This window comes from Drosophila tropicalis, unplaced genomic scaffold, assembly GCF_018151085.1.
Source record: "Drosophila tropicalis isolate 14030-0801.00 unplaced genomic scaffold, ASM1815108v1 contig_130, whole genome shotgun sequence".
Taxonomy (NCBI): Eukaryota; Metazoa; Arthropoda; class Insecta; order Diptera; family Drosophilidae; genus Drosophila; species Drosophila tropicalis.
In genome coordinates, this window is record NW_027172573.1 from 449,514 (window position 1) to 585,298 (window position 135,785).

Below are 135,785 nucleotides of genomic sequence, written 5' to 3' on the forward strand. Positions count from 1 at the left end.
AAACTGACACAAGCAGGGCCATCATTTTTGAAATATGAAATGGCATTGTGTACCACATCATTTTCAAATATTGGAACCATTCTTCAAAGTCTCAAATGTGGGTTATGTTGTAACCAACCCCCAGAGCATTTCTCATGAAAGCTCGAAAACTTATATTTTCTAGACCAATTGTTCGGTCTATATCATTACACATTATCTTAGCGTAATGACTTGTACAGAATTGTACAACTACTCCTGGAAATGAATGGCTTTTTTCATACAATTACTAAGCACATTTCATTGTATTCTATAATACTACAGCAACCGAATTCTTTTAAAATAGCTACAATAATTGCAAAGCTTACATCAGTAATGAAGCGATTGCATAAAGGTAACTTAAGTTTATTTTTTTTTACATGACATATTCAGTTCGCCTAAAAAGCGACCAATGTCATGGGCTGTGTGATTCGAGAGAATCGCATTTGCCACAGGATATGTCACTTGCATATCTGGTAAATGTGCAGCAATAGTATAAATAAGTATTCTTTTCTTAGCTATGGGAATCGGCTTTACAACGCCTCCAGTTGCATCGATATGCAATGTATTTATTTTTAAATTGTCTTGGAATAGACGGATGTGGTCAATGTTCCACAGAAACAATTCTAATTTTGTTGACAATAATTGTATGTAATGGCCAAAGCCATTTCGTACACATCCTTAAATGCATCTTTGTCAAAGTCGTTTCGAGCTCTTTCCTCTGCTCGCATGTTCCTATAAAAGGATAAGTGCTTATTAAGCAATTGGTCATTCCCAACTAATTTTCTTTCTATATTAGCATTTAGAGCCAAATGATTTTTGAACTCAAAAGCTGTCCTTGTGGTTAATTCTTTTTTTTTCAAGAAAACGATTAATTCCTCTGCGCTGGAAAGTTTTTTTAAAGTTTATTGAATGGCATATGTCGATGCTACTAGAGTAGACTTCAACATTGCCATCAAAATTTCCAACAAACTTTCGTTTGTTGCGTGATGGATCCTTGCAATAAGCATATGCAACGAAGCTATCCAAATTAATTCGAACCGAATTAAAATTAACACTACAAGCATTGTTTGTTAAACAATAATACTCTCGAACAATGTGTCCAATACTTTTTTTTTAGAAAATAGTGAGCAGCAGACTTCAAAAAGTTCTTTAAACTGCTGTACTTTTATATCACAAATGTGATAAGAATATCCAGTTTTAGGTAAAGCTTTCGATTTTTCGACCATTTTGACATCGGCATTTAAGCTGGTATTTCCTAGCCTGCAATCTTTGCGCAAACACTTCAATCGGCTTGCGACGAAACTTTCGTCTAGAGGTTCGGACGACAACTCTAATTGTGATACATTTTTCTCAACATCATCAGCAGATGCATCTTCTTCTTCAACTTTTAAAGAATAGCCGATAATTCTGCTGCATTAAAGAGTTCGGAATCTTTTACATTTTTTGTCAATAAAATTCTTCTAAAGGTTTTATTAACAAGTTTTTTTTTTTTATTATATGTGTATTTTAGCAAGGAATCGATTCACAGATGATCTTAACAAAGCTTTTAACTTAACATAATGTAATACGCCAAACAGTTACTACTAACATTGAAAATTTTAATCTTATTTATATACATAAATCTATATTTTTGTGGTATGTTTATTTAGTTATACAAATCAGCAACTTAGCGTAACATTGTAAGATATTGCCTTCTCTTCAGCCTGTGGATGGTCCTTTGGCTCGCAAGGGGTCTCGCCAGCCGGTTTGCATGTGTCTGCAGCCTATCATATCGATTTATTTGGTCTTCTACCGTTTCCACGTCAAGATCATGGTGTAGTGATGCGGCTCGGATAAACCATGGGCACCCTGTCATCTGCCGCAGAGCTTTGTTTTGAAAAGTTTGTATCTTTTTTCTATTGGAATCTGCCGCCATCCCCCAGATTTCGACTCCATATCTCCAAGTAGGGGCTATTATGGCATTATATAGTGCCCGTTTGCATCTTAGTGGCAATTTGCTTTTGCCATTTGTCAGCCAGTTTAGTTTCGACCATTTGATTCTGCACGTTTTTAGAGAGGCTTCGATGTGATCTTTAAAAGTAAGGCGTTTGTCTAGGACTACTCCCAGGTATTTTGCCTTTTCTTCTGTTTTTAGCACCTTGCCGTTAAGTCATACACGGGGAGGATCTTTCTTCTCAATGTGAAGCATATATTTAAGCATTTGGCCTCGTTTAGCAATTAACAAGTAAACGCCATTTTCGCGTTGAACCATTAACTTTCACGAAGTTATGTTGGGACCTATTATTGAATATAAGTGCAATTTGCAAATAATTCTCATCAGTTAATCCTAAAGAGGGATTAAGAATTTAATTTGAAATTAATTCGTCTATAATATTTCTAATGCTTATAGAGTTATTCCTAAAAGAGAAATATAAAAAACAATTAATTAGAAAAAGAACAATTAAAATGAAAATGGGAAAAGAATGTGTGAACAGTTTTCGAGAAAAAATCTTTTAGAAAACAAAAATTATATAAAACTATGTACTTGGTTAAACATAACTTCATCTTGCCAAAAATTCATTTCCGAATTTTGATTTTCGTTGCCCTGCTGGCTGCTGCTGCTGCTTGGGAGCAATCTGCTCCGCAAATTACCAACCAAGCTGCTCGTTACGTTCCCCATATCTAAGATAAAACAAAATCGTTTGGAAAACGAAAATTATATAAAACTATGTATGTACTTACTTCTTCTTTGAATAACAAAAGTTAACGGGAAAACTTTTGGTGATGGGAAACTTTGTAGTTGGAAAATCGATCATTTTCGAAAGCGCCCACATCACTAAAAACTGAAATTAACACAAGGGTGAAGAAAAAGGGAACAAAACAAAAATTTCTTTTCTTGTTCTTATTAGGAATTAGGACGAACTCCATAATTAGATCCTTTGAAAACTGATTGGGATACTGATGAACCGAAACAGTCTTCTATCAAAAGACTAGAGTCGTTTGTATGGCTATTTGGAATTGGAACAGGGAATGTAATGGTTAACATACATACATACATATAAACATACAAATATTTGAGAAATTTCCATTACTATTATTTTGAAAATGCGTTACTGAATCGCCATTAATCTTAATATGGGACAACTCTTAAATTTGCTTATAAAATAAAATAATCAAGGGATTTTAGAATTTAAAATTACACTTATGTAAATGTTCCCTGCTGCTGGGGAGCAATCTGTACCGCAAATTCCCAAACAAGCTGCTTGTTACGTTCCCCACGCGTTCCACTTGTGTGTATCTAATATAAAACTAAATCTTTTAGAAAACAAAAATTATATAAAACTATGCACTTGGTTAAACATAACTTCATCTTGCCAAAAATTCATTTCCGAATTTTGATTTTCGTTGCCCTGCTGGCTGCTGCTGCTGCTTGGGAGCAATCTGCTCCGCAAATTGCCAACCAAGCTGCTCGTTACGTTCCCCATATCTAAGATAAAACAAAATCGTTTGGAAAACGAAAATTATATAAAACTATGTATGTACTTACTTCTTCTTTGAATAACAAAAGTTAACGGGAAAACTTTTGGTGATGGGAAACTTTGTAGTTGGAAAATCGATAATTTTCGAAAGCGCCCACATCGCTAAAAACTGAAATTAACACAATGGGGAGGAAAAAGGGAACAAAACAAAAATTTCTTTTCTTGTTCTTATTAGGAATTAGATCCTTTGAAAACTGATTGGGATACTGATGAACCGAAACAGTCTTCTATCAAAAGACTAGAGTCGTTTGTGTGGCAATGTGGTATTCGAACATGTGGAATTGCAACCGGAACTGCAATGGTGTACATACAGCTGCGGTGAAAATAATAGCACCATAGTTTGTTGCGAAATTCAAAGTTGTAAAATTTAGCAAATAACTGATTTATTTGAACCTAAAATGATTTTATTTAACTAATAATATAATTTTAAAACGAAAGGACTCCATATTTCTTGAGTATTTCAAAATATATTCACTTATCATATTGGTTAGGTCAAAATAAGGCGGTAACAAAAATAGCACTATCCAGTCACAATGGTGAAAACAACAAATTAACTTAAAAATGTAAAACAAAAATACTTGTAATTCAAAACGATGACATTTAACTAGTGTGTTAATATTTCGTTGAGTATCTTTTATTGGCTATTACGGCTGCACAGCGCCTTGGTATGATATCCACTAAATCCTGGCATCTAGAAACAGGAATTCTTCCCCAACTTTCTTTAATAACCCTCCAAAGTGCTTCGTTTGATGTTGGGTTGCAGGTGTGAGCTGCCTTTTGACATCAGTCCACAAATTTTCAATTGGATTGAGATCCGGGGACTGTGGAGGCCATTCCATGAAGTCGATGGTATTGTCTGCAAACCACTTATTCGCTTTCTTGCTCGTGTATTTGGGGTCATTGTCCTTCTGGATGACCCAAACTAATGGCATTTCATCCTCTGCATATGGTAGCATTACATTTTGTTGGATATCAACGTAGACGTGCTGATCCATGATCGTCTTAATCCAATGAATCGGACCCACTCCATAATACAAAAAGCACGCCCAAATCATTATATTGGAACCCCGTTTTTTTTTGTGTACATTGGTCTGTACTCCCTATTTGGTGGTCTCCAAACGATAGTACGAGATCCTGTCCCTCCATATAACACGATTTAGCTCTCGTCTGTCCACAATATATTCCTCCACTTCTCCACTGGCCATATGGAGTGTTGCTTGGCACACTTCATGCGTTTAGCTGCGTGTTTACTGGTCAACAGTGGCACTTTTCTCGGACTACGAGCATTGAAATTATTTTCCCGTAGCCTAGTGCGTGTGGTTTCAACAGATGCGGAAATTTGTAAGTCTTTTTTAAGTTCTGTTGCTGGCTTAAACGACTCTTTCTTTCTCCGTCTTACCAGACGCTTGATGAGTAATGGCGATATTACGCATTTTCGCCCACGAGACTCCACTTTTGGGACAAATTTCTTGGCGTTACTGATCGTTTTGTTGCAACACCCCAGTATACGAACTATTTCGTAATGTTTTGCCTTCTTTTATCATTTTTTGGATAACTTTCCTTTTTTCATCACTACAATGCTTTCCGCGACCCATATTAAAAAATATAGCTAATAATTTTGTTTTTAAACTATGTTTTCCTTTAAAAAATAACCTTTTCTAGACAACATGGGCTTAGTGCTATTTTTTTTCACCGCGCTATTTTGCATTATCCTTTCGATTTTGCTTCTTCCGAGAAAAACCGTTATAATGTTTGTTCTTTTTCTTGCTCTCCCAAATCAGATAGACTGTCAGTAAGGCAAGAGAATAGAAACTGCAAACCAAAATTCTTTTAGTCAAGTTTTACTGTAAAACAAATTGAGCTGCTTGTTTTGGTGCTATTATTTTCACCGGCATTGTACATACATATGTACATATGTATATTTATTTATAAATTTTTTTATTAGGCGCATTGTTTTCATATGCATATGTAGATAAAAGAAGTAGAGGTTCGAATACCACCGAAGACGATTTTTGTTTGTAATAAATATTTCTTTCTTTGCTTCTAATTTTATTCAAATAATAGAGAAAACTATTGTTTTGTAATAGTGCGATTGAATTTGTTTTGTTAATTATTTAAATAAACTACGAGAAAACATTATTAGTATGATACAATGGTACAAGTCTTATTTGTTTGCAGCAAATTTGTTTCCAGTTGCACAAACATACATACATATATACATATGTATGTATATGTACATATAAATACATTACTACAATTCTCCCTTAAATGAAAAAGACAAATTTAACAATTACATTTATCATTAAGATTATTCATATTTTTAATGAAAGCCTTCATAAAAATATCTAATATTATTCTTAAGAAAAAATAACATGTTTTTATTGCAGTCGTGTACCACAATGCAAAACCCATTATTTCATTGGCACCATATGTGCCATAGTCTCAATGAAGAAGAAAATTGAGGCGCATTGTCTATGCTCAAAAAATGTTTATTTCATCGAGGTACCCATATAATTTTACATATTTCTCAAAAAACTGTTCACACATTCTTAATAAAACTCTTTGCAAATATTTCTGAAAGTCCATTGGTCATTCTGGCATTTAATGTCCATTAAGCAGTGTTCTTGGAAATTTTGTGCAACTCGCCAAAGATGGTGCATATTTTAGATATACTTTGTATGGCGAAATAAAAGGGGGAAGAAGCAGAGAGCTGAGCAGCGAATCTCGAATTGCGTCGCGCGGATCAATTGCTGGAGCGAAATTTATATCTTCGAGATACCCTTATCTTTATGCATTTTCCTCGAAAACTGTTCACACATTCTCAATGAAACTCTATGCACATATTCGTAAAAGTCCATTGATCATTCTGGCATTTAATGTCCATTGAGCTGTGTTCTTGGAAATTTTGTGCATTCTTCCAAAGTTGGTGCATATTTTAGACATATTTTGTATAGCGAAATAAAAGGGGGAAGAAGCAGAGAGCTGAGCAGCGAATCTCGAATTGCGTCGCGCGGATCAATTGCTGGAGCGAAATTTATATCTTCGAGATACCCTTATCTTTATGCATTTTCCTCGAAAACTGTTCACACATTCTCAATGAAACTCTATGCACATATTCGTAAAAGTCCATTGATCATTCTGGCATTTAATGTCCATTGAGCTGTGTTCTTGGAAATTTTGTGCATTCTTCCAAAGTTGGTGCATATTTTAGACATATTTTGTATAGCGAAATAAAAGGGGTGAAGCAGAGAGCTGAGCAGCGAATCTCGAATTGCGTCGCGCGGATCAAAATCGAGCGGCGAATTGCAATTGCTGGAGCGAAATTTATATCTTCGAGATACCCTTATATTTATGCATTTTTCTCGAAAACCGTTCACACATTCTCAATGAAACTCTTTGCAAATATTTCTGAAAATATTTCTTTGCAAATATTTCCATTGGTCATTCTGGCATTTAATGTCCATTGAGCTGTGTTCTTGGAAATTTTGTGCAACTCGCCAAAGTTGGCGCATATTTCTGGCATATGTTGTATGGGGAAAAACATGGATGGTCAAGAAAAATGCAATTTTCTCGAAAACTGTTCACACGTTTTTATTGAAATTTCTTGGGGATATAAATGAATATTTGGGGAAAATTCTGGCATTTAATTGTCATTGAGCTGTGCCTTTGGAGCTGTGTTAAACGAATACGTAAAATGCCCATATACATGGACAAATCGTAAATAAATTAAATGCTCAAAATCACCCAAAAGTGAATAAAAACAATAGATTGATATATTTTTTATCATAATAAACTTTGTTTTATTTGAAATAGTTAATATTAACCAAGAAAATTGAAAATTCAAAAAACTTAACAGTGGGTTAACAGAGGGTTGTGCATAACTCGGCGTTAACAGTGTGGCTTTACGCACATATACTCCTAAGGGGGCGAGTAATAGTCCTAAGGGTCGGGAGATAGTCGTAAGGGTGCGAGTAATAGTCCTAAGGGTGCGAATTATAGTCCTAATGGTGCGAGTGATAGTCCTAAGGGTGCGAGTGATAGTCCTAAGGTAGCGAGTAATAGTTATAAATAAATTTTATAAAATTTTTGTTGCCGTCGCGGTCGCGTGTTGACTAATTTAATTCGTCGAGTTGAAACAAAGTAGGACGTACTCTTCGTACTATATTTTTTCTCGTGTCTTCTTGTTGATTGCTCTGCCAGCCAGGTGACTTCAATACAGTGATGAGTGGTACGCGTGAAGAGATTTTGGATCAAATTAAAGTGCAGGGCGATTTAGTGCGTCAATTGAAGGCAGCCAAGGAGCCAAAGGAGAAGGTCAGTTTCTTGTTCCGATTTATTTCTGTTGCGAGTGACATTTTGCATGGACACATTAAGTGTAATTTGTGTAAAAGAGCTTTTTGCATTCCCCTCCTCTAACGCTCTTCGCCCACGAGGTGTGTGTGTGTGTGTGTGTACCTTGTAGCCCTGTTGCATAGTGGCAATTTAGTTTCAATATTTCATCATACTTGCCACATGGTCATAATCATTAGTTGAGTTATTGGCAACTTTTTGTTGTTTGCCGTAATTAGATTGCAAGTATACATACATACAAAGTGCGCACATATACTTTCACATTTGTTTGTTGTTGTTGCTTTTCTTGGTTGTTGCTGGTGCGTTCCACTCTCAAATTGTTTCAATTGTCAGTAAATCACACAGTAAGAGAGCGATAGCGCGGGTGCAAGAGAGTAAGAGGGTAGCTATTGTTGTTGCTGTTGCTGTTACTGTTGCCGATTGTATTTGCCCCCTTTTTTATTTTTTGGTCATTATTGTTGTATTGTGTGCATGACCGACTGACGGCTCGAACCTGGCCCTGGCAGCACATGGTGGTTAACAGAAACCGGCTAGACCACAATTGCATTGTGCCAACAAACAGTTGATTATAATCATCCTACATACATATGTATGTACATACACATAAGAAAAGAAGTCGACAAAAGGCAACTAAAAAAAAAAAAAAAAAACGTGTTCACAAGTGGTTGCTGTTGCTCTGGTTCAATTTCAATTTTAACTGCTTTTCCCTCAAATGCCAAGATCAGCTGTTGCCACCCCGCCACTAAGCTGCCAACTTGTTTTAATCTGATGTCAATAAAAAGGAATGCATGAGGGAATCAGCGGCATTTCAGGGATTCCCTAGTCCCGTAGAGAAACGCCGACCTTCAAATACCCTACACCCGATAAGGAGAAAGTTGTAAAGCTCCAAGATCTGTAGATCGCAGAGATGCCACGTATTTAGAAATTTCATATTCTTAATTGGATCTGATTACAAATTTGACTATAAACTATACACTACACTTAGGCAGCACATAAAATATTATAATAAATATCCTATAATTATAATTTTAATATTGATGAATAATTAAAATCTAAAATCAATTACATATTTGCATGGAACTAGGGATCACATTTGAAAATTGCTAAACAAACAATTTTGCAGCGAATTTTTAAGTTGAACGCGTCACAAATTAATTTCTTTTATTTGCTTTTGCGCTGATGATTCAGTTTTCGATATTGCAAGTGAATAAAAAAGTGCTAAAAAGTGTTCAATAAATCCAAAAAAAAAAAAGGAAAACGAGTTTGAAATGCAAATAAAAAAAGAATATAAAAAAACTTGGCAAGTCAACGGACGTTTTAGCCTGCTGGCGGTCAATGGGAACGCAAAATAATAAAATAATTACATACATATTGGGTTTATAATTTCAAACACACACACACACACACATATGTACATGTTTCGTTTCGCCATTAAATTAACTAACAAAAAAAAAAGAAGAAAAAAATTGCAACTATAATTAGTTTCATTATTGTTGTTGTTGTTTATTAGGTTGAAAAAAGTTAAAAACAATTTCAAAAACAAACACAAAAAGCCAAAAGAAAGTTGTTGCAAGCAAAAGAAAAAAAAAAAGAAACAAAAACGAGAAAAATATCTCAATTTTTTCAAAATTTACAATGTTGCGTTCAGTAATTGGCCGCCAGTGGCGCTGTAGTGCTACGTTTCAGTGGTGTGCAATGTTCCAGCCCTTTGGCGGCGAAGTTGGTAAAACCGGGATGTCAACAGCAACAACAACAAGAACAAGCCAAGCACATGAACAACAACAACAACAAGAAATCCATAAGGTTAGCATCTAAGTGACATTTACCAACTGTGAACAAAAATGTTTTAATTATGCCATATTTCTCCACTTTCTTCCTTTCTCTATCTCTCTCTCTCTCGTCATTTTACAGATAGATGAGGAAGTCTCTCGTCTATTGGCTCTAAAAGCCAAATTGGGTGGCGATGCACCGGTTAATCAAAAATTCACGTTGAAGACACCAAAGGGCACTCGTGACTATGCGCCACAGCAGATGACCCTGCGGCAAGGTGTCCTCGACAAGATTGTACAGGTGTTTAAGCGTCACGGTGGCGAAGCTATCGATACGCCCGTCTTTGAACTCAAGGTAAGTGATCCCAAAGGTTCGAGAGGAAAGTTCAGTGTTGGAAAGTAGATATTAAACTGCGCTGAACTCAACTGGGAGGAATGTTTAGTGTTGGAGAGTTGAGATTAGTAGCGAATCGTGCAGACACTATATTAAGTGATTATGCGATCTGAATGGAATTAAGAAGATTAGTGTTTATTAGTGTTTGTCAAATTCTAGATGAGAGTTTGGATTGGGGAAAAAGAAAAAGACAATTCAATGCTGGAGAACACAGACTAAAGGATCTAATACATAGACTGATCTTATCATTGCTTTAAGTTTTGTGATATTTTATACCCAATTTATGTAGAACACCGATATCAGACACTCGATGCATATGAAGACTATTTCATTTAATAGAAACAAAAAGAAAGGAAAAATGTAGTGCTGGAAAATAAAATTTAAAGCGGCTGATCTTTTCCCTGAAGATGCAGTTGCCTTAGATCGTGTCGACAATAAAAGTAAATGCTTTAAATTTGGTCCCATTCAACTATTATCCATAGCTAGATAACAGACCGATAAGTATGAGCTAAGGCTCAAAAAAGTTTACATCTGTTTATGGAACTTAGAAACCATCATAATCACTTATTTACACAAACAATTACCTTAAAAAGTGGTTTAATAACAAATACCTTTTTCCTTTGGTTTCACCTTCTCGTAGGAAGTGCTGACTGGCAAATATGGTGAAGATTCGAAGCTTATATACGATCTTAAAGATCAGGGCGGCGAAATATTATCAATGCGCTACGATCTAACTGTACCATTGGCCCGCTATTTAGCCATGAATAAGATATCAAGCATAAAACGCTATCACATAGCCAAAGTGTACAGACGCGATAATCCTGCCATGACACGTGGACGGTATCGGGAGTTCTACCAATGTGATTTCGACATTGCCGGCACTTATGACCCGATGATTGCCGATGCAGAATGTGTGAAAATTGTAGCCGAAATTCTAGATACACTCGATTTAGGCGAGTATGTGATCAAACTAAATCATCGTCAGCTGTTGGACGGCATGTTTGAGGCTTGTGGTGTGCCAGCGGACAACTTCCGTGCTATATGCTCGGCTGTCGATAAGTTGGATAAGGTAAAAACTCAATAGAGAAAACATAAAACATTGAGGAGCAAGTGTAATAAATGGGTTTTAAATTTTACATTTTCAGTCACCATGGGAAGACGTGCGTAAGGAGATGGTTGAAGAAAAGGGTCTAGATGGTTCTACAGCAGATAAAATTGGCGAATATGTGCGGCTGAGTGGGGGTACAGAGCTGGTTGAGAAACTTTTGGCCGATCCCAAACTGAAGGCTGTGCCCAATGCGGTCAAAGGTCTCGAGGGCATGCAATTACTTCTCAAATATTGTTCTCTCTTGGGCCTGGAGAAGGCAATCAGTTTCGATTTGAGTTTGGCCAGAGGTTTGGACTATTACACTGGAGTGATCTATGAATGTGTGCTAAAGACAGAGCCGCCCTTGAGCTTACCAACAACTCCAATCAAAACTTCCGCTCAAAATGGCGGCGAGCAGCAGGAGCAACAGGGAGGCGGAGGAATTGTTGGCTCCGTGGCCGGTGGCGGTCGCTATGACAATTTAGTCGGAATGTTTGATCCACGTGGCAAAGCTGTCCCCTGTGTGGGCGTGTCGATTGGCGTAGAGCGTATATTTTCAGTGCTAGAGGCCAAATTTGCAGCAAGCAAAGTGAAATTGCGCACCAACGATGTCGAGGTCTACGTGGCATCGGCCCACAAGGGCTTGCACGAGCAGCGCTTGCGCGTTCTCAATCAGCTGTGGCAGGCAGGCGTCAAAGTAAGTTTGATACAAAGTGATATACATATACAGAACTGATCTTATTTGTCTCTCTCTCTCCCTTACAGGCCGAACACTCGTATAAACTCAATCCAAAACTCTTGGCACAGCTGCAGCATTGTGAGGAGAACCAAATTCCCTTGGCCATCATACTGGGAGATGCCGAATTGTCGCAAGGTGTGGTTAAACTGCGTGAGGTAGTGACACGGCAAGAGGCAAGCATTAAATTGGATGAACTGGCCGAGGAGATAATCAAACGTAGAGCAAAGGACTAATTTGTCGAATTGTGTGTGGTCAAACCAGCTGCTGCTCCTCCTCGCTACATTTGGATATTACAACATATACACAAATAATGTGTTCCTTTTTTTTTTTTGTTTTTTGCCTTGATATATGTGTCCGTGCTATTATTATTAAACACAAACAGAACTGTAGAAGAATAAGTTTATAGACAACTTGTACCAAAACTGGAGACTAAAAAGAGAATTAATAAATATTGCATTAAACGCATTCGCATTTAAAATAGAAAACCAAACAAACCAATCTTTATTCTATCTTGTTTCATGTACATATACACTTTGTCGTTGTACCTATGTTATACTTGAAATTCGTTGTCGATTCGATTTAAGCATACTAATTGTGGTAATATTCTCTTTCTGCAGCTTCTGAACAGCAGCCGCCCACATCGGTTCGACATTAAGAAATTGGCTGCTGCGAGTCAACAGTAAAAACACAAGCATTCCGAAAAAATGCCGGAAACCCTACCCGCCACGGCTACAATGAGTGCCTCCAGCATTGATTGTACTGTGGCGGTACTGAAGGTACCCACACCCACTATGCAAATGCCTCAGGTGTGTAATCTGCAGAGCTTGGGCCTCATTATGGAGCCCAACAACATAAATATCGAACTGAATCCAGCGGCTGCCCCGGCAAGCTCAACGATATCCACATCAACTGGTTTCAAGGTGAGTCGACCATTAAGAAATATCAAACAAAAACAATTTAAAAAAACATTTCAAAAAAAAAGTTTGATTTTTGGTGACTTTAGTTTGAGAGGTAGATCAGGGGATCATGGGTTGGAAAGTAGTCACCCAAAAGCATACTATAGAAAGTTAAAGAATTTGTTTTTCACATTTTTATACTAATTGATCAACGTTATATTAATAATGTTTTTGTAATTGTTATTATAAGTATAGGATATAGTTGTAAACTATCAACCTTACCATATTTTACAAGCACTGGCAAAACTAAGGCCTTCGGCTGAAACGAAAACTATATCCACACACTAGCCCGGAATTCGAACCCGTATCCTCGTTGTTCAGCTGACTAAATGACTGGGCCACTTAGACAACTCATCTAACGAGGACTGCTGATTAACCTTGTATTAATATCGTTAACATTATACGATGAAATAATGCAGTTTGAATAATTTCAACACATCCATTTGAAAACCTGACGCGACCAATTGCTATGGAACACTAAAACTGGGCTTCCATAAGGAAGACTCTATCATATAATTCTTACAATGCAGCATTTTTGGATTGTCAGAATGTTGTGCAAGTTACTGAGATTAATCCAGCGACTTGCCTTACAGCCTAGAATTTGTTTACGAACCGGAAATCGTGGCAGTAAAACAAAAAGATTCATCCAGGAAAGCTGATTTATAATATTTAGTATTAGCCAAAGGTTGGAACGAACTATCTGCACCAGCAACAAGTTGACAATTGGATTGGATTACGATTGTTTTGATTCAATGGTGACATCAACCTAATATTTGTCTCGCAGTCCTTCTATTGATGTTTTCTTCAGATACCCAAAGGTCGCTTTTAGCCGGCTTGATGTCAAAAAAATCTTACTAATTTATAAGATTTGTAATCGTAGGTGAGCAGGTTGTCTGTATAGCTATTTGAAGAACAACCAAGTGTCCTGTCATCAGCAGACTTCGCTTCTTCAACGCTAAAAGTAGTTGGGAATTCAATTGCAGATTTCACCTTTGTTCTTCAGATTTGTTCGAGATTTCCCATAATACCAAGTAACTTAATTCATTCGATATTTATAATTGTTTTCAATGTCCGACTTTTTCTTACTAATGAATCTGGTATTGCCAAGACATTGGTCATCTTTTGACTATTTGGCTTAGTTCCTTTATTGCGATTCTTGTTTTCAGAAATTGCCTTTCCAATTCCCGTTTAATTGATGTTGGGTGTGACAACTTCATTTTCAATTGTATGTTTTCAGTTGTAACTGTGAGAAAAGTCGTAACTTCCAATGAAGTTTTTTCCTAACTCAGAGTTAATGTTGGAGTACTTTTTAAAGATATTTCCAGTACTCAGATTTCGTGGCTCCAAGGAACTTCTATGACTATGTAATATTACGGACATAGCTATGTCATATTAATACACCTGTACCTCAGTTATCTTTATCTAAATTGACATCTTCTAAAGATTTCCTAGTAAAAATTGCTTATTATTAAACGTAATTGTTGAGACTATAAAAATCGTCAAACTGTTTGTAACAGGCAGAAGGCAGCTTTTGCGACCTCATAAAGTATATATATTCTTGATCAGCATCAATAGGCGAGCCAATCTAGCCATATCCGTCAGTCTGTCCGTATGAACACCTACATCTCAGAGACTATTATAGCTAGAGTCACTCAAATTGGTATGTAGACTCGTGCAATACCTCCGGTGATCAAGTTTGTTTTAAATTTTCTCTCACAGTTCCTTCACCATCAAAATCAAACACTTAATAAGAAGAAAGTGAATATTATGTTTAATTTGTATACCCTTGCAGAGAGTATTATAAATTTGGTCAAATGTTTGTAACGCACAGAAGGAGACGTTTCTGATTCCATAAAGTATATACATATAATCTTGATCAGCATGAGAAGCTGAGTCTATATAGCCATGTCCGTCCGTCTGTGCAAATCAACTTCACGACTTCATCTTAAGAGCTGTTGGAATGAAACTTGATATTTCAGCTACTTATAACCCGGGTAAGATAAAGTACGAAATTCGTCAGGATCGGATCATTATACACTATAAGTGCTACACGAAAAATCGGCGAAGTAGCTTTACCAAATTTATATCCCAAAATTTTAATAAGATCATACACACACACACGCAACGCTACAAAAATTGTATACATATGTAAGCGTGCTAACCGCGAGATATGGTAATTATATTTGGAGGGTTTTTGTCAAGGAGCCGAAGTTAGCTTGAATTTCAAATTAGTCGAATCCGCGCTAAGCGAGTTACAGATTGCGTAAACCTTTTCTGCAAGGGTATAAATATCAACTCTGATTTTATCCCGTGATCTTTGGTTGGATCGAACTCACAGACATACATTCTTCATAATGCAGTAGTGCGTTTGTTTTTCTCTATTAGGTTTTTAAGGTAATTTGAATTAATTTTTGTTATTCTACTCGTTTCTTATTTACTTTCTCGCCCCCGCTTTTGCTTGAACATTTTGTGTCTGTCTCATTTTCCACTAACGCATTATGTAATTAAATTATGCATAACGGAGAAAAATGTCAAACGGTCCAGGACTACGTTTTTACACTCGAATTGAGTTACCCTCACCTCCTGGCCCTGCTGCTCCTGTTGCTCCTGTTCTCACTGTGTTTCAATTTCTGTTTCCAGCTTCTGTGGTCGACGCATTTTTCATGCTTCAGTGCGTGCAATTTGTTTGACGGTTGTTCCTAGGGGTTGTGCGGGGTAAACGGGGTGTGGGGTTGTTTTTTTGCTTTGTTTTGTTTCATTTTTTTTCACCCCTGCCCCTCGTAGGATGCCTCATTCAAATGACCTTACCCAGGATGCGGCATTTCTCTGATTCTGACAGCATGAAAATGGTATGATGATACCCACACACAGAGAGAGAGAGAGAGAGAGAGAGAGAGTGAAAAAGAGATGGAGCAATGGAGTCAGAGAGTCGAGAGATGTCAGGCTAATGCAGTTTCAATATATGTATAAATTTTCATTTAATTTTGACGATTGTCCAACATTTTGCTGTTGTCTTTTGTCGCTGACATGTCACTGCCACTGGATGACGATGATGATGATTATTATAATGGGTAAAAAGCGTCGCACAGTGGGTCATTTTCGTATTTTTCCTAAAATATTAATTTATTATTTCTCTTTCTGTCCCTATTTGATATCCGAATCTAATGACTCAGTCCTTCTGCTCCTTACGATTCGTCCGCCATCGTTTGGATGTTCACAAAAATGACTTACTGATCGAAATCGTGGTGGAATTTCATTAAAGAGCCATTCTATTATGAAATTACCCTCAACATAGTAAAAAGTCGAGTACCTTCACGATAGTCGAGCAAAATTATGGAAATTGTAAATTATTTCAGTCCTTTAGAGGTCTGAATATACCCAAAAAGCGTATCAACATTGGAACCATGAATAGGTACAAGAGAAGGAGATGTCTGAAATATTTGTTTCAATAGTGTATTTGCTTTGAATTCCCTTTACCCCGTTTCCAAGAAGAAGGACGAATAAGTGAGTGTATAAGTGTGAATATATAATTCATATAAGTTTTAAGTTATTCGAATAGAACCAAACATATCGGCATTAACTGAGTTCTATTCGTGGTATACTTACTTCTACTCATTTGGGATTTTTTCATTAAGTTTTTCAAATTGTATTTTTCAAGTATATTCGAATGTATTCACTTTGTCATCTCAAAGAATATATTCATGTAGAACAATCAACTGCGGCCATGGTTGGTCCTTTTGTAAGTCCCTATAATGGCCTAAAAGTGACCTGCCCAATGCTGGTTATAAGTTACCCATCCATGATTCGATCTCAATTTCAATGTATAACATTACTTCAATTAGTTTAACACATTTTTAGATCGTACATTATAACCCACTGTATGGATTCGATTCGATGGTGGTGGTTCGGTTTGGTTTACTTTAGCGTGGTGTGGAGTGGGGTGAGCTCGGCAGCGATTTTTGGGTTTCACTTTGACAGGGTGCAGAGCACTTCAGCTTGTTTGTCAGCACCAGCACCACCAGTGAATGGAGGGAGGGCTCTCGCACTCTCACCACTGGCTTTGATATCATTCAATGCTTCTAATTTACGGATTAATGAAGGCGCAATTTTACATATTGAAATGTGCTCGCTCGCTCGTTCGTTCGTTTGTTCGGTTTACTACCCATCCCGTCGATCGTGGGAAGCGATTAGTGGCCATGACCGTGGCCGTGGCCAGGGCATGAGTTTTGGGGCACCAGCGCGCAGGCACGGCATGACATTAGTTCCCTTTTTAATTTGTTTCTCCTCTTCCTTCGTTCGTTTTATCCAACATTATTTCAAATGGCATTGATGGATTGCCACATAAATTTGTGATTTGCTAAGCTTGATTTTCCTAACCAAAGTTAATTTGTATGAATATTCATTTATAGCAGCAAATATGCATGTGTTTGTAACACCGTAACACTCTGTGTATGTGTGTGTGTGTGTGTGCCACAAAGGGTTGCATGCAACATTTGAGGTTGAAGTCGAATACATTTTGTTGTCCTAGGCTTACACCAATTTGAAGCATTAGTTGCGGCTTTAATAAGCCGTTTCTAGTAAAACCAAAAAAAAAAACTTATGTATATTTTATTTTTAGCTAGAATTATTTATATTTATATAGGAATAAACTACTTTTTCACCGAGAGATTTTAAAACACCAATTTGCCCTATTTCTCGGGATTGTTTCATTCCTTGGTAGGACTGGGCACCCAATTCACATTTTAGAGAAATGAAACAACCGTTTGCCCCTTTATGTACAGGGAGAAAGAGCCACGAAATATGTATAATGAATAAAAAGTCAATGCGAAGTGTTCATCAAAATCCCTTGAGAGCGCATGCTGAACCTTCCATTAATAAGCATCGATTCTTATCCAAGAGCTAAGCTTCAATTTTCCAATTCACAGTTCGGCGCCTTCTCATCCAATGTCACATCCTGGCTCTCACTCTCACCTCTCTCTCTCTCTCTCGATGGATTTCAAACTTAATAATATTAATAATAATAATAACGATGACGATCAAATGTTTTTTTTTTTTTTTCATTCTTTTTTTGACAATCCGATTGAAAGTCATAAATACTTTATAGGTGAGATGGTATCTCTCTAGCTCCATAAGAGAGAGAACATTCCACATGGCAAGGACACGCGCCAGTAGTTGCTTATCTCGGGTGACCAAGCCAAGTGAGACACGTGCCTTGTCCTGGTCCGTTGTCCTTGCTCAGAATTGCCGTAGTTTTTGTGGCACGTATGTATCAGCGGCAAATTTGCGTGCGTTTTAATGACTTTTTCTCCACAACCATTTCGCTCTTAGGTCTCAGTTTCGGGCAATGCACTTAATTCGATTATGAGGATAAGAGACTGGCAGACAGAAAAGCGAGAGAGAGAGAGAGAGAGCGAGAGAGATGGTGAAAGAGTGAGAAGGAGAGAAGATACTTTGCTTTCAGGGGGTTGGATTTTGCAAAATGTAATTGAAATGAAACTAACTGCACATTTCCCAGGCATTCCATGGACATACATATGTATGTTTGTGACTCCTGCGTGTGTGTGTGTGCGTCCAAGTCTAACTAATGTGGGTGTTAACGGTGTGTTAAGTGATTTTACCATTTGTTCATCGAACAATTGGCTGACGATAAAAATAACGCACGTTTCTCACATATTTCAAAATGGCAATCTAAAATTTTTGCTGATTTCCGTTTTAAACTGCAAAAAAAATAAAGTAAGGGGCCAAATTAAAATGAAACGTTTCGTTTTACACAAATTCCTGGGAATGCTAGAGAAACTCGAGAAATCGATTAGATGTTCCTCCTCAGGTTCTCCGAGAGCTTTTCGTTTTCGCTGGCCCTTCTTAACATACACATTTATTTTAATTTGCATATAAAATTGCTAACCAATTAAACCTTCCTCTTGCATCCACTTCACTTGACTCCTGGACATTTTTGGCATATTTTCGCACGCTGTTGTTATTGTCAATTATTATCATTGCCTCTCTTCTTGTCAACACATACTGCCACAAATTCATTTACATTTCTACGTAAGAGGGCGGGTCCATCAGTAAGTCCCAACCAGGGTCATTCACCCTCAAATAATCTTGGGTTTCAACTAGAAACGACAAAACGCAATCATTTGGGTTTAAGAAGAGGCTGATCTGACTTTTTAGATTCGAATTAATACCTTTTCAAAGAACCTCATCCAAACAAATATAACTTACCATAAATGTCGTCGAATTCATTCAACCTTTTCCTTACTTTTGACAGTTTCGTGACTTAAGAGGTTCCATTCCGAACAATTTATTTCAAGAAATTTTTGTGGATCCTCTGAGAAACAGAATTGATTGAATCATTCAGAGGGCCGGGGCCAACTTCGACCTTCTAATTTCTAAAAAGTCGAATGTTTGCGAAAGAACGGCCTTCAATCTTAGCATATCAAATAACAGAGTTATTGATCAAAGTCACTGTTTTCGACTGATCGTTCCTATAGGAGCTTTTAGATATAGTCACCCGACCTTAATCACATTGTCATTAGTAACTATGTTAAACTGACAAATCTTTAATTTTAAAACAATCGCGTCAAAAGTAACGTCTTAATTCGTAGAAGTCTAGAAGTGGGAGCTATATGATATGGTCACCCGATCTAGATCAAATTTGGCACAGTCGTTTATGAGTACTAATAAACTCTATTTAATTTCATGACAATAGCTAAGAAAACAACAAAGTTATTGAGAAAAGTCACTGTTCGTGACTTTGCCGTTTGTATGGGAGCTATATGATATAGTTGTCCGATCCGGCTGAGTCCGAGATATATGCGAAATTTCAACTCAAGATCAAGAATATATCCATGCGTTGCACAATTCTGACCAAAATTAATATACTCTTTTCCCAAGGATATAAAAACACATAATTCATTAAAAATTAACTAAGAGTAAATCTGTTTTATTTTTGACATTATCATTTACTTTTTGAGACATTTGGAGTTGTTTTATAATAAAGAGCTGCACAAATACATTCGAAACTTCCCTTACTCGAACTCCTGTTTACTTATAATTCAAATAAGAATTCTCAGTTATCAGACTTGTACTTAATCGATTACACAGGACAACAAACTAACACTCTTTACTTACTAATTACTAATTTGATTGTGCTAATCCCGACTCTGCACTAGTTCTTGAGATAAGAATACCATCTTGAATATTGATGAATAAGCCCAAAAGGACAGCTAAATAAAGTTGAAATCTCTTTATTTTCTCTTAAATTTTTCATCTTTGAAACCATTTTGCAACTCCAATTGGGAATCAGTAATTGCTAATTTGTTGTAAATTGTTAGACGATTCAAATAAGTGCTTGAAGCACACTCAGAGTATTTCAAGTTCATAAAATTTCCCACCCAATATTTGGGGAATTGTTTCCACAAAATTGACCTTGATAAGTCTATTTCGAGTCCTTACAAATTATTACTTTTATACTCGATCGAGACTTTTTAAATTAAGGAGTCCCAAATAAGAATTACTAATTTATATCAGTCAACAAGAGGATTCGAAGTGGTGGTTGCTTATTCGGTTTATTCATATCTCATATTCATGTCAGTGTCGATTACTTTGGAAACTTACCTCGTATGTATTGAGGTAATTTAATAATATGCAAAACGAGTTAACCAATCGAGTTGAGGAGCGGGAGACTTTTGTTTTGCAATTGCAGTATCCTTTTTGAGGCATGTACTGGATGCATGTGCAACCCGGTGTGCAAGAATATCAAATTTCAATGCTTAATTTATGGCCTGTGACTTGCTGTTGCACTTTAAAGTGAAAACTTTTCCTCCCTCTCCATTCTCTCCCTCTCGCTTTTCTTTTTTCTTGATAAATGATACTGCGACGCCTACGCGTGCGTTCAAGGGTTGAGACGTTGTTGTTGTGGCTGCCGCATTTTGCGGTATGCCGCAACGCCGATCAAACGCGATAAACGTTCTTTCACTGTATGTGTGTGTGATAGAGAGGGGTGCTGCTGGTCCTGACTGTGATACGGCTACGTGGCTGTGGTTGACACTGCAAACGGTTGCAAGTCAAAATTAATTAGAATTTTCAACAAGAAAGGCATTAGAGGCGAGTGAGCGACTCAACGACCGTGGATATACTCTTTCTCACAGTTTAGTTTCGAACCTTTTGGTGGGCCACATTGACAATCTTAACAATCAATTACGCACAAATATCCTTCATTGCCAAAGCCTGTGTCCACATGTCATATTTCTGACTCCATGGCCAATGAATAGGGTATATAAAAAGGTAGCTCTAAATTGAAATCAGTACAAAACAAAACACAGTAAAAAACGATCATTAATCATCGGCCCAAAAGGGTTGACACGCTTGACAGTGCCCAAAACACAAAAACAGAAAGCAAAAAAAAAAAAAAAAAAAAAAAAAAAAAAAAAACGTAACGCGCAATGGCAACAAAAAGCGTGAAAGAAGGAAACAAAAGGTGCACCACCAGGCTACAGGGCACTGGGTGGTGGCTTAACTTGACCGGGCTGAGCACACAATAACCCAAGGTTACCCCTTCATCCGAGAAACCAGATTCAGCCAAATGCCACATTTAATGTCTATTTATTAATGTTGGTATATGGACAGCAGAGTACTTAAAATTGAACCTAGTTACTGGGCGGTGACGAAGATGATGCTGGCGACGACGACAAGGAGTGCTCCTGGGACTCCTCCTGCGACGACCCTTGTTCAGCTTCGTCAGCCGATGATGATGACGAGTCAAGCAGACTTTCCATGAATTCCACACTACGACTGTTGATCAATTCCCGTAGCGCCTCGCCATTGTTATTGTTCAACTGATCCTGAACCAATTTGGCTATAGCATAGTTGGTGACCTCTGGATTGCCCATTAGGTTGTGACGCAAGACCTTATAGCGTCGACGCTGACGACGCTGCTTATTGGTATCTTTGTTGCCTTCGACTAATAGCTGAATGGCTTGTTCCACATTGTTTTTGGTTTTGGCCAAGGAGAAACGAGCTTGCTGTTCGGTGTAGCCCATTGCGGTGACAACGTTTACCAAGGTTTCGGTATCCTCCATTGCATCTAAATCGTCGTTTCCTTGTGTTTGTGTCTAACAAAAAAGGCGCGTTAAACAAAAGCAACTTAACAGCTGAGTCTGAGCCCATATGTTCTAACCTTTAGAGGTGGCGCCCCACACCTATCGATATTAGACACATATCGATAAATAAAAGCTTGTCATTCCCTTCTAAAAACAGTTAGAGCTAGATCTCAAGCTAACTTTGGGCCATTTGGCGTGCAGTCACAGTGAAACCTATATCTATTGATTGAATATGGGAACTTATTATTAGTATTAGTTTATTCAAGGGGCTTAATGAAAAATTCGATATGTTGGGTTTTTCGTTATAAGGAAGTTCGTTATATCGAGGTTTCACTGTATATAGTTTGTCTATATAACAGGTACAGTGAGTGTCACTGAGCATTGCCAAAACTGTTTTAAAAATTGTTCTTTGTGATCTGGCGATGCTTTATATAAATTAAAAAAAAATTTTTCAAACATGAAAAACGGGATCACAATTATGGAAAAAGTTATGCAGATGACGATATAGTAAACATACCTCGAAGCCTTCTACATATTATTTCATCAAAGGTAAGGAAAGGGTGAATAAAGGCATACCTCCTTTAACGAACAAGCTGATGAAAGGCTGATTATAAGCCAAACAAGTCGTAACAACGAATTTTAGGGCAGAGTTTCTTGCAACAGGTTATACACAGTGGACCCTCGATTGACAAACGCTCTGGATAAATAACATTTTGCTTAAGAAACAAAGTTTCGCTTAAACTCTAACAAAATTATAATTTCGCCTGACCAGATCCGGCTAAACATGGATAGCAGTGACATCGCTGAGTTTCTGAAATGACCACCACTGCTTGGAGAAACAGACTTTATCGGACGAGAAGAAAACAGAAACTATTTGGTGCAATCGGAGAAATGCTCAAAGGATGGCCGTTTGTGGCATCACATGTTACAAAGCATCTCTCCAATTAATTTATCCTTGCAACATTGCAATTATTCAACGACAATGCTCTATGTCGCATACAAACGACCATAGACAATTTCTAGTTAAGAAACAGCTAGGTATCTTTACAGTGAAACATGGATATAACGAATCTGAAGGAAACCAGAAAATAGTTCGTTATATCTATTGATTCTCTATTTATACTTAATATTAGTATTAGTTTTTTCAGCTTTCACTGTATACAGTTTTCTAAAGAGTACACATCTGGAAGTTCTGGAATGATAAACACGTTTTAAAAGACTTTTTTTCTGTTGGATGAATCAAAGTATAATATTCTTGCATCTGAAGGTAAGCATACTGTGTAGATGAAGGCGAATAAAGGGATGGCCATAGCCAATTTACGTCCTGTTAACATGGCGGTGGGTGAGTGATGGTCCGAGGGCGCAGGGCCGATCCTGATCAAATTTGGCAACATCATTAGTAATTATATTAGACACTGTTCGTGAGGTGTTTGCTCTGATCCAGACAGACGGACATGGCGATATCAACTCGTATATTATCTGTACTTTATATGGTCGGAGATGTTCGTTCTGTGCTTTGCCCACTTCTGACCAAATTAAATGTACCTTTTTTGGAAGGATATAAAATGGGATACGAATGCTATTTAAAAATGATGTCTTTTCGATGGCTATTTACAGGGATCAACAAAGATATTGATCAAAGTCACTGTTTTCCACCGATCGTTCCTATGGGAGCTATATGATATAGTCACCCGATCTTGATCAAATTTGGCACAGTCGTTTATAATCGTAATAAACTTTCTAATATTAAGTTTCACGATAATAACATAGAAAATTACGAAGTTATTGAGAAAAGTCACTGTTCGTGACTTTGGGGTTTGTATGGGAGCTATATGATATAGTGGTCCGATCCGGCTGAATCCGAGATATACAACACCTGCAGTATATACAAGCCTATTTGCTAAAATTTCAGCTCTGTAGCTCTTACGGTCTAGGAGGAGTTTGCGTTGATCCAGACGGACGGACGGACGGACGGACATGGCTAGTTGAACTCGTCTCGTCGTGCTGATCAAGAATATATATACTTTGTATGGTCGGAGATGCTTCGTTCTATGCGTTGCACACTTCTGACCAAAATTAATATACCCTTTTTGCAAGGGTATAACAATTAATTTCATTACCAGCCACACCAAATCGAGCCCTGGTCAATAGTACCAACCTTAAATACAAAAGCATTAATATGTAAGATCGGCCCGTTCTCACATGGCGGCGTTTTTATACTTGCCGTTTCGTATCGATCATATAAGACCATTGGAATCATGTACATTCAATGCATGAAAAACTGTACTAAAATTAGTTTATTGATGTGTTAATTAAAATTTCTTATAGGCAGTTTGGTAAATTTTAGTTTGATTTCTCTCTTTGTGTTTTGAGTATGTTCTTTAATGGCGAATTTTGAAAATTATACCGAAACATGTACATACATATGTACCTTATTATAATATGGGATCAATGCCCACCATTAGGGACGATTCATTAGTTCTCAGTGAGTGCTGAAGCTTTGGGGCATGCAACGAATAGTTTTTAGGCTTTTTGTTGTTTGTTTCGGTTACTTGTAATGATTTCACCGACACAACAATAAGTTAACACACAATATGGGTCTTTCTCTGCTATATTTATGCGTTCTACAATTTTAAATAATCACCCCATTGGGAAATTTCGAAAGCAAAGCCAACGAACCCCTTTCGTTTCGCTTTCTCTATCCCTCTCCCTCGTGAACGTCGGTCATCTCTATCGCACACATATAGAATCGGGCATTTTTATGTGTTATTTACACTGATTTATTGCCATTTTCTTCTTTGCCTTTTTGGTCAGAAACTGTGCTCTCCTTTTTGTTTATAAGCAGCAAGGGACAAGGACAAACAAGTGGCCCGTAAAAAACTTTTCGTACGGGTGGACGTCGGACTCGACCCGTGCCCATACCCTCATCTATCACAATTTCTTTTTGGGCTTTTTCTTACAGTTTTCACTTGTGATACTCTCACAGAGAACATTGTAATTACTCTAAAAAGTTGGTCATGATGAACTGGACGATTCATTTAGACCCCATTAGAAGAATATGTTATATCCGCTTGAAAAACCATGAATTTTGTTGGGATACGCTTATGTGAGAGTATTTGAAATTCGGGGCGTCAAAAACAAAAATCTAGAGTGTTATTTCATTTTGTGTGTTTTTTCTTTTTATTTTTTGGATTTGGGTCTTAAAAACGCATTATTGTTGCTTTTCTTCTTCTTTTCTGGTTGCTGCTTTGTTGTGGGTAATTGAAGTTTTTAGTTTTCATTAGCCGGACAGGAATCCGTTCGTAGGCGGCGACAAGGGACAAAGCCTGACAAGAGGACAAAGTAAAATAAATTACATATTACGAAATTAACCCATTAACAATGCGATTTGAAAGGAAGTGGAAAATTCTTAAAAAAAAAAAAAAATAGAAATGCCGCTTCTTAGGTTTATTCTTAGTTTCAAGCGAGGTTTTAGAGCGATTTCAAATATTTTCTATAACTAAATTCTAAATTACTTAGCAAAATTCGGTATGAAATGTTTGTCAAATGAATCGTAAGGATATTTAGTTTAAAAACAAACAAAACAAATCGAACGAATGTATTGTAAATGCAATTAGGCCCAAAAGCCTTCTGATTCATTTGGATTTGGTACTAAAATAGGTAAAGTATATCACACAGAACAATTGATTTAAAGGTTTTTAAATCTTGAATCGATTTACAATCAATCGAACTCTCAAATCGGACAAACAATTTGTGAACAAAAAAAAAGATAAAAATAAGGCTAAATAAAAAAGTAATTTAAGAAAACAGTTTTTCTGGCCCTTGCTTGCAATTTAAGTTCGATTCTTGCGTTCTTTCATAAAGATTTCGAACGCCAAAAAGTATGCTATGTATTTAGCAATTTACATGTTTACTACCATTAAGTGCATACATACATACATACATATGTATGTACATATGTTATGCTATGGCCACCTCAGTCATATCTTAAATCGGGTTGTGGCAACATCAAATCCATCAAAAAAGCTGAGCTTTGGAAAATAGTTCAGGAAGCATGGTCGCAAATCCCCTTGAGTCGTTGTCAGGATCTCATCGAGTCGATGATGATATGTACATATGTATGTTCATACATTATAGATGATTAATTAATTTTATTAATTACTAACGATTATTTCTAGATCTTTAGTGTCTAGTATTTTAGACCTCAATGAAATATTGGATATCAATCAATTGAATTAAAGCCTGGACAAAGACGAAGATGTAATAGTTAATTTAGAGACCGTGTTAGTAAAGACTTTATCAAAGGGAACGAGAATCCTTGCTGACGTGGAACAAATAGTCCTTCGTACACAGTGACTCGGCAGTTGTTAACCACAACAGGGTCGCATAGGTCGGGGAAAATTCAAGTATTCCAAATGCGCATTGAACGTTTTATGGGTTTTTTCCCATCAACGATATTATTTACCGAAAAGCTTAACGGTGTCCTGCAGCAGTAGTAGCAGCTGCGGCTTTTGCTTGATCTTCTGGCCCAATTAATAGAATGGCAAAATGGATTTTTGTTTTGGGTACAGAGGAGAGAAGCATTTGCATACACACACACACACAGGCACACATAGACGAGACGAGTCGAAACAAAACGAAACGAGACCAGAACAGAACAGAAGCAGAGAGAATTAGGCAATTATTTGCGTAAAGGATCAAGCCCAAAACAAAAAGCAAGCCTTAGTCGTCCATGTGCGAGGTATTCTTAATTAGTTATCGAGGGATATGTGTAAATTGCTTTCCCTTTTCCCTCATATGGTTCTGGAATCTCTAATGGCTTGGCTGCGAAGTCATCTGTTAACCCTCGTATGTGCACATTCCATTCCGTTTCGTTTCCTTTTTAATTGAACATGAGCATTTAGCGTGCAATTTCTTTTTGTTTCGATGGCTGAAAATGTTAACGGTAATCTATAAGAACGGTACACTCTCACACTGGTGCCCACACCCACGCATCTCCACATAAATATTACGTCGTACATATAACGGTATCTCTCTCTCTCTCTCTAGCTAAGGCAAGCCACACGCCACGTGTTTTTTTTTTTTTTGCGCACTTGAGTAGAATTAATTTTAAATGCCCGCGTCTCCTGCACGCGTCTAAGTGATTAAAGTGGGAGAGAGAGAGAAAGTGAGCGAGTGAGGCAGTGAAGGGAGATAGATATATGAAGAAAACGAGGGCGGCGAATCCTCCGACTCATCCACCCACTCGCATGTTTAATTATAATTAAAAAAGCATCCACAATTCCTTCAACCTGGTTCCATAAACATTAAAATGGTTAATTGAGTGCTTAGTGTTCTGTTGTTGTGTCCATGCCAAGGCAGCATCAATTCGTATCCGTATCCGCATCCGCATTCTCATTTTCATCCACTCCATAATATTAATTATTTTAATTGAAATGTTCATTATTTTACATCTAATTTAGCGCCAGAAGTAGAAGAAGCGTGTGCCGAAAACAGTTGCTTCATATCCCCCCCCTGCTCCCCGCCCCCAACCACGCAATAGAAATCATAGCTCCATTGGCCCTTGTCCTCTGATCACATGAGTTATCCAGTAAGCATGTGCACATTGGTTCGCAAGTGCTTAGAAAGTGCAATGTGCATATGCACATACAGTAAAGAATGATACAAAGATCTTAGGCATAGTTAACCATCGGCTATAAGGATAAGTTATATCATTCAACAAAATGTTGATATGACAGATTATCTTTGATTACAATTTCTTTTTGTCGTCAGCTACATTTGACCTTAATTAGTTACAATGTACTGCGATTTAATTTAGAAAATATTTAAACGTAACTAACTGACAGATTGCGGGTTTGATTTGTTTTGATTTAGTTTCCACTGTGCTGCTGCTCTAGTGCTTATGGCATTGCTTACGATATTTATTTACATATTTTCATTTTCCTTTCTGTTGGGGGTTGATGTGTTGCATTGTGGCGGGGTTAGCGGGGTTTATTATAAATTTTTAATTGGCTTTTTATGTATGGCTGCTGCTCTCTGGCTTTGAGCGGCCCAAAAGAAAGCAGAACAAAAAAAAAAAAAAAAAAAAAAAAAAACATTGTATTGTATACGTATCTATGTGTGTAAGTCTGTACTATATGAAAAAGGGGGGATGCATCACTAAGTAGTTTTTAGACGATTATTTATGCAGACAATTCATTATGTTTGTGGTGGACAGACAAAGGGGTGGAAAAAAGGCAAAGCGCAAAAATAAAAAGAACAAAAGATAGAACGAATGAAATAGACATAGAAATATCAAGGTAAACTATGTTTGCCAAATGAAGGCTCCACCTACCTGTGTTTACGGATTACGGACAGGTGGAAAAAAGAAACTACTGTAAATAACAGAGTTCTGTTAAGTGGAATGGAGCCAGTGACAATTGCGCGATGAAAGGAGAGGGATTCCGTTGGTTCTGTTAAGGGTAACCCTTAAACTCTTAGTCGGCACCCTGTGATAGGTTGGCCCCAATGGCAGCCAATGACAAAGCAACGAAGGCTCCAAAACTAACAAAAAACGAAAGAACAACCCTCGCCGGTTCAGTCAGCTGATAATACACAAACACACGCAAAGAGAGACAGAGAGCCAGATTTAGTGATAGAAAAGGGGAGAGCCTCAGTTGGCTGGTAAGCAAGCGAGAGAGACAGAAAGAGAGAGAGAGAGAGCGTAAAGCTTGAAAGAGAGCAAACAGCCAGCCGCTACCACCACCTCCACCTTGTAAGTGTGTTTGTGTTTTCATTCATCGTTTTCGAATCCATGTGCATGCGGCATTCGTGAAGTGAACTTCGTCGCTGGCGGTCGTGTGCGAGTGTAAGCGGAATTTCCAACGAACGGGGACGCAATACCGAAAATCACATACAAATTTTTCGCGTGCAATTTGTTGTTTATTATTATTATTCCGTCTTATATGTACAACAAAAACGTATCTGTAGGCAAACATATATCTGTATAAAAATAAATAAATTCATTAATTTTTTTTCTTGTGTGTGTGTGCAACAAAAAACATATGCCACAACGCTGTACCGTACCGATCCGATCCGATCCGACATAGTGTTTCAGCGCTCTCCACTTCACCACCACCAGCACTAGCAGCAGCAGCAGCCACAGCCACAGCCAACAGCCGCACCACCTCTACAGTAATTTGAAATATGCAAATTTACGAGCTAACTAATTGAGTCCGAGTTCAGTTCGTGCTGAGCGTGTTGCGTGCCTCTGAGTGTGTGTGTGTGTGTGTGTGTGAGTGTGTGGATTGGTGTTAGTGTGTGTGTCCAAGTATAAAAGTGTGTGTAATTGTGTTGCAGGTGTTCGTTCGTTTCCTCTCAGAAAACGTTGCCCCACCCACACCCAAGTCATTCAACAACAACAACGACACCACAATACAACAACAATTTAACTCAACTGATCTTTCAGTAGTAATTCAATTAACGGAACCATCACACCTCCTACAAAGAGTAAAGATCGCTCTCTCCCTCTTGCTCTTTGCTTTCCATCTCTCGATCCCATACACACCTGAGACTCTATTCTATTCTATCTGTGCTGTGCATTATCCGTGTGTATGTATGTGTGTAAACAAATAAATAAATCAAAATAAATAGCAAAATAAAATTTTCAACAAATAATCATCCAAGAAGAAGATCTCAAAAACATTTGCAGAACATAACGACAACGCGTAACTCTCAACTCTTTGCATATGTAAGTTTCTATCCAAAATTTGTTTTTATACCTAAGAAACCTTGAAACCCATTCTGGAACTCATTCAAACGAGTCAGAAACTAAAACAAACATACACATCCTTGTTATGGATCGATCAAGTGATATGATGATCTGTTGGTTTTTGGATTTGTTTATACCAAAAATTAAATTGAATCATCCGACGACAACTATAATGCTTACGGATTCAATTTCTTCAATTTCCATAGAATTGATTTGTTTATGTGAGGGTGTTGAGTAAAAGCGAAAAGAAACCAAAACAGACATTAACTTGGAATTTAATATTGTTAATAAGAATAAGAATTTATCGAGGATCAAGCTTTCCATTATGTGTAATTTTATCTAAAACTAATGACAATTTCCAGAGAGTCTTGAAATTCCAAAGAAAAGAAAACAAACAGAAAATTTCTAATCTCTTATCGAAACCCTAGGGGGCCATTTGTGTGGCCAAACCCCTATAAAGAATCCATAATCATACCCTAATATTCGCATAAGCATACCCAATCGAATAACCAAAACCATTAATGCCAAAATGCTGCGTGTCTGTCAAGTTATCCATTCGGAGCGTGTAAAGTGTAAAAAGTGACGTTAAAGTCAGTCGGAGTCGAAGTCGATGTCGGGGTTGAGTCTAGTGAAGTGCATTCACGTTGCATTAATTAACATTTAAACAATAATTAAATTATTCATACAAATGTGGCAAACGACGATGAGCAGACGATGATGATGATGGTGATGATTATGATGACGTCGAAGCAGGAGGAGTAGGAGGAGCAACAGCCTATTAGTATGGCTTATTGCCTCTGGCTACCAACCAAGACAGCCATCCAAGCAACAATACTACACACTGCCTTCTTCTTCTTCGGCTTAGATCTTATCGTTAACAACAGCGGCAGGCAGGGCCCGCACGCGCATTACAGTAGCAACACAAATACACAAAAGCAGCGAAACAGGGAGAAAACAAAAAAAAAGCAAAAAAATAAAACAACAGCAACAACAAAAACGAACCACGAAACAAAAATTGCAGACGGGCGAAGAGGCTCCAAACTCAAGAGACACCACCACCAAGATGATGATTTTAATGATGATGATGATGACGACGCACCTCTATGCAACGCCCTCAACAGATTACACTAAACAGCAAAAAGCTAGTAACTTCTAAAAGAATTCCTGTACTTTGCCACATGTTGCCTGTAATTGCACATTCAAAACAAAACAAAAAAACACCTGTTAGGGTAATGAGAAAATATTTTTCTTTCTAATGTTATGCAAGGTTTTTGAAATTTTCATCACGAAAAAAGTTTCTAGCTTCATTTTTAGAGCATACTTATTGGGGTGATTGCTCAACGGCTCATTAGAAATTCCAAGGAAGTTACGACTTTTTAGTCAATCCACCTTTGGGTATGGCGAAGATTTTAAACTTTGGGTTCTTTATTTTGTAGTCGAGTGTTGTTTGCCTGCAATTGCCGATCATGGGAGAACCTTTTGATGCTAACAACTTGCTTAGACCTCTACCTCTGCCTCTCGCTTCTTGTGCGGCAATCTTTTGCCTCCCTTATGTCTGCGCTTCTTCTTTTCACCTGGTGTCTTATTGAGGTAATCCTTCAATTTATGAGATCTTTGAAGGAACTTAAGAAATTGAGACAACAATTTGCTGAAATTTTATTAACAAAAATTGCCAAGTTGGAAATAAAATTAACAAAAAAACGACAACAACAACAACAAAAAAAACCACATAAAACATAAAAAATGAAAGTGAGCTAAGGTTACCCCACACACAAAAAGGCAAACCATAAGAGTCAGCTCCAGGCCAGGTTTTTAAAATCGAAAAAGAACGAAAACTCGTTAATTAAAAAGTTAACATGTTGACCAACCGACAGTGAGTGTGTGTGTGTGAGAAAGAGAGACAGATAGATAGAGAGACAGGGAGAAACCCGTTGCCGGTTACCATTTGCCACTGATCCCACTTTCAGCCTCAGTTCTGGGCGTTCAAGCGGCAACTTTTTTGCTTGCAATTGGTTTTATTAATAATTAAGAGCCCATCGTCGTTGTGGCCGTCGATTCGCCACAGTGCATTTTTACATATGTATGTATATATATTTTATGACCAAGGAACGGGACACACAGCTCACGCAACTGAGGACAGAAACCAGTCCTCGGTCTACAGTCTGCAGTCTACAGTCCGCAGTCCTGGCCAAGCCTGGCCTGCCTTCCCCTGGACTTGGACCTGGGCCTGGGCCTGGGCCGAGTTGTTGTTTGTCAGAAGAAAAAAGGAAATGCGTCGCGCCAAAATGAAAAATGAAGTGCGCCACATAATGTGTGCTTTCATTATAATTTCATTAACAAGTAGCTGCGCTGCAGCAAGGGGCAGGGTCAGTGGCAAGTTGGCGATTGGGGTGGTCGAAAAAGTCAAGAAAATCTGTTTCGAAATTGGATGAAACTTAATAAAATACATTTATGGGTGGAAACCCACAAATAAATAAGTAAAATGGGAAAATGGGCGTGCCATATATTTGTCTTTGATATCTTCGGAGATCCAGATCTGTCTATATAGACGGACATAGTAAGATAGACTCAGTTCCTCATGCTGATCAATAATACATGTACATACATATATCCTTCAAGATGGGTCGGAAAAGTTTCCTTCCGCCTGAAACATTCATTTTGGCGACTGTAATATACCATTTCAGTTCAATATGCAATACAAATATCTAAGATTTTTCGTTCACTGCAATAAATGATGATTTCCAACTGGAATACAATTAATACTCGATATAAATAAATAAAGTTTGCTTTGGGTTTGCTTTATTAGTCTCTGCCCATTCTCCCTCTGCTTCATTTATACAAAAAGATTTTTATCATTATTACGCACCTCGACAAAATAAAAATATGCATTAAGTAAACAAAAAAATACTCACATCAGATGTGTGTATATAACCAAAGAAGGCAGAAGAAGTAAGGAGAGTCTTGGAACTCCTTTTCCTCTTATTTTTGTGTTCGTTTTCTTTTATAATTGGTCTGAAATTAATTTGCCAATTACACGATCTCACATTTAATTGGCTTACTCCGGCCATTCGGCTAGTCTCTCTTGATCGGCTGGTCGGTCGGTCGGTCGGACGGTTGGTCGCTTGGTTTGCCTGGTTCCTGTGGCTCTGGCCTGCCTTTCTTCTACCAGTTCTGATTCTTTTTTTGTTTTTGTTTTCTTGGTTGCCCTTTTTTAGCTTTACGCTTCATGAAGATGTTGATAATGATGACGATGATGAAGATTCCTGGGCAACAACATCATTAGCAGATCTTATGCCCCGACTACCGATCTTCGACCACCGACCCCCAACCTCTGCCTCCTCCTGACTTCTCTACTCCTATTGTCGCTTTCAATTTGAGTAAATGAGGCAAACAGTGCGTGCGACATTCGCTTTATGTGCCGACAATAAAGCAAGGAATCTCCCCTCACCCTACCACCCTTCTCCTTCTGCCCCTTCTTACCATTCACATGGCCGTCTTATCAATTTTGCCATATGCATTTTTTGCATAATGCCATTAGGGGTTAAATCAAAGGATTAATTGGATTTCAGAAACCAGTTTTTTGTTTTTGTTTTACACTATTCGCTTTTGTTGCGGCTTGCGCGGCATCGTTTCCTCCTGATTCTGGGCAAAAAACAATTTTAACTAAAGCCTAAACACTTTTAGTTAAAATGCCAATTAAAATATTCGTCTTTTTTTCGCCTGTTGCTTTGCCCTGCTCTGCTCTGCTCTGTGTGATCGATGAGCCTTCGTGAAATAAATGCAGATGTCAATTAGAGCCTCATTAAAACCGAACGACAAACCAACCAACCAACCAGGCAAACCGTCCAAACCGACCACAAGCCCATCCCCAGGCAACCATCCGCCCGATCTAGTGACTGAGTTTCCTCTTCTCTCTCTCTCTCTCTCTCTCTCTCCCACTCTCTGTGTCTCTTTATTTGAGTTTTTTCTCCCGTTTTCTCCCGTTCTTCGTTCGCTTTTTGATTTCGTCTTGAACCTGTGCTTTGGACCTGATTTTGTACATGAGCATCACTTGCACTTTTGTTCCAGGCGTCGCGTCGTCGTCGTCGTCGTTTTTGTCGCGGGGAATGTTCATAGTGTAGAAAAGTTTCTGTTACCGGCCGCCGCCGCATTCCGTCCCGATCCTTATTCGAAGTCAATAACTTTACCGTGGTTAAAGGTTGTCAAGGAAATTTCTCCTCCCTAATATCAAGAACTCTAAAAAATGTTGAAATTTTTCATTTGTTTTGGTTTATAAAAGATTTTCCTACAAAAATGATTTGCATGGATAGTTAACCACTTATTAATCTCTTTTAGGACACTGTGGAACACACACACACACACACATGCACACTTACCAAGAATGATCCTTGCAAGCTCTGCCGTGTGTGTGTGTGTGTATGGAGTGAAGGTGATTTAAAAATTTTGTCACATTTTCAGTACAAAGATTTTTGGTATTTTTTTAATGAGCTTCTCGGGGATTCTCTTGTCTTCGTCTTCGTCCCTTCTTAGGCTCGTTCTTGTCTGCTGAGCGGTTTCTTTTTTGGGCTTAAGCGAAAAGTGCAAATTTCGCTTGCATTTTTTATTCGTTCTCTTTTTTGTTTTTGGTTTCTTGTTTCATTTCTGTTGTATTATTTTATTTATTCTTTTGCTTGTTGTATTTAAATTGTTAATGTTGCGATGTCTTTGGGGAATTAGCGTTGCGTTATTGTTGTTGTTGTTGCTGTTGCTGGTGTTGCTAGCCCAAGGCAAAACTTGTTAAAATTCCAATGCAAGGATATACCTACATACATATACGTATTCTTTGGCCGATGTAGATGATGTCCATAAAGGCGAGAGAAGAATGCCTTTATTTATATGAGAAAAGGAATCGCAATTAATTTAAATTAGAGATAAAGATGAACGTGGCTGGTGGAAATTGGCTGGGAAATGCCGTAAAAAGTATTTAAGTAGCACTTAAAAATTAAAATCCTTTTGAAAATCAACTTATTGGCTTATCTTGTGCTCCTTTTGCTGCGTCTTCTTCTTCTTCATCTTCTTCTTTGGTGTGGTACGATCTGTTGTTGCCACTGTTAATTAATAGTTACGCAGCAACACAATGCGCAAACAACAATAAACAATTTCATATAACAAGCAACATGCTTGAGGCAATTAATTAACAAAATTAAAAGCGTATGCAACAAATAATTATAAAGCCAAAAGGCAATTATGCAAAAAATAAGAAACGAAATGTGCAAAAAGAGAAAACCAGCACAACAAAGAAGAGGCTAAAGAGAGAGGGAGTCAGCGAATAAGGGAGGGGAAGGGGGGGGAATAGGGGAAAGAAAAACCATCCAAAGCCACGCAATGCGGATGCAATTGTTGCTGGTTGTTTTGTGGTTGTTGCTGCTGCTGCAACGCATTAAATTAAGTTGCCAAAGCGCACAAAAAATGGAAATTACATGCAACGCACACACACACACAGACACACATACACACACACTCATTAGAATTAATTGACTTTCCATAATTGAGAAAACAATGCGGTGGCGTTGACGACGACGATGACTACTTGCACCTCGCTTGCTGCTGGCAAATACCCTAACCGAAATTGAGACTAGACACTTTATGAATAAACTGAACTGGATCTAGAATACTTATATGTACATATGTATATTAAGATCGGGTCTTACTAGGACGATTACTAAGTTGTAGGCGGGATGGAACTTCGTCTATGGGAACAATTCTTTCGTTAGGTAAGAAAAATTCTATCTCTGTGTATCCAATGGAAAATTTACCCAATTGGTTGTCTTTCCGGAGCTTCAAACATCAAAATTTCTGAAAATGATCAAAATACAATAACAAGTTCCTTTTCCATAGAGAAAACAGAAAACTTGATAAAAATGTCAGTCCTATTGATCGATAAACTACCAAATCCAATAAGATTCAAGATATAATTCTTTCTTCTACTTGGACATTTATCTACAACTTTCAATTGGTTAAGATTTTCTGATGCCAAATTGATATAAACTATTTTAGACTTATTTCAGACTTGTGATCTTGAAAGTCTTTGAAAGAAAGGGTATATCAGTTTTATATATATTTTAATTTGTTTTTATTAGGTCTAAAAATGAAAATGCGAATAAAAGTGCAAATAAGAGAATAAATGAAACGGTGAGAGAGTGGTGGAGAGAGGGGGAGATAAGGAGAGCGAATGTTTTTAATTGGTTTTTAACACGCATTAACATAGCAATAGGTCGCATCACATAGGCCATCTTATGGTTGGGTGGGCGTGTTTCTGCCTCAACTAACTAACAGAGATGGCCGTGGTAAGTCAAATTTGTAAAAGGATAGATAGCACCTCGACTTTCAGATACCGTGTGCCGTAGCTATATGTGGCTAAATGCTATACATATGTGAGCGAGAGCGATTCAAAGACTATAAAAAGAAACTCGAGAATTTGCACTAAAGTAGCTAACAACAAAATGCATTTAGCCAAGCGCGTAAATTCAATTTGTATTTTTACGCAAAAGCAACAACAACAATAACAAGAATTGGCACAAATTGCCTCTTGGGCAACAAAGCCAACGACAATACATAAAAGCCACATTGTCATTTTGGGGCGTACAACATACATTACATGAGCATTTTAATTAGACCATTTCATAGGCATACAAATTTTAATTAAACCTAATTAAAAGTGCAAAAAACATTGTAGGCATTTGTTATGTGCGGTATACCCTCGCAATGGCAGGGTGTATTCATTCCATTCCGTTGTTGGCCAAAAAGCAGGAATTTCGTTGCATTAACAACTATTAACATATGTATTTATAGTTAATTAAAGGCAAATGGCTACATTTATTATTGGCCTGTTATTAAATTGAAATTCTAATCACATTTCCCCCCTCCACCTGTTCCAAACTTGATCGACATCTGTATATTACTAGTATATATGTATGTACATATATTGTAAGTCTGACCCTCGTGTTTGTTTGTTTGTTTTTATAGTTTGTTAATTCTAGAATCAAGAGCAAGCGGCAACAAATTCAAATTTATTTCAACACACAAATAAATCATGTCAATTTGCATTTTACATTTATTTTCAATTTCTAGCCAATTAAAAAACATACGTACACATACAAGTGTATGTATGTACATATGTGTGTGTAAGTACCTTAGACTGGTTCCTCCATAAGTGTACAATGTACAGAGTTACCTATATCAAATTGCCTTTTGCAGTTTCTAATCTAAGCAATCGACTACAAAACACCGACAAGGGAATTCGAAAGGGTCAATTGAATTATTGTTTCGTGGAGTGACTCAGTTCGTTTTCACTTGTAAAATGTTGTGGCACATGAACCTTCGAGAGTAATGAGTTCGACACGGACTCGACTCGTATATGAATATGATATTTTATATTCGAACTACTAAAATCTGCAACGTGTCAGTTGCATTTCCTAATTATCTCTTCAGAGACCCCCCCTGGCCCTCTTGTGCAACACTAAACCAGTCTAATATACATACATTCTCTTCAAATGTGTACACACGTCGATTGCCTTTGAGATTTTTAATCACTTCGACAAATCATTCACAGAGAGAAAAACACAAAACTAAAAAAACTTTGGCATATTATGCGTCCAGACTCAATAAATCTTTGACCCAAATATACGTATACCCTGTAAAAATATTCAAGTGTGTTGTGGTATCCCTTATATGTATGTATGAGACTCTCGTAAAGATCAGAATCTGCATAGAAGTGGTTAAATGATCCTCCATCGTACGCCAAAAACTTTTGGTCCTCTAATACATCAAACAATCAATTGGCCCCTCCTCGATGCTGGGTATTTAAAAGTCGATGCTCTTCGATAAATAACAAATATTTATTTTTACATTTAGTTGTAATCAGAGTGTGGCTGTCGATCCTAAATTGTTGCTAATTATGCTGCAAGCAGAAAAAGAGCGACAAAAGTCTGAGGGGCAGGAAAATGGGAAAGAGGACGAAGGAATTCTTAATGCATTTGGATCAAGTGCAAATCTTGAGAGCAAATAACTTTTTTTCCAATTTATTTTTCTTCTTTTTTTTTTTTGTTTTTGTAAACCAATTATCGAGTAAGCTAAGTAACAGAGGGTACCCAGCTGCCAATTAGCTTTACTTTGTTTTTGGATTGTTTTTTTTTTTTTTTAGTTTTATTTATTTATTTTTTTTGTTTTTTAGTTTTTTTAATTACAATTGCCCGTCAACTGGGCACAACTCGAACAACGACTCGAACTCGACTTCGACTCGATAATTGCAATGAATGAATGCCAAAAGCCAACAGCAACAACTACACAAACAATGCAACGCAAATGGGCCATTTAGTGCAGTCATTAGCATTTATTGTAGCCACACGTAAGGGAAGAGATACATAGTGATACAAGAGGCGTTGCAAGGAAGTGTGCAAAGGGGGTCGGCTCCGTCAGGGGATCTGGAGTGGGGTATGCAACAACAGTAGAGACATGCATCATTACTACAATTAAGTCAATATTTGTGCTCTGCAAACTGAGTTGTAAATGTAACGAAAGACGTCGACGACGACGACGACTGCCACAACGATGAGGAGGAGGAGTTACCCATCTATCCGGCTTGGGAAAACACACAGCAAAAATGAGAGCAAGAACGGAGACCCCAAGCATTAACACTCTTTAATCATCTACACTGTAAAACAAATGATTTGTTTCTTAAACCCAACGACTTTTCACTCATTAGGATGCTCAGTGCTATAACCAATTGGGAATTATAACAGCGCAAAAACTTAACTTTTGATGTGTGATATATAAACTATAGCTATTTAAGTTAGTTAGATTAGGATTATAGTAAATGAACCTAACAAAGTCTAAAGTGAAGATCATTCTCATCGAAGCTAGAATTAAAACCTGACAGTCTAGTGTTGCCAATTTGGAGATGAAGACTACACACAGCCTCAGTGCAATGTAAGGAAGTCAGAAAAGAGATAGAGACAGAGAAAGAGAGAGAGAGAGAGAGAGAGAGGGGAGTTTGCTTGGACTACCAACTATAAACTCTATGGAGAGGCGTGTGTGTGTGTGGATGTCTAAAAGTAGTCATCATTAAAATTCCAACAGTGACACACACACACACACACAGGTTAGTTTGTGGACTGCGACAATGGCCAAGAAAAAAATAAAGAAAAAAGATACAAAAAGTATATAAAAATAAAAATAAAAAGAAATCCCCAACTGGGCCCGCCCAACAACAAGAACAAGAACAACCAACACACAATGGAGAGCCCATAGCTCTTGTTTCAATTTTCGTTAATTATGTTATGAAAGAACAACAACACCAACAACAGCAGCAAATAAAAACAAAAAACCGCAGAAAAAGAGGAGGGAAAACAACAACAACAGCAACAACAAGAAGAAGAAAAACAGTGCTCAATTGCAATGTGCAACTAAGAAACTGCAAAACGGCAAATGGCAAACGGCAAACTCTTTGCTTTAGCCCACATCTTAATGAGTCAACAATGTCAGGCCAAACGACACCCAACCACCAGGGGGCTCTAGATTTATGGGCCTCAAGTAGACTACTCACCCATGCACACACACACACACACAACATGAACATCAAAACTAGCCAAGAACCAAGAACTAAGAAGCATCTGTGTTAAAAGAAGAAGTGAGAGAAACTGCGACCAGTGCGCCGAGTGTGTGTGTGTTTGTGTGCCTAGTTTTAGCTGTGTGGGCGTCTCTAGCATTTTTTTCCTTCTCTTACCTCTCTAATTAGCTTGGCAAAAGTCGGACAGTTTCTGTTGCCTAAATGACACACAGGTAAGGCTAATTATCTCTTAGCGACGTACTGCCAAATGCCTTTCAATAGCCTTGATCGGTTCAAAGAATCGGTAAAGGGAGACAGAGATAGAAAAGGAGGGAGAGGGAGACAGAGTGCGAACTTCGTAGGGCACACGCAACTCCCACATTTGTAGCTCTTGCCATGTTTTGACACCAACTCTAACCAAGTATAAGCCAAATGATAGTCTTTCATTTCAGTCTAGTCTAGTCTAACAGTTCTTTTTCGACTTCTAAGTTTTAATTGAGTATTATTAGTTTGAGAAATTTAAGCTAATGCATTCCAGTAAGAAAAAACCAGGCCAAAGTTACGATGAGCATCTCAAAGCCATAAATCAATACATCAAAAATTATTTAATAACATTAATATTTATATAAGAGTATAAAGAACCCTTTTATAGATTCTTTTCTGATCGAATCGAATACATATATCAAAATGGAACTCTTTTGAAGATCGTCTTCAGGTGGATTCAGATACATACAAATGATATTATTACATATGTAAGTAGCTGTATTGCTTAATCACTTTCACTAGTCAAAAATTCATGCTAAATGTGGGCATTATCTTCTTCTAATCAGAATTGGTTATACATATCTAGATAAGAAAACGAAAATTGAACAAATGTATCTCCATTAATTGGAATAATAATAGGAATACTTGACAAAAACAATTTCCTCATTCCATCTTTCAGAGAAAGAGAGATAGAGAGAGAGAGAGAGAGATTGTGCTTGAGTGTATTTTTCTCCTCATACTCTCATTAACTAATTGTGTTTATTAATGTGCGAGTATGTATTTGTTTAATTAGTATTGTTTTTACGAGCAATGCTTTTTAAATTATACTTATATTTAATTAAATTTTCCTCAGACGTCGTCGTCGTCGTCGACATTATGAATCATGGTGGAGAGGGGTAGGTCGGTAGAACGGTGTCATTTGTTGTTATTCGTCTCGGAGTTTATTGTTTACATACATATATATATATTTTTTTTAATTAATGCCTTTGCACATTTCTTTTTGCCATTTCTTTCAATGCACTTGGTTGCATTTAAAAATTGTTTATGATATTTATTTCTAACTGCTTCGTGGCGGTTTCATTTCCTTTCTTGGCTCTTGGCTTACTTCGTTTCCAGAATTCTGAATTGTTTATTCACGTCCCATTAGTTGGATAATTATTAATAAATGTTAAAAGACAAGTAAATGGCTCATCACTTGCCTTGCATAATGATTAAATTAAGTTTAATAATAAAAAATAATTTTTTTTAAAATGCTCAAAAAAAAAAAAACACCAGAAGTCCTTGCAGAAGTTTGTATACCCTACCCTTTCAAGACGAAAACATTTTCTTAAGGAAAGTCCCAAAACATTTATATTAAGCTCTTTATTATGGGGGCTGTATGATATACTGCTCAGATCTGAGTTCTTTAATCTATGCAGTATATAGAAGCCCTTTGCCCTAAGATTCTACCCTCTTGAAGTCAAAATGTTTTACATAGTCTATTAACCTTTTGCCTAGGGTATTACAAGTAATAGAAATGGAATAGAAATCTCTTTAGACTGTGCGATTTCAAAGAAGACTTTGGAATACCCTTTATTCAGCTAGATGTCTTTCATTTAGCGTTTTATGTATTCCTTGGACATGTTATCCTTGAATTGGATGTGAGTGAGAGTGAGTGAGACGGGGGGAAGCGTGCGAGTGACAAAGAGCACGTTAATTAGTCAAGCCAAAACGACAACAACTTTGTTTTGAATTTTATTTATAATTCTCGTTTATTTATTTCGGTCAACACTTTGTGTTCGGATTTTCAAAAATTAATAAACTTGCGACAGAGGGGAAGAGATGAAATTTTCCACGTAGGCAGTAAATCGATCCTGGCATCTTGCCCAATACTATGAACCACTTTGCATTCAAAGTGTTGATGGATCGATCGCTGTCAAAGTAGTGTTTGACAAGAACCTTAACGGATACAAACAAAACACACATACACACACACAGACAGAGAGTTAATTAAAGCCAATACGCTTGCATCGAAGCTCTGATACCCTTTCGCTCTTTTACAGCATATAAAGAATTACAGAATACGATGCTGTAATTCTTTCCCGAAACTCGAATAGGTTTGATGGGACACCCACCACGAGAAGGTCATTGAAACCTTATTTAGTAATCCTTGTCTAAAAATTACTTAATGTAGCTTAATGTAGCGATGGAAAATTGATATGAAAATCAAAGACTTTTCTACATAACAATCATACATAGGTTACATCGCTTATTCTCACGGCACTTTGGAGCCGCCACCGGCCAATTGACGCACTTGTATCGCTTTCATTCTCGTTGAGGCCTGTTCGAGGCCCTTTCTTAATATCTTTGTCTAGTTTTTTTATGAAAATTACTTTACATACTTACTAATTAGTAATTTCTCTCTCCTTTCTTTCTAGGTAAGTTTCTAAGTTCCATCTGACTGGATTGTTAGGCCTTTTGGTGGTTTGTGTAAGTTTTAACCGAAAAGAACTAAAGGTTAAAAAAATAAACAATTATGAAAATAATTTTAGTTGCTGATTAGTCCAAAAATGCCACCAAATCACATTTAGTCTATATTAAATTCTTAAGCTTATTTTAGCATTCGTTTATTATGGCAAAGAGTGTCTGTGTGTGTGTGTGTGTGATCGTAAACGAAAATAAATCCTCTACATAAATGATAAAATTACGAAAAGTTAGCTCATGGTGAATTCTCTATACCCTTAAGATGTGTAGGAACTTCATATCTGAAACAACTCATATTCAAATGGAAAGAGTTTTATATCTTAAATGAAGTAAGTATGTCGTCTCGCCGACTTAGGTATACCATACACCAGTAAAACAAATATTTCAAATTTATAATACCAAATATACGTATTTAAAAAAAATTCTGTTCACATGCTTTTTACAAGGATATCTATGTATCTCGCTCACCCAAGCATATGAGCACACTAGCGCCGCATAACTTGGCTATTTTTTGTCTGATTTTGATCAAATTTGGTGTCTTGCTGGATATTAGTATCAAATTTAAGTGTGACAAAGTTGGACAAGGTGAAAAATTACGGAACAAATATACCAAATATGGAGTCTCCAGCTAAAATAGTCTTTGAGATAAACTTTTTTTTTAATTGAGGGGGCGGAAAGGGGCGTGAAATAAACTTAATCACTTTACATACTACACAAGTCTATATACTAAATTTGGTGGCTCTAGCTTTTATAGTCTCCGAGATCTGCTGGTTCATACAGACGGACATGGCTAGATCAACTCGGCTGTTGATGCTGATCAAGAATATATATACTTTATAGGGTCGAAAAAGCTTCCTTCTGCCTGTTACATACATTTTGGCGTCTTTAATATTCCATTTGACCCAATGGGTGTATTGTTTAAAAAATATCGGAAATATATAACATTTGCTTACATATACAGAGGGAGGGGCAAAACGCTTATACCCTTACTATGGAAAGGGCATAAGCAAATAAATATAAACCAAAACCAGACATCAGACATTTGGATTACTTAGTTTGTTTTTATTTGTTACTTATATTTTGTTGTTAATTTTTTGTTTTTGTTTTCGTTTTATTTGTGCATATTTTAAGAAAACGCTAATTAAGCTGCAAATTATGGAACATTTTTTTCTTTTTGTCAGGGCGAGCTTAAGGAGGCTTAGTAAACTGACTAACTATGTACAATTGTGTTCGCGCACAGTGGGGCAAAGGCATGCGAAATATCTTTGCTGCGGGGAGGGGCGTCTCTCAATTTACTTACATATACAAATGTATGTATGTAATTCCGAATTTAGGGCGTTGTTTTTACGTTTCGTTTCGTTTGGTATTTTTTTTTATGATTTTATGAAGAGATTTTTTCGTTGTTGTTGTTGTTGCTTGTTGGTGTTGTGATAAGGCGCTTCAGCTTTGCCAGTACTGATAATTTACATTTCAAATTAATTAAACATTTCGAGTGTGGGCAGAGGGAAGTGTGGGAGGGGCGAGGAGGAGGCCGCTTGGCAGGCCCATTAAATGCAACACTGACAAAATTAATTGCCACTTTTTCGCATTTGGCAGTGCAACAAACGAAAATGTCAAGAAGAACGACGACGACGGCGACGACGACGACGAAAAGGAAAAATCAAATGAAAATTATGTGACTATCTCGTATGGGGCAAGTGCTGGCGGTGGAGGGAGAAGGGTAATAGGGTGTGTGTGTGTGTGGTGGGGAGGGAGAAGAGGGGAGGGTTACTATTCGCTTGCATTGCAAATTAGCATTTTAGCCTGTCGACGGAAGTTTGATGGCAACAAAAAGTTGTAAAGGAAATGAGCAGAAAGAAAAAAAGAGATTGCGAAATGCCTCAAACAGATGCAACAGTTTATCACTCTGTCTCTCTTTATCTCTCTTTTACTCACTCACTAACCTAGAAAAAAGTAGATCACAAAGTAAGAGAAAAGGCAAAGAGATCTACGATTGTATGATAAGAGAATCTATATAGTTAGTACACATTAAGTAAAGCATCTTTGCTGATCTTTGATCCTAGGTATTCGGCATCGAAAGGGTTTTATGCCCATCAAGTTATGCTATAACAATTTCCATCATGATGATGAGACCATTGAACATACAACTTGTCTAAAACATTCTAAACATTCCCAAACATATGGCAATAGGGTACAATCAAAATGTTATGTTCTTGACGTCGATGCAAATGACATATGAGAAGACGGTGGTTCAGACGAGAGGGTTGTGGAAAGCAGCAGAGGGGTTGATGTGAAGCTTCCCCACCCCCCCAAAGATACTGACAAATTGTATGAACATAAATGGCTTAAAGGGTACATACGAAAACAAGAAATTGCAATTGAATGTTCGAATGTTATTCAGATTTTGTTTTCAACTTAAAAAAAACAGGGTATTTTCAATTCGTCGCGTCTCTTTACAAACCTTAGAGTTGGTATCAAACCAACCCCTTGGCTTAAGAGTTCTAATTTATTTGATTGGATTAAGGGATGAGTTCATTTTGGATGCAACTCCCATGTGCAACCCTTTCACAAATGTTGACAAAAGACGAGAACAACCGAAACTCGTAAGCAGAGAGTGTAATTTAATTAAACCAAACGATTAATTAACAGTTTAAACTATTTCACAAGATGTCCTGGAATACGCACATGGATCAAAAGGCAAAGTTCTACGATTTCTATACGGATATATGCATGTGCACACACACACACACACTGACAAAGACATCATGATGATGATAATGTCATAAAATTAAATGTTGCTTTAATTAGAGTTTTTCCAGCCGCCTCACGCAATAAGAAAATGTTCTTGCTCTTGTTGTTGTTGGTGTTGCTGTTGTTGCTGCGAGGCAAAAACCTATAAATATTATAATTATCAAAAAAGCAAAGAAGAAGAAATAAAAATAAAAGAATGCAAAGAAAAACGGGAAAAAGAGAAGAAGGAAAAAAAAACCACCAAGTGCAGCGCAGCCAAGAAACGTCCGTCGAATCGTAATTGAGTTAATTAACACGCCACAAAACGCGAACGCATATGCTATGTGCAGGGTGAGAGAGAGGGGAGGGGCGGGAGAGGGAAAAGGCATTTAATTGCTTGTACAAAATAATAACAACAACTACAAGAGCAACAACAACAGCAGCAGCAGCAAGCAAAGCTTGGCAACATAAAAGAGGCAACAGCAGCAGCAATAGCAACATGTTGCCAATGGCTAAATTATTGGTTAAGCTTGAGTGAATGAGTAAGTGAGTGGCAGAGTGGCATGTAGGGAGTTTTCGGAAGGTAACGGATATTTGGAGTAGAACTAAAGCTGTGCCACAAACACCATAAATACATATAATAAGCAATTAGGTAAAGGATCGAAATAGGAGGGATAGAAAAAAAAAAACACTGAGACAGCGATATTGAGGGAGTGCTAGTACGGGGGGGTGGGGGGTAAAGATATGGGGACAATGACAAGGCTACAAAAATGATGACTTGCGATTGGCCAGGCCAACAGCGCAGCACAACAACAATAACAACAGCAACAACGACATCATTAAAAGTCCAAAAGCAAAACAATTATGGAACTCATTGAAGCCAATTATTAGTAAAAACAGACAGTGGCAGGCAACAGCGGCAACATCAGCAGCTGCAGCAGCAGCAGCATCCCCAGCAACACAGAGAAGCAACAAGTGGGCAAAACAGAGGCAGCCCATAACATATGACATAGCCGACTAGCGAATTACCCTGTAAAAGTAATTAACTTAATATAAAGTCAGAAGCAGAAGCTATAGCCTATAGCTTAACTGATCTGAACAGATGTCGTGTTGATGTGGATAGATATTGGCTAAATGATTACAGCTGTAAAATTGGTTCATTAAAAGGTTGATTAATTATAGCCAATTATGCCCTTCCGTCTTACATGAGGTTGAGGGGTATTAAAACGAAACAAAACAACAAAAAAACGCGGCTTTAGGCCTTCTCCTCCCTTCTTATATTGCCCCTGCTGCTACTCCCATTTGCTACTGTTATTTGTGGTGCTACCTGAGACCCGCTGACTGATTCTGTGTGGTACAGTAGCAAAAAAAAAAAAAAAAGAATAAAAATAAAATCAACAACCGCAACAACAAACACAGAAGACATGTGGCAAAAAGGGCAATACCAAACAACAACAACAACAACAGCAGCAGCAACAAGGGGAGCAACAAACATTGTTAATGAAGCTGCCAAGGAATGCCAAAGACGAAAGACGAGAGAAACTTGCCACTGGGACTGTCACTGGGCACCGATTCCGATTCCGAGGCTCGGGCTCCAACTTTGTGGCTGGGCGTTGTTGGGGCCGAGAGCTCCGCTGGCAAACTTCACACATAAATGGGAGCAACATGTTGCAAAGTCAGTCAGCTCTTGGACCAGACAGATATACAGAGGAAATGTGACAGAGAGGGTTTCTCCAACAATTACTCAACCAGAAGTCAATATTCATATTGATCAATGGTAAAATTAGCTAATGAATTCCAATTAACTTGGGAAACTAATTAATCTATCTGATACCATTTTAAGTATCTACACAAGAAACAGAATCGTTTGGTTATCGGTGCAAATATCGATCGATAAGTTTGTCTTTCTCTATCCTCGATAAATTTTTCTTAGGTTTTAGTTGCCATTATGGTATTACGACAATGATTTAAGCATTTAATCTCCGATTAGTAGCCTCTCCTTCCACTCCCGGCCCTCTAGTCCACATACATGTGTGTGTGTTCTTTGTGACAATAAAGTTTATAAAAGTGCACATTGAAGGCGCAAGTAAACGTTGATCTCGTCTCGGTTGGAGTTCTTTCAGAGAATATGCGACATATCATGGCCATGATGATGATGACGACGATGATGATGATGATGCTGCTTAATAATGTCATAAAAAATTAGAACCGCGTATTAATTGGCAAACAGCAGTGCGCCCCAAACAGTGAGCTCTGGCAACATGTGGGAGCTGAGCGGTTCGCAACATGTTGCCTAGTTTTTCTCTACTGTTGTTGCTGTCCCATCCATACATACATATATGTTTTTTTTTTTTGTTGCTTTTTGTGTTTCTTTTTTGTTTGTTTGTGTGTTGCTTGTGTTGTTGTTGTTGTGTGGCTGCAATTTTGCGCAAATAAAATAAATTGGCAGCCAATTAAGCCAGCAGCCTAGCAGCCAGCAGAGAGCTAGCAGCCACATATCAAGAACAACACAAAAAAGCATAAAGCAAGCAAATTAAATGGACAAAGATAGAAAAATCCGAAAGAGATAGTGTTACGGGGGTGAGGCATCACAGAGAGAGACAGAGGGGCAGAGAGGTGTGGAGGGGAAGTAGGTAGATGGAATAGGCAGCGGAAGCCAGCGCAAAATCAAATTTAATTAACAACTAATTAAAAATCATCATTATTAAAAGCAATAGCAATAGCAACAAAAAAAAAAAACTCAGACTCTAATAGATTGCTCGGCAACATGTTGCAGGCAACATTATTTCTATGTTCGCTTTGTCAATTACACGACAAAAGAGCAAAACCATTGAACATTGCTCACACACACACACACACACACATACGCGGGCACACCAAAACCAATTTATGATCGTGCAAATTGTATTTTTATTGCCAATTATTTATTTATATTTCGTTTAAGCTTTTGTTGTTAGATCGTTGTTTTTCCATTTCATACATACTACACTTCATGTTCATAGTTTGCTGAGCATGATGATGATGATGATGATGGGTTGTCCGAATATTTTATACCCTCAGTATGGTCTCTATCCATGTAAATAACACTGGAGGTGTGTAGGTGACTCCAAGGAACAAAAAGTCAAAGAAGGGGTCCTTTTTTGGGCAAAGGATTCATGAAATAATGATATTTTTGAATGAATTCATAAATTTGTCCATTCCAGTTGGGGAAATTCGCCCCCGACTGCCCCTCATTAGAAATCTAAAGGTTGCCTATTCATGGTAGGGCATAAATCAAGTCGTTAGTGTCCTATAGTTTATTAGTATGCACAATACCAGCTCGCCCACGGCACAAACAAACATACACACGCATACACTCATACTTACAAATATACATATGTATGTATGTGGTTGTTGTTGTTGTCATTTTAATTTCAAAAATGATATTAAATTAATTGTCATTTTGTTGTCGTCAATGTAGCCGTTTTGTTGATTGTTTAACGACTTTTTTCCCCTATGCGCCTGCCGCACACACACACACACACTCACATACATACATAATCATTGCTTGCATCACATGGCGTCGCGCGATCAACGCGATTTGCGATGCGCGATTCGATTCGTTCGCTCGTTCGTTCATTCATTCATTAATTATCGTACAATCTATAGACTTAATTTGTATTCGAATGCAATTAAAAATAATGAAAAAAACGAGATGAAGAAAAAAAGAAAAAAAAAACTAGCCAACAACAACAACAACAGCAACAAAAATACACAAATTAAATTGCTCAACAATTTTTGTTTAGAAATCGAGATTTGTTGTTAAATGTTAATGTCTAGGCGAGAACTGCTTCTGGCATAAACACACACGCACGCACGCACACACACACACTCATATGTACAAACATATTTTCTGTTTTTATGCTCAAATAAATATTAAAAATTCGATTAAACATCATGGCAAATAATTGCAAAAACATACAACAAACCAAACAACAACAACTGTAGAGCAAAAAAAAAAACAAAAATAAAAGGAAGGAAAAAAAAAATAATTAAATTAATACAATTTGTGTGCATATGATAATTAAAAACAAAAAATAAAAAAAAATTGTTACATTGTGGTACAAACTTTTAGATACCCTGTAAATTTGCAGTAAAACAAACATCAGGACGAATGATGATCTCTGCTGTGAAACGGTTTAACGGTTCATACATATGTATATAGAGTGTGGCCATTAGTTTTGCCGCGTCTTGATGAGTACCCATATACCCCATCAAGGTATAGAGTATATAGATCCCGGCGTAAATACAGGCGATTGCACTTGAGTAATTTCATATAAAACATAACCAAGCAGAAAGGATATTAATAAACCGACGACACATACACTCACACACACACACGCACACACAAGCACAGAAGTAAATCAGTGTCCAATGTGTAAATAATTTCCATTTGAATGAGCAATTGTGCATGGACACAGGGGCAATCCTACGGATGCATTCAGTATGCCTGCCCCATAACTGCGCTTTTCATTCGCAGACATCTCCTTTCGCCGTTTACCGTTCACCGTCGTCGACGTCGACGTCACTTACCGTTCTCCCTTGGCCCATTCGTCCCGCCGCACATTCGTTGTCCCTGGAAAAATCACATGAAATTTTATTAAAATGAAGTAAATATGGTGTAAACGTGCTGATAAAACCGTTTTTCGTTCGTTTCGTGTGCAGCAATGTAGAAACACGAATATGCAGGAAGAGAAATATACCCAAACTACCATAAATATGTACATTCATACATACATACAGACATATGTATGTATAAATCATATGTGTATTTGTGGTATAAAGTTACCCTAAATATGAATATGCAAAAGAAACTATTCATTAAAAGGATCACAGTGCACATAATCCCAAGAAAGCGGTAAACTTTATCTTTAATTATTTCTGCCATCAATTAGCATTTGCCTCTGTTTAAACAGAAATTAGAAAATCGATAATAAATATGTACATAGATTGATAAATATGTATACATATGTACATATGTATGTAGATATTGTTCCCTTTGGTTTTACCAACGATAATAACCAAAAACTATATGATATTTGAATGATATGAGTCACAAAACTTCAATGGTTTCGCGGTACTATTGAGTCACAAAAGGGGCGCCCACTTAGAGATAAATCGAATTCAATTGCGATCATACGAAACAGTTATTTCGTTTCGCATGATGATAAGAAAAACGTTTTGTGTCTACTGTGGAGGGTTTCCATTACACTTGCTGGGTGTCTGGGCATTTGATCTGGTTCAGCTTCAAGATCCGTCTGAAAGAATCTAACAGTGACTGCTGTAAAGTTCTCTTAACTGTCTGGTATTTACATGCGGGTGGAGGATAGTGGTTACAGACGTCGTTGTTGTTAATACTATTGCTGTTGCGTGTGTATGTGTGTGTGTGTGTGTGTGTGCAAGGCGGCACATCATAAAATCGCTTATGTAAATATCTCTCTTCATGTCCTCTCTGTGTGTGCGCATTGTTGTGGTTCTCTCTGTGGCGCTCTCTCCGCACTCCCTCTCTTTGCCATCATGGATGAGCAGAAGAGCATTGGGCTCTTCCTTTTTATTGTTGTTGTCTCTCTGTTATTAATGACGTTGCAAAAATGTTGAGAGATGATGATGATGCCTGCTGCTGCTGCTGCTGCGGCTGTCCAGTTAACCGTTATTTAATGTGTCTGTAATTTTCGATTTCGACTCCGTAAATGTAATTAACTGTAATACCATCATCTTGCTCTCTCTCTCTCTCTCTCTGTCTCTCACTTACATACTCATTCACTTTATCTGCTTGGATGTGTGTCTGTGGTCAAGTGGCTCAGTTGACTGGCTTCCTACCTACCCCAACCCACCTCGTCTCATCCATCGACTCAAATACAAATAAATGTTGTGTAGGCATTTTTCCTTTATCAAAATTAAATCATCAATTATTATCGTAAAATTATAAGACCAAGTGCTAATCAAATAATACAACAATTGGCACATATTTAACAACAACAACAACAACAAGTATAAAAAGAACTTTGCTTTATTTGTTATAATTGTTAATTGATTAAAAAGAAAAAGTTGTCATAATTTATACTTTCAAATACAATGAATCCTTGATATAAGGAATTTCAGTGTGTCCTGGAAGCACATTTAGGGAGGGGCATGAAAAAAGGGATATGCGGGATCCTCCACCGCTTCTCTTGAGTTCTTCAGTTACAATTAATTTTCTAGTATCTAGTTCAATGAACTAGTTTGAAAAATTCCGATTCTCAAGTCTAAGGATATATGTAGACAATTTTATTCGTGGGGCTTTTTCTTCTTCTTCTTGTTTTCGCATTTCAATGATTAACCATGGACTAAGCGTACATTTGTATGTAGATGTAATTAACTTGGTTAACTCGCGCTTATTTTGCGCTAATTAATGTGTTTTCCACAAAAATTAGCAATTAGCGCAAATAGAAATTGCAATCGGGTCGGAATTGAATAGCAACGAAAAACTAGTTTTCGCATCGCCGGACGGACGCACAATTAATTAAGTTGACGTTGCGCGTTGATCGAGAAAGAGGCACAGAGAGTCTCTCGAACTCGGACTCGTTTGTCGACTCGAGCAATTGTCAATTGCTGCAATGGTCGGACTTAGAATCAATGTAATTAGCGGCAGGAGAAGCAGGTGCTCCAGCACTCCATCCACAGGCATTTCCTTTTGGTATCATTTATGATTAGGTGGCATGCCGGCAGTTAAAATGGACTCGAGAGTCGGAATTGCAGTTGGGAGATAGAGTTGGAGTCAGCATCGTTTAATTACACCAACTTGCATCCGTTACCCAACTTGGCCAAGTAAATTGAACGTAATTGCCAGGCCACTTGAGTTACAGAGAGCTAATGGAGAGGCAAGCTAAACAGGGAGACAGAGCGACAGTTACACGGAGACAGGGACAGGGACAGGGAGTGAGAAAAATGAGTCAGAGTGAGAGGCTAAAAAGAGTGTTAAAGCCTAATTGAAACTGTCAGTTAGAGACCTGGGGACCTCAAGCCGGGGCTGAAGGCTGATTCCATTGAAGAATTTAAGAATTGTATTCGAAAACAAATTCGATTGCTCGATAAAGAAATGAAAAGGCAATTTTATCAACGATCCATAGTATAAATTATCGATATGAAAATCGAAATGTCGATGTTTGATGAGAGGTGAAAAGTTTTTTAAGTTTTTTCGATTTTAGATCAAAGATTGAACACTAGAGGTAAAAGAAATTTCATTTTACTGCTAGTAAACTTAACAAATTTTGAATGATGAGTTAAGATTGATATAGAAATATCGATACCTAAGAGTATTCTTGTGATATGGTTGCTTTCACCTAATTAAATTGGATTTGGTCATGACCGTGACATAAAGAAAAGAAGCTGTCCAGGCATTAGGCTCCAATTAAGAAGCCATTTAAAGCCAAAGTCAGAGTCAGAGTCGAACAAAGAAACGACAAGTTAGTGTTTCATGATCGTGGTGATGATCATCATCATCATCAACATCGTGATCGGGGTGTGGGATATTAGCGCAGTGGGCTTTGCACTTGATATATGTATAGTATGTACGTGCGTATTTACTGTCCCAAGGCCCCTCCCCCCTGCACCATCTAACCACCTATCACATTGCTCTCTGTATCTTTAAGTTTGTCTGCAACAACTCCATAAAAGCGCAATTTGTCGTAATTGTTTAAGCAGAAAGCAGAAAAGAAAAGAAAATAACAAAAGCATAAAACAACTTAATAAAAATTCCTCTAACATGTCTCAACAATGTTTCTTGTAAAAACTGTTTCATCGGATGGGTGAATGGGTGGTGGAGGGGCAGAGGCAGGGGCAGGCTGAGAATGGGATGGACGCAATGTGTCGTTGACGGGGCGTGGCATAAATCTCACTTAACGAACAGCAACAACAATAGTAAGAAAGAAACGAAAATAAATCTGTACAAATAGATTAACAAATAACAACAATAAACTACAACAACAACAAAATACTTCTCCATATGTTGCCACAATAATAAACACGATATCAACAACGACAACAACAACAACACCAACACATACATACATAAATCAAATAAGAGCCCATGCGGGTGAAACGAGGGTCTGGGAGGGTGGTGGTGTCAGAGTCATCAAGAGGAGGCTGGCTGCATGTGGCAGCATTTGGCACTTACTTTTATTTTTTCGCTCTCGTTAGTTTTTTGTGTGTTCTCTTGAACAACAAACAATAAACTTTGAAAATACTTTGCCCGCTCCAGTGGCGGATCTAGCTCATAAACGGGTCGAAGATTAGAATTTTGGGGGCAAAAATGCTTCTTGGATGCAGATTTTCCTCATTTGGCCCCCCCTTCCCGAAAATCCGGCACTGGGTAATGCGGCATGTTGTCGACGATGGGGCCAGGTTTGACATGGGATGGGGCTTAGGGGTTGGCACTCGGCTTTCAGAAGTGGGTGCAAATACCACACATAACAAATAAAACCAAAGAATAGAAAAACAAAAAACTAAGAGACAGTTTAAGTACACTGAAAACAAATGTTTTGTCGCCTCATCAAATGACAGGAAACACTTAAGGTCTTGGAACCTAAAACCAAGTTGATCTTGCACAAATTTCTGTCTATAAGTATAGGATACCAAGCGTTAGACGATAAGATAACGTCTTACTTATTCTATGGCAAGGGTGATTATCGAGGCTAAAAATCGAAGTAAACACATTTTATATTTACTCGATCCGATGTCAGAAGTAAAATACTTAAATTAGAAAGTTTCGACGTGGGAGATCTTGAGATTGGAAACTCCGAACTCTCTTCTTACCCCCTTCACACCTCTCTTTCGCAAAATACAGACAAAATTTCTGCAGGTTTCATTTCCATTACTTCTAAATAAACTTCATATTATTCTGGCTTTCAAATTTTGTGAAAATTTTCAGTAATTTGAGATTTTTGTAGAACTATCAACCAACTGGAATCGATATACAATAATAAAATATTAGATGGAATTTCTTTGTGAGACTCGTTGCTGTGCCCACCTCGTAATTTCTGACTATGCCACATAAGGGTGCAGAAGAACGTGAAGTGGGGCATCTGGGGAACTGGGGAAGCGGGCAGGGACTGGGCGTGGGGAGACTTCAATTGCTGTCAATAGCCATGGGGCCAAGTGTCAAATAAGATTTCTATGTTCTGCATTTGATTTTGATTGGTATTTATGGCACTTGAAGTACAACAATTCCACAGACCAACACACACACACACACACACACACACACACAGAGCACGTTGCCGGGACCCCTACACCTGTCAACCTTTAACCCTCCCATCCCCTCTCTCGTATCGCTGTCGTCTTTAGAATTATTTTAACAATAGTTAACATAACAAAATATATGTATGTTTGTATGTATGTATGCTGGTATGTGTGTTTATATAAAAACAAAAAAGATTGTTTTTAATTGTTTCAGAGCTCCTTCTGGGCACTTAAAAACTCGTTTTGTATAAAGTCGAAAAAGTTAAAAAAATAAATATACATACATATATACACAAAACAGAGAAAAAGTTGGAAAAATTGTTGTATAAAATGGCATAAAACATGGACCCAAAAACCGTTACGTGACGCTGTTTGCTATTGCATGGGGCAACTGCAGAAGGAGGGGATGGAGAAGGGTGGGAAGCCCAGGGTCCTGGAGGTAGTTGGAGATGGAGCAAAGTTACTAGGATTCCATGTTTCGTGTCTGGCTTTTGGTGACCATTTTTTTTTTTTTTCATTTTCTCTTGTGTTTTTTTTTTTTATTGTTGTCGTCTTCGTTTGCATTTTTATGGCATAAAAATTAAAAATGAATTTTGATTGTTTTCTTAATTTTGTTGTTGTTGTTGTTTTTGTGCATTGTTTTAGTTTTCATGTCGCCCACTTGACTTTTTTTGTTTTCTCTTTGTTTTTATGTTTTTCCATAAGTTTTTTCTTTGCTTTAATTTGAAAGAAGCCTTGCATGGTCAAAGGACATTGAGTCCTTGCTAGTCGCAGCAGGGTATTAGCGTTTTTCCATTTCCTTAACATTTCTCATTGTTTCGTTTGTTCCTTGCAACATGCTCCAGAGATTGTGAAATGTCGGGACAATTCATTGATCGATGAACAATCGATTGTTGTCGGTTTTATTTGCTTCAAACGGGGCTCGTTCATCACATAAACCCATATAATTCCTATATGACTATTTTCACCACCATTTCTCTAACCATCTTGTTTGCTCATTGTCTATCATGTCTAATTAAATTATCGATCTTAAAGTGTTGAGTAATGGATTGATCGATTAAGCGATAGTCAATATCACTTGTTATCGCTAAACATTCTCTCAAATGCCATCAAAAGATTAGGCAAAGATCGATAAAAGATAATTTGCTCCTTTCTTCATGATAAATTTCAAACAAATTCGCTGCATTTGTATTCACTGTTGTCTTTGTATGTGTATGTGGCTGTGTGTGTGTGTGTGTGTTTTTTATGGGGGTATGAGATTGTGAGGTTACCACTTCCTTTCTTGCATGTCATGGTCGTCATGTGGAGCGCATTTAATGACACTAATTAGTGTCCATTGCCGTTGGTACATTGGGCTGGGTAAGGCCTAGCCTGGCCTGGCCTCGTCCTGGTCCTGGTCCAACTCATGTGACAAATGCAGCGCTTTATATCAACATACGCAATGTTGCAACCAACCCCCCAAATTGTGACATAAACCCTCTGTAACACCCACCCACCTACCCACGCACACCAATTTGCCACGTATCAGGAGGCGAGAGAGGATGAGAGAGAGAGAGAGGGGGTGGTAAAAATCACAGAAATTCTGCGAAAATCCCATAACAACAGCTGCTGCTTTTGCTGCTGTTGTTGCAATCGTGAAGCGTACCCAACCCTTAATTGGTAATTAATTTATTTTGCATAATTTTTCGCGTCCCTCCCTGCCCCTCTCCCCCACTCGCTCTCTTTATCACACCGCCTGTGCAACATTGCACATTATGTTGCTGACAGGCCAACTGCTGGGAAGGGGTTCGATGTGTGGGGCCGAGGGCGGAGGGTTTATTTTTGCGGGAGTTTCGGAAGTTTTGTTTATTTGGTTTTTGCGAAGCCAAAAAAAAAAAAAGGTGTCAAAAAGTGCGAATTAAGTGCGAATAAACGTGCTGAGCGTGCAATGCGTCGATTGACCACGCCCCCAGCTCCAGCTCCAACTCCAGTTCCCCCGCCAGCTGTCGAGCAACTCCTCCCACATTAACGCCACCTGAAACCTGTCGCTGGGGCAAATGCGTGAATTTGCATTGCGTCACGTAAAATAAATGTAAATTTAATTTCATTTTTCTTTTTGCCCAAGCGACAAAATTATGAGGCAGAATTATTGAAAAACTGCAACTGAAGTCGAGAGAGGTGGGCCAACACTTGGCCTTCTGATCAGTTCTTCGATCTATTGGCTGGATGTACTATGTATCATGGGCAAAGGGAATACTTTCCAAAGGGGGAAAGGTTGACTGAGATCGCATGAGATGGAACATGAGGAAGGAGAATCATTTGAAACATATAAATTTATTACCACTTGACTTGGACTCCTCCCATTCCGTCGCAAAGAGGCTATACTTCCTGTCTGCCTCTTTGACACTATTATTTCTATATATTTTTGTGGGTGTAGATAGGAAAGGCAACACGCGCACCAGTCGGAGTATTTCCGATCCACAGTCCTCCTCCCATCCGCTTCTCACTGGAAACTAATTGGACGACCAACGAGACGCGCGCGCTCATTAAAGCCAATCAATATTCAAATTTCACGTGCCCAACGACTCGACTCGACTCGACTTTGGAGTCGCCTCCTCTTTCATGGAGCTGATGGCGTTTTCACAGTTTAGTTTGCTAAGCTACCAACCTACAATTCTCCAGCAATCTGTACCCCTCTCTATGACCACCATCCGCCACCCAACATCCTCCATCCACTTCAAAATATATAATGCTGCTCCGTTTCGACGTTCCGGACGGAACGAAAGTCTATAATTATGCATATGCATGTGGTGGACGTAAACGTGAACGTGGACTTTTGGACGGCTCAGTGGCAAGTTTTGTCGCAACTTAAACCCTTTTTAACCCCAATTGGTGGAAAGTAACGGAGGGAAATTACAGGTTTGCACGCAAGTTAACGGAAGTTACTTGGGTTGTTGCCTCCGAGACCTTTGGCCCGAGTGTGTGTGAGAGAGAGAGAGAGATGGCCTCTATTTCTGAGTTGGGAAATTAAGTTGATTTTGCGGTCAGTTATGTTTATGGTTTATTTATTTGGTTTACGAGTGCAATTTTTGTGTCATTCTCTATGAAGGAATTACATGTTACACTGAGAGAAATTACATTCATTATCAAATATGTAGAGTCATGTCATGTTTCGCTGAACATTTTGCATTTTTGTCAACTAAACTAATTGCACATCAATCACAAACTTGAAGAGAAATATCAAAAATATTCAATCAAGTTGAATTTCAAATTGAAAAACCATTTGCGTGTCGAAATTGTAATGCATAAATTAATTGAGCAAACTTTTCGGATAGAAAAAATGTTGATACACATACACATAGATAGATAGATAGATGGATTGATATACCGCAATGAAAATCTAATATATGGTGAACTCTAAACTTTGTTTTGATGCCGAATGCCGATGGCAATGGCGAGCTTAGAGTGGGGGGCTTGATCGTTGCAAAAGGTCGAATGAAAAAATTTACATAAATTGATTTGATTCAATTTTTGCATGAGAACTTTTGCATCCTAATTAAAGTCATTTTGCATACGGCCAGTCAGTCAGTCAGTTAGCCAGGGCCAGGGTCTATGACATGGTGAGAATTCCGTCATGGGCAGAGGTGTGGGGGAAGGGGAGACTGAAACCAGAAAGCTTTCCCCATTTTGGGGTCACAGTTGGTGCTACATGGGCGCTTGGCGACCAGACAATGCACACAACACATTGCATATTTTTAGGGAAAATACTCCATCCCCCCTCACTTATGCACCGCCTTCGCCTCCCACTCCCCAACAGCGCCTGCAAGTGACCGACCATTTGTGAAATTTGCAACTATTTAGCAGAGTCACAAAGGAAAAGAGAGCGATGGTGGGGAGCTTTGGTCAATGCCAATTTGTCATAAATCTCGTTATTTTGAAAACGTTCTCTCTCCTCTCGCTGTTTGTTTGCATTGATTTGTGTGTTATCGGAACGACTGCAGTCAGCAAAATATATTTCAAGAGACAATTAAAAAAGGGGCGATCTTTAAAAACCCAAAACAAAAGCAAGATTGCCACTAGAAAAAAAGCATTCTCCTGCCTTCTGTGAGGTTTGAACTCACGACCCCTGGTTTACGAGACCAGTGCTCTACCACTGAGCTAAAAAGGCCGTTGGACAGGCCGTCAATCATTAAGTAGGTCATTCTAAAGGATCGAGAGGGGAGAGAAAACAGATGGGTGGGAGATGTCAAATCGGTTCAGAACTCTTTGTCATTCCATCACTACTTTATGTGGTAGCAATGGGGCTTGTTCGAAGATATCCCATTTTCTTTCGATAGATTAAACACATGATTTCATTCCTTTTTAGGTTATTTATCCATATTTTATGTACGATCTCTGTTTGGTCCGACGAGGGCTATTTGAAAGAGTTTTAAAAACTTCAAATAACAACTAAAATTTTATGTTAAATTTAATAACTGCAACAGCTTGCATAGAAGTTCCAAAATCTTTTTCCATTTGGTGTTAGGCACAAAATGAAGCACCAAAAAGCAGTAGCATACTTTTCGGCTTTCGTAGGATACGAATTATTTACACTTTGATTACATCCAAATAAAGTTATCTACATAAGTGTGTTAAATAATACTGTCCAGCTGTTAAATGCCGTTAGATTTTGCATGTGCTGAACATTGAAAATTGTCATTTCCTAACACTTTAAAACAAACTGAAGTTTGCAGTTGTTGACGAGGGTTTTTTTTTTTAATTTATATTTTTGTGTCTGAGAATTAAGAACAGAGAGAAATGTCGTTTTCCATGAATTACAGCTGGAGCTCCATAACGGCCTACGAAGGATATGATGATGAGATAATTGACTTTCATAATATAGATAAATTCATAGTGCCCAATGTAAGATTTGGAGTTGGAAGAGTTGGAATGCCGAAAAATGCCTCCTTCTCCACCAGCAATCTTCTTACCCGGCTTTGACACTAGACGAAGACTAATTTTCGGCATTTCGTGTTCTTGTTTTTTAGATGATGACTATGGATATTACCAAAACGGAACCCGGTCTGGTCGGGCTCTCCACAAATCAGCAACAGCAGCAGCAGCAGCAACAACAACAACAGAATTCCAATATGAATGCCGGGAACAACAGCAACAACAATGGACAGAATAATGTTGTAAGTAATGGCAACAACAATAATAACAACAACAACAATGTCCAAAGCATTTCGGTTGCTGCCGTCAACAATAATAATAATAACAATACTAACAACAACAACAATAACAACAACAACAATGGAAGCCAACTATGCGCCGGCTGCGGCAAACACATACAGGATCGCTATCTCCTTCGCGCCCTCGATATGCTGTGGCACGAGGATTGCCTCAAATGTGGCTGCTGTGATTGCCGTTTGGGCGAAGTCGGCTCCACCCTCTATACGAAGGGAAATCTAATGCTATGCAAGCGTGACTACTTGAGGTACGTACTGAAAGATGGCAGGAGGAGGAGGCTGCAGTCTGTTCAGTTTTCATCTCATCTTCTCATCCATTCCACAGATTATTCGGCAATACGGGATATTGTGCCGCTTGCAGCAAAGTGATACCGGCCTTTGAGATGGTTATGCGGGCCAGAACCAATGTCTATCATCTGGAATGCTTTGCATGCCAACAATGCAATCATAGGTAAGTCATACACAAAAGATCAGATCAGATCACTTCAATCCTCCTCATGCATTCCTTACTTCCAATTGAAACTTTTCGAATCAAAAATCTATTTTCCCATTCATGTTAATGGGGGCAATTTAATGCCAATGCCAACAGCAACAAACCCTTTCCCCCCTCCACATACTTGCGAAATTTGTTTTCTTTTACGTTCACTTTTATGATTATTATTCAGCAAATTGGTATCATTTACATGGACCAAATATCCTCCCTTTAGTGCCATAGATTTTCTATTCAAACCGCATAAATTGTGCCAAGAAAAGAACGCAGAATACGCCAAATTGCCTGGCCGAATGGGTTGGTTGGATTACCACCAAGTCGAAGACAGGAAAAAAAAAAAGAAACACTCCCAATGTATTCATTGTATTTGGCCAATTCTGGCAATGTCACTCTGGAGAGTTTTAAAGTTGTTCATCTTATCTGACCAGCGAAACGAAAGGACGAAACAAAGCAAAACCGAAGCAACCAAAATAATATTCGTTATTCGTTCAGTTCCGTTCAGTTCAGTTCTGTTCTGTTCTCTGTAGTCGAGAAAGGGTTTCCTGAATTAATAATGAGGGCGCGTGTGCACATATGCCAGGATCTCACTCTTATTGTCCTTTCTGGTAAACATTAAATATTTAAAATGCCGCCACACGGCATCGGCATCGGCATCGGCATTGGCATTGGCATTTGTATTGGTATTGGTATTGGGATCGGATGGAAAAAATATTGAAATAATGTTAAAACATAATTGCCATATTCGTGGGATGGTTGGCCCCTCTATAGGCTTTTGTTTTCTCCCTCGTTTTCATCGGGGGCTTCACTACCCCCTCTCTCTCTCTCTCTCTCTCTCTCTCTTTTTCTCTATCTCTCCCTTGTGCGAAAACAAAAACTTCGAAATGCCCAAAAAAATGCAAGGACTTTAAAAATGCAACAGAGAGAAGAAAGGATGGCTTTTTATTCGGTTTTATTGGCTAACCATATGGGATTCTATTCTGGAATGCATACATATGTTATGTGTGCATATAAATGTATCTGAGCCGACCGACTATTGTGCTTTTCATCTATTGATGATGGGATTTCCATCAAACATTTGGCCCAAAGCATAAGCATTGAATGCATGACCGTCCACTTGATTCGATTTAATAAATTGCCAAATTTAAGACCCGTGTAGGAGGACCCGTTCCCTGGTATCATCAGCTCGGGCCAAAGATTGATCGAACAACCTATGTGCCTTATCTTTTGGTTGGACCACAAGACCGCGGACTTTTGCAGAGCATCCAGTTTGTGGGACTCCATTGACAGCGTTTAAGATGGTCTTTTATGATTGACACCAAGTTTTCGGGTTTCAGCTGATTAAATTTGTTGGACCCATTGTTTAAAAGCATTCATTCTCAAAAAAAAAAAAAAAAAACAATAAAAACGGTTTTCAATTTCTCATTTCATATTCCATCTTCTCTGGCTGCTGACTGTCGCTGGTTGTGCTGCCACAGCTAATAAATTTTTTACGTAAATTAATTCAATTGCCGAAAAAAATCATTGAGGCGTATTCGGCCAACAACGACTGGCTAGCGGCCATCAAAAAACCAAAACCAAAAAAACAAAAAGAAGCGACCAGAAAATCGACGAGACAGAGCGAGATGTAGAGGGAGAGGGAGATGGAGTGAGAAAGCAAGAGAGGAAGGGAGAGCGGTAGGGAGGAGAGTGACTTTTCCAGTTGCATTGGAGTTGTGAAGTTTGTGCATAATTTCCTGTCGTCAACATGGTGAACTGAACAACAGCAACAACTGAAAAGCCAAGGCGACATTTTTTACCATTTGTTTTTGTATATTTTTTAACAATTTTTGTATTTCCTGTTGACAATTTTTGTTGTGGGTTGCAAGTGAGTCCTGTTGGTCCTGTGCCTGCTACCCGCAGAGAGAGGGAGAGAGTTAAGATTCGTTCTTCTGCTGCCCGGATGTGCGAATCCAGCATCAACTTTGTTTGTCCTGTGTCCATGTCACAGGTGCGTTCAATGCCAGGCAAAAGAAAGTTTTTTTTCTTTCTTTCCTTCCATTTTGCCTTTTCCGTGTATGTGTGTGTGTGTGTTTTGCTTGTTTTACTTTGTGTTTGTTGACTCTGCCATATATATTTTTTGTTGCCAGTAGATAAACAAAGCGTTTTTCCTTTTGCTTCGTTTTGTATTTGCTGATGTACGCCCACATATTCGGTTCGTCAATCGATTGCAACACACAAGAAGCACCAGCAGCAACATCAGCAGCAGCAGCAGCAGCAGCAGTCATTGCAAAAAGTAGCAAACGACATACATAAAAAAAAAAAAAAACGTTGACGTAAATCAAAAGCCAAAATTCCATATCCGCTGTAAGTCTGCTGTAAGCTGATTTATACCCTTCTCACTTGCTTTCACTCTCTCTGCCCCTACCACTATCTCATCCGATTCTCGGTCTCTTTTTCTATGTTTATATACATACCCACATGGTGGGTACTTGTCAAACTTGTTGTCAATGTGCCGCCGTTCTGTTCTTATGGGTTGGGGGGAGTCTGAAAGAGTTTTAAAGTTTTGGTGACCCCGACGTCTAATAGTTGATTCTTTCTCTGACTTTATCACTTGTTGACTGACTAGCTCTCTTTCATTATATTTTCCAGTTTGCACATGCCAAGCGAAGATTGTACATACAAATGTATTACTTACTTACTAATGTGGTGACCCCGACGTTTAGAGGTGTTTAATAGAATTCTAGAAAAGCCACTTCATTCTCAACTGGCTGGATGGATGGAGAGTTCATGGTTGTCCTTGATTGAATGGGGGAGCCTCTTTGCCAAAGCTTCCCGTTGACATTTTCAAATGCTTATCTGACTTCCTCTGTTCTGTGCCGTGGTCCTTCTTCTCCTGTCTGTCATTGCCTTTGTTTCAAATATCGCAGGAACTGGGCATTGAGTAGTCGTGCCTCGACAGTTCACATTTTCTATTTGCATACCATTTTTCCATGTTTCCCCCCATTGTAAGGGATTTTTTGTTGCTTTTTAACCGCTGTCAATTGTCATCTTTTGTCTATGATTTGCTTGGGTGTGCTTAAGCATGTGGAAAAATCGTTTCCAGGTCCTGTTTGGGAAACAAAACTGTGGAAACGGAGATGCTGTTCCACTTATTTCTGCACAACTAGCTTGTGGGTGGGGGGGCACCACATGGGTGGGTGGTGTACACTTTGTTGGAAACATGTTAATTAAGTTTAAAAAACGTTTCATTCCACTTCATTTGCAGATTCTGCGTTGGCGATCGTTTCTATTTGTGTGAAAACAAAATCCTCTGCGAATACGATTACGAAGAGCGTCTGGTGTTCGCCTCCATGGCTAATCACCCAATGCTGAAGCGTCATGTGTCCTCGCTCGGCCAGGGCTCACCCACTGGCGGTGGCGGAGGAGCCGGTGGAGCGGCGCCCGGTGTTGGCGGCGGTCTGTTGGGCGGCGGCGTCAATGGCAATGGCAATATGAATGGCCCACGCACACCGGGCGATCACAACAATAACAATAATGGTCCTCAGACACCGACTGGCGGAGGCGGAGGAGGTGGTGGGTCTCCATTCGCTGCCGCGGCAGTGGCTGCTGCAACCGCTGCCCACATGAAGAATCAACTGGGTGCGTCCAGCTAAAATAAAGCCCTTATCATGAGCGGCAATGCTAATGGTGTTGGTAGTGGTGGCGGCGGCGGCGGCATGGGTGGCGTTAACGTTGCCGGGGGAGGGGTGGCTAATCTTGGCCAGCAGTTCTATGGAGCAACTGGCTTTGGCATCCATCACCAGCAACATCAACAGCACCAACAACAGCAGCAACATCCGCACCCGCACCCGCATTCGCAGCAGCATCACCATCAGCAACAGCAGCAGCAGCAGCTCATGGGCTTGGGCTTGGGTATGGGCGGTGGAGGAGGACCCGGGGGAGGCGTTGGCAGCATGGGCAACAGCTGCAAGCGCTACCAAAGAAAATTCTACAATCGCAACTGAGTAACGAAAACTAATCGCTAAGTTCGATCGTTAATGATCGATCAAAAAAGGAAAAAAAACATGCAAACCTTCGTTCACTTTGACTGAGTTAAAGTTTTGATACTTTATTCTTATTTTTTTTTTTATAATTACTATTTTTTCGTCGTAATTTAGTTTAGTTTAAACTAATTAAATGTTTGCTGAAGTTGTGCTCGGGGATTGTTCCAAAACCGATATCGTTATTATTATATTACACACACACACACACACACACACACACACACAAGCAAATCGTGAACAGCTAACAGTAGCGAATACATATATATGTAGATCGATCATCGAAATCGGCATTTCATCAGAATATATATGCATATATATATACGCTTATCGATATGTCAGTATTTGTATAATTTGTCGGAGTCGACGGTCTTTCGGTATCAGCAATCCGATTTCGGGAAAGAGGATGAGAAAAACTCGTTTAGTAGGTTTCCATGCATACATATATAATGCCTAAGCGACAATATTTAAAATCGATTTTTACTTTAACTGCTCACTTTAAGACCTGTAAATATTTTTCCTGTTGACCATACATAAATACAGCTAACTATAATTTTGTTCTCTTTGTTTTTCCGTGCTCGTTCTCGATAGAAATCCTATATACCCGTTTCAAAAGCTGTCCAAATGCCTAGCAGATCCTACTAAATTCTAGACTTAGCAGCAGCCTCCAAAGGCTAGCCTCGAGCCAAGTCCATTGCCCTGTCAAAGGACAAGAAACATGAAAGTGCTCATCATGCTGGGCATCAAGAATTCGTATTTTGCCAATTTTTGGTTTTTTGATTGCAATCTTTGATCTCGATTCAACTGTCCCGGACAAATACCCGCTAGACTTTAATTTAATTGCATCAATTAAGCAACAAAATCGGGTATATAGAACATTCAAAAGACGAGCCTATCTCTCTTTCTTTTCATTTTGTGTTTTGTTAAAGTAAATGTATAATTTTTCACTTTATTTTCACGCTCGAAGCGTGTCTGCGGTGCCAAAACAAATTAAAAGCAGTGCCAAAAAACGAGAAATAAAAAATTATTCAAACGGAATAAGAAATATTTTGGAAAACGCGGCATTCGAAAGAACTAAAAACAAAAGCATAACAAAAAAATGTATAACTAAAAATCATTTTAAAAACTTCCCCACCGACTTTTCATTTCGCAATTGAAGGAAAATTGGCGTTACCATTTTCTATTTTATGTGTAAATATATTTAAAAACGAAAATGAATAAGAGAAAAAATATTAAGAATGAAAAATTAACTTAAACCATAGTTTTTTTTTTTTTTTTTTAATTTTGTCCTAACATTTTTTAAGTCTGTTAGTAACCACAATTGTTGATTATTATTTAAGTTTAATTTAGTTTGAGGCTAAAAACAAAAGCTAAAACAAACAAAAAATTAAAAAAAAAAAAAAATGAAATAAAAAACCACAAAATTTTGTTTAATGTGTAAAAAAATAAACAAAAACACATACATAAATTTATGATAAATGCTGAAACTAAAAACTTAGCTGCAAGAGGAAGAAAACGAAACCCCAATTACATATTAAATATTAAAATTAAAGGCAGACGAAAACTCAAATGTAAACTAAAACGCAAAAATATTATAAATAATAATGATATGTGTACACACAAAACTAGTTACAATATATTTATATAAATAAATATATGTATTAATGTATTTATGAACTTTTTTTTTTTTATTATCATTAATTATTACCTAAACAATATTTATGATATGAAAAGTAATGAGCCAGACGAAGAGCAAATGTCAAGCGAAAATTCCACTAGCAAAAAAATACTAAAAAAGAAAGAAAAAAATTAAATAATAGTAATTACGTGAGGAGAAAACCAAAGCATAAATAAAAAAAGCATTAAATTTTAAAAGAAAAACAAAAGCAAAAGCAAAAAAAAAAAAAGGAAAATACTATTCAATAACAAAAAAAGGAAAGGCAAAACCGATATTCATACCAATATACAACTATATACCAATACGACGATTAATGTATATCTAAACTAAAGTCTATGTTAAATATAAATGTAATATTTTTTTTTTTTATTGTCCATTTAATAACCATTAAAGAAAAGGAAACGAAAAGAGGAGAAAAACACAAATTAAAATAAAATTAAAAGTGAAAAAACAAAAACAAATGGAAAAAATCAAAAAATATCTAAAACTGTAAGATAAATGAAAAATATAGAACCCGCTTAGAGTCCGTCTCTCTCCCACTCACTCTGTATGAAAGGTTACGCCACCCACCCACCCTCCTCCCCCCTCGCGAACACACACAAACACAAATACACACACACACATGAAAGAAATCAAAAACTAAAGAAAATAAAACAAAGTATATTATATAAATGTAATTGAAAAAACAAAAACCGAAAAGTTTTTCATTTAATTTCAGTGGCTGGAGGGAGGGATGTCAAGAGGGCAGATTCCACATTCCAAGGATGATATTTGGCTTGATTGCTGGAAAACTGAATTAACTATTATTGAGTTGTAGTCGGTGCTTTAAAATTTAGCCATCAAATGCTGTGGCCCGGCCCATCCTCTTGAGTTTCGGTGCGGGGGCCGTAAACGCCGATTGTTGACATTTGTTGACTCTTTCGCTTTGACAGCCATTAATCACGACATTGTTGTTGCCGATTTCCCAACTACCCGGCCAATTCCCGTTTTCCAACCACTGAAATATCCGCACGGCAGACAGGGAAGGCCAGGGCAGGACAGAAGAGAGGAGAAGCGAAGAGAACAATCCCAATTTTGAAGCCGAAATCCCAGACTCAGACAAAGGCTGATAAATGATGCTTCATATTTTTGAGCCAAATCGAGTCGGGCGATTGCACTTGCAATTGAAATAATCAAATGTTGCCTGCCTCCCCCACCCAGCCCGTCTCATTCAATGGGTTTCTGTTGTCCCCCTTCCCACGCTCCATCTTTTTCTCTCTTACTTTTCCATTGATTAATGAAACTTTAAAAGGGAACACGCGCCAGCGTCTTTTGTCTGCGGCAAAACAGCGACCGCAAAAACTTTGCCACACACAAATACATGTACATATGTAGATACATACATACATACATACATATGTATGTATGTATATGCATAGGAAAAGATATGAGATCTTTTCAATATTATGAGGAAAACTTTGCCGTCTTGGAAAATTGCCACGACGACGACGACGACGATGAACGTCGCTTTGGGCTATAACAATAAAAGTCATTTATAGATTTCGATTTTGTGCACCACATGTGAAGTAGATGGCGCTTTCCCACTATCATCGCCCGCTCCTTTTCCAATCTCCATCCCTGGGGAGAGGGGAAAAGTATCGTTCTATACTCTATCAAAGACATAAGTTTGACGTTGCATAGTTTTAGGCTGCTTATCAGCACTTTTGTTTCGCTCTGGTCTGGTCTGTTCGGTTCGGTTCTGGGGGTTGGGTGGGTGGTTCGCCTTTTGTTTCTCCTTCTGTGGTGTCATAATCAGTATAATGCTTATGAAAATGTCTTTTCTGTTTTTGTGGGGACTTTTCTTATCGGAAATAAAACACAAAAAAGAAGGAAAAAAAAATGAAAATGGAAAGCAGAAAAACAATCTATAAAAATAATGTTCGAATTTGACACGCTCGGCGGAAGGAGCAGTCAATCATCAGCAAAAATATCGGAATTCAGCTAAAGTTAATAGAATGTTAGAAACCACCAGAGTTTAGCGGCCATCCACAATAAGTAGGGACCAAAAACAAGTCTCCATTTGAAAGTCACCAAGAGACGAGAGAAGTCGGCGGATGAGGAATGTGCTCCTTAGAATGAGCTGTAATATAAACTGAGGAATAAAATGGCATTTGATCTGATTTCGAAATCAAAGGCAGGATGAAATGCCAAGTATTTCTGTATCTAATCTGAGAACTAATTTGCACAAAGCAAAGCCAAAGGTGAGAATTTTGGAATTTATGCTTTTGAAGTCGACACAAAGTTGACAGAGTCCTCCTGTTAATGGAAGTGGTGCTCTTGGTGGTGGGGTCCTGTTGAGTGGGAGTCATCCTCAGCTTAGCCAAATTGTTTCTTATGCATATTTTTCTATCTAGCTTGTTTTTGTTGTTGTCATAGCAGCTCAACGGGGTAAGTTATGCTGAGTATTTTGTGTAATTAAAAACATGAAAAAGATTTGTGCGCAAACTCATTTAATTAAGCCAAGAATTTCTGCATTTTTATTCATTCATATATATATTTTCACAAAAATTATACAAAATGCTAACTCTTATATAGAGAGCGACAGAAGAGGATATAAGTCTCTATACTCCTTTGTCGGGTAAAAAAGGTTGTTGATCTATCTTTTTTGGCTTCATTATTATCCTTATTAATTAAAATTGATATTAAAGGAATTCAGGTAGGTCAGAGGATATTCCGTATCAACGGCATTTAAGTTGTCCTGCAAGGAGAGCGGATTACATGCGGCAGTATGAACATCTTAACTGTTTATGTGTTTCTTAACTACAGAAAGGAAATTCCCATTTCGGTAAGCATACAAAACACATAAAAGCATTCTTTTTTGGGCAAATATATGGATTTCTTTGCGGTCTCTTAATGATGTTTTCGTCTTTAACAATGTACAAATTATTTATTTATTGTCTTTTTCTAAGTCACCAAGTCACTTTATCAACTTTAATAATCCTAGGAGCGTCTGTCCGATTTACGAATTTATCTTATCGATTCGTGTCTATCGTTGACTATCGCGAGTGTTTCATCACTTGCAGAGCGAAAAGGTTCGAAGGAGCTTAAAATTCAAATCAACAACATAAAAGTGGTTTTATGGTTTTGGTTGATAAAGGACGAAAGCTTGCCTGATCGTCCTTGCATTTTTGATTCTTTTAACGAACCAAATTTCAACTGGGCCATTTGAAATGTTTAAAATTTTATCTAGTCCTTCTCTAATCTACCGAAGCCGGACCTTTGGATAACTAAACGCATTCTCCATTTTACTGGAATGCAGAATTTTCAAAAAAGACGGGAGAAACAGAAGCCCCTTACATATTATTAGCATTTTTTTCCATTAGGATCGTGCTTCAACTTTGTTTAAAATGTCGAATTGGCAATTATTTTTGAGTCGTTAATTTACTTGATGCGGCAGCCATCAAATATAGCAACATTCTGTTAATTGACTATCAGTCAATATATAATTTTCGCAATGTGTCTTACCCATCGCTGCGAAGCTCTGTGGATATCTAAGCCTTCTACATCCTTCTCTGTGGCTTTCCTTTGGGCTAAGAAGTAATTCTGACAAAGACGACAGCCAAAATTCTCACAGATTCTGGCATTACAAACCTTTTGACACTCGAAAGGGTCTTCAGGTAGATTTTTCCCCTGCAGAAAAGTCCAGGGCGTAGAAAGATGTTGCAATCGTTTCGTTTTAATAGTATCACCGAAGGAATTTTACTATCCTTGCTGGATTCTGAAGTTGTTCGACCAACATATTAAAAGTCTATCTCTCCATCGGGCAATATTGATTAATGAAGGTCCCCCAGAGTGTCTTTTCTCACAAATATTAGATTTTAAATTCGGGTTTCTTCCTAAAAGTGCCCAAGGATGCCAATTAAGTGGAACGAATTCACTGTGAATAGGGATTCCGGAGTAGAAGAATAACCCAATCTTCATTCGTTGAATTCAAAATATGAACTGATTTTATTAACAAAAGTATGGAGTTTATATAGGGAATCTTAGGCTCTAGGAGGTAACAATTGTTCTTAAAATATCTTATTCTAATGAGACTCAAACCCAAGATTTCGGGGGTTGAAAATTATTATTATTTTGGGCACGGCTTCGGCCACTTGACATCCTGCCGTTGTGATCTTTTGGGTTAGTTTAGAATTACAAGTGTTTTTCCACAATGTGTGTGGCTGATTGTAATTCTAATCATATGCTAGATTACTTGTTTGTGTCAAAAGTACAGTTGTATTATGTTTTCTTTAGTGCATCTGATTTGGTGAAGCCGCTTCAGATAAACACGATGTTTATTCTTAAACACGCTGAGTGAACAAGTTACTAGTTACTCACTTACAACCAGTTGCTCAGTTGTTAACTCACTTATTCAATTGACTCACCGACTAATTTGTTCAACGTGTCCTGAGATCCCGACTGAAGCATCTTCACATAAAGATAAAGTTTGAATATAAAATTTAGAAATCAACTAAGCAGATATGGTTTTCAGCTTATATTGGTTAGAAATGAAGAAGAAATATTTTTAGAAAACTCATTACAAAAATAAAAATATAAGAATTTGCTTTTTGTTGTGTGCCTCTGAAAAAAAGTGTTAAAAGTGTCAGTGAAGAAGTGAATCTTGAGCAAGTGAATCACTGAGTGGACAAGTGAGTTAAAAAGGACGAAATTTAGAGAACATGTTCGCTAACTCTTTAAAGGAGTAGGTTTACTTTCGTTCACTCACTCCCAAGTGACCCAACAATAATCAAACATGAACTGTCAAAACAGGCTTATGTTCTGTAGTGTAAACACTTATTTCGATAGGAAACCCACGTGGACAATATTTATTAAGCACTGTACAATTCGATGTAGAAAGAGCGAGTGATAGAAATTTCAGCTCTCGCGAGGATATCCTTTGAAATAAAGGCATAGAAGGGATCCAAATTGATCTCTTTACGTGTATAAGCTAAAATTTTTAGTTCAGCTCAAATAATGACACATTTACTGGACCTTTTAGTAGTCCAATTGAAGCTTCCTCTTAAACCAACGAGGATAGCTTCTTAAATCTAGGACCTCGACTTAGGGAACATACCAGAAATGTCTTTTATTTTAGTTTTGTCTTGTGACACTTGTTCTAAACGTTGATGCATGTTTAGGTAAAACGGATTGGTCAAACAGACAAGTTATCAGGGTCTGGAATAGTTCTAATGGCAATTGTAAAATATGATAAAGAACAAAGAAAACTTTCAACGGGCAATGAATACTAACTTGTTTATGAAAAGGACATTTATCCTACCCCCCCAAGAACCTAAAAACTGTATTTGTTTGTGTGCACCAATCAAGACACTCTCCGTGTTCATTGCTTTCTTGACCCACTTGTCAGAGCGATGTTTTTGGGGATGGTATACGATGGTATTTGTGGCGTCTGGTGGGGTGGTGCCGGTGGGAAGGGGGGGTAACGAATCAAGTCAGTCATCAGGTTGTCGTAGGAGTGGCCAAGGCAAACTTCGACAATGTCTTGAGAGCGACACAACGAGAGGCGCGTGCGAAATGCGAACACGCCCATCCGAAACCCCCTCTCCCGAAACGTTCATGTTGAACCACCCCAACAACCCCCACCCATGAGAACTGTTAGCATAACAGAGCTCTGTTAGCCATTCTGTTAACTAAAAACATAGGAGGCGGTGCTCCAGTTCCTCTCCCCCCATCCCATCACATCATTGTCTGATGCAGACGAGTAACTAAAGTGGAAAAAAAAACACACACACCACGACTACTAAATAGAGTTCTGTCCGAAATCCAGAAAAACGAATTATTATGAATGTATTTATGTATTGAAAGCTTTATCCAAGGAACCAGGGCAGAAGGTAACTACCCTGTTTCCCCTTTTGCAGTTGCATTCCTTTTACGATAATTTGTTTTGATTTAATTTAAACTTTTCCCCGCATGCAAATGGCTAATAAAATGAACAGCAACAACAATTTAAGGACAATCATTGAAAGGGGCTTGGCCATATTTCACATATGTACATATGTATCGATCAAATTAACTGATTTATAAGCAGGTGTACCTCCATTATAGTTGGGCTAGAGTTTACTGCTGGGGGGTGGGACTAGTAGACAGATAATTGCCAGGCTGAAAAGTTAGATCCTCCGAGTTAGATAGAGAACATGCATAATTGAGCAAGTTCCTCTTCTCGACTCGACAATATGGGGAATTCAGATTTCACTAACAGTACATTATATGGTAAGGTCTTGGATTTCTAAGCCCTTTAAGAGGGTTGGGTTTGTGCTTAAAAGAGGTATAGGATCTACTAGTACATAAGTTCGGAATACAGACTAAAGAATTGCACGGGTCTGGCAACTCATTTTACTTGTTTGAACGTTCAATACCCAAAAAGCGAATAAAGTAATGTCTTGAACTTGTTGTGGGTCAATTCTGTTATTCTGACGAATTTGATCAAAATCGGATATACGACGAAATGGTATATCATGTGATCTCGAATCTCGTATAGCCACCCAATTTGGTTCGTAAACTCGTGCAATGCATACAGTTATTACGCTTAGTTCACAGTTTTAACGTGCCCACCTACACCCCAATCTTGACTATGGACCAATTACACTTCGACTAGAAACTATTCGTAAACTATACTTAAGTGGGTACTTGGTGTAAGAGTGAGCGAGACAGCATATATATACACTAGGTGCATGGTATACTGAAGTCGGCGAGGATATACTTACTCCTGGCAGATTAGATATTATGAAGTTTGTAAAGAAAATAAAACAAATTGTATTAAGCCTTGAATTATAAATATACATATATAGATATATATATATGTATATCTATATAAATCTTGTGCCGCCTTTGATCAATTTATTATCATTCATAATATTTTCATGTCACACTTACTTGCAAACCTTTCGTTCCGTTCTCCGAGATAATCTCTTTCAGCGTCTTGGATAGTTAATTGCTTTCCATTTCTCACTCAATTGGCATTTGTCTCCCTCTGTGTGTGTGTGTGCGGCTTTGTCAGCTAGTTGGTAAATAGTTAGTTAACCAAGATCTTTTTGTGAACCATGGGTAAAGTAAAACCGTAAGTAATTTGTATGCCAGAGCCCATAAATTAGCTGAGGTCCTAGAAAGAGAAGTTTCTATTGGACATGGGAGACGGCAAACGCGCATACGAGACAGGAGACACGAGACAGGAGGCGAAAAGAGACATGGCCAGACGCTTCACGTGCGCCACTCATTTGTCTGATGTCAGCTCCCAAAAAGTACCCCACACAACTGAGTCATTGGGCAACTCACCGACGTCCTGTATCCCCTCCCCTTTCCAGATATATATGTATCTATATGCGGCCTGAAACTTTTTAATCTCCTACGATTATTCTCGCATTTGCCATTTGTTTACACAAACACATGAGTAGAGAGGGGAGAAAGAGAAGGGAGAAAGATAGAGCGAGAAGGAGTGGAGGGTGGAGGAGGTCTATGTTTGAGCTTATCAAATAATGGCAACATTTGCTACCAATTCTACACCCCCATAGTCCTTACTCCTTAAACGCCCCGCCCCCCCTCGCCTTCAGCTCACTACCATGCCACGACGCTTCTAATCGCGGTTAATCTCAAAACAAACGTTTGCCAATTTATTTTCCACTTTAGCTGGGAACTTTCTTTTCATCTGCCTGCGTGTCTTTCTCCCCTCTTGCTCACTCTCTCTCTCTCTTGAAGAACTTTCTCCCCCTCCCCGTCAACTAATGACTTAATTTATCTGCCACAGGGCTTTCAGCGCAGGGCCAAATTAAGTTGATTGTTTCTCTGTCGAAAAAGAACAACAACGACAAGGAAAAACGAGAAGGAATCTTAAAGTAAAAGTAAATGAACCTACTCTGCTATCCCTTGCTAACTGCCACACCCTAACTTGTAATGCGAATTGGCCAATTCCCACACATATAGTCCAAGATATATACCTATATATCGGAAAAATGTGCTATAATTTCATTAAAACTGATAGATGCCGTCGGTTTAGTCGATTATAACAGCATTTGTTCTGGTTGTAGTTTATCAAGAAAAGAATTCAGACCGGGACCCCGACCCAGACCTAGACCCGGATCCGGAAACCGACGAGGGTTGTCGTTAATCGTTTTGCAATCTGTCGATGATTGCGTATAAATGTTATATCCAATTATGTTTCGCCTTGTTTTTGTGCTCTGTGTGTTTGTTCTTTCCCTTTTTCGCTTGTGCCTTTGTTTTTTCTTCAGCAAGTTCCACTCTTTTGGCTAAACATGACAGCTATTGGGCAAATCTATCATTGTCATTAGGCATCGATTGTGAGAAACTGGGCGGCAGCATCAGAGGCATCATTAGCATTTGGGCAATTTGTTAAGCTTCTCCGTCCGCGTGCCTGTCTGACTGACTGCCTGGCTTCCTCCTTTTACCACTGGGCCTTGGGCCCTGTCGCTGCCACATGAAACATGCCGCTGATTGTTGTAATTAATCGAATTAACAGCAGTCGAATGGGCCCCAGCTACCGATTCTAGCCTTTAATATATCTATATATATATATATATGTATATATATGTAGGTATATCCCACTGTCCACTGGCTTTCATTCATCTCCAACTCCATCCTCAACTCCAACTCTCATGCTTCTGTACGGTAATGGCCCTTTTGTCTCGCTTTTGAATGCGTAAACGTCGCCTGCATTTGACAGTGATTAGACGGAGTAGCCAGGCAATGAACCGTTATGCATAACCACACACACACACACACACATACATGCACACGCACACAAAGACACTCTCTAAGCGTCAGCCTGAGCACGTTTGATGGAGTGGGTTTCAGTTGGTTGGGTGGGTGGAAGGGTAAGAACAAGAGGGAGCGGATCACTGCCCACCCTTTTTCGCTTTCGCCTTTAACCCAACCGCAACAATTCATTGTCATATCATCTATGTATATTTGTTTTATAGAGTTGTATTCATTTTATATGGGACTTAAATCTAACTAATGAATTAACTTATTTCCCGACCATTATTCACAGGTTCCATTCTATGCCTATTTGTAAAACCCCAGAAAAGTGTTGCCTACTTTTCAGGAGCAAAACCGCCAATTCTGTTTTACACTGTAATTTCGATAAGAGAAATTATAAGTTATTAAAAACTATTTGTCTACTTTTGCTGGAAAGTATTTACCATCACTCGAAGTCCATCCATTCCGGTAACCATTTTGATCCATACGATTTCCCTTTCTTTCTTTGGGTGTAAATTAAACGTCATGGGTCCCTTAGTTAGATAATAACATAAATTAAGGCAAGAAATGTAAAGAGTCCTTTTGTGGAAGATAAAGAAAGAATCAATGTTAAAGAATGTGTCTACAGGTGAGATAAATTTGGGCTGGAATGAGGCAGCTTACCTTTTTGTCCTGTGGGCTTCAATTTACAATGCTCAATTGGGTCTCGGTAATCGATTTTTAATAATTTCGAAAGATTTTGTGAGAAATGAATTTTGATGACTTAATTTTAAGTTACTTTACTAAGAAAGGTAAAAAAAAGCGAAGTTCCATAGATATGATCGCGACAATCAGTTTTAGTTTCCGAATATTACCGATTTTGATTCAACATTCCAAAAAAAAGTTTAAAATAAAAAATATATATACATTTATACTCACACATTTCTAAAACCGTTTCATATTCTTATACTCACCAGCTAAGGGAACAATTTAATTCAGATTTTCTCATTCGGCCAAAGGCATTAAAAATGGCGTGGGAATCGGGAAAATGGTTCGATCATGGGGTTTCCTTATGATTTTCATCTTATAAATTTTAAGTTCTGATTGACTTAAAAAGGATTCTATCTTATTTCATATATTTAAGGTGAAACGGCTTTTTACTATTTTAATTTTATACTTTGTCCAGACGCTTATAAGATAATTTCTTATTCTTTGTTTTTGATAACATTTACATAAATTTTGATTTTTTTCCAAAAAACCTCTTATTTAAAAAACACAACACGGTGACACTTAGCGAATTGTAGTTTGGAAATGATTTGACTTAATTGTAATCCTTGGGATTAGTTTGACGACTTTAAATTTCACACTTTTTTTTTTTTACTTTTGCATGCGATTTCAATTGAATTTTGATAACTTAATTTAGAACATTTTTAGGTGACATTGTGAAAAGATGTAAATGAGCGGTGTAAATTTATCTATAACTGCCGATGCTAAAACTTACCAGACACCAGAGACATCTGCTGGTACACATCCTTCTAAGGACAACTGTTAGTCTGCATAGTCTAACTCTCCAGAGCATCATTCCATTTTATATTCAGCTTCATTCGTCGGCAACTTGGGTCAATTTTGTTGATCGAACTTAAGGCGAGGGCTTAGATCACGGTGAACAATTTTAGTTGCCGATTTTAAAAAACAACTTTCGTTTGCTTTGTAAGATAAAGTGCTTAAGATAACAATTTGGATACATCAATTTGGTTTAGACTTTGCCAAAATCGAGTTTTTGTCTAGATTGTAAACTCTTTACATAGCCATGAGTAAAAACGCGGTTAAAACTTATTTTAATTATATTATGTTGGATTACTTAAATGATACTTATTATGTTAGCTTGCTTATTTTTTGCTTCCGAATTTTTTTGCGAATAAATTTTGTACTTTGTCTAAAGATGTTTGTTGGTAGAACTTTCCAAGAAACGTTTTTTAAAAGAATTTTAACTTTGTACAATTTCCAGATTTCACTTCACTTTTTTATTTCCATCGAACAAGTCGCGATAATCAGTTTTAGTTTCCGAGTTTCTTTAGAGAACTTAATTTTGATGCAACTTTCCGAAGGACGTTTCTCCAAACGGTTTTTATACTCACCAGCTTAGGTCCACATTATATTCGGATGGCATGGAAACTGATGATTTGATCACTTGCTTAACCGGAACGCACAATTTCCAGAAACCAGAAACCTTCCTTTTGAATGTATTTTTTGTCCACAGATTAGAGAGCGATTTTGGAGACTTATTGTACAATAATTTGGAGACCAATTTCCCAGAAGCAGCTAACAGATATATTATTATTACCTCCCATTTTCAAAATGTCCTTTCGAAATGTATCCTCACAAAAGAAATTGAAAATGGGACTGGATTGTTAAAGATGTGCCTCAATGTCTTTGAGATTCAGGGTCCGGCTTTGTTTTAACATAAGCCGATTTTTTTTTTTATTATTATTATTATTTTTCTTGAAAATGTTAGGTAATTCAATTTCGAGAACTTTGGACTAGGACATAACTTTTGTTTTGTTAATTTACAATTTTTGTTCAAAAAATTTATATATTTAATAAAACATTTCGACTTGTACTATATACACCGAGTAAGTTTTAGAACTAATTGTAAGTTTTGTTGTAGCAGTTGTAGGTAAAGATGAATGTGATTTATAAAATGTGACAAGTAATTCATGGAGCTATTGTCTAGTTTTAGAATAGTTCATTCATTTCAGATGGTCGATTACTCTCGAATATATTTTGAGTCCACGAGTCCTTGGTTTCGTCTTCCTAGTCACCTTTGTGGCCAAGAGATAAATTTTCAATTTGTTTAGAGTATCTCCACTTCATTATGGGAGTAATCAATGTTTTGCCATCAACCCTTCGCCTTGTCATGTCTCACATTGCAGCTTAGGTAGTTTTGGCTTGACCATTGGCTATTTGCGAATGGTGGTGGTTGGGTGGTTGGTGGGTGGGCGGGTGTTGTGGCTGGGCGTTCGTTTCTTTGAACTCTGCCTGTACTTGATGTGGGTAATCAGTTGAGGGGGGGGATGGGAAATCTTATGTAATTTGCTACTACTAATACTATTTTTGTGAGCTATTGCTGCTGGTGACATTAAAGCCGCTGGCAAAGGACAGCCACAGCCCATTAACAATTCGCCAAACTCTGCATAATTTACATTCCAAGGACCAAACATCAGCAGGAGCAGGAACAGAAGCAGATGCTGGTACTCCCATTCTGCTATGTAATCCATTAAAAATTGCCAAGTCTGAATGAAAAAAAAATAGAACGGGAAAGGAGCAGAAACATTATTACAATATTACTTTTTGCCCTGTGTTCCGCTGTGTGTTATCTGTTAAATGTCTGTCGAAAATGGCAACACAACTAAGTACTAAGTACGTGAGTCGTGACGTGAGAGAGTCCAAGTTGAAAAACGCGGCCCGGCCAAATAGCAATGGCAATGGCAAATGGCAAATGGCAAAAACCAAACGGCAAATGTTTTGCCTCGCGCCCTTTATTGCCACAGAAATTAGTATTTATGAGAGTGAGGGAAAGAGATAGAGAAAGAGAGAGAGTGGGGGAGAGTGGGAGAAAGTCGAGATGGAGAGGGTGAAACTTGGAGCTACGGAAATAGGCGTTCTCTACTGGTGGCTGGATGGTACGATGGCTAAAGGCAGGATATTAGAAATGATTAAGGCACCTGAACAAAAAAAAACACAACAACAACAGCAACAACATTTGCAATAAAATTGAATTATGACTTTTAATGTTGGCGCAAAATAAATAAATATCTGTGTACACAGCAATAGAGAAAAAGCAGAAGCCATTTGAAAATTTCCTCTAACGAGGGTTGATCAATAATATTTCAGGGGATATACAAAAAGTCATTCTTTTCGCTTCTTACTTTGATAAATATCGAGAACGAGAAGTTCCCCTCAGACAATATTCTCCAAAAATAATGGAGTTATAATTCTCAAGTTAAGATTAAGGGAGAGCTGCATCCCTGACGGGGATGGGGGCTGGGATAGACTATGCTGGGCTCAATGCCAAGTGTCATAACAATTTGGTTTAAATGGCCATTTTACAGTCGCCAGTCGCCACTCTCTCTCTCCATTGTCTCTCCATTTTCTCTCCATTCTCAATCGGGCCATGTGGCAATTAATTTGCATTTTTAAATTGCCCGCCGTCTCGTTCGTGCCCCAAAATCGAACAGATTGCAATAATTACAAACAAAGTGTGAGGGAGGAGGGGGGGCGAAAGCAAAAGGGTTAGATGTCCGCTCTCTTAATGTCCGAAAGGGGACTTTCTCTCGAGTTCACAAATTAATGAAAATAAATTGTTGAAAAAATTTAAATAAATCAAACCGCAAGCCGATTAAATGGGACAGAGGGACAGACAGACAACAGGGGCAGGCAAGTAATTTCCATAATTAATTTGCTTTTGCTTTCGGTTTTTGTTCCGTTTCGTATTTGCTTCTTACCTTATTTGACTTTTATTTTTCCTCATCATTAATAATCAATGTGAAAAAAATATGAAGACAAAATAAAAGAAAAACCCCATTAACAGGCGGGGAAATGTAAGGGAAGGAAGTGTAAAAAAAAAACATTTTGTTTGGTTTTCTCTTAAATTTTCGTTTCTTCCTCTCTCTCTCTCTCTCTCTCTGTTATTTGAGTGTCCTCAGGTCACAGCCAGAGGCGCAGTTTGGAGGGGCTATCATTCTATCTACATATATCCTTGACAACTATAGCATTGAGGATCCTTAACCTAAATTCTCGCTTAAACCATATACTAATCTCGTTTACAGTTGGCTAATACGAATGGACAGATCTTTAGTTATAATTCCCGATTCCCCTTTCTTTGGTTCTCAAGAGTCTCGTGCACAGGAAGTAGCTAAGCAGCCCTTAGATTATGCTGTAGGGTATTTACATACATACATACCTGGATAGACCATTTTTTGGAAACAAATTTTGGGCTTTAATTAACCGCAATTATATGCAAGGGCGTGTGGGCTGAACATCTTGACTCTGGCCCTAACTTTGGCTCAGTCAATAAACCAAATGGCCAACGGCGGCGACCGAAGGAAAAAACCGAAACCCAAACAAAAACAAAAAAAAAAAAAAAAAAGACGGCTAAGGAAAAATCAAGTCAAATTACGTGCTTATGAACGGGAAAATGTCGAAATGATTTACCGTGCATAATCGCCGTGTCCCTTGTGCTTCCCCCCAAGCAACCCCCTCACCACTACCATCCCACTTTACTGACCAGCCACCCGCATCTTAATGGTAAAAGAAAAAAATAAAATGAAAAATAAAGGAATAAAAAAAATTAAAATTTCATTTACGCTTCTGCCCGCTTCGGCTCCTGCTCCTGCTCAGGTTCCATCTGCAGCCTTCATGGCTGAGTCTCGTCCGTTGCCTTTTCTTGTTGTTTGTTTGTTTGTTTGTTTACTTGGTTTCATTGTTGTTTGTTTGTTTGTTTGCTTAATACCCTCCACTACCATCCTCAACCCTCTACACACTCGCTATGTCGATGCCTCCGCCAAATACAAATGAAAACAATTTCTTGACTTTTTTCATTCGCCTTTTTCGGTTGTTCCTTGTTGCGTTTCGTTTTGTTTCTCATTGATGTAAATTTAATTTATTGCCATTTACTTTCCCTCTTGACCCTCGTAATTTATTTGGTCTGATAGGAAAGAGCCAAACCAAATCCGAGAGAGGAAAAAAAACCTGATTACCATGAGATTTATAATGCTAAGATTATGCCAGAGCAGGACGAGGAACAGGACTCTGTATATGGGAGATTATTCAGCAAACAATTCGAATATTATGCAACTAACTAAGCTCAAATTATCCAAGCCAAATAATCCGCAGTCCATTCGACTATATCCATTTCGTTCGCATCAATTCGGGGGTGGGGGAGATTCACTAGAGACGTTTCACATTGACCCTCAACAACTTAAGGCTTGAAAAGTCAAACGACTCTAAATCCAAGTGGGCACCTAAATGAAAACAAGTAGGCGGATGACTAGAGGGAAAAACAATTTTAAAACCGATAAAAAACCAAACATCATCCAAGTAGGCTGGTTTATGACCAAAAAGTGTACCTAAAGGCATGCCAGAAAAAAATATTCATTTAAATTAAAGCAAGGGGCAAAGAAACAGCAGAAAAAGACAAACTAAAATATATATTTTCTAAAATGCTTAACCTCTTGTCAATTTTTCGAAGCGCTGTGGAGCCACAACCAAAACCGCGGTGGGAGTCCTTTGTTGAAGAAGCTGAGAATATCCTGGAGAAATGCTGGTTCGGACTAGCACACTGTGATGGTGAGACGACTCGGTACGTATTCGGATACATATTCGTACTCGGATTCGTATTTGCCTGGATCGTCTTTGAGATATATAAGCAGTGGGTAAGTGCAAAGAGAGAAAGAGAGAGCGAGCGAGAGAGACAGAGAGGGATGACACAAATTTCCTATTTGTTGCAGACAGGGAAGCAAATCAACATAAGGAGGAGCTTCTGGTTCCAGATGAACCGTATGTCCGTAGTGGAACTTGACCAGAACCAGGATGCCGTATCGGCCGGAAATCAACGCACGATTTCGGCGCAGACTTCAGTCTCATTGAAGGAGAAGCACTTTTCAATGTGCGTCCACAACGATGCTCCACAGTCGGAGGAGCAGCTAGACGACACCGAATGGGGGACTTTGTCGGATCCCACAATCAAGCCGACCTATACTAAAATGAAGACAGATTTTGATTTCTTTCATGCGAAGGGCAAGTCGAGCAACTCCAAGGACGATCAGAACTCGCGTATTCCAGTCATGGTTCGTGAGGCTACTTACCCCAAAATAAAATTGACGAAGAAGATCAACCGTCGTTTCTTTTAAGAATTCACCGGAAGCCACCATCATCATTATTTTTCTTTTCTTTTGAAATTATGTAATGTAAATTATGTATGTAATTGTGTAATTTTCATTTTACTACCCCACACATTTGGAATCCATTCAAAATTATTAATCAAACTAAAGCAATGTAAAAAAATCGTTAAAAAAAAAAAATATGTTAACTGAAACTAACTTGACTAACATCAGATTTGGGTCGGAAGGGGAGAGAGTGTGTCTACGATCGTAAGGAGTTTGATGTACACCGAGATGACTCGAAAGATGCTCACTTCTAAGGGTTAAACTGTTGTGTCCGCAGTAGAGGAGTACGCGTGTTCTTGTTGAGAGCTTATGCTAGACTGACCGTTTATTGATTTGTAATAACAATGTTACCATATCTAAGGAATACAAGGTTTAACAATGTTGGGAAATGTACTTATTTTAGATTTTAAACGATACATAACACATCTCCCCCTTTAAATTATAAACGGTAATTAATTTTTAGATTTTCGGAAATCGTGTGGCTTGAACCGATTTACTTTCTGGCGAGCTCTTGTACTTTGTCGAACAGGTATACCAGAACGTCTTCGCGAAGATTGGTTTCGATTGTGAGCTTCATTCGACGTTGCTGCATTTTCACCAGAATCATGAACAGTTTCTTGAAGGGTATTCGGAAGATCGTGGTGCGTTTCTGGCTGGTCTTCTTGTAATTGTGGTGTTGAACTAGAAGCTGGTTGTGGTATTTCAGGAACGAACCAATACTTTGTCGGGTTGTCCTCGGACGTGTTGTCTGACATTCGTGGTTTAATTTGGTTGAAATGGCGCTTGATAAAGCCCTTTGATGTACGTACGACGTACAGCATTCGTCCAATTGGTCGATCGATAGTGCCTTCGATCCACTTTTCTCCCCTCGAGAAATTTAGGGTGAATACCTTTTGATTTGTGCTGTATTTTGTCAACTGTTGCTTAGTTTCGACAGGCTTTTTGAAAAGTTGACTTAATACGGTGCGAATTGAACAACCGTGAATTAACTCAGCAGGAGATTTACCTTGTGCATTTGGGGTGAATCTGTAAGAAGCCAGATATTTCGTTACTGCTGTTCGTACAGGCAAACCTTCCTGAATATTTTTCTTGACAGAAACTTTTAAAAGATTGTACAAATCGCTCAGCCAATCCATTAGAGGCTGGGTGAAATGGTGCTGTTGTTATATGCTTGATTCCATCGAGTATGCATAAACTCTATTGAATGCTTTCAGATGTAAGCTGCGGTCTCATTATCGTTCTGACCATAGTCTTAGGATATCCTTCGATTGCATTTAAAATTAGAAGACAAAGCTGAGATTGTGTTCGCGGTTGTCTACCGACTGTCATTTGAACAGTAAACGGGAACTGCGAGTACATGCGGCTTCTATCGGGTAACAGAATTAACCACATGGCATCGAATATTGGGCCAGCGTTAAGTCCGAAAATTGTGGATTCGCTCCCACGCTGTGGTTGACTGTAGGCCAACTCTGGTATTGTCAGTGGTGGCGCAAACGATTGTTGTCTCTTGACAGATGTTGCATGACTGCGCTAGATTTTTTATGTCTTCATCAATGGCAGGCCACCAAACATGTTTTCTTGCAATTTGCTTCATGCGAACAATGCCCCAATGTCCCTCATGTAATAGTTTAAGCACTTTTGGACGTAGACTGGTTGGTAATTTTACTTTACCCATGAATGCTTCCAATTGCTTTAAATTTGAGGGCGGTTTTAATAGTCGTACAGCTTCTAATCCGGATGTGTGTGTAGTTGCCACAACCTTCTATTCCTTTTTGAAGTTGCTCAAGGTATCTCTGAAAGATTGCCGGTGCGCTGGCAATTCCATACGGAAGGCGCTGATATTGAAATAGTACCAAAGGCGTGTTGACGACCATGAACTGCTTGGTTGCCTCATCTAGTTCCATCTGAAGATAGGCGTCATTTAGGTCTATTTTGCTGAATTGCTTACCATGACGAATAATGTGAAATAGGAACTCTTTTGTTGGTAATGGATATTGCTCTATGACGATTTGTGCGTTAACTGATTGCTTAAAGTCACCACAAATCCGAATGGCTCCACCTGGCTTAGGTGCTAACACAATGGGGGATGCCCAGTTGCTAAATTTGATCGGTTTCCAGATATTGGCTTCCGTAAGACGATTTGCTTCGGCTTTAAAATGTTCCAATTGAGCAAATGGAATTTGACGGCTTTTGCAAAATTTGGGTGTTGCCGTAGATTTTAAAAATACGCTGGCTTTGAAATCTTTTATGGTACCCATGAACCACTGATTTCAATTCAATATTTTGACATCAATTAGGTTTTTACGATTTTCGTTTTTGACTTGACCTGTTATAGTGTTCACTTCTTCTATTAAATTTGCTTCTTCCCTTTTTTGTGTCTGCTTTGACATACACTCGACAGATATATGGCCTTTTCTACCACATTTTTAACATACGGCGTCACGATACTTGCATCTCTCTCTATTGTAAGACGTTCCACACCCAGAACACGACTTCCACGAATTTTTGCTCTGTTTCTCTTTGTTCCATTAATTCTGATACTTTTTGAATGTATGGATCGCGTTTAGTGGAACTTGACTCTCTTTCTTGTCTTTAAGGGTTGCAACGGTTTTTGTCGTTGTCTCATAGGTCTCCGCAACCATGAGCACATCTTCAAGAGTCGGCTGGTGCTTTTGAAGAGCAGCTGCCCGTACTAGGGTATGAACGATGATCTGATCCCGTATCATTTCAACTACGTAGTTGGACAAACAACCTTGTGCAGAACACACAAATTGACATTCACGAACGATCCCGCGGAAATCGGCTACACACTCTTTGTGTGTTTGACCATGTGCCATCTCTTTCTTTAAAAATTCGTAACGTGCTGCTACAACATGACGCTTAGTAGTGAAATGTACAGTAAGTTTGAGCTCTTTATATGTATGAGTGTTTAAGTTGTTTTTCCCGAAGAGATTTTTAAGAAGTTCAAACAAACTGACGCCACACAAAGAAAGAAAATATGCTTTTTGTTTTTCGTCTGCACTGACCGAATAAGCATTAAAATGTTGCGATAACTGTTCTAGATAAGACTTCCTATTTTGATTGTCTTTGTCAAATTTGTGAAATGGAGGACACATAGTTATTTCACCCGCGTGGCTTGAATTACTAGCACTAGATGAAGAATTATTCTCAGGAATTTCTCTCATACATTGGCGTTTTTGTTCTAGAATGTTCGTTGTGAATTGCTGTTGCTGGGAAAGCAATTCTTGAATTTCCCCGCTATCTATTGGCATCTTGATGAGAATCAATGACTGACCAACTAGATTTTACACAATTTTTAATTTTAATTTCTTTTTTGCCTCGTCGCCATTAATGTTGTGTCCGCAGTAGAGGAGAACGCGTGTTCTTGTTGAGAGCTTATGCTAGACTGACCGTTTATTGATTTTTAATAACAATGTTACCATATCTAAGGAATACAAGGTTTAACAATGTTGGGAAATGCTTATTTTAGATTTTAAACGATACATAACAGAAAATTAAATGAAAAAACTGTCAAAGATAAATATCCCATGCCAAACATAAACGAGGTATTAGACACAACGGAAAGTCACTTTGAATTTGTCAGAATGCCATTTGGACTAACCAATGCCCCAGCAACTTTCCAAAGAATAATGGACAATGTTCCGATTTAAATGGTAAATGTTGTCTCATTTATTTAGACGACATTATTGTGTTTTCCCCTTCACTACAAGAACACATTAGGGACCTTGGGGCAGTATTCTCAAAAATTGTCAAGGCAAATCTTAAATTGCAAGCAAATAAATCAGACTTTCTTAGAAAAGAAATATAATACCTAGGCCATATAGTAACAGAAAATGTAATTAAACTTTGGTTTAATTATTGGGGTTTGCCCCAATAAGATCAAATCCATTAAACAATTCCCCTTACCTAGAACTAGGAAGCAAATAAAATCCTTTCTTGGTCTTTTGGGCTAAACTTTATTAGAGATTTTGCTACCATTACCAAACCACTTACACAACAGCTGAAAGGCAAAAAGAACGTTAACATCAGCTCAAAGTTCATTTCTGCATTTGAAACATGCAAAACTCTCCTTTGTAATGACCCAATTTTACAATATCCAGATTTCTCTAAACCATTTATTTTGACCACCGACGCTAGTAACGTCGCCATTGGAGCTGTCCATTCAGACAGATACAGAACTTAACTATTCAACAGTTGAGAGAGAAATGCTTGCCATAATCTGGGCAACTAAATATTTCCGCCCCAACCCCTTTAGTCAAAGATTCAAAATAGTCACCGACCATAGACCCCTAACATGGCTAATGAATTTCAAAGAACCAAATTCCAAACTAGTCCGTTGGAAACTTCAGAATGATTAGTAAATGTCAACAGCCAAACAGTAGATCCAGTTAATACAATAGTAACAGTAAACAAACCAATAAATGACTACAATCTTCAGTTAATATTTCAAACCGGCAACGAGTTAAAACTCATAACAAAAACCACATTAAAAAACAAAATTAGAAGAATAAATACAAAAACATATTTCGATAATAAGGAAACTACACGACTTTTTACACAAAATTCTGAAACCAGGAAGAACGTACGCAATTTATACTAATAACGATATTTTGGACATAATAAATCCAAGCCTCACTGAATACTTTCTTCCCACAAAGCTCTATAAAATCATCCGATGTATAATAATGTTGGATGATATTAAAGATGCAAACCATGTTGAGCAAAAAATTAAGAAATAGATGTGGGAAATGGCATTGAGAGAGAGCAATCCAAAGTGATAGAAGAGAAGAGACAAGCGCATAGTGGCCGAACATTCTAGTAGTAGTAGAGAGAGCAGGGCATAGGGTCATTATATAAGTTGAGAGAAAGCTGTTAAAGATGCCGTAGATTATTCGCAAAGAGACTGTCAACTGAGTCGCACGTCAAGGTCCATAAGTAGTCCAGTGTTATTTTATAAGTATATTTAAATCTTAACAATATATCGAACTCGATTGTCATCAAACAATTCAAATATTAAAAAACAAATAAATATAGTATCGATCGTTAAATCAACACTACATAGATTACATAAATAACGAGACAGTAGCTCATCTAAAAAGAATGTTCTACACACCCGATGCGATGTCTGTTAAACCTTGAAATGTGTTAAGAAAAGTTATTTTTTCAAGAAACAGAAACTCCCACAGTACCGATGCAAATTCTGCATATTGACCTTTACTCAATAAACAACAACACAATCCTGACAATTATAGACAAATTCAATAAATTCGCAATGGGATATACAATGGAAGACCACTATTGACAGGACAATCACATTCAATAATGAACACGATTACTTACAAAAACTAAATAGCTTCCAAAGCATAATCTATCCAGAACTCAGACAAGAGTTACAAAATACCAAAAAGATTAGGATATAAAAAGCAAACGAAAACAGAAATAACCCCAAAACATTAGAACCAGATGAAATAGTATTCAGGAAAGAAAATAGGAGTAATAAGTTGTCATCGCGTTTCTCTAAGCATCGAGTTCTGCAAGATAAAGGGATTACACTAATTACACACAAAAATCAAAAATTACATAAGTCCAAAATCAAAAAAAAGAACACAAAATAATAAGTCAAATACTTCACAGGTACCCCCAAATTAAGCCAGAAATGCTGAAGGTACAACAATTGACCGAAAATGATAAACTCCTTCAGATTAAAATGGGTAATGGCAAAATTATTAAGTCACATAAAAATCTGATTCATAATAAATCTAAACAATTTTCAAAAAAATTTAAAAGACTGAATTAAATTTGGCACAAATTAAACAAGACACATTCTCAAGAACGGACAGAGGGCAACAGGAATATAAAATAACAGGCGGAGTCCCACAAGATTCGGTTCTTGGCCCAACCCTGTGGAACGTCATGTATGACGCAGTGCTTCACCTGGACATGTAACGAAGGACGTAGATCATTGGATTCGCAGACGACATAGCAGTGATCACAGTGGCAAAGGTCCTGGGAGAGGCAGAGGACAGGACCAACGAAGCCGTGCAATCAATTGTATCCTGGATGCAAAGGAATTCTGTCTCTGGCTGCACACAAGACAGAGGCCGTATTAATCAGCAGCAGGAAACGTGTGGACTGCAATCATCCATGTTGCAGGATGCGTCATCCGCTCTAAGCCGGCAATAAGATATCTCGGGGTGATGGTCGACCATAGGCCAACATATAAGCACTATCTGCAACATGTAGCCGACAAAGCAGCAAGCAACATCAGCCTTAGCAAGGATAATGTCCAATCACGGTGGCCCCCGACAGAAAAGCAGATGGCTCATCACCACGGTGGTACGATCCGTACTCCTATAGCAAAAATATGGGCTCCAGCGATGGCGATCCAGTCACACAGCCGCGCCTGCAGATCGCAATACAGAGCCTGTGCGTTATGAGTCATTTGTGCGTTTCGAACTGTATCCGAAGATGCTGCCTTAGTCATATCAGGTATGCTGCCACTTGATATTGTTGCTTTAGAGGCCAGAAGCAACAGTAGAGCAGCTCAAAAAAGAGGTGTCCATTCGCACATGACAGGACCGCTGGCGCCATTCTTCCCACGGACGCTGGACAAACCGCCTTATACCTAATGTGCGGAAATGGGTGAGCCGGCCTCACGGCCAAACAGATTTTTATTTGACGCAACTCCTAACGGGACACTGGTGTTTTAAATCATATTTGCATAGATTTAAGCACGAATCTGACCCCTACTGCACATACTGTACGGGGCCGATTCACTGCTGAACGGGAAAAGCTAATCCAAGGCATTGGGAGGCCATTCATAGTCCATGACTTAATGGATATCTTACTTGACTCGCAAAACAGTTGGCTCGCAGTTAGCCACCTAGCTGCGGTGATCATACAGTCCCTGCGTCGCGCTGAACGTCAGCGCAACCAGAATTTAGTTCAGTTTTAGTGCGGCGAGGTGACCCCTAACCAAGGTCGATACCAAGTCCCACACTTTTGGGCTTTCAATGCTTTCCCCCTATACAAAAAAAAATTCTCAAGAAATAGTTAAGGCAATCGAAACAAAATTTTAAATCTTTAACACAAGAACATAATGACATTCATTGACTGCAGTATATCGCCAGAATTAACGTCAATCTTGATTTATTGTATTGTATCATGTTCTAGAATAACAACATTACAATGTATACAAATATATTGTATCAATTAGTAACAATATTTATGTGCGCAACATTCAAGTACATTTGCCTGTTAAGCAACATAACCACCCATGAGTGCATGGTGCTGGACAATTGCTGCGTCGGAAAAATTAACACGCGCGGCCACTCAGGCCCAATATGCAATATGATACATCCTCACTCTCTCGCTGCGGCGACATATATACATACATACTCTTATGTAAACATTATACATTTATACATTTATACATTCATACATTTATACATAAATATGTTTATACATAAGCATACCGTTCCTCTGCCTGCATTGCCAGCAGCGCAGCTACGCGGTTTTAGCTATAAAGAACAATTGTAATAGAATTAAGAATCATTGAATAAACCATACTCAAAACGACAAGACCTGCTTGTGTTTTAATTTATTAAATTCCAAAAAGGATTCTACATCGAGCATATTACATGGTGACCGTGACAGGACCCACTAACTTATAAAAAGTGACCGGAAGGCAAAGCGGACCTAGAATATAAAAGGCAACAACGTTTGGAGGTGCTGAGCAGAATATCATTTACGTGTGGTAGGCAATCCGCCCACTACACCAACGTTGGGCAGCATCATGAGGATGAATGAAGAAAAACAAAAAAACATATATACAAAAGTAAGTAGAGTTATGGGAAAAAAATCCGGTGTGGTAAAGACGTTAAAATCCAGAAAGGCTGAAATTTTGAGGCCATTAAACAGCCCAAATACAATAAGTTGGAATACCTCGGTGAGATTAAACGCCGAGGTAGAATTCATAAAAAGCCAACTGGGCGAAAAGAAAAGTAAAACCACAACCGAAATCCCATACTCTACGATACACAACGTGGCAAAGACAAAATCAAAAATAACGCCACAACCAGAGAAAGAATTACCTATCCTATCGCCAGAATTAACGTAAATCTTGATTTAATGTATAACCATATAGATAATATTGCAGAGAGCAATATTACAAAAATTAATGTTAAGCCAAAATTCATATTAGACAAAATAGAATTGTTAATAATATGAAAATAAATAAAATCAGACAAATATCTATACAGGTTATTAGATTTAGAAACCTATATTAATGAAATCATTGTTATTGATGAACAATAAACCACTGTGTTTAATATCTCATAAGAACTTAACTTTATTTTTACTTAAACTTCACTGAACTGTGTCTACCACTGCCAGAACACGTCTTGATCGTTCGTTTGCTTGCTTATTACTAAATTTTCAATTCTTACGCAACTACGTAGGTCATATAGGTTTATAAAGAGTGACAGAGACAGAGCATACCAGACTGACGCCAGTATATTCTAGAAAACTTAAGACAAAATACAAAAACAAAAGCATTGTGAGATGTGCAAGATCATTCATGAGTCTTTGCCTTGCTGCGTATAGCAATGCAAGTCCAATGACAATTGGTTCCTCAACATACCGCCTCCCCCTGAAACTCCGTTTCTGAACCCGGTAGGGCTGCAATCTTTGTGATAAGGCGAGTGACTTCTCCTGATTTGGTGAGAACCTGAACCGCTCTGACGAGGCCATCATCTCCTGTGAACACCTGAGTTACCCGTCCTAAGAGCCATGCCGATGGAGGCGCGTTAGAGTCCGTGATGAGTACAAGTTTACCGATCGCAATGTTTGGTAACTTGGTGGTCCTTTTCGGGCGCTGTTGTAGCGATGTCAAGTATTCTTGATGCCAACGCTTCCAAAATCCTTGAAGCATTGCTTGAACATGCTGCCAGTAGCTCAATCGATTGGTCGGAATCTGCAAATAGCCGTCTTCAGGAACTGCTGTATATGTTCTGCCAATTAAGAAATGTGCCGGTGACAGGTAGGCAATTTCAGTATCCGATGCTGTGCACAATGGTCGCGAATTAACGACAGATTCTATTTGCGAGAGCAGTGTGTGCATCTGCTCAAAGGTGAGGACGTTGGTTCCTATTACACGTCGCAAATGCAGCTTAACCGAGCGTACTGCCGACTCCCACTTACCACCCCAGTGTGGTGAATATGGAGGAATAAAATTCCATTTGATGCCTTGATCCGCAAGGGCTTTTGAAACGACATCATTGTGCTCGCGTGAAGCGAGAAGCTGTACCATTTCGTCTAGTGCACGTTTTGCACCAACAAAGTTGCGCCCGTTATCGCTATACATTTGGGAGCACTTCCAACGACGAGCCATAAAACGTTTTAATGCCGCCAAGAATGTGTCGGTGCTGAGATCAGTGGCCAGCTCCCGATGAAGAGCTGAAGTAACCATACATACAAACAGGCAAATGTAGCCCTTTTCCTTCCTGGGGTTTCGTCCCTTGTGAACCTTCAACAAGATAGGTCCAGCATAATCGCATCCAGTATGCTCAAATGGAAAGGCTTGTCGCACTCGAACAGCCGGTAAATTGGCCATTAACTGATTTGCTGTGTGATGGCGCTGTCTAAAACAGTTTAAACACTCATGTGTGATACGTCGAATAAGGTTTCGTGCGCCAATGATCCAATATTTCTGGCGAATTATTACAAACATTGCTGAAACTCCTGGATGAAGATTGACCTTGTGCTCATGTTTCAGCAGCAATTCCACAAGGCGATGTTGTTTCGGCAAAACTACTGGATGCTTGGCATCTGCAGGCAATTGCGACCTTTCCAAACGTCCACCCACACGTAAAATTCCATCTTCGTCAACGAAGGGAGATAGTTTGCTTAAAATTGATCGTCGCTCCACCGATTGCTTCCTCAAAAGCAGTTGTCTATCGTCATTGAATTGATTTTGTGCCTGTCGTAGGCAAAACTTCCTTGCTCTGGTAACTTCATCGAACTTTAGAGGTCCTGAATATTTAGACTTGCTTGATTTGATTTGATGAACGAAGCGGAATACATATCCGACCACTCGAACCAGTCTGATCCAAGATGATGTCCTTCCGAGTAGTACCTCAAATGGGGAATCCTCAATATCCTTGGAAATGGTTGTCAAGATTTTGGTTTTGAACTCAAGTTCTGCTGCTGGCTTGAGAATTGAGCAGCAAGTTGGTGGTCTGTTCATTGTCTCTGAGTATAGTATACAGTCGTGCAGCCAAGATGGTCCCTTCCACCAAAGATCAAAGTTAATTAAGTCACTCGCTAGCATGCCTCGTGATGCACAATCCGCAGGATTCTCTTTAGTGCTGACATGTCTCCAAGCACTACGTGGTATGGTCTCTAGTATTTCTGCCGTTCGGTTTGCAACAAATGTTTTAAGTTTACAGGGTTGATGCGAAAGCCATGACAAAACGATTGTAGAATCGGTCCATGCGTGTATCTTAACATCCTTCTGGCGCAGACCAGACCTTACTGCTTGGAATAAACGAGCTAATAGTAGAGCTCCGCAAAGTTCCAACCGTGGCAACGACTTCTGCTTTAATGGTGAAACTCTTGTTTTAGCTGCAATGAGTGCCACTCCGATGCTTCCATCTAGGTGTGTCACACGGTTGTAAATGACAGCAAAGTAAGCCTTTAACGAAGCATCTGAAAATCCATGGAGTTCGATACAAATCGTGGTATCTTCAAGTTCCTTAACGTGAAAATGTCCTTTCTGAATGTTTGCCATAAGTGCGCTTGCTTCATTGGCAGTTCCGAGTCCCAATCCAGATTAAGCAGCCATAATTCATGGAGCAGAATTTTAAAATTGATCACCACTGGCGCCAAAATGCCGAGTGGGTCAAAGATGCGTGCCGTGTCAGATAGCACTTGTCGCTTCGTACAAGTCATATGTTCCGATAATGAAACCTTATATGTTAGGACGTCTTCTCCAGGACGCCAATGCAGCCCAAGCACCTTTGCTGCCATCTTTGAGAAATTGATTTCATTTCCCTCGTTGCTGGCAATTTGTTTACTATTCGAGACCCATTTGCTTAGCTCCAATTGTGCCCGTGACATAAGGAGTATCAGCTCTTCCTTAATGTCGAGCAGTTCTTGTTCGTTCATGGCTCCTGTCAGTACGTCATCGACGTAGAAATCATCCAAAAGTATCCTAGCCGCCCTTGGAAACTCGTATTCGTGATCAGTTGCCAGTTGTTCCAGCACTCTAACTGCCAGAAACGGTGCACATGCCGTGCCATAGGTGACTGTGGTCAACTTGTAATGCTTCAATGGTTCCTCAGGGTCTTCTCTCCAAAGGATTCGTTGAAAATTCTGATGTTCAGGGGCCACTAAAATCTGTCTGAACATTTTGACGATGTCCGCAGAAAATACGAATCTGTGCATTCGAAAACGCAGACAAACGTTGAAGAGGTTGCGTTGTATACATGGGCCAATGTGAAGTGCGTCGTTAAGAGATCGTCCATCCCGATCTTGAAATGATTCATCGAACACCACCCGCAGCTTGGCGCCTATGACTGGATGGTGTGGCAAATAGAATGACTTCTTACATACGTTTGTGTCTTCGTCTGCAGCTACTTCCTTCATGTGACCCAGCTGGATATACTCTCTCATAAACTGAGTATATTTTAACTTCAAGCTGGAGTCCTTCATTAGACGACGCTCGACTGCGAGAAAGCGCGATCTCGCTCCTTGAAATGTATCCGCAAATTGTGGGTTTTGTTCCTTGAAGGGCAAATCGACTATGTATCTTCCATTCGAGTTGCGGTTGTGGGTACGCCGGAAGTGCGTTTCGACCTTTTCATCCTCTTTGTTTACAGTTGTGTCTGATGGAACTTCCTCTAGTTCCCAAAATCTTTGCAGTAGTCCATCTATATTAACCGTAGTCAGCAATGACGTAGATGATGTTTGCAATCTTGAAGTGTATACCGATGTGATTACCCATCCAAATATGGTGTTAACTGCAATAGGGTGCCCTTGACCATCGCATAACTTCTCTCCGGTGAGAACTAACCAAATGCAATCATTGCCCAGCAAAATGTCGATTGAGGCGTTAGTTCTGAAGTCAGGGTCAGCCATTTGGTATCCCTTAAATACCGACAGTACTGAAGCATCAATGTTTTCACGTGCCAATGGTGAGGTGATCTTTCCTAAAATGTGAGCTTTAATATCGATGCAATGACTCGACACACGAGACATCATCTGGAGAGAGCAGAAACCTCTGGTTATTCCCGCCTTGACGTCTGAGATGCCCGATGTGGCAACTCGAAATGGCGAACGTGCAAGCCCCAACGTCTGTACGCACCGTTCCGAAATGAATGACAAGTCTGAGGCGCTATCCAATAAAATACGGCACGTCAGCAAGGCTCCTTGAGAATTTCGGACGTGTACCAATGCAGTAGGTAGAGTGCTTCTTCGTTGGCCATTTGGCTTACTGGGTCTGGTAACATTCATCATTGCTATCGCTGATGCCGCTGGTGACTCCTCAGAAACCTGGCCTGAGTTGCCTTGGTGCTGCTCTGAGCTATTTTGCTGTGTAGAATGGCCTTCATGCAGCATAGAATGATGGCGGCGCTTGCAATACTTGCAAGAAGACTTCGAGCCACAAGCGCTTACTCCATGTCCAGTTCTCAAACAATTAAAACACATATGTTTCTCCTTCGCAAAGGTGTAACGTTGCTTGACAGTCAAGCTCTGGAATTGAGGACAAGACGACAGTATGTGCTCAGTACTATGACATTTCATACAATTACCTGTAATGGCAAGCATGGTGCGTGCTTGCCTTTTTCCCTTTTCATCCCTCGGTTTGCTCGCTACATGATCGATAACTTGACTGAGCTCAAGGCGATCGCATCGTGAGTCCAAAAACTTGAGCAACTCTTCAATGGCAGGATTTTCGATATCTTGGCTTTTGTCGATCCATTCACGTCGGGTAGCCTCATCAACCTTGTTGATGAGCAAGTATATGAGCCAACAGTCACGGCCCGTTTGTCCAGAAGCGTCTAAAGCCCGAATAACATCACTGGCTCCGCAAGTCAGAGCGCGTAGCGATGATGAGTTTTGCCCAACAGCTTTTGGCAATGCGGTGAATGTGTCCATCAGTAAATTCACCAAGTAACGGGGCTTTTCATATCGATCACTCAATGATTTCCATGCAGTGACGTAATTTGCATCCACTACGGGCAGATGCTGGATGAGTATCGCTGCTTCTCCTATGACACATGACTTAAGGTGATGAAACTTTTGGATATTCGTTAAAGTTGTCTTTCCGTGAATGGTACTCTCAAACAGGTCTTTAAAGGCATGCCATTCCTTGTAATCTCCACCGAAGGGCTTGATGTTGATTTTCGGTAACTCACAATCTCTTGGTGCCGCTGTTGCAACCGACTGTGAGCCTGACGAAGACGAAGATTGCTGTGGCGAGAGCAATCTCTCAACCAATAGTTGCTGCTGCTCCATTTGCCGTCGCTGGTGTTCCATTTGACTCTGCATCTGGAGTTGTAGTTGTTGCTGTTGATTCTGCATTTGTTGCAGAATTCCTTGGAAGAGCGAACCATCGTTACCAGCCGCGCCGATTTCTTCCAACTTGCCAGACGGAGCCAAGGCAGCTCGTAAAGCCTTAAGGCGGGCATTTGCTATTTCATATTTCTCCTCGTATATCCCGAAGTCTTCGGTAGGGTCCACATAACCCTCTAGTTTGTCGTATTTGGCCAATTCGTCGCCAGACTTCACGAACTCGTTCCACGCATTGGACAAAGTTTCCAATTTGGTGTCAATTGCGAAGACGTCGGCATCCTGTGCAGGATTCTCTGCATATCCATATATGCGGGTAATGGTTGTCTTCAATCTTCCTCTGGCCTTTATGAATGTTTTCATTTCCTCCATGATGAAATACCAAGAAATCTCCACTGCTTGTGTGGACCAAAAATTTCAAGACGCGTCTTTTTCCAGAGATGTGTTCCCTCACGATCTCGTCGATTATATCGATAACAGATACCGATAGGCGAGTGGCGCCACCGTTTGTCCGCGCTTTTTCCAATAAGCACGCGATTGTCTATTCGATAGTAGGCCAGAACTATCGACTACTAACTTTGAGGTTAACAATTAATTGCAACCACGTTGCAACAAATTATTAAGCAATGAGTAACAAACAAACAATGCCCAACGATCCGGCTCGAAGGACCAAATTATGATGAACAATAAACCACTGTGTTTAATTTCTCATAAGAACTTAACTTTATTTTTACTTAAACTTCACTGAACTGTGTCTGCCACTGCCAGAACACGTCTTGATCGTTCGTTTGCTTGCTTATTACTAAATTTTCAATTCTTACGCAACTACGTAGGTCATATAGGTTTATAAAGAGTGACAGAGACAGAGCATACCAGACTGACGCCAGTATATTCTAGAAAACTTAAGAGAAAATACAAAAACAAAAGCATTGTGAGATGTGCAAGATCATTCATGAGTCTTTGCCTTGCTGCGTATAGCAATGCAAGTCCAATGACAATTGGTTCCTCAACAGTTATATTTAAGATAAAAGGTCCCATTTTTGACCCATCTGTTTACAAACTTATTCATGTTATCCCATTACCATTTAACATAACAAAAATGTTAGTTTTACCAAATTACTTAACTCATAACCTAGCTGGCAATATACAATACTTTAAGCAAGAATGTCCACGAATCCATGAACTGTTTATTTGCGATAACGTAATAGCAGAAGACAACTTCTACAATCACTGCCTGAAACATGACAATAATCCCGTCACCATCTCAGCTCCCCTCGAGATGCCCCCAATTAAGCCTCCATGAGCAACTGCAACATAAACTGCAATACAAGAAATCTTGAGCAATATCCAGAAGCAGCAACATCAGCAACAAACAGGATGTATACATACTAACATAATTCCATAGAATGTAAATTAACTGGTTTAGTCGGCATTCTGCCGACGTTCAGCCAGCTAAGGTGTGGGTACATAGAAATTAATGCGAATAAAAATTAAACAGTCTTCTTTTGAAGTCGAATTGAACAAGTTTTTATTTACCTAAACCAAATAATTAAATATACATATATACAACCAAACCGTCAAATATATCTACGCCGGATCCTCAATCTGGTAACTCGCGCATGATGCCACTTCGTTAGAGTTGCACTTGTAACTATCGAACTTCTTAGCTCGCGTGATTATTTTATCGATGCAGTCCCCCACCCATTAAATTTTTGGACTTTAGCCATAACAAGTTTAATTTGGCACTAACACATTTTTGAAAGTTACTTTGGCCGAAATTACGTCCTGTCCTTCCTTGAAATTAACCTACTTGGTAGTCAGATTAAATAACTATTGTGCTCCGCTGCCTTTGCTTTATTCTTCTTAAGTAAATTACAGCGTAATGCTTACTGATCGTAATTTCGCAACACGTTAGTCGGTTCATTTAGCATATTAATCCTTTAGAGAAGTGTGTAGTAGGCCATATCAAAGCCAAACAAAGCATGCTCTCCTGAGCATCCTATACTCTGCTGATACGTATTCCTTAGTGCACAGCTTATAGCAGGTATGTCCCATTCGCGATGGTCCTCTTTGAGCTAGGCGCGGATTGCTGCAATGATGGATCTTATTACTCTCTCAAAGGCATTCGACTTAAATAAATTGTTTTATATACATGTTTTACACCCAATGTCGTTAAACATGCATTAAATTCGCTTGCCTTGAATTGTGATCAGTTGTCGCTAACCAATATCTTGGGAACCCAATATCGAAAGAATATATTATACTGCAGAATCACATTGCTCTAAAATTACTGCAGGCTTACCCATCGGTGGCCTTAATATTTGGTTGCGTGCTTTCGTTGACTTGCACGTCTCGCAATTCCGTATATAATCACACACTTATACCACCATGCCAAGCGAAATAATATCCGAGGAATGAGCTTCAAAGTTTTTGCCATTCCGCCATGTGCAGATTTCTTATCTGCATGAGCTCTTTGGATAACTTCTTTCGATAAACTTTGTGGAATCCATAATTTCCAGATATTGACTTGGCTGGACTCTGTAGTTGTAGTTCGAGTTAGCAGCGGAATTTGATTGAGCTGTTGTTTGTTGTTAACTTCTTCGACATTAACGGTATAGGTTTCTCATCTCCTTCCTCGTCCAATTGTACCAACATTGCGCCGATGCCGTAGTTGCTTGCATCACAATGCATGAAGAATTTTTGTTCAAGTCTGGATAGATCAAGTTCGGGGCCGAGTAAAGCTTTTCCTTAAGTTTTTCCAAGGCAACTTGAGCTTCCTGTGTCCATAAAAATTCATTTTTCTTAGTTAGCAGTTGGGTAATCGGAAATGTGATAACAGAAAAATTATCAATGAATCTACGACACTTCTCTGTTGATATTCCACCTCTTCTTATAATATAGCACAGGTGTGACACTTCTGTAACACAAATCTTGGTTTTTTCTATATTTAAAGTTAGACTTACCATTCTAAATTGCTGGGACATACGAATTAGAAACTCCAAATGTTCTGACACCACGCAGAGTTCGTCTAGGTATCCGAACACACAGTATTTCAGATCTGCTCGGATTAGATCGTCAATCAGTCGAGGCATGGTTTGCGACGCGTTGCATAATCCGAATGGCATTATGCTGAATTGGAACAGGGAGCGGACGGGTATCATAAAGGCCGTGATGCTTAGGGATATAAATGTTAGGTTAAATGCAATACAGGCGACTATCAATAAACAATGATAAAACTTTCTCTGCCCGTATCTGATTGGGGCGGCCCTTCCAAACTACTTGTGTCTCTAGCCCTTCACGGTGTGCAGCTTCTGAGCGCACAGTGTCTCAAAATTGTCCCTTGCAAATTTACGGAATTCAACTTTCCATTCCTTTTTTCATGTTTCCAAAATACAAATTAATTATGCCTAAGTTTTCAAAAGAACTTATTAGAAGCTTCCAAAGATATAAATATCAACACAAAAAAAAAAAAAAAAACTTACGACAATAAGATTCACAAAACTCCACAACACTTGTTGTCCTAGATGCTCCAGATTAGTATTAAGTCAATGATTCGGCATGATCGCCGAGAAAAATTCAGGTTATACATATTTTTTTTAGTTTTTTTCTGAAGGAGCGACGTGGTTAAGACCTCAAGCAAGGGCGAAAGTTCGTTAGAAAAGAGGGTGACCAAAGCCTGCGATCGCGCATGATGCCACTTTGCTAGAGTTGCACTTGTAACTATCAAACTTCTTAGCTCGGGTGATTATTTTTATCGGCGCACTTATTAAAATTTAAACTAACTCCTTAATTAACAAAAAAAAAAAAAAAAAACTAACGGCAGAAACTAGTCACTACACAATACAGAGAACTTACTCAATGTGTGAATATTCTTTTATTAGAGTTATTTGAGGTGGCTGATTTCGAATATGATAAAAAAAACATCCGAATTCGGAATTAGCGATCTTAAATTTCTAGAAAAAATCAAACAAGCTAATTTCGGCTGTGACGAAATTTACATAGAAAATTCTTTTTCTGTATCCCAATTCATCAATGCACAGACAAAACCTTCCAAATATCATTTCCACTTACTAAAACCATTACAAGCATACCGCTATTGGTAGGCATATACAGGAATAGGACAGCCTGTACGGTCATTGTATTTTTGCGAAGAACTCAAAAGCGATATGATAAAATAACGGTTTTCTTGCAAGTTGTCTTTTAGCAGTTATTCACGTCTATCAGAACGCAACAGAAACCTCTGCAAAAGAGTCGTTATTTTTTTTTTTTTGCTTTGTGTAGGAATTCGTATGAAATTGAGTAAATTTTTTCTGTCACTTGAATAGGACATGCATTTAGTTTGATCGTTTATTTTGGCGAGTGATCATACAAATTTTGTTCAAGGAGGTTTTTTGCTATTTTCGAGTATTGGCTTTAATATAAAAACAAAATGGGTCGAGGAAAGTCCTTAATTGATGAGGAATGAGGACAAGTAAAGGCGTACAAGGACTCTGGACTATCAATTGCAAAATTAGCCAAAAAAATCAATAGAAGTCGACATGTCATTTCAAAATTTTTAAGTAATGTGACTGGCTATGGAAATAATATGAAAGGCCGCACTCATAGTGTGATTACCAATGCTGAGAGACGACTAATATTAAGAAAACCGTCCAATTCTCATGACTCTGTGGCTAAAATTCGTGAAAAATGTGACGTTAATGCTAGTATATCCACTGTCCATCATGTGATTTCGAAGGCTTGTAAGGGTGCGCTGTTCAAACATTAAATTATATAATCTGCTAGCTAGACGAATATATTTGCCATACACTATTTCTAAGGCGAATTGACCTTGAGCTTTTTTTTGGGAACCGAGCTTACACGATCCACTTCCATAGAAAATCTCTTGCAAGAGAAGGGCCCAAAAAGAGTGAGCTTGAATAGTGTGCGGGGAGTCTAGAATGGTCTGAGCTAAAGTGCAGTTGTGCGAATAAGAGGAGGGAGAACGCGAAAAATTCGCAAGTGCAAGCAATGCACGTGGTGTGACGTAACACACCGGTACCCTCGTGGACGTTACATAAGTCCACGCCTCTTTTTTCGAGTTCCAATTTTAATTAAGGAACGAAAATAAAACGCCACTGCCAGCGCTGTCTTGCCTACGTTAAATGCAAGCGCGTACTCATGGTGTTAGCCACCATAAGGCCAGAAGAGAACCCCATCCATGGTTTCATGTCGGACGTCTGGGAACTACGACCAAATAAATGTCGACCCGGTCCATGAACTGACCATCGGAAAATTGTTGGAGAGCGATTTGGCCATAAGTGCGCACACATATTGCTGTGTGGGGCGTAGCCAGCCAGCCTAATTCCTAGGTGAACGCTCGTTGGAGTGAACTTTTCACCTGAGGACACGGGATAGCCCTCGCAACAAAGACTGGAGATTACTGCTGGGAAGACGTTGACGCAGATTCAAAAACCCAGCATTGATGACCCCAACCTCACCCCCAGCCGTAGTGGGCCCGAAAAACAGCCGTTTTTCTTTTTCTTTAAGTATCGTACAAACATGTGATCAAATTTATAAGCATAAAATTTATAATGAAATTTCTATATAGTAGGTTCTAAAAGTCATAACATTGGTAACGAGAAGCATGTTTTATTTTGGTACCCTTCTTAATAATTTTAACAGCCTCTTGTGCTCCACCCATCATCAGGCCAGCTGACTGGATTGGACTCTACAAACTGTAAGTACGGCATAGCCGCATAAAATCTATTGGCGAAATATAACCGCTTGCCGCGACCACAGAGATAGTTGGTTTTTTTTACTTTTTCAAATTGAAATAAATGCTTAACGTAAAATTTAGTTAGATCAAATTTATGCTTATAAATCACCCGCATTTTTGGTACGATTCCTCTCACCGAATTAATTAGGAATTATATATATGTAAAATTATTGTTAATGCTTCTATTTTATAAGTGATATACGAAATCCGATGTTATCTTCTTATCTTAATGGCATATGCCTCTTCTTCCCCTGAAATAATGAATTGCTGAGTTAGTTTATTTGGGCACCTGACGTAAGAGATTTAACATCCACAATATGGGTAATACTGGGTTTCAATAGGTATTACTAGGTTGGGTGGGTAAAGAGAAGGCAATGACATCTAGGTCCTTCGAATAACACCCATCACTTCTGCATAAAAATCCCTACTTAGGTGTAGTCCTTTATTCCTTATCTCTGTCTTCGTTTTACTTATGTAGCGCATGTTTTGGGAGAGCACAAGAACCACCCCCATTTTCCCTAAGCTCAGCCGAGCCACTTGTTAGAAAGACAGAGAGTGCTCTCCGACACCCGCGTGTTCGTTACATAATAAATGGCGCCCAGCGTGGGGCACGAAGAAGCAAGGATTCTTTTGCCCTACGTGTCCTTAATCCACTCCTTTACTTCCCACAACACCTTCTACCGTGCAATATGATGGTAAAATATATCACTTTGGAGAGGATATGAGTATCAGATTATAGCTGGACCAAGTGAAATTATATACCCTTTCAATAATGTTTTCTGAATTTTGAACAAATCATTTTAAATAAATAGAACACACAAAGTATGGGAAATTATATAGCTTAGGAATATGTGTCTGGATCCAGTTCGGATACCTACCAGGCCATACAATTTCCTAGATCTTGAATAAAGTTGTTGTAGTGAGGTGAAATTGAGAACTGTTCTTACTGGAATCGTTACTGGCAAGTCCCTCTTTCAACGAATTACACATTCAAATACAGCTTATGCAAATAAAGTGCAGAGTGGTGGGGGTATTAATGCTGTTGAACTCTTATTGAAGGAGAAGTCCCAAATTTGTAAGGAAATTATTTTGATATTTAAATATTGGAATCCATAATTCGTGTTTACGAAATAGACTCGTCAAATTATCTTTAGTTGTTTTGTATCTTTCGTGATTACGAAAAATTGATACTTACCTTTAATTTTCAAAGTTTTTTTGTTTTAGTTTTTTTAAGTATGGCCGTTAGACGAAGCCTAGAAAACTTGGCTTCTGCTATGCCAAGTGAAACAGAACTCGTGTGCGTAATTTGCAATGATACCAGTGGTCAGACAGAGATTGTAGAGACCCGATGTCAGCACACGTTTCATAAACATTGTCTCAAGATTTGGCTCGAGACTAATGAATCATGTCCAAATTGTAGGCAACCTTGTTCAAAAAGTCTATTAGGTAGCGTGGATAGATTGACTATTAATGGTCAACCTCCAAGAGCTTCTCTTGGAGCAGACAACTCTGCAGCCTCAGGAGCAATACCAAAAAGACCAAACACAAGAGCAAATACTCGTGCCAATCCAAATCAGAATCCAAGAACTGTGGGACTACCTCGACGTGAACAACCACGAATTTCAGTTGCAAACCAGCCACCAGTAGTGTCAGAAGAACGCATTCAACAACTTATTTCCAATTCATTAGAAACTTATCGAGTTAATATGGCATCAGTAATTACCGAGGAAATTCGTAACGCCATGCGAAATTTAAGCATCACGGGAGTTCGTGCGGAATCCACTGATGAACCTCAATTAGAGTGGGACTTTCCACCACCCCTCAGTTGCTCCGCGAAGAAGTCTCGAAAATAGTGTTAGAACTTGACCCTTTAATATTCGGAGTAATCCAAATGCAATTGACCAAGAGATAGTACCAGAACAACCCGATCGAGTATATAGTATAATGTTTAACTGGCATATACGATTCACAGGGTCCTCCAAAGATATAACTGTAGAAGATTTCATATATCGAGTAAATTGTTTAACAACCCAAAGTTTGAATGGAGACTTTAACTTGCTTTATAAATTCGCTAATCTGCTCTTCTCGGGACCAGCCCTAACATTTTTCTGGCGATGTCATCTAACCTCGAACGAAATGAACTGGTTCGATTTATGCATTCGTTTAAGAGATAGGTATAAAGACGAAAGATCAGACAGAGACATTTTGGATGCCCTTCGCAGACGCAAGCAGGCCTCCAACGAAAATTTTGATGAATTTCTCGATTCTATGCTGGCTATTACAGATGCTTTGCGAGAACCTTTAAACGATTCAGAATTCATAGCTGAAGTGCGAAACAATTTAAGACCCGACTTATTTCATGAAATATTGCATGTAGAGACCCCAAACCTAGCCGCCTTGCGTAGGGAATGTCATAAGCATGAAGAATTTTTCCGCAGCTTTCGGTCAAGACAGCTAACGCGTCAAACGTATGGTGAATGCGTTGTTGCATGATGAACCAGTAGTTGAACAGCTAGAGGACGAAACAGATGACCCTATTGAGGTATGTGCATTGCGTGCATCAGAGAAAATAAAATGCTGGAATTGTGACGAATTAGGACATGGTTATCAGAACTGTTTGCAACAACGTCGCATGTTTTGTTATGGGTGTGGGCTAGTAGATGTATAAACCAAATTGTTTAAAGTGTAATCCGCGTACGGGAAACCAGTCGCAGGATATCCGCCGATTAGTGAAGGGGGATGTCCGCCCGTAGTCTTGGCTAAACCAAAGAATTTAATAATCAACTCAGACGTGACCTTACTTAATAACTCTGACTTACCTAATACTAAACAGTTCAAACCATATCATGTGCGGTTGCAAGAGTATAACAAGCGAAGATCTGAATTATTTGACAACGCGATGCCGCACTCGCGATCTAAGCGACGGTTGCGAACGTTCTGGACTAATAGACACAAGCTAAAGAAACTTACCATATCAACCATAATCAACCTGGATAACGACATACTACCCTTTATTGATTTATCAATAGATGGACAAATTTACACTGCTTTACTAGACAGCGGAGCTAACAAAAGTGTAGTAGGTGGAGAATTAGCAACAAAACTTATGACCACCAAGCAATGTTGCCCCAAAACGCGCGGTAACGTTAGGACAGCCGATGGGCAATCGCAACAGGTAGTTGGTACGATTACAAGCAATCTCACTTATAACTCGAAAAGCGCCAACTTAGAATTTCTCATAGTACCGACTATTACTCAAAAGGTAATTTGTGGCATGGACTTCTGGAGAACATTTGGTCTTTCAATTTCTCACATCCACTCAGACCCTAAAATTTCTGAAGTTTGTTTTGAAGAGGATAAATTTCCATTAATAGCTAGTCAGCATAGTCAATTACAAACTGTAATAACTGGATTTCCAACTTTTGAAAGAGATGGCTTAGGTTTTACGAGCCTTATAGATCATATTATTGACACCGAAAACGCCAAGCCGATTAAACAAAAATTTTACCCAATATCACCAGCGAAGGAAAACTTATTATGTCTGGAGATAGACAAAATGTTAAAGCTAGTAGTGATAGAAGAAGCGCCCTCGTCCTCTTGGTCTTCCCCTTGCGTTTTGTTAGTCAAACCAGGTAAGGTAAGATTTTGCCTTGACTCTCGAAAATTAAATGCGGTTACAGTAAAAGACGCATATCCAATACCTAATCTAGAAGGCCTATTAAGTAGACTTCCCCCTGTACATTGTATTTCCAAGATTGACCTTAAAGATGCCTTTTGGCAAATCGGTCTGGAAGAATCATCAAAAGGGAAAACAGCATTTACAGTTCCCAATCGCCCACTGTATCAATTTAGGAGAATGCCTTTCGGACTGTTTAATGCCCCCCAAACGATGTGTCGTTTAATGGACCAAGTTATTCCGTATCAGCTCAAAACTCAAGTATGAGTTTATCTTGACGACCTATTGATATTATCTAATCATTTCGATGAACATCTTGCTCATCTTAGTGAGGTATCTGCCCGTCTGAAGCAGGCAGGGCTAACCATTAACATCCAGAAGAGTCAATTTTGTCTGCGAAAAGTAGAGTATCTAGGATATATAGTCGGAGAGGGCACGTTAAGAGTTAACCCAGACAAGGTAAAAGCCATATCACCTTTGCGTTAACAGAATTATTACGTGGCAATTCTTTTTCGTGGAACGAAGAAGCGCAATGTGCGCTTGAGAACATCAAGTCTAAACTTAGCACTGCTCCGTTTTTAGCACACCCAAATTATAAGAAACCGTTTATAGTGCAATGTGATGCAAGTATGCTTGGAGTAGGTACGCTTTTTAGCCCAAGTTGATGAATTCGGATTCGAACGACCCATCACGTTTATGTCTAAAAAACTTAACAAAGCACAAAGAAATTATTCGGTCACCGAATTTGAATGTGTTGCGGTAGTGCTGGCGATTGAAAGATTTCGCATGTATATTGAAGGCCATGAGTTTAAAGTCGTGACTGATCACGCTAGTTTGCGGTGGCTTATGAACCAACAAGAACTAAGCGGTCGATTAGCCCGCTGGTCAATGAAGCTGCAGGGGTATAACTTCCAGATAGAACATCGGAAAGGTAGTGAAAATGTTGTTGCTGACGCTTTGTCGATATCATTTGAAAATGAAATAGCCTCCCTGGAAATGGAATTATCTCCTGAAATCGACTTGTCCTCTTCGGCATTTGAATCCGAAGAATATAGATCTCTGAGAGACAAATATGTAAAAGCAAATCTTCCTGATTTTCAAGTTATTAATCAATATATATATCATAGCACTGACTTCATGACTGGTAATTCAGCGGATAACGATAAGATGTGGAAATTGATGGTGCCCTAAGAACTCCGTAACAGTGTTATTAGAGCAGCCCAAGATCCTCCCAACTCAGCCCATTGCGGCATAGCAAAATGTTTAGAGCGTATTCGGCGTAACTTTTTCTGGCCAAGGCTAGTTATAGTTAGGAAGTACATTCAACAGTGTGAGATATGTCAAACCTGCAAATACCCAACATGTAAACTAAAACCGCCTATGGGAAACCAAACCATAAGCGAACGACCATTCCAAAGACTACATATATGTGGATTTTATCGGTCCCTTCCATGGCTCAAAACAGGGAAATATCGGAATTTTTATCATTCTAGATCACTTTAGTAAATTTACCTTCTTAAAATCTGTAAAGAAATTTAACTCGAATATAATAATATCTATCTTAAGGGATGATATCTTTAGCTGCTTTGTTGTGCCACAGTATATAGTCAGTGATAATGGCACACAGTTTAAAAGCCAGGAGTTCACAACATTTATTAGGGATTACGTAGTGCAGCACGTATTCAACCGCTGCGTATTCTCCACAGGCCAATGCGGCTGAAAGAGTAAACCGATCAATTAATGCGGCCTTACGGTCCTATCTCCGTTCGGATCAATGTCACTGGGATAAATTTCTCAGTAGTATAAACAGTGCCTTACGAAATCATATTCATCAATCAATTGGAATTTCACCCTATGTGGCGGTGTTTGGTCAAAACATGATAGTTAAAGTCAAGATAAAGAACAAACTCGGAAATCATTTGTATGTAGTTGAGAACCTTTCAGGAAAAGATCTTGGCACCTTCCATGCCAAGGACCTTTGGTAATTAGCTTGGCACCCTTTGATTTTTTTTCAGCTTTGAGCCTCCACTTATGAGGGCGTGTCATTCAAATCTGTGGTGTAAGGGTGCGCTGTTCAAACATTAAATTATATAAATCTGCTAGCTAGACGAATATATTTGGCATACACTATTTCTGAGGCGAATTGACCTTGAGCTTTTTTTTTTGGAACCGAGCTTACACGATCCACTTCCATAGAACAGCTCTTGCAAGAGAAGGGCCCAAAAAGAGTGAGCTTGAATAGTGTGCGGGGAGTCTAGAATGGTCTGGACTAGAGTGCAGTTGTGCGAATAAGAGGAGGGAGAACGCGAAAAATTCGCAAGTGCAAGCAATGCACGTGGTGTGACATAACACACCGGTACCCTCGTGGACGTTACATAAGTCCAGGCCTCTTTTTTCGAGTTCCAATTTTAATTAAGGAACGAAAATAAAACGCCACTGCCAGCGCTGTCTTGCCTACGTTAAATGCAAGCGCGTACTCATGGTGTTAGCCACCATAAGGCCAGAAGAGAACCCCATCCATGGTTTCATGTCGGAGGTCTGGGAACTACGACCAAATAAATGTCGACCCGGTCTATGAACTGACCATCGGAAAATTGTTGGAGAGCGATTTGGCCATAAGTGCGCACACATATTGCTGTGTGGGGCGTAGCCAGCCAGCCTAATTCCTAGGTGAACGCTCGTTGGAGTGAACTTTTCACCTGAGGACACGGGATAGCCCTCGCAACAAAGACTGGAGATTACTGCTGGGAAGACGTTGCCGCAGATTCAAAAACCCAGCATTGATGACCCCAACCTCACCCCCCAGCCGTAGTGGGCCCGAAAAACAGCCGTTTTTCTTTTTCTTTAAGTATCGTACAAACATGTGTTCAAAATTATAAGCATAAAATTTATAATGAAATTTCTATATAGTAGGTTCTAAGTCATAAAATTGGTAACGAGAAGCATGTTATATTTTGGTACCCTTCTTAATAATTTTAACAGCCTCTAGTGCTCCACCCATCATCAGGCCTGCTGACTGGATTGGACTCTAGAAACGGTAAGTACGGCATAGCCGCATAAAATCTATTGGCGAAATATAACCGCTTGCCGCGACCACAGAGATAGTTGGTTTTTCTTACTTTTTTAAATTGAAATAAATGCTTAACGTAAAATTTAGTTAGATCAAATTTATTATTTCACCGAATTAATTAGGAATTATATATATGTGAAATTATTGTTAATGTTATAAACTATAGCAGTATCATGAAGTTCTTCATTTGTTTAAAACATAAGGATCGCTAGCATTATTGGTTGGGGTCCTCCCCCATGGAAAACATATGTTGGAGGTGTCCTATTTAAGTGATGAGGAGTGTACATATGTAGCGCTGCTTTGATTCGTGTGTGTGCGTGTGCTCTGCTTTTTTGTAGACTGCTGGCAGCGCTGCCAAAAGCGTTGAAGCACAGCAGATTTATATTGAATGTAACTTGTGTTCTATTTGACCAATCGGGATTTGATGTTTTATAAAAATCTATCATATTAGTAAATTTCATAGGGATACTCCAACTCTTTTACATAGTTTTCTTAAAAAAATTCTAAAATATAGTGTTCTGATCCTGACGATTTTCATACTTCCTTTTACCCGATATATAAGCAGCTCAAATATTATACCTACAAATATTCGCAATAGCTCAAAAGATGGCTGATGAAGAACGAACGGACGGGCAGACGGATATAGCTATAGCTTTTCATGGTGATCAAGAATATATATTTGGACAGAACGATAAAGCTATATCGAATAAGCTTCTCGTGCTGATCAAGAATATATTTTCTTAATGTGTCGGAAATCTTTCCTCTAGCAAACATCATACCAATTTTATAATATCTTCTGCAAGCGTATTAAAATATGCGGTCCTTGTCTGTTGCCAAAAGACTGTTGCCCTATGTATTTCGACCGATCGTTCCTATGGGAGCTATATGATATAGTCATCCGATCTTGATCAAATTTGGCACAGGCGTAATAAACTCTCTAGTATCAAGTTTCACGATAATAGCACAGAAATTAACGAAGTTATTGAGAAAAGTCACTGTTTGTGACTTTGGAGTTTGTATGGGAGCTATATGATATAGTGGTCCGATCCGGCTGAATCCGAGATATAAAACCCCTGCAGTATATACAAGCCTACGTGCAAAGTTTCAGCCCTTTTTGCAAGGGTATAAAAATTCTCAAGAAATAGTTAATGCATTCGAAACAAAATTATACCAAGTAAGAAATAGATTGGAAACGCTTGTTCCAAAAGAAAGATTGAAAAGAGATTGAAGAAAGATTGAAAAGATTGAGAAGAGTTAACGGATTAGGAAGCCTAATTAAAGTAGTTACGGGTAATATGGATGCAAATGATCAGGAAAAAGTAAAACGAGAATTTAATAAAAATACAAAAAAGTGAAAATTACTTGTTGTAAAATGCCAACCAACAATTATCAAGGAATAAAGAAATATCATTAAGGTTTAAAAATATTACAGAACACATTAATTATTATTATAACATTAATGAACCAGAAAACATAAATTTATTCATCAAAAATTATAAAAATAATATTTTTAAATCTTTAACACAAGAACATAATGACATTCATTGACTGCAGTATATCGCCAGAATTAACGTAAATCTTGATTTAATGTATAACCATATAGATAAAATTGCAGAGAGTATATTATATTATAAATATTATTACAAAAATAAATGTTAAACCAAAATTCATATTAGACAAAATAGAATTGTTAATATATAAAAATTTGATCAGGCTTCAGGTCATTTTATTTTTCTAAATAAAAATGAAACAGTCTTAAAGTTAAGTCGTGTGGCGCTCGGTGTATTGATGATATGTAGCATCTCCATGGTGAACCTTTTGTTGTAGTGCCGCTCTTCATCTAATATTGTCGTCTCTTCGAAATTCGGTGCATGGCCACTAGTTGCACGGTGTGTCATTACTGCTGTTTTTGGTGTGTCTGTGTAATGCCTCATTTTATAGTCCGATTTGTGTTGGGAAATCCTAGTTTTTAATTTTGATTTTGTCGTCCCTATGTATATCTTATTGCACGGTATGCTTCCTTGTCCATTGCATGGGATTTTGTATATCACATTGCTTTTATTAGTCAACTTTATCTTGGATTTTGTTTTGTTGAATACATGTTTGAGGGTATTGTCCGGTTTATGTGCTATTTTTATTCCATCTTTGTCATAACAATCCGAATGTGATAGTCTTTCCGATAATTTGGGTACATAAGTGACCGATATATATGTTTTTTCATTCTTAGTTTTGTCAATGGTGGATTTATGTTTTTTAAATAATGTCCTGATTACGTTATCCGGAAAATCGTTGTCCTTTAAAATATTTATTATTTCCATCTTCGTTTCTTTATGGTATATTTTATCCGAAATGTTCAGAATCCGTTGGATACAGCTCCTTGCTGTGTTTATTATCATCGTCTTAGGGTGTTTTGAGTTGAAATTAATGATTCGTCCTGATAATTCGTTTCCTCGTCTGATGACCAAAGAGTCCAAATACGCCAGTTTTCCATTGTCTTCCAGCTCCATAGTGAATTTTATATTCCTGTCAAATGAATTTAGGGTGTCCAGTGTTTTATCGATGTCATCTTGGTGTATAATTGAGAAAATATCATCTACATATTTCGTCAAAAATCTTGGTGGTCTGGTTAGTTTATATATTGTAGTGTCCAGAAGATTTTCCATAACGATGTCCGCAATCAAAGGTGATGCCGGAGATCCCATCGGCATTCCTTTTAATTGTAAAGGGTGTTTTTTTAAGCGTTTGGTTTTTCACGTTGGCAACACTGACATACCGCATGATGTTCATGACAGCTGTGAAAGTGAAAAATGCTCAGTTTAGTTTGCCATTTCATCATGGAAAGACTTACGCCCGAACAACGTTTACAAATCATTGAAATTTATTATCAAAATTCGTGTTCTGTGAAAAATGTGTTTCGCAAATTACGTCCATATTATGGTCGACACAACCAACCAACCGAGCAAGCCATAAAGGCAATTGTGTACAAATTTCGCACACATTTTACTTTATTGGACATTCAACCATCGAATCGTGTACGGAGATTGCGCACAGAAGGGGATATGTAAAGTCATTGGTTTACCAGGACAAACCAGCGTCAATTGGTGCATTGGAAGACAATATCTGTCGTGTTATTGGCGAAATTCCCTTAGACATGCTGGAAAAAGTGGTGGAAAATTGGACCTTCCGTGTTGATCACTTGAAACGCAGTCGCGGCCAACATTTACATGAAGTCATTTTTAAAAAGTAATTGGCAGAGATTGTTTTATCATCCTAAATAAAAAATTTACAGTAATATTCAAATTTTGTGTGTTTCATTTCAATTTTAAAAACCAAACGCTTAAAAAAACACCCTTTATAAATGTTTGGTCCTTGTAGGTAAAATATCTATTCTCTTGGATGCAGAATTTTACTATTTCCATAAATAAAGCTTTTGGTATCTTTGTGTATTCCTGTATTTTAGTCCATTTGTTCCTGATTGTGTCTAATGCTAAATCCGTTGGTAAGCTTGGAAATAATGATACCACGTCAAACGAAATTAATTGTTCATCGTCACAAATGTATGTGTTATTTATGCGTTGTTTGAATTCAGTTGCGTTTTTTATGTTATATTTCGAGTCCAATGTTATATTCCTTAAAATTTGTATAATGTATTTACAATGTCAATAGGATGGTAAGCCAATTGATGAACAAATTGGTCTCAATGGTGTCCCTTCTTTGTGTATTTTTGGTAGTCCATATATTCTTGGAGAGATCGCCGTAGTTGTCGTCATTCTGTTCTTTTCAATCTTTGAGATAACCCCCATCTTATGTAGTTTGTCCACCAGATTGTTGTTCTTTGTCTGTAATCGTGTTGTTGGGTCTTTCCTGAGGATTCTATAGTTGTTTAGATCCGACAAAATGTCCATCATTCTATGGTCATAATCAATCTTTTTCATTGCTACCGTTTTATTTCCTTTGTCAGATGTTAATATCAAAATATCGTCATGTTGTTTAAGAAATTTGTATGTCCGTTGAGTTATATTTAATATTGCACGATCTGTTGCATTTAAGTATTTCATCGCTCTATGCTCTTTAACCATTAAAGAGAATGCAGTACGCGCTGCCTCTAGTTTCTCTTTTTCCTTAATTGTCTGAACTATTTCTTCTCCATCGGCAATGTATTTAATGAGAGGGAGCTTCTCGTGTTCTATGGGAAGAGCAAACTTTGGACCCTTTGAAAGTAATGATTTTATATCCGGCGGGAATTCCAATTCTGTCTCATTTACAAACCAATCGTCAGTTCTGTTGTTGTTCAAGAGAGCAAAGTTCCGTTTGTTGTTTAGTTTCTCAGTTAGTTTGTTAGTTTGTTAGTCTTTTTACTGCGTTTTGTTCTCTCTCCAAAAAATTGTTAATAATAAGAAGAATTGTCAATAATATCTATACAGGTTATCAGATTTAGAAACCTATATTAATGAAAACATTGTTTTATTTAAGATAAAAGGTCCCATTTTTGACCCATCTGTTTACAAACTTATTCATGTTATCCCATTAACATTTAACATAACAAAAATGTTAGTTTTACCAAATTACTTAACTCATAACCTAGCTGGCAATATACAAAACTTTAAACAAGAATGTCCACGAATCCATGAACTGTTTATTTGCGATAACGCAGTAGCAGAAGACAACTTCTACAATCACTGTAGCCGACCAAGAATAATCAAATGGTCAGCCTCAATTTCAATTAACAATTGTTCGGAAACCATCGATGGAGTAAAGTACGAAGCCACAAACATAACGTACAACGAAGTAGACCAATTATCTATACCAAGACTCGAGGATGTAAGGATTACACCATTACAGACTTAAATCTCCAAAGACTTCATTTAAGCTGTGTATCCACACTCAAATTTGTATGACAAACAAATCAGTTTCGTCAAGACGTCGAAGATAAAACCTGTTCTATTTTCGTCAATACGCACTTTAAATACGAAAATTACTGCAAGCAACACTATCCACGTTCAAAAATTTGCTTCAAACGCAACATGTGTGTCGTAGTGTGTATACATAGCTTTAAAAAACATTAAAGCTAAATCGGAAACATTATATTGCCATCACGACAATCACAGTAGCGATACTAAGGACACTCAGAACTAAAAGGATAACCCTGGTAACAACAGCAACTCCATCTTCAAACGTTCCGACCGTACCTTCGCTTTGGTCTTCACTTCATTCCAGGGAGGTGGGAAGAGTTACCATCTCAGCTCCCCTCGAGATGCCCCCAATTAAGCCTCCATGAGCAACTGCAACATAAACTGCAATACAAGAAATCTTGAGCAATATCCAGAAGCAGCAACATCAGCAACAAACAGGATGTATACATACTAACATAATTCCAAAGAATGTAAATAAAATGCTTACGTCGGCATTCTGCCGACGTTCAGCCAGCTAAGGTGTGGGTACATAGAAATTAATGCGAATAAAAATTAAACAAGTCTTTATTTACGTAAACCAAATAATTAAATATACATATATACAACCAAACCGTCAAATATATCTACGCCGGATCCTCAATCTGGTAACTCGCGCATGATGCCACTTCGTTAGAGTTGCACTTGTAACTATCGAACTTCTTAGCTCGCGTGATTATTTTATCGATGCAGTCCCCCACCACTTATTGAAATTTAAATTTTTGGGACTTTAGCCATAATAATATTAATTTGGCACTAACACATTTTTAAAAGTTACTTTGGCCGAAATTACGTCTTGTCCTACCTTGAAATTAACCTACTTGGTAGTCAGGTTAAATAACTATTGTGCTCCACTGCCTTTGCTTTATTCTTCTTAAGTAAATTACAGCGTAATGCTTACTGATCGTAATTTCGCAACACGTTAGTCGGTTCATTTAGCATATTAATCCTTTCGAGAAGTGTGTAGTGGGCCATATCAAAGCCAAACAAAGCATGCTCTCCTGAGCATCCTATACTCTGCTGATACGTATTCCTTAGTGCACAGCTTATAGCAGGTATGTCCCATTTGCGATGGTCCTCTTTGAGCTAGGCGCGGATTGCTGCAATGATGGATCTTATTACTCTCTCAAAGGCATTCGACTTAAATAAATTGTTTAATATACATGTTTTACACCCAATGTCGTTAAACATGCATTAAATTCGCTTGCCTTGAATTGTGATCAGTTGTCGCTAACCAATATCTTGGGAACCCAATATCGAAAGAATATATTATACTGCAGAATCACATTGCTCTAAAATTACTGCAGGCTTACCCAACGGTGGCCTTAATATTTGGTTGCGTGCTTTCGTTGACTTGCACGTTTTACAATTCCGTGTATAATCACGCACTTATACCACCATGCCAGGCCAAATAATATCCGACGAATGAGCTTCAAAGTTTTTGCCATTCCGCCATGTGCAGATTTCTTATCTGCATGAGCTCTTTGGATAACTTCTTTCGATAAACTTTGTGGAATCCATAATTTCCAGATATTGACTTGGCTGGACTCTGTAGTTGTAGTTCGAGATAGCAGCGGAATTTCTTAATTGATTCCAAAGCAGCCGAGCACTTGCGTTACGTTATAGTTTCGTTGAGCTGTTGTTTGTTGTTAACTTCTTCGACATTAACCGTATAGGTTTCTCAGCTCCTTCTTCGTCCAATTGTACCAACATTTAGCAATTTAACTGCCGCCGTGTACAGACGTGTTTTTTAATGCACTCCGCAAAAATTGAGTGTAAAAAAAAGACCGCGTTTGCAAAAATTTGTGTAGGGCTCTCAGTCGCCCCAGAGACGCCTATTTACAAACATATTGCTATTAGATTGCTCTAATAGCAATAAATACTAAGTTGCAACAACAAAGTGCGTAATTTTTACAAAAGACATGTCCACCAATTCGGGCCCAAGCTCTCTCGATCCCCAACAGCAACAGCTACAAGAACTAATTGTACAACAACAACGTGAGCGTCGACTCTCGGTCCAACGCAACAACGCATACTTTTCGGTGGTGTCGCCGACCCCACTGAATGCTAACGTAAGCAATAACACCGAAAGTGCCAGCCACTCAGCAATCAAAAGCAACTTACCGTGGAGAGAGCAGTGTGCTTCTCCATCAATAACGATAACTGGGTCACCGATTGCACCGACCAGCACCGTCAGCTCGTTGACAGCAACTACTGCAGCGTCTGCCGAAGTATTGACCTGCCTCAAGCCGTCAACGACAAGTCGCCCTGAGTCAGCCACAATAGTAAACCCAACGACTTCTGTCCAAACTGGAATGGATAGATATATTAAAATAACTAAGCGGAAGCTAAGCCCGCAAAAGAAAAAAAAGTGGCAACACGCCGAAAATAACCAAACCAAATGAACGAGTAGCACCCCTTAGCGGGAATCGTTTTAAAATTCTTGCCGATCAGCAAGATGATCAAGCCGGCGCTGTAGATAAAGTTAAATCGGCTAGACCACCACCCTTATACATCCGTGGAGCCAACTGCAGCGCCCTGATTTCGAAGCTAGTGGAAACAGTAGGGGCAAATAACTTTGTTGCAACCCCTCTCAATAGGGGTAACATTAAAGAAATTAAATGTCAAACCCAAACTGAGGACAATTTCCGCATCATTGAAAAGTACCTCCGTAATGCTAACATCAACTTCTATACCTACCAACTAAAAAGCAGTAAAGGGCTGCAGGTTGTGTTGAAGGGGATTGAGCCATCGGTCCCTACTCAAGAAATAGCAGACGCGTTGGTCGAAAAAGGGTTTGCGGTCAAATCCGTTGTCAACATCATCAACAGGAACAAAGTCGCACAGCCGCTCTTTAAAATCGAGCTCCAACCAGATGCAAAGCGGTCGAAGCCAAATGAAGTGCACCCAATCTACAACCTACAGCTCCTATTGCACAGAAGAATCACCGTAGAGGAGCCCCATAAGAGACACCAACCACCGCAGTGTAAAAACTGCCAGGAATACAACCACACCTCTAACAACTGCAATCTCAGGTCAGTGTGTGTTGGCTGTGGCGAACATCATAAAGATGGCATTTGCACCAAGGACAGAAACAATGTCGCTTTAAGATTATGCAGTAACTGTGGAGGGAACCACACGGCCAACTACAGAGGATGTCCTGTCTTCAAGGATCTTAAATCTCACCTAAACGGGCGCAAACCCCCAACTGGACCAAAAATCACCGTCAACGCCTCTAAAACTACACTCGAGGTATTCTTCGCCAAGGCTGTTAGATCATCTAACTTGCCTGCTACATACAGTCCTAGTGTATCCCTCGCTAGTGTGCTCCGAACTGAACAGACGGAGCCCGCAAAAGAGACCCCGTCACTTCACCATCTACAGAATCCGCAACCTAGCGCACCAGAGCTTGGCCAGCAAACTCCAAGTGGCTTAGAAGCCCTATTGATCTCACTCAATCAAAACATGACCACTTTTATGACGTTCATGCAAAACTGTATGCAAGAACTGATGCGGAATCAAAACCTGCTTATCCAGAAGCTTATCGAGAATAAATAATGGCTTCCCTACGTCTATGTCTTTGGAATGCTAACGGCATCTCCAAGCACAAAAATGAACTGCAACTATTCCTAGACTCAAGTGAAATCGACGTTTTGCTGATTTCGGAAACACATTTAACATCAAAAAATATTTTCTAATACCAAAATATACCTTCTATGCAACAAACCATCCAGACGGAAAAGCTCATGGCGGGACTGGTATCCTAATCAAAAACCGTATAAAACACTCGTTCCTCAACAGATTTGAAACACAGCACCTACAAGCAACTGCTATAACCGTTCAAACCAGCTGCGGCAACACTACATTGGTTGCCCTGTACTGCCCACCACGCTTCTCAATCTCTGAAAAGGAATTTACCGATTTCTTTAACACACTCGGAGATCGCTTCATTGCAGCAGGGGACTATAACGCCAAACATACGCACTGGGGATCTCGCCTGGTAAATCCTAAAGGCAAGCAGTTGTACAACACAATAGTCAACCCTCTCAATTAGATGGATTGCGTCTCACCGGGTAGGCCTACTTATTGGCCCACAGATCCACAGAAAGTGCCTGACTTGATTGATTTCGCAGTAACCAAGAGGATTCCACGTAATCGGATCACTGCGGATACACTGCTAGATTTAAATTCCGATCACTCTCCAGTACTATTCACACTATTAACAAGACCTCAAGTACTTGATCGCCCATATAGGCTTACAAACAACAAAACAAATTGGCTTAAATTTAAAATGTACATGAGTGCCCACATTGACTGTTCGCCGAAACTGGATGCTGCAGAGGACATTGATATTTGCGTCTCTGCACTTGAGTCTATGATGGCAGCTGCAGCAAAAGTATCTACTCCACCTGCCTCTTCTTACACTAAACCTGTTGACAGGCCTACGAACCGGCGGATAGAACAATTAGTAACGAAAAAACGACGTCTAAGAAGAGAATGGCAGATTACTCGCTCACCAGCAGCAAAACTTCGCCTAAGGCATGCTAATGGCAACCTCTCCAAGGCGTTAAGACAAGAGGAAAGCTGGGCTCAAAGAAAATACATAGAAAAGCTCAGCCCAACCAGCACTAAACATCCTCTGTGGAAAGCCCACCCAACTTTAAGCGCTCCTGCAGAGACAATTTCACCGATAAGGAGTCCAACCGGTGGATGGGCCCGCAGTGACGAAGAGAGGGCATCCGTATTTGCCACACATCTTAAAAATGGTTTTCCAGCCAAATCCAACATCAAACTCATCTGTACTTCCCCCTTCGAGCACACTAACGGATAGTGAGTACTCGGAACTCCAATCGGACGAGATCACTGCAGTTATTAAAAACCACATAAAGCCAAAAAAAGCCCCTGGCCATGACCTAATCACACCGAAAATGATCCTGGAACTCCCTATCATTGCCATACAATACATCTGCAAACTGTTCAACGCTATAATAAGAATTGGCTACTTCCCAAGAACATGGAAAAGGTCCACTATCATCATGATTCCTAAAGTGGGAAAGGACAAAACCCAGCCATCATCCTATAGGCCAATTAGTTTGCTGCCATGTCTTTGGAACCTTTTTGAAAAGGTCCTGCAGATCCGACTAAACTCATTTCTGGCATCGGAGAACACAATCCCTTCACACCAGTTCGGCTTCCGCGAAAAACATGGTACAATTGAACAAGTCAATCGCATAACATCCGAAATACGAACAGCATTCGAACTAAAAGAATACTATGCGGCTGTCTTTCTCGACGTTGCCCAGGCTTTCGATAGAGTTTGGCTGGAGGGTCTGATGTTCAAAATCCGGCAAAAACTGCCACAGTACACCCACAAACTCATGGAATCTTACCTTTACAATAGGCAATTCGCTGTAAGATGTAATGGCTCCGTCTCTGCTGATTTTGAAATCAAAGCTGGTGTACCGCAAGGCAGTGTACTCGGCCCATTGCTCTACCTACTGTACACTGCAGACTTACCAACGAGTTTAGGACTTACAACGTCCACTTTTGCCGATGACACGGCAATCCTCAGCAGATCCAAATGCCCAATACAAGCCTCTGCAAAATTAGAGGAACACCTCAAGGTGGTAGAGGAATGGCTAGCAACCTGGCGTATCCGGGTCAACGAGCAGAAATGCAAACATGTTACATTTACGCTTAACAGAAGAAACTGTCCAGCTCTAATGCTAAACAACGTACCAGTTCCTCAAGCCGAGGATGTCACTTACCTTGGCATCCACCTAGACAGAAGACTAACTTGGCGCAAGCACATCGAGGCAAAAAAAGTCACAGCTTAAACTGAAAGCAAGTAGCCTACATTGGATCATCAATGCTCGGTCTCCTCTACGTCTGGAATATAAAGTCCTCCTATACAACTCCGTACTGAAACCCATCTGGACTTACGGAGCCGTACTATGGGGGAAGGCAAGTACCAGCAATGTCGATATTATACAAAGAGCGCAGTCAAAAATTTTAAGATCAATCACGGGGGCCCCGTGGTACATACGGAACGACAACATTCAAAGTGATTTAAATATACCTAGCGTAAAATCTGAAATAGGTAGTCAACAACTAAAGTATTCTGCGAAACTGGATGCACACCCAAATTTTCTTGCCAATTCCCTTAAGCGAACTAATAATAGAACTCGTCTTAAAAGAAATGACAGACCAACCCAATAACAAGTGATTCGGGCCGCCTGCAATATCCCCAGGATTTATATTAAGTACTAGATTAAGAAAAATATCTCAAACTTGTTGTTAGGCTCTAATTTAAGAGTAGATTCAACAAATATATATTAAACGTTAAAAAAAAAAAAAAAAAAAAAAAAAAAAAAATTTTTACCAACATTGCGCCGATGCCGTAGTGCACGAAGAATTTTTGGTGAAGTCTGGATCAAGTTCGGGGGCCGAGGTAAGCTTTTCCTTAAGTTTTTCCATGGCAAGTTGAGCTTCCTGTGTCCATAAAAATTCATTTTTCTTAGTTAGCAGTTGGGTAATCGGAAATGTAATATCAGAAAAATTATCAATGAATCTACGACACTTCTCTGTTGATATTCCACCTATTCTTATAATATAGCACAGGTGTGACACTTCTGTAACACAAATCTTGGAAAAAACCAAGATATGTGTGGTGTCAGAACATTTGGAGTTTCTAATTCGTATGTCCCAGCAATTTAGAATGGTAAGTCTAACTTTAAATATAGTTTTTTCTATATTGTTATAATATAAATTGCTGGGACATACGAATTAGAAACTCCAAATGTTCTGACACCACGCAGAGATCGTCAAGGTATCCGAACACACAGTATTTGAGATCTGCTCGGATTAGATCGTCAATCAGTCGAGGCATGGTTTGCGACGCGTTGCATAATCCGAATGGCATTATGCTGAATTGGAACAGGGAGCGGACGGGTATCATAAAGGCCGTGATGCTTAGGGATATAAATGTTAGGTTAAATACAATACAGGCGACTATCAATACACAATGATAAAACTTTCTCTGCCCGTATCTGATTGGGGCGGCCCTTCCAAACTACTTGTGTTCTAGCCCTTCACGGTGTGCAGCTTCTGAGCGCACAGTGTCTCAAAATTGTCCCTTGCAAATTTACGGAATTCAACTTTCCATTCATTTTTTCATGTTTCCAAAATACAAATTAATTATGCCTAAGTTTTCAAAAGAACTTATTAGAAGCTTCCAAAGATATAAATATCAACACAAAAAAAAAAAAAAACGAATCTATTTCAAAATTATAAATTAAGTACTGGCTGTCTATACGGACCATTACCATTTGGTTATTGATTAATCGTGCAGGCAGTGGAATAACTTTATAGAGAAAAGACGGATGTCTACCAAAAAGTGGTATTTTTGCATTTATAATTAGTTTTCTGTCAATAAAAATACCTTTTGCCGTCAACAGAGTGTATACATCTTTTAATTGAGTACCTGTTATTTTTTTTCTTTTATTTATTTTATTTACGTCAACTAACACAGCAGTCAACGAGAAAGCTTAAGCTTAAGACAGATAGTAATTAAATGAAGAAGGTAGTTTAGCTTTATACACAACGTAACATCCCCAACCCGGTGGAGGTGTTTTATTTGCGCAAGGTGCCAGTTATGCCCCGATTTACACCCAATGGGCCAGGGATGAGTTGCAGCCAATCCAAGTCCAGAAAGATGAGGAGAGATAAGGTGAGAAAGGTTGTTAAAAGATTGGCAAAGAACACGAAGAGGTTCGTGAAGAGAGTAGTTAGTCAGACATCTACTAAGGTGAATAGGAAAAAAGTTTCTAGTCCGACGTGAGGGAACACAAAAATACAGCGTATCTAGTAAATTGGTAGAAATGACTTCGCCGTTGACTAGTTTATGGAGAAAGAGAATGCCAAAAACAAGCCTACGGTTATAAAGTGAAGGAAGATTAATAAGAAGAAGTCTGTCAGAATAAGAAGGTAGGGTCCCGGGTCGCAATTTAGACCGCGTAGCGCAAACTTAAGGAATTGCTTCTGTACCGATTCAATACTACGCTGGTGAACATCATATTGCGGGTTCCACACTGGCGAGCAATATTCTAGAGTAGGGCGAACTAACGAAGTGTATAAAACCTTTGTTACATAGGGATCATCAAATTCTTTGGCCCAACGTTTAATGAAGCCGAGAAGGCTGCTTGCTCTGTTGACAATTGAAGAAATATGAACATTAAATGAAAGTTTAGGGTCAAACATAACGCCTAAGTCTTTGAATGATGGAACACAATCTAACAGAACAGACTTAATAGAGTAATGAGCTAGGAGCGGAGACAAACGACTGAAAGTCATAAAAAACACTTAGAGGCATTAAGGTGTAATTTATTAACGTGGCACCAATCACAGAACGCATCGAGATCTGATTGCAAGTATTGTTGGAAAGAAGGATCATTATAGGAATAACAAATCTTGACGACATCCGCAAACATGAGCACGCGTGAATGAGCCAAGGCCAAAGGCAAATCATTTATAAACAATGTAATGGGCCCAGATGACTGCCTTGGGGTACACCTGAAGTAACTCGAACAGTTTTAGATATCGAGGAACGAAAAAACACCTTTTGGGTTCTGCCAATAAGATACGACTTTAACCAACCCAATAATTTTGGTGAAAAACCCATGATGTTAAGTTTCGCGAGAAGCAAAGAATGATCAACCGTATCAAAAGCCTTACCTTAGCCTTACCGTCTTACCTAGAAGACGTAATAATTTTCTCAAACAGTTTAGATATTGCCGAAAGTTTGGCAATGCCACGGTAGTTGGAAACATCCGATTTGCTACCCTTTTTAAAAAGCGGAATAATAAAAGACTCCTTCCAAATATCAGGAAATCTACAAGTCTCCCTCGACATAAAGAATAACCGAGCTAAAGGCTTAGATAGGGAAATCGAACACATTTTAAGGATGCAACTAGGTATATTATCAGGCCCGGGAACGAAGGAAGACTTCATAGATGACAAGCTAGAGAGAATACAGTCTTCAGTAATACTGGGAAAAAACATACAATTTAAATGTGGGATTGAAAAGGGAAAGGGTGTGGGATCCGAAACAGTAGTAGAATATGTCGACTGAAGAAATTTAGCAAACAGATCTGCAATATCTAAATCATTACTGGTCGTTAAGTCTGAAGGTGGAAGGTAGTACATTAGAGCGTCTTTTGGAATTGACAAAGTTGTAAAATCTTTTGGGGTTCTTATAAAATTCAGCCTTACAGCGAACGAGATAATTGTTGTAGCATTGAGTATTTAAAAGACAAAATTGAGATTTGGCTATACAATAATTTGCATAGTTAAGTCGCGAACCAGTTTTTTAAATCTTTTAAAATATCTCGATTTAATGTTACGAAGATTAGAGAAGATTAGATTAGGTTCTTACGTAGGCACGTGAGAACCAGACTGGCGAGCTGGAGACGGTAGAGACATTCATATAAGGAACCCATTTATCAATTAGAGAATTAAGAGCAGAATAGAAAAACTTCACTGCACAATCTATATCGCAGCACTCAAATAGAAAAGACCAATCAAAAGAGAAAATAAGGCTGTTAAGAAGATTGAAATTTGTTTTACGAAAACATCTACGACGAGAATTTGAGATGTTTTTAAATAAATTAGTAACGGAATTGTAGAAAATAGTAACTTCAATGGTAGGATGATAAGGATCTTCAGGTTTCACTATTGGCTGTGTTTGCGATACAGCACTAACAGTGGGATCAGAGACAAAAACAAGATCAAGGATTCTTTTAGAACAGTTAAGGAAAGAATTCAACTGATATAGTGGACATTCAAGTAGGCTATCAAGAAAAACATGTTGAGATGAAGGAATTAAGAAAGATAGAAATATTAGGCAAGTTAAAATCACCTAAAACTATAAGAACATCACGATCTTTAAGACGACCAAAAATAGTTCGTAAAGCATCAGCCTGGTGCACGTAGATCATGATATCAGAAGCTGGAGGAATATGTGAACAAGAGATATATAGGCTAAAGTTAGAACATGTAACTTTGACGCAAATAAACTCAACACCTAAGGGAAATCAATCGGCACAACACTTGAACACAGATTCGAGTTGACAGCAATGAGTACTCCACCGCCACGACGACCAACACGATCAAGCCTATAAGAAATAAAGTTATTAAAAAGAATTTTATTATCCAAAACAGAGGGGTTAAGCCAAGTTTCAGAGAAAGCTAATATGTCAGTCAAAAAGGTTTGGCTATCACAGAACAGGTTCGAGAGCTTGGTAAGAAGTCCTCTTACATTTTGATAATGAATGCAAAGACTAGACGTTATTAGTTTTTTGAAGCAGAAGATAAATCAGGAAGGTGGACTGGCAACGGACGAGAGCGCTTATTGGGCGCAAACTCGTGTACAACTAGGCCCAAAAATTAGGGTCAACCATAGCTGAGAAGTACTCATTTGGTACTGTAATTAACCCATGCTACTTGTCAGACCGAAGTTCCTTTTGAAAGTAATTTAATTTAGCCTTTTATCCTCCGTTGCACTCATGGGCCCTTGCCTACTTTTTTGGCATTGTAAACATCTTTCTACTATAGCTAGCAACTAACTAACATAATCATATCTTCCATAATTTCGAAATGCTTTCCAAAGGGCTGTTTTGCTGTCTTAAAATGACAAGTAAATATATTTCTAACTTCCTCCGCTGAAACGGCGTGTAATCGTGTATGTCGACTATGTTCTTGATAGTGATCAAGAATATACATACATAGATAAACCTACATCTGACCAATTCTTAAGGCCGATTGCTACTCATTAAACAATTATAATAATGTGCTAAAAACAGTGTGTACTGCCCTTTCAGAGTAATTTCTCTACCAAATCTCTACCAAATTTCTCTATCTCATACTTTTGCAACATAAACTTTTTAAAATATGTACATTTTCACAGTCGAATATGTACATTTTCACAGTCGAAGAGGGACTCAAAGGAAATGGCGGTAGGAAGACAGCAAGCCAAGCAAAAATTTTCATTAATTTGCTTAAAGCACTCTTTGGGCTAAGTGGCAGTGATTAAGTCTTTGACTTAGATAGTTCCATAACATATGTAGCATTCTATAAAATAGAAATCTGTAAGGCATTTTAGCCTTATGTACATATCTACGTTAAAATAAATAACTAGTTTTAGAGGGTCTTAAATCAGCACTGCATGTTTCTTTCTTTTTTTTTTTGTTTTTTTGTTTGTTATTGTTAAAAAGCCATTGTTAAAGTCCAATCAAAGAAAATACAGAACTGGAAAAACAAAAAAACCAACTCCCTAACAACATACAGCGAAGGTGAGAGAGAAAGAGTGACACCAAAAAAGCAACCGCCATTCTATCCTTGTCTAACTCTTTCGTACCCTTCCTTAAATTCACACATCGCAAACTGTTACAAGGTTGGGTTTTCCTTTTGTTCTCTTTTTAGCTTCTTTTATCTCGCCTTCCCTCGTTTTCTATTTCTGTCTCCCTTTTTTTGTTGTGGAAAACATCTAAGCCCAAAACACACATACACATAGTGGATCTGCCTGATCCTGACCAGAAACAAACTTGAATTCACTTTGCTTCTGATGCGAAAAAATTTAAATATTGATTTTTGTCTGTTGGCCAAATATTTGCAGCCGACGAGAGGTGGCAACGATGGGCATAGATGGTGGATAGGGGTGGGCTTGAAGTCCATTGTCATTTGGATACTTTTGTTTGCTCCAGCGAAATGCCTCCTGGAAATTTATGCAGGCATAATTTGCGAGCCTAATGAAAATGTTCAAATTTTGAATGTAAATTAAATACTCGTACAGTTATAGATATCCGAACACTTATTATTAAATGCTGTGTTCTTGGATGCTTTCTTGTCCACATTCTTCTGTACAAACAGGACGTGTGAAGTCCCAGTCACTTTAGCTTTAATGGCCCAGGATGTAGTTTATGCCTCTTGGGATCGTCTGAGCCTACTGATCAAGAAATGTGTGCCTCATGGGATCCTTCTACACGTTGCACACTCTGACCAAAAGAAACAGAACTCCTTTTTAAGAGTTATCCAAACTGCAACTGCAGATTCCCCATTTTTTATGTGGGCGCTCTCAGAATTGGTGTAAAACAACGTGTGTGATTCGGCGGCCGATCCGTTTCTGGTGTTTGTTTAGATTACGACATTTTTGAAGTTTGTCAAAACTGGGCTTTGTGAATAAAAATCCTATAAATTAGTATGATTAAATGACCTCAAGCCGACTATAAGCTAGTTTTGATCAAAAATTGGAATTATACCCTTCGATTATACCCTTGCAAAAAGGGTATATTCATTTTGGTCAGAAGTGTGCAACGCATAGAACGAAGCATCTCCGACCATACAAAGTATATATAATTAAATATTCGATTTTCTCGATAAGGAAAAAAAGATATTTTTCGTGAGTTAAGTAACGTACTTTATTATTTGAAAGGAAACTTAGAACTGATTACAAAAATGTCTTATGGTTATATTTATAGCTAAATTTGGGAGCCCTTTGGTGGCGTGGTTGATACTTCGACGATTTGATTGGTCCGACTTTAAATGCTGAGTTAGCGTTCTCACGCCTTTGGTTGTTAGGGGGACAATTATTATTTCAAGTGTTCAATTGTTTATGTTAGTTTTTATGGATTAGCGTTCATACGCTTTGGTTTTGAGGGGGACAATTGTTTACGTTATGATTTTTAGGGGCCGAAATATTTATATGTTATTGGGTATTGGAGTCGGATATATGACTCCCCCATCCTAAAGAAAATAGCCTGTCCTCAGGCGGATACATTGGGATATAGCGAGGGATTTTTCTCAGCTGTAAATATTGGAGTGTCAATTTTGTTTATAATTTGGGACTCGATTTTTTCAACAATTGGGGTTTCGATTATGTCTGTGGGACCACGATTGTTATTTGATCGGAAATGCTTAATAATTAATTTTTGTGGCATTGCCTTAAACTTATAGATTAAGTATGTAATCAAACTTATTATAGTAAGTATAAAAGTGGTTAATGTAATAGTTTGAAATGCAGTATAATATTTCGTATGTTCGTTAATTATCTCTTTTGTTTGGATAAAGGAAATAGGTTCTAGCCTGGTGATATTGTTTGTTACATAAATGCTTTGGCTATAGTCAAGTAATGAATTTATTATTGATATTTCGTTTAGTTGTAAGGCACAATCGTAAATTTTTATTATGTTATTGCCTTCTATTATTAATTCGTTGTTTACGCAATTTTGATTAAGTTTAGTTTTTGGTAGATTCCATGTTACAATTATGTTTGGTTCAATGTAATTAGTTTGAAAATTCTTATATGTCTTAGTGTATTTACAAGTGGTTGGGATTTGATTTAAAATGCCTATTATACATTCGTTAGTTTCTATTTGTTTTGTGTTTTTATTGAACAAAGTGTTGTTATTAAAATAGTATTTATCGTATGAATTTTCTGTCAAAATATTTTTATTCTCGTCTGGATAAGGAAGTATCTCAAAGATAGGGGGTTTTTATTACTTCTTGAGGAATGTTTGAAATGATAAATATCTCGTTTGAACTTGGTTTAAGCCAGGTGGAAGTTTTTGTATTCAATAGTTTTTCCGAATTAACATGACTTAAGTGATTATGTTTTAAAAGTTTTGGGTTGAAAATTCCTAATCTAGTGAGCTGCATGCCCATTTCTATGTCTTCAATGTATTCTGTGAAATGCTCAAAATTAAAGATTAGAACTTCTAATCTTACTTCTTTTTCTTTTTCTTCCCTGAGGCTGTTTATTACTTCTAAACCTTTATTAACAGTGTCTATTACGTAATTTAGTTCGTTTGCTTGTACGCTATTGCTTTCAAGATTATTTATTTTTTCTTCTAATTCATCTTTATCTTCCTGATCAAGAGTACCAAAAAAGATATTTGTATATTGAACCAATTCCGTTAATTAGTCCTCGTTTGTTACGTTTTACAATGTGTATTCCATTAATTTCCCTACTTAGTTTTTCTGTTAAGTATTGAATATGGATTATGTTTTTAAATTCTTGTGCTTGTTGCATTAAATTATTATATGTAATGTCTATTAGAGTTAAGTTCACTTTTAAATAATGATATTCAAAGTTTGTCGGTAAGTCCATGGTTCCTGTTTTAAATATTAAGTAACCGTTTGGTGCTTTTACTGGGTTTATGTCAATGGATTGACTGCATGTTGATTTTAATGTTAAGAATAGCATGATGTAATAAAAAGTCATCTTGAGTTGTTGACCTGTAATTAATTAATTGTCGTATTTGCTTTTATTAACTTTCTTTTTCTTCTTGAATTTTGATTTGTAGTGTGTAACTTTTTGTCCTCTATTTCTTTCTTTAAAATGTTTCTCGTCTAACTGATTTATTTCTCCTGTCTTTTTGAATGGGTTTGTCGTTTTTGACTTTACTAGTGGTGCTTGTTTATATCTAGTGTCGATTTCGAAGTCGTGTCTATCTTCGTTTAAATTGTTTATTTGATGTATTTTTCTTGTTTGGGTATTATAGTCGGGGGATCCTGCATAGATAAAAATGTCCGCTGGTGTTCGGTTAGTTGTTTTATGTCTCGTCTTATGGTTGTATACGTAGAGAATTTTTTCAAATTTGAGTAATTTATCTTCGATGTCATTTTCACTATTAATAATTCTGAGTTTTTCATTTATTGTTTTATGGAATCTTTCTACATCTGAGATGCCGTTTTTACTTGATGTGATTTCTAACTTTACATTTTCTTCTTGTAGCCAATTTTTTAGTGCTATACACAGAAATGCTGAATCTTTGTCTGATTTTATTTCTATCGGTTTGCCCATTTCAGTGAATACTTTCATAATTGCTCTCTTGGCTTCTAACCAATCTCTAGACTTTACTTCTACAAGTGTTGCAAATTTCGAGTAAATGTCAATGCATGAGAGGAATTGTAAATTGTCGATCATGTAAAAGTCCATGACGTATTTTTCTCTGATATTAAAAAGTTCTGGTGTTATTTCAAAAGTTAGTTTTGTATTTCTATTTTCTGTCTTTGCGATATTGCATACTGAGCATTCATTAATAATGTTTTGAATTAGGTTTTGGAAATCGGGAAAATAATATTTTTCTTTAAACAAATTAATCGTTTTTTCAATTCCTGGATGTAATAATTCTTTATGTTGTTTTAGGATTATTTCTTTAAATTGTGCAAACGTTTGAAGGTCCTCTAACTTAATGCTAGATTTCGAGGTTTTTGTATTTGCGTTTGGTTGTATTATTTCGATAAAAGCTTGTTGGAATATGGGAAAATCTTGTTCATTATGAAAATATAGTACAGTGTTCTTACTGCAGAGATATCTTATGATTATATCCCTTGCGTAAGCATTGGTCATTTCTTTGTATGTTATTTTTTATGTTTGTTTTGTAAAAGTAAGTTGTTGTTTCTGTTTTGTCTTCTGAACCTCTAATGAATTCTATTTGTCTGTTATAATAATTAATGGGTCTTTCTACTATTGGAATGTAGTTTTCATTATCCTCGTGAGCACTATGTATTGTAGCTGCTGTGCTTTCTGTTGATCCTAAAAAGTTTTCATCTATTTTAACTCTGGAAAGGGCATCTGCTACATGATTTTCTTTGCCAGGTAAATATTTAATTTTGTAATCAAACTCATTTAGTCTTACTTTCCATCTTTGAAGTTTCATATTTGGTTCTTTTATATTGTTGAGCCATACTAAAGGCTTATGGTCGCTTAGAATCTCGAACTTTCTACCGAAAAGGTATGGCCTAAAATATTTAGTTGCCCATACAATAGATAGTAATTCCTTTTCTATGGTTGAATAATTAAGTTCGTGTTCGTTAAGTGTTCTACTACCATAAGAAATAGGTCTATGGTCCTGTGAAAGGAACGCACCTAAAGCTATGTTGCTGGCATCTGTGGTTAAGAAAAATGGTTTTTTGAAATCGGGATATGCAAGTATAGGATCATTCATAAGGAGATATTTTAATTTCTCAAAGGATGAAATATAATTTGGGTCGTTTATATTTATTTCAGCTCCTTTCTTTAATCCTAGAGTTAATGGTTTTGCAATATGTGCAAAGTTGGGTATAAATTTCCTGAAGAATCCGCATAATCCTAAGAATGATTTAATTTCTTTTGGAGTTTTGGGTATCGGAAAATTTTGAATTGCTTTGACTTTGTCTGGGTTAGGTTTTATACCTTCTGTTGTTATTATATGACCAAGGAATGCAGTTTCCTTTTTCATAAATTCGCATTTGTCAAGTTGGAGTTTAAGATTTGCTTCTCTTAGTTTGTTAAATACCTTTCTGAGTGATAGTATGTGTTCCTCCAATGAAGTGGAGTACACAATGATGTCATCCAGATAAACAAGGCAATCCTTATAAATAAGGTCTTCCAAAAGATTATTCATGCATCTTTGGAATGTTGCTGGGGCATTTTTAAGACCAAATGGCATACGTGTGTATTCGTAATGGCCATGTTTAGTTGAGAAAGCTGTTTTTGCAATAGATTCAGGATCCATTTGAATTTGATGAAATCCCTTAGCTAAATCAATGGTGGTAAAGTATTGGCATTTTCCTAGTTTGTCGAGAATTTCGTCCATGACTGGAATTGGAAATTTGTCGTCTATTGTGACTTCATTTAGATTTCGATAGTCAATGACTAATCTGAATTTTTGTTTCTTGGAAGCATCTCCTTTTTTTTTGGGACGATCCAAATGGGTGAACAGTAGGGGGAGTTCGATTTTCGAATGATACCCTGTTCAATCATTTCATTTATTTGTTTGTTGACTTCCATATCAAATGTTTGGGGATATTTGTATGGTCGTTTATAGATTGGGTCCTCATGTTTTGTATGAATAGAGTGCTTTATTGTACTCGTGAAAGTCAAATTTTCACCTTCGCGATACTGAATGTCACTGAATTCGTACAAGACCTTTTTTAATTTTTGAGTTTCTTCGTTGTTTAAATGGTCGAGTCTATACTCATTGCTTTCTATTATTTCGTTTTCAATCGCAAAATTTGTTTCCGGGTCTCTTTCTGTGGGTGGGTCCAAAACTTCTATGTTTTGTTCTTCTTCTATTTCTTCAACATCTCTAAAGTAAAATGTATAGTTTCCTAATTTTGCGTATTCTTCTTCATAATTTATTTGTGCTTTGCAGGCTTTTAGGAAGGTTCTGCCTATCAACATGTCGTATTTATTTGAAAATTTATGGATATAAAATTTTTGTTCTGTCGGACAAAGTTTGCTGGGTGCAAGGAAAATAATTTCTTTTAGTTCTACTGCTCCTTCAATCATGTGAATTTTGGAATCTCCTAAATAGGTTTTGAAATTAAAAAGTTTTCGGACATTATATTGATTGAAGAGCCTGAATCGACTACACATCTCAAAGGTTTATTGTTCATTATTATTCTGATGAAGGACTTGTCTTTATCTCTTCTTCCGATTGATCCGAGGCATTCTGATGAAAATTTTCGGATGTATCCATTTTGCTAATTCCACTATTACTTTCTCTTTGCCTTTTTGTAGGCTGGTTTGCTACATTATTCTTTGAATAGTTGTTTTGCTGTTGATTATTCATTGGATTTTGAGCCCTGTCAATATTTAGTTTCTGTTGAAATTCTTGGAATAGTTTTTGGTTTGGTATTGTATCTGATTGCTTTGTTTGAGACGGAATTGTACTATTGGGTACAAAAGTTTTTCCACTTTTTGATTCTGATTTTGGCTTTGATTTGACTTTCTTATTTCTGTTATACTATTTTCGTATAACCCTTCTCTTTGAGCTACTTGTTTCAATTTACTGATTGTGGTTATATCGTATCTAGCTAATGTCATGAATAGTCTATCGGGTAATTTTTTATTTATTACGTCTTTGATGGTGTTATTTAACGCGTTTGTATAGAGCGCGGTGTTATTCGCGTCGTTTTCTAGACTTAATTTGTTTGTTATAATGTAAGACTTATCTTCTAATTCGGTGACGAACTTACGAAGATTTCCTGTGTAGCTGGTGTTGTAGAGGCGTCGCAAAAAGTTCCTCACAGGGGGTCTGCGTTTTTAATTCGTTGATAAGGAGTGTCCTTAGTTCCGGCCAGGTGTTAGATTGTCCGATTTGTGAGAGTCGTTGTGCTTCTCCGGTAAGCTGCATCTCGATAGCACTGAACAGTATGTTATGCTGCCTTATATCGTGGGTTGGATATAGGTGCATAATAAAATCGATCCTCCTTATAAACGACGTCAGATTTTCTGGAGCTCCATCGTAATTTGCCACTTGTCTTAATGAAGACAGTGCTTGGTTGAGGTGGGCTTCTGTGAGTTCTACAGCCATTGTATATCTTTTAAATTTTTTTGATTTTTCTGGATTTTAGTGATGGTTTTTTTGTTGATCTTCTGGGTTTTTGTGGTGTTTTGTTTTGTTAATTTTCTGGGTTTTGGTTATGTTTTATTTTGGATTTTGGTTTTTTGTTCGCACACAAGTTGGCGGTTTTTGTTCCTCAATTGGATTTAATAGTTGTAACACACAGTTAATATTTTCGCGCACAGTTGGCGTAAATATTTTTTCTTTGGTTGCAACGCACAGTTGATACTTCCGCGCACAGTTGGCAGAAAGTATTTTTCACTGTTGTAGACTTTTGAGCACTACCCGTAAATTCTTGATGTCGGATCGGAAATTTATTTTGTAGTGATTATTCACTAATTCTATGTAACGCACAGATAACAGTTCTACACGTCGCACGGATAGAATAACAGTTCACTACAATAGTTATTCACCAGTTCTATGTAACACACGGATAACGATTCTATATGTAACACGGATAGAATAACTTTTTTTTTTCCAATCCTACCGACTGCGCCAATTAAATATTCGATTTTCTCGATAAGGAAAAAAAAGATATTTTTCGTGAGTTAAGTAACGTACTTTATTATTTGAAAGGAAACTTAGAACTGATTACAAAAATGTCTTATGGTTATATTTATAGCTAAATTTGGGAGCCCTTTGGTGGCGTGGTTGATACTTCGACGATTTGATTGGTCCGACTTTAAATGCTGAGTTAGCGTTCTCACGCCTTTGGTTGTTAGGGGGACAATTATTATTTCAAGTGTTCAATTGTTTATGTTAGTTTTTATGGATTAGCGTTCATACGCTTTGGTTTTGAGGGGGACAATTGTTTACGTTATGATTTTTAGGGGCCGAAATATTTATATGTTATTGGGTATTGGAGTCGGATATATGACTATATATTCTTGATCAGCTCGACGAGACGAGTGTTATTATCGTGAAACTTAATATTAGAGAGTTTACTACGCTTATAAACGACTGTGCCAAATTTGATCAAGATCGGATGACTATCATATAGCTCCCATAGGAACGATCGGTCGAAAACAGTGACTTTTGTAAATAACTTCGTTACTTTTACCGCGATTGCTTTCAAATTAAACATTTGTTAGTTTGATATATCTGTTAATGACTGTGCCAAGTTTGATCAAGATCGGGTGACTATATCATATAGCTCCCATAGGAACGATCGGGTGAAAACAGTGACTTTTGTAAATAACTTCGTTACGCGATTTCTTTCAAATTAAACATTTCTTAATTTAATATATCTGTTAATGACTGTGTCGAATTTGATAAAGATCGATTGACTATATCATATAGTCAATATCTTACGCAAACATTAGCCATTGATAGCTAATAGGTAAGGAAAGAGTTACCAAAAAAGTTGCAAGGGTATACAAACTTTGACGCGGTCGAAGTTAGCCCCGGCGCTCTTTGTTTTTTTTTTAATATTGGGCTCCGAATACGCCACACACCAAGTTTATATAGTTCTTTTTATTTTTACTGCCGCCGAAATTATTGCAGTTGCTAGCCAAACTGCCTTTATATATTCGGTCACACGCACTTTTTTTTTTTTGCCGTCGCCGAAATTATTGCAGTTGCTCGGTTAGCCAAACTTCCTTTATATTAGACGCACCCCACTTTTTCTTTTTATTAAGCAATATATTGCTTTTATATTATACTCTGTCTCTTACCACTGGTGGGGGAAAACAGGAGATTTTTTTATTTTGCTACCTTTAGCTGATCTTATCATAAGAATTCAGACTTTAAGGAGCTGATTCATTCTTTGAGTCTCTTACCACTGGTGGGGGAAAACTACAAAGTTCCTTTTTTCTCGAAGGACCAAAATGAAAAGGGTTTTTAGCACCGCAAAAACTAAAAGCCCATCTTCATCACTTGAATTTAAATTATGAACTAATTTTATTAACAAACGTCTTGTGTACATCAAAGAATTCTTAGACTCTAAGAGGCGACAATTGTTCTTAAAAATGCTTACTCTAATGTTTATATTAATGCTTGTTTATATCATGCACAGCGTTGGCGACTTGATATTGCGCCATTCTTAAAATCTTGAGTGCTTTCCCACAAGGTGTGGACGCATGTTTTGTTTATTTCTTTGTTCAATCTGATTTGGTGAAGCCGTTTCAGATGAACGCGATGTTTATTCTTAAACACTTGTTGTCCTAGATGCTCCAGATTAGTATTAAGTCAATGATTCGGCATGATGGCCGAGAAAAATTCAGGTTATTTATATTTTTTTAATTTTTTTCTGAAGGAGCGACGTGGTTAAGACCTCTAGCAAGGGCGAAAGTTCGTCAGAAATAGTGTGACCAAATCCTGCGATCGCGCATTATGCCACTTCGCTAGAGTTGCACTTGTAACTATCAAACTTCTTATCTCGGGTGATTATTTTTATTGGCGCAATCCCCCACCACTTATTGAAATTTAAACTAACGCCTTAATTAAAAAAAAAAAAAAAAAAAAAAACGGCAGAAACTAGTCACTACACAATACAAAGAACCTACTCAACTTTTTGTGCTGATTTTGGAAAAATTTTGTTATACTAAATAAAACCTGTTTTTTAATCCCTTATGCTGGAGGCTCTTCATCAAGTATAATATAAGTTCAGATTTCAAAGGAGTTTAGAAGTGTATTAAAAATCAATTAACATTTTATTGCATTTCAATGACTATTACTGATTAGACCTTGTTGGTGGTTCAGCTTCATCGTCATCCGAAGGAGGTTGCTGAGATCGTGTACTGAACTGTGAACCAAATGCCTCATCCGGAATATCATCTCTATATCGGGTCCACTTTATCAGAGTTTCTGGTGATCGGTACAAAAACATAAGTTTAGCATATGAATCTTTTTCTAGCCGATATTCTTGAGTCTCGCGAACCAAATATATATCATTACAAATTTTTAAAATTCGGTCAACATACGGTAGGTCCTCAAACATTATTCGCCTATGATTGTTTGCGATAAGGAAGCGAATTATGCGTGAAACCAGAAATACAAATGTTGTATAGAGGCCAATAATACTACTTAGAAAAGACAAATTAATAATTTCATGCCTTATACAGTTAAAAAATCAGTTAACAATACCCAGTTTTCTCTATATAGCTCATTGTTGTCGGAAATGATTTATCGCAGAAAACCTATATTACAACGCCGCTTTCACAATCCCTCTCAGGCAATTTTGAAAGAATATCCTAATAGAATTTATCCTCACAATAGTCATGCATTTCCCACCAAGATTATCCATCGGCTTGCTTCTTCTCTAATATCATTGGCCGCGTATATTTGCCTATCAGTATAACAATTTAAATAATTAAGTAATGCATCTCGCCATCTTCGCAATAATACTCATTGCAATCTATAACATAGGGTAACAAACCCGCATTTTTTTTTGCGGCAATGTGTGAATATTCTTTTATTAGAGTTATCTGAGGTGGCTGATTCCGAATATGATTGCAGAAAACACGATTTAAGTTTCTGAATTATCAAAATACTTTCTATAAAAAAACATCCGAATTCGGAATTAGCGATCTTAAATTTCTAGAAAAAATCAAAGAAGCTAATTTCGGCTGTGACGAAATTTACATAGAAAATTATTTTTCTGTATCTCAATTCATCAATGCACAGACAAAACCTTCCAAATATCATTTCCACTTATTAAAACCATTACAAGCATACCGCTATTGGTAGGCATATACACTCGGAATAGGACAGCCTGTACGGTCATTGTATTTTTGCGAAGAACTCAAAAGCGATATGATAAAATAACGGTTTTCTTGCAAGTTGTCTTTTAGCAGTTATTCACGTCTATCAGAACGCAACAGAAACCTCTGCAAAAGAGCCGTTATATTTTTTTTTTGCTTTGTGTTGGAATTCGTATGAAATTGAGTAAATTTTTTCTGTCACTTGAATAGGACATGCATTTAGTTTGATCGTTTATTTTGGCGAGTGATCATACAAATTTTGTTCAAGAAGGTTTTTTGCTATTTTCGAGTATTGGCTTTAATATAAAAACAAAATGGGTCGAGGAAAGTCCTTAATTTATGAAGAAAGAGGACAAGTAAAGGCGTACAAGGACTCTGGACTATCAATTGCAAAATTAGCCAAAAAAATCAATAGAAGTCGACATGTCATTTCAAAATTTTTAAGTAATGTGTCTGGCTATGGAAATAAAATGAAAGGCCGCACTCGTAGTGTGATTACCAATGAAGAGAGACGACTAATATTAAGAAAAGCGTCCAATTCTCATGACTCTGTGGCTAAAATTCGTGAAAAATGTGACGTTAATGTGGTTTCGAAGGCTAAACATCTAAAGAGACTTAAAATTAAAAAGAAACCTCCTCTCAACATGGCAAGAAAAGCGCAACGACTCAGTTTTTGTCGCGAGCATGTGGCCTGGACCAAACAGTGGCGCAACATGGTGTTCTGTAATCGAAAATGTGTGGGGATGGCTGACACGGGAGATTTATAGTTCAGGAAAACAATATTCAAGTGTTTGAGAATTAATAAAAGCAATTGAAATGGCTTGGGATTCCATTTCTTTGAATTATTAGGCCAGTTTGTATGAATCTCTTCCAAACAGGATGATTGAAGTCTTGGAACAGAAAGGTGGCTCGACACATTATTAAATCTTTTGTTTTTACTTTCTTATTTTCTATTTTTGTATGTAAACGAAGTTATGCATATGTTAAAACATTAAAACGAATTTAAAATGTATTTTTGTTGAAGTGTCCCCCCATGGAAAACATACGTTGGAGGTGTCCTATTCAAATGATGAGGAGTGTACCTATGTAGCGCTGCTTTGTTTCGTGTGTGTGCGTGTGCTCTGCTTTTTTGTAGACTGCTGGCAGCGCTGCCAAAAGCGTTTGAGCACAGCAGATTTATATTGACTGTAACTGATCAAGAATATATTTTCTTAATGTGGTCGAAAATCTTTCCTCTAGCAAACATCAGACCAATTTTATAATACCTTCTGCAAGCGTATAAAAATATGCGGTCCTTGTCTGTTGCTAAAAGACTGTTGCCCTATGTATTTTCTGGGTTAGTAATTATATTCATTGCTATAAGGAATACCTAGTGAAAATAACATTTCTGAACAAGGATAACACATTTATAAAAATTTGTGGATTTCAAATTTTGATATTAATGTGGTCGTTATATTTTAAATATTCCTTGGAATTTATACATAAGTATGTGTTTTTAAAAATCAAGTTTTAAAAAAATTGGCAGTGTTATAGAGTAAGCAATATTTAAAATGCAGTATCAAATTGGTAATAAATCATTGTGCGACCAAATATATAGTCAA

The 135,785-nt window shown here is 38.2% G+C and overlaps 5 protein-coding genes, 1 long non-coding RNA gene and 1 other non-coding gene across 8 annotated transcripts; 2 read left to right on the forward strand and 5 right to left on the reverse strand.

Annotated features, from left to right (window-relative positions):
- Positions 1–7,709: 7,709 nt before the first annotated feature.
- Positions 7,710–12,340, forward strand: HisRS (histidine--tRNA ligase). Of its 2 annotated transcripts, XM_068295475.1 has the most exons (6): positions 7,717–7,850; positions 9,397–9,689; positions 9,798–10,010; positions 10,690–11,118; positions 11,195–11,833; positions 11,902–12,340. In XM_068295475.1, exons 2-6 carry the CDS (start codon positions 9,522–9,524, stop codon positions 12,106–12,108), a joined length of 1,656 nt encoding a protein of 551 aa, XP_068151576.1. In that variant the 5' UTR covers positions 7,717–7,850; positions 9,397–9,521; the 3' UTR covers positions 12,109–12,340. The 2 variants fall into 2 exon arrangements, with proteins under 2 accessions (XP_068151583.1, XP_068151576.1); XM_068295482.1 differs by lacking the exon at positions 9,397–9,689 and having other exon boundaries at positions 7,710–7,850.
- On the forward strand, positions 7,717–65,367 carry Bx (Beadex). Its single transcript, XM_068295490.1, is given in 5 exon segments — positions 7,717–7,850; positions 12,493–12,795; positions 58,993–59,441; positions 59,519–59,644; positions 62,928–65,367. Coding segments are annotated over 4 exon segments (1,530 nt in total). The 5' UTR covers positions 7,717–7,850; positions 12,493–12,579; the 3' UTR covers positions 63,667–65,367.
- LOC137581492 (uncharacterized) lies at positions 21,420–22,007 on the reverse strand. Its single transcript, XM_068295751.1, has one exon. It carries the CDS (start codon positions 21,912–21,914, stop codon positions 21,483–21,485), a length of 432 nt encoding a protein of 143 aa, XP_068151852.1. The 5' UTR covers positions 21,915–22,007; the 3' UTR covers positions 21,420–21,482.
- On the reverse strand, positions 58,062–58,133 carry TRNAT-CGU (transfer RNA threonine (anticodon CGU)). Its single transcript has one exon. It is a non-coding gene; the product is annotated as a tRNA-Thr (tRNA).
- Positions 65,368–74,312: 8,945 nt separating the features above from the next.
- On the reverse strand, positions 74,313–76,772 carry LOC137581469 (uncharacterized). Its single transcript, XR_011033166.1, has 5 exons — positions 75,609–76,772; positions 75,082–75,520; positions 74,792–74,910; positions 74,572–74,707; positions 74,313–74,501 (listed from the first exon to the last, which is right to left on the reverse strand). It is a non-coding gene; the product is annotated as an uncharacterized lncRNA (long non-coding RNA).
- A 10,573-nt stretch (positions 76,773–87,345) lies between these two features.
- Positions 87,346–91,321, reverse strand: LOC137581137 (uncharacterized). Its single transcript, XM_068295321.1, has 3 exons — positions 90,804–91,321; positions 89,717–90,716; positions 87,346–87,426 (listed from the first exon to the last, which is right to left on the reverse strand). Exons 1-3 carry the CDS (start codon positions 91,319–91,321, stop codon positions 87,346–87,348), a joined length of 1,599 nt encoding a protein of 532 aa, XP_068151422.1.
- A 449-nt stretch (positions 91,322–91,770) lies between these two features.
- On the reverse strand, positions 91,771–95,019 carry LOC137581147 (uncharacterized). Its single transcript, XM_068295330.1, has one exon. It carries the CDS (start codon positions 95,017–95,019, stop codon positions 91,771–91,773), a length of 3,249 nt encoding a protein of 1,082 aa, XP_068151431.1.
- Between the last annotated feature and the right edge of the window lie 40,766 nt (positions 95,020–135,785).

Excerpts from the sequence above, each read along its gene's own strand:
- HisRS (XM_068295475.1), top strand. The coding sequence starts at position 9,522 with ATGTTGCGTTCAGTAATTGGCCGCCAGTGGCGCTGTAGTGCTACGTTT. Across the intron at positions 9,690-9,797 it reads AACAACAAGAAATCCATAAG|ATAGATGAGGAAGTCTCTCG; the intron begins GTTAGCATCTAA and ends GTCATTTTACAG. Across the intron at positions 11,834-11,901 it reads TGTGGCAGGCAGGCGTCAAA|GCCGAACACTCGTATAAACT; the intron begins GTAAGTTTGATA and ends TCTCCCTTACAG.
- LOC137581492 (XM_068295751.1), bottom strand. The coding sequence starts at position 21,914 with ATGGAGGATACCGAAACCTTGGTAAACGTTGTCACCGCAATGGGCTAC.
- LOC137581137 (XM_068295321.1), bottom strand. The coding sequence starts at position 91,321 with ATGAACAGACCACCAACTTGCTGCTCAATTCTCAAGCCAGCAGCAGAA. Across the intron at positions 90,717-90,803 it reads CATCCAGGAGTTTCAGCAAT|ACAGCGCCATCACACAGCAA; the intron begins GTTTGTAATAAT and ends AAACTGTTTTAG. Across the intron at positions 87,427-89,716 it reads CGGAGTTTCAGGGGGAGGCG|GAGTACGGATCGTACCACCG; the intron begins GTATGTTGAGGA and ends TTTTTGCTATAG.
- LOC137581147 (XM_068295330.1), bottom strand. The coding sequence starts at position 95,019 with ATGGAGGAAATGAAAACATTCATAAAGGCCAGAGGAAGATTGAAGACA.